Source organism: Martes martes (genome assembly GCF_963455335.1).
Source record: "Martes martes genome assembly, chromosome: 1".
In the NCBI taxonomy this organism is placed as follows: Eukaryota; Metazoa; Chordata; class Mammalia; order Carnivora; family Mustelidae; genus Martes; species Martes martes.
This window is the reverse complement of record NC_137888.1, coordinates 102,377,599-102,481,473: the sequence shown is the minus strand read 5'-3', so window position 1 is coordinate 102,481,473 and position 103,875 is coordinate 102,377,599. Positions and strand designations below refer to the sequence as shown.

At 35.7% G+C, this 103,875-nt stretch overlaps 1 protein-coding gene across 8 annotated transcripts; it reads right to left on the bottom strand.

Moving 5' to 3' along the window:
- Window positions 1-800: 800 nt before the first annotated feature.
- On the bottom strand, window positions 801-61,110 carry FXR1 (FMR1 autosomal homolog 1). 8 transcript variants are annotated; one of them, XM_080804172.1, is made up of 18 exons: window positions 61,042-61,110; window positions 41,525-41,577; window positions 39,575-39,668; window positions 28,794-28,865; window positions 28,230-28,378; window positions 27,918-28,011; window positions 27,358-27,474; window positions 26,039-26,209; window positions 24,148-24,226; window positions 20,382-20,491; window positions 15,752-15,838; window positions 14,323-14,380; window positions 14,173-14,235; window positions 9,012-9,215; window positions 7,036-7,236; window positions 6,247-6,327; window positions 2,647-2,738; window positions 801-1,861 (listed from the first exon to the last, which is right to left on the bottom strand). In XM_080804172.1, exons 1-18 carry the CDS (start codon window positions 61,090-61,092, stop codon window positions 1,691-1,693), a joined length of 1,947 nt encoding a protein of 648 aa, XP_080660298.1. In that variant the 5' UTR covers window positions 61,093-61,110; the 3' UTR covers window positions 801-1,690. The 8 variants fall into 8 exon arrangements, with proteins under 8 accessions (XP_080660298.1, XP_080660296.1, XP_080660302.1 ...); XM_080804170.1 differs by having other exon boundaries at window positions 14,173-14,380; XM_080804176.1 differs by lacking the exon at window positions 2,647-2,738.
- Between the last annotated feature and the right edge of the window lie 42,765 nt (window positions 61,111-103,875).

The window sequence follows — 103,875 nt, the reverse complement described above, 5'->3', positions numbered from 1 at the left end:
ATATGGACACTACCCTGGCAAATATTTTTAGCAGTACCTTGAAATGTCTTTCAAGTCATTATAAATTAACTAAAATCACTCAACAGTTTTATGTATATAACAAAGATTATGCACATAAAAAACACTTTTCAAACACCAAATGACAGAAAGGACTGTCATTCTTGTATTTCTATGGGGGGGGGGGGGGGAGGGAGACTCTCCACCGTAAATCCAAATGTGGATTTACTTTACCGTCCAGTAAATCCACATTTGGTATGACCTCACATATATCTGCATAATTATTTTATCATTGTTACTCTGAACACACTTTATGTGAAGTCTTTATCTCCCTAAAATTAAGCCATGTGGCTAAAATACATACAAAAAATACGATCATTAACATGACACCCTTCAAAATTACTTGAGAATCAGAAACCAAGTTAATGGTCTACTATTTAAAAATTGCTCACCATAATTATTTTATAAAAATAATTTTTAATAAATTATCAAAGGCCAAAACAAAATTCTGGATTTACCCCACTGCCTTCCAAAAGTTGCCTTTGGTAAGATTATAAAGACTTTACTAGTATCAAATGTATGATCAATTCCCTAAGCCAATCTATTCTGACAGACTAAATTTTAAGTGCTAAGATTTCAAAGGATGCATTACAAAATGATTAACCAACCAATTGATATTTTAATACTATTTATGAGCAAGTGTAAATGCTTTTTAAAAAGCAATCAACTATTCTAGACCTATTACTAGCTCCAACTACTTTGCTACATTTGGTATAAAAAGTAGAAAGTTAAAAATCAGCAAATGGAAGATCAAAGTTTATTTACTACCTGCATACAAAAACATATTGCACATCAAACAACCAAAATCAAAAAAAAGAAAAAAAAAGAGAGAGAGTAAAGAAAAAGAAAAAAGGAAAAGATACTCTACTGAAGACTAACATGTACTTTTATACAGAATAAACCTCCTGGAAATTGATCTTTTCAGTAGTTCAGGTTATGTCTGAAATGGACATGACTAATTCAGCTTAGTGTTTTAACTAAAGCTATGTTTGATTTTTAAATACTGTACACTTTAATAAATAAACCAAACAAAGCCTCAATGTAGAACAGTCACTGCCAATATCACCCAGTGTCCCTGCAGATGAGAATTTAACAAATGTATTCCAGTGGTCTGCAGAATTTCCTCCACATACAGCATTTAAAAAACACATTAAAACAGACCAGTTTCCAGACTAAACTAATGGAGAAATTACAATTCAGTGCAAAATATTTTAGACCGCATTTCATTCTAGTTTTCCTCAGGTGAAGAAGTGGTTGCATATTATTAAAAATGTAACAAAAGCAGCTAATGCTTTCATAAAGAATATTGAGTTAGGGATCCCATCCCTCCCACCTCCCCCCATCTCTGCCATATTTGGAAAACAAAATAACATTTCCTATAGCCAGCAACTTTTTTTAATGTTACATATACTATTCTCAAGGCACATCTGATGATATATTTTATAACACAGTAGGTGTCAAAGTATGTTTAACATATGATATCTTCAGGATCCCTCCCCTTTCTGAATTCCAAATGGAGGAACTGAAAGTGCGATGTAAAGACTGGCGATCCATATTCTATCTTTGGCAAGCTTGTACAAGCACTATTGTAAAATGTAATGTAAAAGAACTGTAAACTAGGAACTTCTTCAGTTTATGAAACACCATTCAGGACTGCTGCTTCTTGAGTGTTTTCTTCTTTTAAGGTATTAATCTTTTCTTCTCCTGGAGTACGCTGTAGCTTAGAAATTTCATCGCCAGAAGCACTAGTTGGGCCATTTATTGCCTTTTCTGAAGGACCATGCTCTTCAATCACATCTTTTGCCTGCCAAAGGGAGACAACTTTTTCAACTTCTTTATAAATGAAATCTACAGCTGAGGAGGAAAACTGCTATATAAACATTAATTAGCTAATAAATCATTTTAGTTTCATAACCACATTGGATCAAAGAATTAAAATGTTAAATTTTCAAAGCATATACCAACGTACTCCACCTCTATTGGTCTTTCAACTTCTATTTCTAGTACCTAGCAGTGCTAAATTACAGAATAATCTACTTGTTTACTGAAAATTTGAACCTAATTTTAACCACTGGAAAGCTCACCAAGTAAAAGACATAAAGTTAACACACCCTAAGCAAATAAACACCTATTTTTTACTCACCTTTTTTTTGAAACTCATTTACATTTCAAATCCCTTAAAGCATTTAAAGAATTGAAACTTAAAAGGTCTACATCCATCACTGAGAAGAGGTATATATAGCCTACTGCTCCCCAAATTAAGCCAACAGTCTCCATGCCCAATATCTTTGGGTAGACTGAATTTTACAAATGCTATTTGGAATTTTAAATGAAAAGTATTCCAGGCTCAAGCATGCATATCTTCAGTTACCTGGGGCCAAGAACAAAATCAAGAGTAGTCTTTAAAGTATTATTTGTCAAAAAAAAAATAATAATAATAAAATATTATTTGTCTAGTTGGGGAAACAAGTGATCGATCACACAGTAAGTTAAGAAGTAAAAATAAAGCTAAACCATACCAAAACAAAACAAAACAAAAAAACCCAAAAAGCAAAAACAACAAAAACCTACAGGTTAAATTCTCCTTACCATTTCTTTCTTGTTTTTAGCCAAAGTTTCCCTTGGGAGGTTTCTTTGTCTGCTCTGAGACTCAGCTCTAGAAATATAATCTGCAACTGTGACTGTTGAAGATGAGAAAAAAATTACAGGTGTTGAAAAATATTTCTAAAGTTTATTTATGGATAAAGAGTAATTTTACTTTTAAGATAAACTGATGGTGGGTAACCCAATTTCAAAATTTTAAGCTGGGTACCACCTCCAACCAAAAACAAAACTTGAAAAATGTGTCTGTGATTTAGTGCTGACAATAGAAAATTCCAAGCTGGAGATCCAAGGAAGCCTAGATTTAAGTCTACTTTCACAGAAATCCAGCCATTGCTTCTGACTGACTCTACAGTTGTGGGATAAAGTTTGATACAGAAATCCACAACCAGGAATAGGAAATGTAGCATTCTAACCCCAGTGTTTGCAATTCTCAGTGGGGAAAAAAATGGGACATATCTGGTGCAAATCATGGTGTGCTATATATATACTTCGACTTGAAAATTTCATCAGATCTGATTTACTCAAATATATTTTTTGTTGTTGTTTTTTGTTTTTGTTTTAAAGCCAAGTAAGATATCCAAGTGTGGTATTTCATGGTTCCTTTTTCACATTCCACAGTAGAAACCATTTTGAATGACTTAAATAAAAAACTACAAGCCAACTGAAGATGGCAGACCACCACCCTAAAAACATGGACAATGATCCTGGTGGGAAAGGGGCCACCATTAATTCAGTAACCACCTCTTCCCTGCTTTGACAATCTTTCAAGGGACTGATTGAAGTGTTATGTGTGTTTGCAAGGACATGGATGGCAATAGTGAGACTAAGCAAGCTAACACTCTTCTGTCAACCCAAGTGCAACATCTCTGTTCTACAGGTACTCTGGCCTCACTTTATACCTCAATCCTTTCTGTTTAGGACTTACAACTTAGAATTCATAATTTGGAGAAATATCAAAATAATCACTCTCGTTCAAAGAAATATCTTCTACCAGAAACTGGGGAGGAAAATCTCTCATATGAAATATATTTAATTTATGGGATGAGAGCAAGTTAATGTAAAGAATGAAAACTCAAGTAAATTTTAAAGTATTTATTAAAAGTCACTAGGGGAGAAATGGTCCATCAGGTTCAAATTATATGAAAATAAATCATTTTGATAAAGAAGCTGGATGGTATTTACAATTCATTTTTTGTGACCACAAATTAACATAATACTTTTTAAAGATCCAAAATTTTCTGAGACTACTAAAGGAATCTTAAATTTCAAAGAAACCACTTAATTCAAAATACAAATCATTTATAAGAAACAGCACCAAATAAAGATGTATCCTGTCTAAAACTGCCTCTTTTCTTCCAAATTGTAATTCAGAGCTTTAAAATAAAAATCTCCACTTAAATCCACTGTTAATTTATAAATACATTTAGTAATAGTTTCCAAAACTGGGAAGAGGAATACTATCAAATCCATTTCATTATTATGTCACATACATGGTAGCAAAACCATCCTAGAAATATTTCTAGTTTGGGGAGCACCTTTATGAATTAATTCTGTTTCTATACTTTAGCCCCCAATGACACCTGAAGAACTCAGCTACTTGGAAACTATGCTGCACAAATTTATTGCTAAATGTGAGTATGTGACAATTCTTAGAACCCTTCATCCACTATGTACACGCACAGCATAATATACTTTGATATGGTTATCAACTAAATTAAGAGGCACTTAGCTGGCAAGGTAAAAAATTACAGCACCCCTCCGCCATAAAGGGAGGTACAACCAAAAACAAACTAAGGTGACTCAAAGCCTGTTTACGGCCAGTCCTTATAACTAGCCACTTGAAAGGACATTAAAGATTAATGTAATACAATTCCTAGGAAAAAAATACAGCAATTTGTGCAGCAAAATTTGGACTGTTGAATTTCCTAAGGGGCCCAAGTTAATCAACTGGACAAAAGTGTATATAGTCACTTTCTAAGTATAATAAGGAATATTCACTGCTTAATTTAAAGACAACAAAAAACTGAGCAAATGAGAACAAATGAAATGATTGTGTATGTAAGGGAATGTTCATATTTTTAGATGAGGCTTCTTTTCTAGAAGTACTGACAGGAGCAAGGAGAAACTGATGCGCCTGTTCCATCAATGCTATCTTAGGGGGCTTTTAAAAGGTTTTAGGGGAAGGACAGGGAAGGCAGGCAAGGAAGACAAGGATTTCTAAACAGGAGAAGCAGCAATTCCAAGAACAGAGTAAAACAGGAATAAATGTAAGTATGGAACAAATCATCAAATTATTGGATACTCCAAATTACTCAAGTTTCACTTAATATCACACAGAAATCTCTCTGCCTCTTCTTTAACACCACTATGTTTTTTATGTCCATTGACTTGGTAATAAGCCACCATCCACCTAGTTAACAAAATTATGTTGTTCTTTACCCTATGTTAAGCCCAAAACGAGAGTCTGAATTTTCTCATTTATAAAGTACAGCAGTATTGACTGCCATGCCAACTTTAAACAATGTAAATATGACCTCTTGATCCAAAGATATTTCTAACACTATAGAGAGAGGGAAGAGAAGGGAAAACAGTAAGAAACATTTTCTGGAAACTTTCTATTTTTGACAGTATTTAATTCCTTTTAAATTTACAACTATCTTTAAAACATGAAGTTTTCTTCAAGAATGGGAACACCTTTAAACCAGTTTTCCCAAATGTCTCTACAACCACTAAACTTAAAATATTAAAGATACTTGAATTTACATTCTTTATTTGGGGAAAACACATTCAAGAATTTGCTTTGGAAAGAATGCAGAAATTGATTAGTTTAAAAGGGGTTTATTTTTGGTGCACACAATTTCTTCATTGTGAATATACACGTGATTCTCTGTATACAGGAAATGGAATAATGTTCAAAGTAATATAGACACAGCAAACAAAGTTTCTTTGAAGTTATGAAAAATTATGACTACTTAAACATTCTAAAACTAATGAATAAGTACTATTAATTTGAATAGTTAGTAGGTGTAAGGGAAAAGGCATCACACTACAATAAACAAACAAAACATAACATGCATTCCTCTTATTAGAAAAAAGACACTTCAAGTATTTTTCTCATTTATATATTTTTTTTTAAACTGTGGGTATTACAATGCCCATAAAAATGAGGTGCTGAATTCAGATATAGTAAGCGGCACCATGCAAAAGTTGCCCCATTTTGCCAATCAACCTCAATCACAATCTACAACAAAGTCCCTGGGATGGCAGGCCCAAACTCAAGTATGCAGAATCTGCCAAGTGGACAAAATAATGGTCTTCTCAACAGTATTTCCATGTAAAAAAAAAAATTAAGACACAACATTAGTTCAATTAGACAGGTTACTAAAACATTTACGGAGTGAAGGAAGAATGCATTTTCTTATGAGAAGTAGTCTTATTAGTTGAGTAAAACAATTTATGCAATGCACATCCTGAATGTATATGCACACATGTGTACATGTTAAGTATAATATATTTAGAAAGCAGACACATGACATTTTTTTCATGCTTGTGACCCGGTGTTGTCAACAGGTCCACTCAAGTTACCTGGCTGTCTATCTTCTGCCTGACCCCTGAAACGACGCCTGCGGCTACGATTGCGTCGCTGGGGTTTTTTTTCACTATCATCTGTAATTGCAAAGTTTACCATGAACTATTCTGACAAAAACAAAAGCAAAACAAAGCAAAAAAAACTTCTTTCCTTCAAAGATTTAAGAATGGGGAAAGAGAACTTTCTAATTAAACAGGGAAGATAAAACAACATGCATTACTGACAGGAAAATAATTTTGCAGTTTTAAGCATTTCAAATAGATTAAAAAATGGAACTATCATCTGGAAATTAAGAGGGTTTTAAACTCTTAATTGAACAAAGTCAACAATTACCATCATTCAGGAATAAAGTCTTCCTTTCCAATACAATTCAGGTTTTTTTGGTTTTTTTTTTTTTTAAGCAAAGTTAACATTTTAGCCCTTTGGAAGTTAATGTCTACTCAATATACATACCTTCACTAGTGTCATTTATAATAAATTTTAAAGAGGCAAGGTGAAAGCCCAATTTTGGTTTAGGAATAATAAGAGTATTAAGTGCCTTGCAGTTTGAATATCCATACTGATTTAATGGCATCAAAGGGCACTTTAATAAACCCTTCTGATTTCAAATTTAGCTATACAAATCTGAGAACTAGACACTTCAGACAGACACAAAGCTATCTATCTTTCTTGAAGTAAATACTAAGAAAAATTCAATATGCGAATTACATTACATTTTTTTTTGAAAAAAGCATCATACATTGATATTATACAATAATATATCTTTTCCCTAAGTGCTTACATACCTAGCCCATTTTCATTAACTGAAGCTGTATCAGATTCAGTCATCCCATCCATCAGAACAGCATCTTCATCAGTCCTTCGTCTACGAGACCGCCTACGACGGTTAGTACTGTGATGAGATTCGCTGGCATCAGTGTCTGCAGTCTGATCAGATTCTGTATTATCAAGTAAGCTGTATGGATTGCTGTCTGGATCTTTGAGCACTATATGCATGTCAGAGGCAAGAAATATTTGTTTAAGAGAGCTGCAGTCATTAGTAATGTTTTGATCTATATTGAACAATATCTATTAATGATAAAGAAACTTCAATTCTCCCCCTATATTCTGTATTCAAATAAATGTTTTCTGTATCACTATTTTCCCTGGAAAATAACAAATATGAAGAACTTTAAATGGCAATGAAAATTAAAGCAGAAGATGAACAAATGCCCTCAGCTTCCTATCATTTCTTGGACTTGTTTTGAAAATGTATTAGGAAATAGTGTATTATTATATGCTACTTTTGACATTCGCATTCTTAGCTAATCCTGCCCAGAGGCTAGAGAAATGAAAATGAAGAGAAATATTCAACTTTGTCTCCTTTAGGAGTTCAACGTGTTGCTGCTTCTTTGTGCTAATGTTAATGCTGTTTCTATGTGCTAATGTTAATGAACCGAAACAATCAAAACAAGTCTACACAAAAAAGCAAACTTAAAAAAAAAAAAAGGTTCAAATTCTAACTGTTAATAAGAAAATAGAGAAATGAATGTTGACTAGTACTCCCATCTCCAGAAACAAAAGAGTGAAGGTGGGGTAAGGTGAGGTGAGGGTGGAAAAGGGAAAGTTTTAAGATATAATTCATAAGAAAAAAAATACCCATCTTACCTATGTGCATTTATTGCCTCCACCAATCAAATTACAGAAGAAATTCACCTAATCACGATTTTTCCTTTCTAAGTTTCCTTTGGTAACAGCTAGCAAGCTAGCATCTTTGCAAAAGACACTAAGTTTATCCATTAATCGTAAGCACTAGGTAAAGTACATTTATTGTGAAATTCAGCATACTACAATTTTATAAACCCCGGAAATAGCAATGTAATGTAGTAAAATATAGAAAGTATTTCCCTAAATGCCTATCAACTAAACTTAGGGCTTAAAGAATATCACTGGAACTAGAGTACCTTTTTAAAAGCCCCTAAAATTTTGTGATTTGTTCCAAGTTTTTTGTAGTTTGTAAGCAAGTCTGATGTACATTTAATTATATATATGTATGTTCTACAACATTTAAAATACTATGTAAACTTTCATAGGGCATATGTGATATCAAGAGTGGTTTCCTTAAAGTGGTATACAAAAAAAAATATGTAAAGGTTGTATCTGATATAATCTAGTCCACATATTGCTGACAATTCTCCCCGCTAAATCATTACTAAAAAAAACATTCTCTCAACTCCTATAAAGACATGAGTAAAAAGTTGCTTATGCACCTCAGTTTTCAGTCTTCTAAACAGCCTTCTTTACAGCTCAATTCCTCAAACAGTTAAAAAAAATGTTTAATTTCACAATTTTTCCTCTGTTCCCAAAATAGTACATAGTAAAGCAAAAATTCCTCTAAGTTCATTTTCAATATTAAGTATGTAAAGTTACTTAGATCTTTCTGTGCATTAGAATTTTCTGGGTCGGTTTGGCAAACAAATATATAACCCAAATACTCTATGGAAGAAAAACACTCTAATTACACAAGCCCCCCAAAATTAGAGAAAGAAATCTTGGACTATCAAAAGAGAGAATCAGTCAACCAAAATTTCTCTGACCTGAATATTCTAGCTAAACCCTCACTAAGAAACACCCTAGCTTCTCCTTATCTTGCCATATGCTCCACGACTTTCCTCAAAGAGAAGACACTTCCCAAAATGGGTGGCCTTGGGAAATGAATTAGCTTGTATAAAGTTACACTGTTTACAAAGTAAGGATGCTGACATAGTATATAAAAAACTACCAGAACTGATGGAGGATTTGCCACCACGTGGTCCACCACGACCTCGACCCCCTGAAACACTTCTCCCTCTTCCTCCTGGGCGTCTCCTGCTGTCACGCTGATGTCGGCTCTCCCGATCATCTTCTCCTGCCAATGACCAATCACTCAGCTCATCTTTACGCTCAGATTCTGTTTCAGAGGGGTTAGACAGCTCAGAGTTTGTACCTTGGGAAAGAGAACATAGGCCAATTAGATTCCAATTTTTTTTTTAAAGGGAAAAAGAGGAGTATAATTTTCAAAAATTATTTCCTACAAACCATTATTTTAATAACCCTAATTGGCTGATTCAAAGAAAGCTAAATAAAAATTGAGTTCGAAATATACTAAGAAACAATTACATGTTAATACTGGATTAGTAATACAGAATCTACTAGTGGGAAATTAAAAATTGGTTTGGATCTGCAGAAACAGAGCCAATACAGTATTACAGAAAACACACAAAACTTTACATATGTAATATGCAAATGCAGTTAGTATGGGAAAACAGTAAAACAAATTTGGCCAATTTCTGTTTTAAAAACAAATTAATATAATAAACTGCTACCCAATATTTAAAAGCAAATTTAATCATATTTAGAAAAAGCAACAGTTTAATTGTACTGTGCTCCCCCATTATTTCAGTGATTCTAGGAAGCACATTTTTCACACTCTTAACATCTCTCAAATCACAATGTTTCTTATAACTGATGGTCTCTTATAAACTTAAGAGTGTATTTTTAGTGGCTGTACTTAAAATGATTATGTTTTACGAGCAACTGTGCCTTAAATTAGAATACACTATGTGAAATTACAAATTTTAAGAATGCTGAGAACACAACTTAAACCTGACAAAAGAAAAATTCATCATGACTCTAAAGGTTGACAGACTATTTCTAAGGTTTCAATGACCTATTTTAATACTGACCTTTTAAAAATTTAAACAACACAAATATTCTATAAAAGCCTGCAACATCATTACTATTATATCACAATTAAAGTGCCAGATTTAGATAACTCAATCACTGCAATGCTCACTCCCACATCTAATATTTAATTCTGGGATGCCACTTCCACCCCTTCTTATCATATATGTCCAAATCTATCTCCTTCAAAGTCCAGTTCAATTCCTAGTTTCAGATCAGACCAATTTAACTGAAAAGAGACCTCTTCGCTCCTTTTATTTCCTTAAAAGCAATGTGTGTCTATCATGCAATGTTGTCATGTGTTGTTTTCCATTTTTTTCCCCCTTTGGATTTACAACCCACTTGTTCTATATTTAAAACAGTGGACCTCTAAGTGCCCCCAGTCACCTAACAATGTGCCTAACAATTCTCTCTTGATAAATGAATTTGTTGCATGATTTTGAAGTTCTTCTGTTTATCTCCCGAATTAAAGTAATTCAATGATAAACTACAAGTTCCCTACATTTAAACTCCAGTCACTTGATGATGAAAGTAAAACTAAGAACTCTTCCAATGTACAAAAGTAGTATTAAGGTACCCAAAATAAAATTTAAGTTTAACAAAAGAAGGAGCCTAACAACTTCCTTTTCCTTTACAGGTAATTCTTTTTCAAAAAATATGGATGTAACCACTCAATTATACAAAAATGATTAATACACTGGAACTATATTTTAGTAAAAAAAGGGAGCAAGTTTCTAGTATTCCCAAGTGTCTGGGAGTGAGGATCTCACAAAAGAAAATGAATCTCCCAAACATTTATTTCTCCAAATGACAAAAAATTTACTAAATGATGTAATGATTTGTTAGAATAATGGCAATTTATCATTTTAAGAGTCATGAAAACACCTTTTGGAATGTGTAAGAATGTCTTAATTTACTGACAAGTAAATGAAAACAATACCAAAATGTGAAGATAAGTATTTCATTTAAGATTTTTACAAATGTCCCTATTTTATTTTCTCCGGAAATAGAGCATAATATTTAACTCATTATCACAAGCAAGGAAATTTTTCCTAAACTTTAACCTTAATCTATTATTCTAAATACTTGGGGGGTGGTCTAAAACATAAATAGATTTCAGCAGATAAGACAGATACTAGTCAAAAACAAAAAGGGCTAATGAACTGGCTAATGTTCTTGCTTTAGCCATATTTTAAAAAGCTTAAACGTTTCTGGGATGGCAAAACGACTTGGCAGATGTGATAAGGTTAAGGATACTGAAGTGGGGGAATTATCATGGATTATTCAGGTGAGGCCAAACTAACCATATGAATCTCAGCTGCAGAGAACCAAAGAGATAGCAGAACTCTGCAGTCACTGGCTTTTTACAAGACAAGAGGGAGGGCGTCACATGCAAAAGGAATGAAGGTTGTCTCTAGAAGCTGTTACAGGATCAGATTCTATTCTAGAACCTCAAAGAAAGACACACAGCCCTGCTGACAATTTTAGACAACTGAGGGTGCCTGGGTGGCTCTCAGCTGGTTAAGTGACTGCCTTTGCTCAGATGATGATCCCATAGTCCCAGGATCAAATCCCACATCCTGCTCCCTGCTCAGCAAGGAGTCTGGTTCCCCCTCTGACCCTCTCCCATCTTGTGCTCTCTTTCACTCTCTCTCTCTCAAATAAATAAAATCTTTAAAAAACAAAAATTTAGCCCACTGAGACTCATGTTTGACTTCTGACCTAGAAAACTGTAAGATAAAAAAAATTTATGTTAAGCTTTTAAGTTTGAGATTTGTTAAAGCATCAAAACACTGCTGAAATCACTACAACCATCTCTTAGTTTTGTAAAATATTAAGTTCATGAACCCAAAATTTTTTTTGAAACAGAGCTCTAAAATGAAAAAACAGCTCTAAAATGATTCTGTAACTAATCCAATTTTTAATGACTCCAACAAATAAAACCTGTTTTTAACAGAATTGTAAATCAGATTTTCCCCTCTCTAGAACTTCCAAAATCACTCCTGAAGACACTCCACATCCTTTTTCAATGTTCACATACATTAAACTTAATAGCTAAGTACTATATTTTATCAACTTCAACATGTCATCCATTCATTTTAAGACTTATTTTGTGTCTTAAAATGTTGCCATTAGCTTTAAAACACCACCCACTCTAAGGAAAATACCAACTTCAGAGACACTATGAACAAATGTTTCTTTTTTTTTTTTAAGATTTTATTTATTTATTTGACAGACACAAGTAGGCAGAGAGGAGGAAGCAGGCTCCCTGCTGAGCAGAGAGCCCCACCCAGGGCTCAATCCCAGGACCCTGGGATCATGACCTGAGCTGAAGGCAGAGGCTTTAACCCATTGAGCCACCCAAGCACCCCTGAACAAATGTTTCTTATACAACTTACATATTATCACCTAAATATCCTGATATTAAGTAGGCAAGAGATGATCTATAACCAAATTCAAATGGTTTTTCTCTCAAACTCACTTAAATTCAATAGCTATTTCAAGAAATGTAACACTATGACCAGTCTGCAAAGTTTCAGAGGTAAGACTGCCATCTACTGAACAACTTGCATAACTTTCTTCAATCCAGATGTTATTCCTCTACCACTCATTACAACTTACTATCTAACTCATAAAAATTTTATCTACTGTCAACAAAGGCATTTTGCAAAAAGACTGGCCTCATCAGTAAGCTGACTTCCCACAGAGGCTTATAAAAGTCTTCAATGAATTCATCATCCTATCATCGAAAAAACCAAATATGATATCTGTACTAGTAATTTGTACTTCCAGAATCATTCACTATAATTTCTTTTTAATTGCTGACTAATTGTCAGGGCACCTGGGTGGTTCAGTCATTAAGCATCTGTCTTGGGCTCAGGTCATGATGATCCCAGGGTTCTGGGATCGAGCCCTGCGTCAGACACCCTGCTCAGTGGGAAGCCTGGTTCTCCCTTTCCCACTCCCCCTGCTTGTGTTCCCTCTCTCACTTGTGTCTGACAAGTAAATAAATAAAATCCTTAAAAGAAATTACTGGTTAATTGTCTTTTGTAGTAAACGTATTTTCAGGAAATACAGTAGTACTTCACAATTTTCTGCCCTTCAAATGCTAATAAGCACTTACTTTACTAGAATGTTGCTTTCAAGTTTCAATAGTTAACTTTAAATAATAAAAACTATCAAGAAATGAGAACATGGAAATATATGAAAGGGAAGGTATAATTAACCCTTCAGCTACACAACAATGAAAGGCAAATTTAATATAGTTCTGGAATCACTAGATGATCCTTCAAACATGAAATCTGGGTGTGCAATCTGCACACTGTAAGCTTTGTTTATCCATTTTTCCCTAAATGCCTTCTATTTTGGAAAACACTTATGAATTATTTTTTCTAAAGCAGTTAGCATGAGCACAGAGGAATGGAGAAAAAGAGAAGGAAAGAGAAAGGGAGAGAACGAGGGAAGACAAAAATCAGGTCACTGCTAAGATCCAACTCCAAATGCAGAAAAATGGAACAACTCCAAAGCTGAAGAAGAATAAGTGAAAATTCAGGATTAGAGAATTGTTGACCACCACCATCCAATGGCCCCTTCCTACATGGGCTTAGGGCCCCATCCTCACACTGAAATACATTTTAGAAAAATATTCATTTATAAAATGTTAATTCGGTTCTGGCTTTTTAAAAAAGCCCTCATTTTAATGAAATGTTGTTTCATAAAATAATTCCAGATGTGAGATATTTATATTCAAAACTGCCAAGTGAGCCAATAAAGTGTATTTTATAAAGCTAGTACAGATGTACTATAAACAACGTTGGCACACTGATTAGCATTATTTTTCATTATTACTTTCCTAGAGAGTAGGCAAAAGATGATTCCTAGCAGTATCATCACAATTACTAGGTTCTGATATGTATACATTTTTGTATACAAATATGTATATAGAAATGACACCTAGATTTACTCTAAATACTTAGAATAAAAATGATCATGAACTGCCACCTTAACAAAATGTCAATGTTTGATCTCATTACCAAGTGGCTTGGAACATCATATACCTTTTACTATCATTAACATAAACTATGCCTTCACTACCACAGACATATCTCAAAACTATCTCCTGCCCCCAAAGCCAAGACAGAACAAACTAAGTAACACTGAGCAAAAAGTTTTGAAGTGTCTAAACTAAAACAACTAACAAAAAAAAAACTTTTTTTTACCATAACCGGAGGTGTAATTAGGGCCCCGACGACCTCTGCCTCTTCCACTATAAGACCTAGAACCTTGTACAGAAGAGACGGTACTTTCATCAGTGGCATATCCTTTTTCTTTTTCAGGCCCTCTGGTGGAAGAAGGTCTGAAACCCATACCAATCTGTCGTAGCTGTTCATCAATCTGTAGGCGTTCCATTCTTAGCTGTTCTACTTCCTGTAATAAGCAAAACAAAAAAGGGTAAATATTCTTTGTCATACCATTTTTACCTTCTTAAAACCTACAGTTAAAACTACACCCCCTACCAATGAAAGAAGCTGTGATCTTGGTTAATTATTTGGTAAAATACAACTGTGTACCTAATAAATACAATTCATAAGGTGATCTGCTGACTCAATTCACTGAACATTTACTGAATCCCTTAGTAAGCACCAAGTATGCTAAGTGCTACAAAGCATACAATATAGAGAAAAACGACTCTCCACCTTCAAGAGTTATGTTTAATAGACAAGCCTGAAAGAAACTATCTTTTGGTGCTTACAAAGAATGAATGTTTTTTATGCTAGAGCAATATTCACAGTTCAAGTTTTAGTTCTGGCACAATGAATGAACGGATGAATGTTTTGTTAATTAGCAAATAATTACATGATATTACCAGACTCAGCCCTCAAGAAATTAAAACTCTGATAAGTGAAATACAGGTGCCTTGTATGAGAGGGACTATTAACCTACTTTTCCATCAAAACGGTGACACCTGAGTTGTGGCCTAGATGAATTAGGAGACTTGGTCATTCAGAAACCGAGGTCACACAGAATATGAAGGTAAGGTGATGAGACCAAAGCTCCTGGCTAAGAAGTAGTAGAGTACTGGAAGATAAAGCATGGGCTTTAAAATGCCAAACTGAATGGAGATTATAAACATGAGTTTTAAAAGAATGACATCATCCTGTTTGCTTTTAAAATATTAATATAGCAGCAATGACAGATTGACTAAAAGGAAAACCTACTAGAGACAGAGGTGCTGAGGGTATCAGAAGAGAAGCCTAGTAATAAAAGTAGAAAATGACAATTCCAATTTTTAATATTTATGGGCCATTTCATTAAAATCTTTGCTCTTTAGAAACTCAAAGAGATTATCTTAAAAACAATGGTTACAAATTATCAAATGATGGCTATGGGGTATCATCTCTGATCAAATACCACAGTTATGAAGAAAGCCCATCTTACTCCCTGCCCTATTTGCATTTAAAACATCAAGGTAAAAACAAAATGGTTTCAGTATAACACACGCATATACGTAAGGTGATGACAGTCAAACTACAGGAACACAAGTGAGACCATTTCTTAAACAGTAAGGAAAGAATGTAAAAGTTCAAAGAACAAGAGAAACAATGTGCATAAGACCAGTAATTTTATTATGGCAACGGACCAGTTACTCCTAAATTCTCATGTAAGAGAACAGGGTAAAACTGAAGCTGAATTAACAAAAATATTTAATGATTTGAAATTTAATACAAATATAAAATTGATATATTTAAAGTTTAACATATAAAGCAACAGTGATATGAATGTGAACAGTATACAAACCTTCAAATAAGCAATATGATACTCTAAAAGAACTTGCACATTTCCGATGCTTTCTTTAGTGCCAACAAATACAAATGGAACCATACCCTGTAAAAAAACACAACATCCTCAGTATTTCATACTTTAACGAAGTTCTAGCCTAAATTTCACATACGAATATATAATTTGGAAAACTTTTCTAAAATAAGGGATTTATAATTAAATACTAAAATTCAAGATTTAAAAATAACCTACTAAGGGAAAAAAATCAATAGAATTTAAAATAGGTTTTCAATAACACATTGCACATTGCATTTGCCCTACAACTTAAGTATGCTGAAAATTTAAATTACTTTTAAAATACCAGTTTATATCAGATTTTCTAATTTCTAATTCAGTCCTTCTCCATATATAAACCACCTTTTAAAGAAATTTTCCTTCAAACTGGTATAAATTTACAGACCAGACAGATCACGTGGTAGTGATGGTTTGAAAAAGATAAAGCACATTAGGTAGGTTATCCTTACTATGTGCTCACATAACAAAACTGTCAATTATTATGTGCTGGAAGTAGTGCTTCCTGACCATTAACAGAAGTGCCACAACAAACATTTACACAATGTAAAATAAAGGAATTACTGATATGGGCCAATATTTAGTCACCAATATTAAAGCAAATCAAAGGATTAACTTCGCTCAATTTACAAAGAAATACACTTCTAGCTTCCTAATGGCTAAGGAAAAATGAGTAAAGCCTAAATAAACTCCCCTAGTTAGTTTCAGTGTCTCTTATTTTCTTAATTCTACAGATGAGCTCCTAACAGCTATTTTAACAGATTGGCTTAAGAGGACATGAAAAAAAAGGACTATAAGTTAAGCTTAGGAAGTAAGAAGTCTTGACCCTGTCCTCAGTAAGTCATGGGCAGATAAGAATGAATGCAAACTGAATAAAAAACGAAGGAGGGGTTTTAAAAAAATAAAAAAGATCTAAAATGTTTTAAGCAGATGCCATATTTCTAGGAGTATATTATTATTCTACACCTGTATCTAATTTAACAGTCATCAAAAAGTAACTTTAAGAAATACTCCAATTAAAAAAAAAATACTCCCAGTTTTACAGTTGAGAAAGCAATCTGCCCAAAGTCAGATGGTTAGCAAATGAGTCAGCCAATTTCATATCCAGTTACCTAATTCCAAGTAACAACTACTTGTTATTTGCCCGAATCTACACTAATGAAAAAGGATAAATAAAACAAAGCCCCCATTTTAAAGGCAATCACAATCTCAGAAAAGATACTAAACATTACTGAATTATGCATAGCATTAGTGGTATCAATGAAAAACACAGGAATATTAAACAGAATTTGGATTATGCCACCCCAGATCTGGAAACTTAAGGGGAACTCCTAAGAACATTATTAAAGTAAATGTTAAAAACAAATAGAATTTTACCAAGTAGGCACAAAAGGGAAAATCATTCCAGACAGATTATCTGCAAGGAATAAGAGAAATACAATGCACCTTGACCCTGAAATTGAGATGCTATCACCAACAGTTACCTCCAGACAAAAGCACAGGTAAGAACATAACCTTAAAGACACATAGTTTACAAAATATTTTAATGGTTACTATTGAGCCATAATAAAAAATTTTAAAGAGTAAATGATTAATACTGAATATACAAATTTGTTTCTAAAAGTTATTTCAGTGAAATTTCTAGATTTTTAAAAAGAATGCTAATAAATGATTACTTATACTTAATAGATTGCACTGACATTACCAACTAGCACTTCAGAAAAATAAAGCAGGATCCCTGGTTTCTAATATCTTACACCCCCTCAAAAAAATTCCCATTGGGAGTTAATAATTTACACACTTTTAAAAAACCTGGAGAATGAAATATAAATGGATCTCTAAATGATCTACATGTAGGAAATATCTTGCCAAGCAGGACAAAATGCAGAAAATCTTAAGTCATACAGCAAAAATCTAAAACAAACAAAAATTTTTTTAATTATATTGGGTAAATAATCAAAGAAGTAGTATTTGTTACAAATAAAAAAAGACTAGCTTCCTTAAAATGCAAAACTTCTAACAACTTAGTAATAAAGACAAAAAATATGCAAAAGACAAGCTGCTTAACAAAAAAATTCAAATGTCTTAAGCATATAGAGAGATAACATATATACCTTCTGGAATGGCACTAATTAAAACTCTCTATTGGCAAGTATGTGGAAAATAGACCCATTTCTGACACTGGTAGAAAGAATGTGTGGGAAAACTAAGGTCTAAAAATTTAAATGCCTTTTACCCTTTGATCTTTTAAAAAACCCACTTCCAGGAATTTACTCTCCAGTGAAGGGATATTTGCTGCAGCACTGTTTTTAGTAGCAAAATAAAGACATGAAAAGGGAACCAACAACAGTCTAAATTCTATCAGACACAATGGAGACAGGAGAGATACACATACAGGACACAGATACACATTTACTTTTCACACTATACCCTAACTTTTACATAAGTATATTCCTTTTAATGAAAAACTCAAATCCAATCTTAAAAATGGATTGAAAATATTGAGAAAGTATCTAACTCTGTACATACACGTCATTGGGCCAGAGAAAAAAGAGAATATTGGGAATTCAGACTTTATTTCTTGATCTCAGAGTTCATAATGTGGCTTGGTAAGATAACAAAAAATTTAAGGTTGAGAGAAAATCAATACGTAATAATATAGACAGTAACTGCTATGATACCTAAGTGGGAAAGGTCATCTCTGGCTAAAGGTGGTCACCAAAAACTTCAGCGTAAACAAGCTATCAACAGTCTTGTCAGGGGATTTTGACAGCTTAAATTATGAAACGGTGGCCCCAAATAAGTGAATACCAACCTTCAAATTTGTTTTAACATGCAATGTTCTGAAAATTTTTAAATTTTGTATATTATTGTAAGTTTCCAGCTTCTCTTAATATCGAAAGATATAGCAACCAGATTAAAGCTAAGCAGCATCTGCTTCTTTTATAGAAAGAGACCATGTATTTTCTTATCCCTGTATCTTGTATAGTCCAACCTGCTTCATCATTTAATAATCTGCTTGATTTCTGTAAGCATTTAAGTTTCTTAACCCTGGCACAGAAACGGGGGTAACAATAACCAAAACTACAAACAGTAAAGTACACAAAAGTTCCTATTTATGAAAAAAGACTTCAAAGAATTAGCTTTGCAACAAGTGTTAAATACTGGAAAGCAACTAGGGATAAATTAATCTAAGAGAAGAGCAGTTACTCTATCAAACTAAGAAATTTATAGTTGACTCATATAAGGCCCTGACCAATAAACATCTGGTATCCAAGCCAATTTTATGGAGTGGTTGTATGCCAAATGGATCACCATTCTTTTATACACTAAAATTAGGGGGTTTATTAAAGGGGAAAGGTCTGAATTTTAATGACACCTCAATTTTAATACTCCTCTCAAAGGCAAGGGGGGGGAGGGTTGCTTTAAGAGTAAAGGTTACTTGAGATTTATGGCAATTTTGGAAGCAGTGTAGGATAAAACCAATCTCAGCTCAAGTACTCACTTCTGTAATACTAAGTCATGTGTTTCTCCTCATTTTTTTTTTAAAGATTTTATTTATTTATTTGACAGACAGAGATCACAAGTAGGCAGAGAGGCAGGCAGAGAGAGAGGAGGAAGCAGGCTCCCCGCTGAGCAGAGAGCCCGATGCGGGGCTCGATCCCAGGACCCTGAAATCGTGACCTGAGCCGAAGGCAGAGGCTTTAACCCACTGAGCCACCCAGGCGCCCCTCATTTGTTTTTTTTTGTCTCTACATTCTAATTAAAAGGAATAAAGGAAGTGGCTCCTTAATAGGCATCTTTATAACATCCAATACTTGATATGAGGTTATCTGGGCTAATCTGACCAGTTTTCATTCTTCTAGGGAAGACGCGTTCTTTCCAACAGGCTAACGAGCTCTCCAAGCAATAATCCATTGTGCAAAACTGAAACTGCATCCTGAGAGATCATTTGGGAGAAAATCCTTGCCTTATATTCACTCACAGGCATACAAAGTTTAAGCCACTGGAGCCACTAAAGTTAAGATATCCTTAAAAGTTATGCTTGAGGAGTAAAGAACAGCACTGTAGACAAAACATGAACATGTGAGAAGAGACGGGAAAAGAAATTTCAGAAAGTTGCTGTCACAATTAATAGCAACATAAAAGGTTACAGATTTCAATTAAGAAATGATCGGTGTTTTCAGATTCTAAAAAAGGTTTAAGTACATGGTTATTTACTAAGAATTCCTTTATAACAAACTGTTTTGTTAAGTACAAAACTGTTAAAATTCTCAAACTGAAACCATTCTATCAAAAATTGGCTTTTTACTGAAGTACTGAGAAACCAACCAAGCTCTCACGGCTCACAACTGAAAGACTTGTTTTCTTGAGCATGGAAAGAATATATAAGGAACAAAATTTTTTAAAAAAGAAAAAAAAACCCACTGCATCAGAGACTAGATATAACTCACCAAAATGATCTCCAAAATATAAAATAACATTATTAATCAGCCAAGAATAGAACACAGTTTACCAAAAAAAAAAAAAAAAGAACAGCAAGCAAAAGACAAGTTAAATTACACATAATACTTACATCTTCTCTAGGTAGTTTATTTTCATTGTCTCCTTCAATTCTCACCCGAACCACACCAGATTTGTCCACTATTTCCTGAATAACTTTGCCATTTTTTCCAATTACTTTTCCTTTAATAAGAGAAAAAAACATAACAGTAAGTTAAAACCAGTACTGCTAATCCTTCCGGTATCAGCCCCAATAATTTTGCTATCAAATTAAAAAAAAAAAAACAAATCTCCATCTTTTTACTCTCAATATATTCACCCTGAAAACTAAAGAGGAATTTTATCCTTGATCTGAAACTTCCTTCTCTTCAGAATGCCTAAGGCTATTATTAACTAGGACTGACAATGCTGCTCACACTTAGGTCATTTTCCAAGTCTAAAACATTTTTTTAATGTGCTCTATGTCATTTCTGTATTTTTAAAATATCAATGCAACCCATTCCAAAACTTGGACATATAAATAAAGGCAAACGAAACACTTATTTTGGCATTAATCACACCAATTTGTGTTTTTAAGTTAAATTGTCTTGCTTTCATATTCAAGTTGCTATTCATCCACAACACATCTGTAACTTAAAGACACTTTTAAAATGAATACTCCTCAACAAAATAAAATGTTTGCATTTAACATTCTTCACAGTTTTTAAGTACTTCACAGCTATACAAATACATATAGTATGTTTATGGTATGCAGTCTTCCTAAATATGAAATATGATACACTGACATAAAATCCAAATTATTTACCTTCTCCACACTTAACATTTAAGTGTGTCAAACAGCAGTTATTAAGTATCCGATAACTAAAAGAGAAACTTTTAGAAAATTCTCTTCCCCTTAGGAAGTTAACTCTTACAAAGGCAGCAAACTTGTAAAATAGCAAAGCAGTATTAGACAGTGTTACCTGGTAACAGAAGTAAATATTCAGGTAACCTTCCCCGTATGAAATAGATGTATCCCTTATAAAAGTTATTAAGTCCAAGTCCCTCATTCTTCTTTAACTAAATCAGCAGTCTATTTCCAGAATAAATTAATTTTGGTTGAAAGAGGTTAAAATGGAAGTTATTCCTATCACATGCTTGAGAAAATAGTTTCCATTAAAGAATAAGGGAACAACAATAGCAAGAGCAAATGGGTCAATACAGGAAAGACACCATTATAGGATTTTCTATTCCTATTCTTAAAACTCCTTCCCCATTAATAACCCTAAGTTTAAAAGCAGCAGCAATTGAAGAGGTACAAAGAAAAAATAGAGTAGGACAGGGACTTCACATGATGTAGGTCTTCTCTGAGCAGCCCTAGCAGCAGTATATAAAAGCAACCTTCATTGTTAACACAGTGAAGCTCAAGCAGCAACTCCATCCTTGACCCTGCTAAAAATAAGCAAATGTCTTTTCGAAAAAACAAAAATCAGACTGATGTATCATAATCCCTCCCCCAGAATCTTTGCCCCTTCCTTCTATGAACTATACCAGTGGTGAGTGCACATCCATCACCCTTCTGGGGTCTGTGGCAGGGACCTACCTGCAAGTTTTATTTAGTCCCACCAGAGACCGTCAATATTTTAACTGATCATTTCCATTAAATTCCAAAGCATATTGACAAACTGAAGCACACCTGTAGTATAAATTGAGCACTGAGCATAAATGCTGAAGGGACAGAGTAAAGAAGTGATTAAGGAAGGCTTCCAGGAGGTGAAAAGTTTCAATTCATTTTTAAATTAATGTTCACATAATATTTTTCACCTGACTTAGGAGGGGTGGAAATGGTCAGGGTCTAGAACCCGTAGAACCTGAACGTGTAAGAGAATTCTCTCGAACTTACCCACCAAGTAGTCCTCATTCCCTTTTACTCCTCAGTCCACTTTTTCTTTTTCACTTGGACTAAAAATGTACTATTTTTCAAAAGACTGCTTCACCCATAAAACATTTTGGAGGGAAATGTAGTATTATTATATACAACAACCAAGAAATCGTTATGCTACCTTTGAGTTTTTCACCAACATATACTAGTTGCTGCTAATATCTATTTTCTGAAGAGTCCCAAATAACCCAACTCACCAAAGCAAACCAAGACAGAGTAGAGGAAAAAAGAGATATGACAAGTACTCACATCACTGCACAGGTAAATGAATAAAGAGAAAAACCAGAGAACTACAAAAATAACCAATTTCCTTATATCTGAAATATCAGGAATTTTTACTCAAAATTAGCACTACCAAAAACTCTTTTAAGACCAAGGCTATCTTCTACAGAACTGCTGCACTGGAAAGAACCCTGATTTCCTTTCACACCCTCATCTCCAAAACAGTTTTACAGGTGAAGAAACCTAAGTTAAATTATGCTCTGTAAAGCAGAAACCACAATGTTAGTACCAATGGGTGTCAATAATTGTGACTTAGAGAAAATAGGGGATTTGTTTTCAAAAGCAGCTTGTCCAAGGTGATTTCATTTGACAATGATAAACATTTGATAATATTTTGTATCTATAATCATTTGTTAGAATTATACAAAAATACTTCAAGCTTACACTCAATTTTAACATCTCATCTCCCCAGCAGTTCAATCTACAGTGAACAAGAACCAATAATATGGAGCGTACTTATCTGGCAGTATGTCACACCTATACAAGTGCTTGGGAAAAGTAAGAGGTGAACAGTTGAATACCAAGAAACTGTCCAAGTTCTTGTCCCAGAGTATTATTGCCCCAGAGTATACTAAGTTAACTAGGCAAAACAAACATCTTTTTAAAGTGGAAGTTCTGGAGGGTTTTCTGTAACTTTTTTTTTTAAACAGGGTTTGACCAAGAGAACACATATAGCAAAAAATCATTTCCAAAAGGCAAAACAGGCCTAATTATATATAAATGGAGTCCAAAAGGCCCTGTTTTACTGGGGTCAAGAAACTCATGAGACACAGCAGTGGACAAAAACTCAAGCCCCTCCTAGTAAATGTCTCTGCTTTATGTTAATGCTTACTTTTTTATTAAAGGTTTAGGATAATCACTGAGTATTTACTTAATATATGACCAAAATTTTTCCGTTTGTCTCAAACAGCATTTAAAAGGACAGATAACACCGATGTAGAGAATATTAATAACAAAGCTATTAAACAACTCATACCAAGCTGTAACTCTCCCTTAACTACAGCTTCACACTCAAAATACTGTCATTTAACTTATAGCCCATGGGTAAATAATATCCATTAATGGTGTCAGAAACTTAAAAATGAAACCTCCCCTCCTATCATCATCACCATTCTTCTCTCCTACCCATGACTTCTTACCTTATTCTATGCCTTTGCAACAACCAATTATTATTTATTCAGGGCCTACTGTGTAGAAGTTTATTACCCTATTGTTACTCCACTCTTACTTTTTTCTTCTGCACTAAACAAAAGAAAAAAAATATCACAAACACCTTCTCAAAAAATACTATGACAATTCTGATGGACATATGAGTGATAAAAACACATTAAGTGAATAAGAAGAGCAAGCCCAAGGGGTGAAATGGCTTTTAAAAAATGTAATGACGAACTGTTACAAAAATCATGGGTCTTATTAGCGAGTCACCCTGTACAGAAGGAAATATCTTTACTTTATCATATGATAATAATGAGATACAAGTCACATACTACTTTACTAAAAATAGAAACCAAGTAAGGCTATCAAATGTTCCATGTAACTATAAATAAAATACAGTATCAGACAAGATTAAATTTCAATTAAATTGCTGTATTAGTAATAACATTTAACCTATTTAACATTTAGTAGAAATACCTACCAACAAGATTCCTAGGAACCTGAATAAAATCCTCAACAAATTCCAAGAAACCTCTAGCCTTTTTTACAGCATCAGCACTCTGCAGAAGAAAATAAACATAAAATACAATCCTGAAGAAAACCCCAATCCAAATAACAACAACAAAAAAAAACACACACACAAGAAATGAGAAATTCTGAGTTATTATGTTCTAGTACAAGATTCTGTTCAGCCCACTAAAGTGACATTTCAGGTCAAATAATTCATGAAGTACTTTAAAAAGAAAAAAAAAATTATTAAGAGGCTAGGGAAAAAAAATACTATTAGAATATCTCTAAGAGAAGGGGGAAAAAACCCTAAGTTGAGAGAACAGAATTTACCTTACTTATGTTAGCCAAATTTTAACCCAATCCTAAATATATTTGGTCCATACTCCCATGTTAAGTTTCTCTAGGTGAATGTTAAATACAAATTAATCATATTGTCTACACCGTCAGACTTTTTTTCTCATTCTCAACATAAATTATTTTAAAAGCTGTTTTTGTGGAGATACTTTTAAAAAGTACCTACTGATAAGATTAAAATTCCTTACTTCTAACTGGTATAATTTTAAAAGACTGGAAGACCGGAGAAGGGAGCCTCTCTACAGGGAATCTAGAGTTCTCAGGAAGTTACCTTCCACTTTTACTGTGTGTTCTTTAAAAACCCATAGATGAAGTATATCATGTACCCATCATGTCATATAACACAAAAAATTTTTAAGCATCTTTAATCCTCAAACTGTAATGTAAGCACAACTATTTTCATTTTAAAATCAGGAAAATTGTGCAGAGAAGTTAAGTAACTTTCTCCAAGTTCACTCACTTGGTAGAGACGATTCCAATCGGGTAGTGTAGCTCCAAAGGTTTCAGAAATAAAATTTTAAAATCAGGCCTCTACTAATTCACTTTATGACCCGACTTTTCATGAGAAGAACTATGCATGAAAAGTCAAGATGTGAGGGGCGCCTCAGAGACTTAATTGGTTAAGTGTCTACCTTAGGCTCAGGTCATGATCCAAAGTTGCAAGGATGGACTGGGCTCTCTGCTCAGTAAGGAGTTGGCTTGTCTCTGTCTGCCCCTCCCCCTTCACTTGTGCTCTTTAACTCAGAAGCACACACTCTCATAAATATCCTTTTTTTTTCTTAAGATTTTTAAAAATTTATTTAATAGAGAAAGGAGGAGAGCAGAGGGGAAAGTGAGGTAGAAGACTCACCGCAGAGCAGAGAGCCCAATGTAGGCCTTGATCCCAGGACCCCGAGACCATGACCCAAGCCAAAGGCAGATGCCCAACAACTGAGCCACCCAAACACCCCCTCTAATAAATATTTTACAAAAAAAAAAAAAAAAAAAAAAGAAGTTAAGACTTGAAATCATCACCCTAAAAACCTCATCCACTTATTCTAATGTGAGGCATGGTCTTAAGGAAAATCTGAATTATTTCTCAGATTTGTTATTTTCCAATTCACACAAATGTCATAATTAACCAGTGACAAAATATTATCCAAACTCAAGTTCTTCAAAAGCTCCTCTATTATATGCTATTCACAGCTGCCAGTGTCTGACACAGTAAGCACTCAAAAAAGCAAATTAGTTGTAGTGCACATAAAACTGAGTTAAAATCAGAAGCAGTTCCTTAAACTACGAGAACAGTATATATTAAATACTTTATAAATCTTTTATTGACCCATATAATACAACAGTTCTTCAATCTACCTGCACACACATAATGGTTACTGGGGCTGATTTTTAAAACTATTTCACTGGGAAACTGAAATTCCAAATAATATATAATCAAGCAAGTTATAATAAAGTTAATAACAAAAAAATTCTTTAAATAAAGTTACTGAGATGGGGGACAGACATTAGCTTACCTCTCCATAGATTCTAAATGTTCCAGTATCTTCATCTAGCTCAATAGCTGTAACTCCAGGAACCTTCCTAGCTTGCTGTATGTTACTACCATGTGTTCCTATTGCCAGGCCCATCAAATCTTCTCTCACAACAAATTCCTCATGAAAAGCTGCTGCAAGTTGTTTTGTGCACTAGGAAAAGAGGTACATTAAAATTTATATTACAAAAGATCAAAAACAGACATGGTTTTTCATATACCCATGTTTGTAGTAGTCATAATCATCAAGTGGAAACAAACCAAATGTGCACTAAACAGATAAACAAAATATGTATACAAAATTATTTAGCCTTCAAAAGGAAATTTTGACACATGCAACAATGTGGATTGAGGACACTGTGCTTAGTGAAGTAAGCTGTTAACAAAAAAAAAATGAATACTCTATGATTCCACCTACATGACATTTTTAGAGTAGTCAAATTTATAGAAACAAAAAGTAGAATGGTGGTTGCCTGAGGGGTTGGGGGGGTGGATATGGGAAGTTGCTGTCTAGTGGATATAGCTTCAGTTTTGCAAAAGGAAAAGTTCTGGAAATTGGTTGATTAACAACATGAACAGACTTAACACAACTGAATTCTACACTTTAAAATGGTTAGGTGGTAAATCTTAAGTTGTAATTTACCATAATGTTTAAAAAAACTAAGAAAAAATTAAAGGATACTCCTTTGGGATCACATAATAGAAGGGGAAAAAACAGCTCGGTAAGTCTATTTAATCATGATCACAGAAAACAGTTAATTCTAAAACAATTTTCTGGAATTACTGATATAAGTTCTCCAATAGTGTGGCAATGAAGAATAGGAGAAAACAGAGGAATACCTTAGGATGGGATAAAAAAGCAACAACAGGCTCTTTTTTAAAACCTACATGCTATGTGTCCTCCTCTCCTCTTACCTAATAGTTACTATAGTGCACTAGTTAACTAATGGAAGTGTGTTATAAATAACAGCTGACAGGGTAGTAAAAAAAAAGGTTAAGGACAGAGTAAAGAAAAACTAGTAATATAGTTCTACTGGATATCCTTAATGAGTTTCTAAGTTCTTTGGCACCTGTTATCTATGCCCTAACAAAAAACTCAATAGGTATTTAGCAAACAAAAGCTATTTGGGGAAAGTAACAGAAAAAAAAAATTGCTCTAAGGGCACAATGACGCCTGGAATCAGCCACAAAACAGGTCCCAAGGTGCCTTTTAATAGTCAAGTAGTTTAAGCCAAGGAACTTGATTAATATACTTATGAAACTAAATGGGACACACAAAAAAACTCTGATAAACCCACTTACTTCTAAATGCTTAGTGGCCTCTTCATTTCTGGACATAAGCATCAACTTCGTACGAATACTTCGCAAATGCATGTCACTTAAAATATTTACTCTCTTCACAGTTGCTTCGCTGGCAGACTATAAACAAACAAGTTAATCACTCAAAATAATTTTATTTTTCAAGACAATACAAACAAGAACCTTCCACATAAAACCTTCCTTGATCCTCATCTACTACACTTCTCTCCCCACCATTTCCCCCTCCCAAAGGTAATCCTACTCCCCAATCCCCTTTCTGAATTCCATTATTTAGTTCTGCTATTCAAATTATGATTGGGGTTAGGAGGGCAGGGGAGGATCCAGGATCCCACACATTCATAATACCATGTTGTTCAAAATGCCTTATTAAGATTTTTTCTTCCACAAAAGACAGAAATTAACATTTTATAGCTGTGAAAAACGTTTCTTCCATATGTATTAACAAACTTACTGCACACCAAGTTAGTTTTTATCTTTTCAAATATTTAATTATAAAACCTGTGAAATATCCCCTGGCTACCTTAAACATGTAGTTATCTTACCAGTATCATTAGCTGTGTGGTTTCTGGATGGTAAAAAATTCTGCATGCTCCTACTGCTTTCTTAAAATCTTTATGTGCATTTTCATTAGCACACCTAGGGAAAAATTGATTCGTATTTAAGACCTAAATAACAGATTAAACCAGAAAGCAATTATAATGCAAACTAAGTATTTCATTTTGACACTACCCATTAAAACTTTACTAAAATGATTTTCTATCAGAAGTTTTGGGGTGTCTGGGAAAAAGATTTTTGTAGCACTAAAAAATCTTCTTAATTCACAAAGCAATTCAACAGTAAACAAAATTACTCACGCCTCTCTCAAATCCTCAGGAACATCCACTGTGCATTTAAAGAAGGTATTTTTTTTGACAGTTTTATTTTGATTGACAGGCCGAAGTCGTTCAAATGTGACTATTTCATTGTAAGTGGCATCACAAGCAGCATATTCAATGACATAAAACTAAAAGACATCAAAATACTTTAAAAATCCCATCTGAACAAAAATAATGAGCTTTTAAATGAAGTTCTAATTGCCTTGCTCAGCTTACCAGCAGACCCTCCCCCTTGTGGCACAAATACTAAGCACAGCTTAGTTACATCAATCTGATTTGCCTAAACTAGATTATAGGCTCTTACAAGCATTAACCTTGGTGGTCCTAACATGCTTGAAGCGTATCCCTGAAGAGAAGCTTTGAGGTTTGCAAACTCAGAAAACAAATAAAAATAAAAGGTCTAATGAATTTTTTAAATATATGATCAACTATTCCCAAATTAGGAGTTCAGAAACAAAACTAAGAACTGAAGTAACATTTACAAAAACCAGTTGAGGTATTTCTTTGGAAACTAGTCACAAACCAAGTGTAAACATCACTTACTTCTCCTTTCATCATTCGAACTTTAGCCAACCACCATCCACATGGTTCTTGGTCATTTGCTCTTGAATATACCTGAGAAGAGAAAAAAAGGCCCTTATCCATTCATCCTGGAAGATTTCAACATTACAATGACTTATGATAAATGCCAAATCCCATTAAATTCTAGAATCAAAAATGTCACTGCACTAAAATTAATGAGTTAACCATAACTTAATAGAAGAGTCATGTCTGTTTAAACTTTACTACTGAAAAATAAAATGAACCCTTTTGAGGCAATTTGGCTCTTTGGAAATCTAATTCCAAATTCAGGAGATTCTCCAAACATAAATATTATTTTAAAGAATGCTCTTCACAAGGCAGTTTAACATAGTGTAAAACCGAGTTCTTTCACAGTTTCTGTCAATCCTGTTCACTTTTAAGCACTGCACTGTGATGATTCAAGTATCAGACACAAGGATAAGCTAGAAATTACTAAAGACATTTTAAATCTCACAACAGTATTTCTAAGATGCTGAAATCAAGAACAGTTTTCTTAAAGAAACCCAATTCATTTTTTTTTTTAAGATTTTATTTATTTGTCAGAGAGAGAGAGGGAGGGAGCACTGGCAGATGGAGGCAGAGGGAGAAACAGGCTCCCTGCCAAGCAAGGAGCCCGATGTGGGACTCCACCCCAGGACGCTGGGATCATAACCTGAGCCGAAGGCAGCTGCTTAACCAACTAAGCCACCCAAGCGTCCCAAGAAACCCAATTTTAAAACCTTCAAGGATATGATATTTAGAATTTAGATTCCTTCCTGAAGAGCCTAAATCAAATGCACTAAAATTGTTCAGCTGACCAATAAAAATTTAAATTATACACATTTAGTACATGTAGCACGGTACATAAGAATCTTACAAACCTCTTCTGTAAAAAAAAAAAATTATCTTATATCCTCTGTATTTGTAATTATCAGGTATTTTGTAACATAACACATTAGAGAAGTTTTCCTTAGGGATTAGAGTTATTTCTTATGATACAGCATCTTGATATGTTTTCAGTATGTGGAAAACTGGGGGAAAGGGGTGTGGGAAGAGACAAACAAGAAGAACCACATTAAAATCTTTATTATATTAAGAATGCGTCCACAGAGTAGAGAAATCTATCAATATATGTTAACACCTCTAGTTTTGGGGGAAAGCCCAAAGGCTCAGTGAGGTGATCTGAGAGTAATCTTGGAAGTGGGGGAATACTGGAAATGTAATTGAATAAGCCAAAATCTCACATCAACTTCACTGTGCACCATGATCAGAAAAAAAGACCTACATACCAATCAGGCTCCAGTGGACTCAATTTTAGCTTTGCAATTCTTTACGAGCAAATCTGTTTTGTAACTTTTATCTTTTTGGTCTCCAAAAAACAATAAATTTTATTTTCTTTAGAATAAAACAAAATTCATTCTATCTTGCAATTATTTTATGTATCCATGGAACCTCTTATAAATCTAGAGGGAAATCTAATGATCTTGGTTTTTTTCCTATATCTTGAAACACTTCACTATTTCATCATCATTCATCAATTATTCCCAACTGTGCTTCTAAAAAGGCTAAAAAAGGAAAAAAAGGAGAGAGAGAGAGAGAGAGAGAGAGAGAATGATGGTATCACCTGGAAAAAGAACACAACAGTGAAATATAGCGTTACTACTGCATCATCCTGGTTTCTTTACTGCATAGTCTTTCAAGAAAGTATAAAAAGACTGGAGCCACAATTCTTGCAGTCTGCTTCTGGTTTTCACTGAACAGTTAAGAATTCACAGTTTTTAATTTTCCACCCCTAACTGCAAAGACAAAATTTACAGAGGAAGGGCTTTCACAATTATTAGAGGAATCTGGATTGATGCAGTGACAGACAACAGCACTCTAGATTCTAATGATGAATGTGAAATTACAAGCAGAATCTCCCACCATGAAGCCTTTAGATGATGAATATTCCCAAACAATATACTTCTAAGAAGAAAAAGGAAATTTAATATCCTCACCCAGTTAATCATTCAAACTGTGACTTCATCATACAAAATCATGCAACGAGACTCGGGACCATTATAGTTTTCTAAAAGGACATGTGACCATAGTCTTTCATATTTTATGACTGTACACCAAAATGTACCCCCATACAGCTCACAAGTGGGCAAATGCCAAAGGCAGCTGTGTATACAAAGATGACTAGAAAGAAACAAATGATGAAGACATGCAAAAATGCAATAGGTTAGTCAGTGCAACTGGTTAAATATGAAAATGATATAATTATAGCACAAAGGTAACTATGCTATGTTCAATAAAATTAGAAGCCACTAAGAGTTCCAAAATATTCTTAAAGTACATTCTTAAAGTACATTCTGATAACCCAAGTATAAGATGAACCAGAATGAAATGATAAACTAGAACTTACTAGATGTGTTTTAAATTTGATTATCAGTATTTGTGAGAATTTAATCTGCGTTTATGCATGACAGCTGATGAGCAGTAAGCAGTATTTAGAGACCTGTACTCATTTATATATAGATAATCAAAACCAGGAAAATATGGCATAAAAATTTGTATTTGCTGTTTTTTTTTTCAAAAAAGATTTATTTATTCGGGGTCGGGGGAGGCATTAGAGGGAGAAGGAGAAACTCAAGCAGACTCTGCTCTGAGCATGGAGCCCAACACAGGGCTCTACCTCACCACTGTGAGACCACAACCTAAGCAAAAAACCAAGAGTCAGATGCTTAACCGACTATGCCACCGAGGCACCCCTGTATTTGCTATGTTTAAATGCTCATTAAGATACTTAATGTTGACCATCAGCATCCTTTTATTCTTAACTTCAGTGAAATTATACATAAACAGACTTAAATTTTTTTTAGAAATGGCCCACCGGAAGCAAATGTTAAGTGCTGATGACCATTCTCCCTCAGTATGCTGCAGATTAAAAGAAACCCCTAAGAACAAGAGGGAAAAATGCCCATTCCAAGTACTATCTCAGAAAGGCAAGTTCAGCTAAACAGACTGGAGTATCTGTTGGTACCTAGTGAATGGGTGTCTTAAAAGTTTCGGGGGGGGGGGCGCAGAGGAAGAATGGGTCTTTAAACTACCTAAATCCCTTTGCTCTAATTCTACTTTCACCAAAATAAAATTTTCTAGGAATGTGACTTCCTATGTGAGCTTACCACCAAATAAAGAGAATAAATCATTCTGGACTGCCTTGAAGCTTTATCTCTCATTGAACATTAAAATTCTGGATTTCATTTCATACTTACATCTACCTCTGTAAGCTTCATTAAAAACTTTACCACTGAAAGACAAAGTCATTCTCATAAAGCCAACTAAATCCAAGTTCATGAGTTTGAATCAAACACTATGAATTAGGCTCCACTTGAATGCAGTGGGTCAAATCACATTCTTTCCAAAATGAACAGTTTATCTTACACGATAAAAAATCACTTTAATGATGCATTAAAACTGTGCCATAGTATACTGTGTCCCTGATGTTGATCACTGTATTTATGACTCCATCACTGGAGCAGGAGCACCTCAAAGAAATTACTTTTATTCAGACTCTAAATTACCAAACTATTCCCAAGGAGCAAATCACACTCTAAAGCAATAGCCCTCATTGTTTTAACATTCTAAGTTTCTACAAATCCAAGGAAGAGCTTTAAAAAAAGACCAAAGAGGACCTGTGAGAGACCTAAAAGCACAACAGTACTCAGGCTGAAGAAGTCCAATTTCATGGAGTGGAGAATGGAACATGAAAAATCAAATTCCAGAGTTCTATTTCAGGGTTCTTTCTGACAAATAACTCCAAGTCAAACCCTACTACAAAAGGGCCTCTAAATTCTAACACACAACCAAAGTATTATTACTTAGATGAATTATAGTCATGTTATTAACCTTTCAACCAAGTTAATGTTTAACTATGCTTTTCAAAGTCACAACCAAATATGAACACCAGAATTTTTTTTTACCAGTTTTCACCAAATTAACTGAAAAGAGTATTTCTAAATAATATTAACCATTAAACTGAATAATCATAACAGCCAGTTTTATAATTATTTGTTCCTCTATATTCACTATTTCATCTCATTACAATTATAACCTATCATGAAGAAATGGAAAATGTACATTAGGAAAGCAAGTTTAACATCTAGAACACACTGAGGTGATTTATCTACCTATACATAGTACTTTCTCATTCAACTATGTTGCTGATACTTTTAACAAATGGGTTTAAAGTCTTGGAAAATAGCCATTTCCCATGTAACAATCAAGAATGTTTACCTCTTCTTTAAACATACGCAAATTTCCCAAGCCCTAAGACTAACTGTAAACTTGGCATTATAAGAAAGACTAATTATAGATAGATAAAATTTTCAGACTGGTCGCAAGAATCAAATTGAGACCTTTTTTAAAGGTAGAACAGAGGGGCGCCTGGGTGGCCCAGTAGGTTAAGCATCCTTCAGCTCAGGTCATGATCCCAAGTCCTGGGATCAATCCCCGACCCGTATCGGTGCTCTCTGCTCAGTGGGGAGCCTGCTTCTCCTTCTCCCTGCCATTCCACCTTCTTGTGCTGTCAAATAAATAAAATCTTTCAAAAAATAAATAATAAAGGCAGAATGGAAACTACATCTATCTTCATCTTTTGAATAAAAAAATATTGAATTTTAAAAATTTTAAGGTAAGATGGGCACCTGGGTGGCTTAGCTGGTTAAGCATCCAACACTTTTTTTTTTTTTAAGATTTTTTTTATTTGACAGAGCGCACTCAAGTGTGAACGCCAGCATAAGCAAGGGAAACAGCAGGGAGAGGGAGAAACAGGTTCCCCACTAAGGAGGGAGCCCAATGAGGGGCTTGATCCAAGGACCTTGGGATCATGACCTGAACAGAAGGCAGACACTTAACTGACTGAGCCACCCAGGCACCCCTAAGCATCCAACTCTTGATTTCAGCTCAAGTCATGATCTCAAGATCCTGAGAATGAGCCCGCCATTGGGACCCTCAGCATGGAATCTGAGAGTCTCTCTCTCCATCTGCCTATGTCCCTCCCCCATCTCACACAGGCTTACAGGTCCTACCCCCACCCTCCCTCTCTCAGTAAATAAAAAAGTTTTTCTTAAATTTTCAGATATGGGAGTCTCTTATCTCAAATTATTCTTATTACTCTTATTTCTCTCAAGGCATCTATCCCAACATTATAATTGAAATATAACGACATATGAACATAATGTCTGACAATTCACCATTTAAAAAAAAAAAAGGTTTATGCCACAAGAACAGAAACCTGACAATTCTTATCTCAACCAGAAAGCACCATTTAAAAAAAAAAAAAAAAAGTTTTTAAACCAAGTATGTTAAACCCAAGAGAAAAACCTTGAAAACCTTGTAGAATTATATACTGGCTTCAGTGTCAGCCTTCCTATGGAATGTGTTTGTGTGAGCTCATGTACTAACTTCCTGAACAAAGCACATATCTATAATAAACAAAACACTTCACATGTGAAATCACTGGTGAAAAAAACATTCTCTATTGCACTTCCAATATCCCAGAATACTATATTATATATGCACCTTAAGAAAATTTAAAGAAATCATTTTCCCATGATTTCCAATTTCACAAGGTGAGCATTTTCTTAGCAATTTAAAGATTTTATTTATTTGACACAGAGAGAAAGAGAAAGAGAACACAAGCAGAGGGAGTGGGATAGGGAGAAGCAGGCTTCCCACTGAGCAGAGCCTGATGCGGGGTTCGATTCCAGGATCATGACCTGAGCTGAGGGCAGACGCTTAACAACTGAGCCACTCAGGCGCCCCTTTCTTAGCAATCTTAAGTTAGCAAAGTCAGCAAAGCAAGCACTTACTGAAAAAATTTTATTCTATCAAATGTTAAAGATCTTAAAACATATGCCACTTTTTTAAAAAGTCAAAGAAAAAGCCACTAAGAGGTTTAAAAATAAGGCTTTGGATTTTAAACCTTTCAAAATCTTCTTCCTCTTATAAATCATATAGTGTTTCCTTAAGGACATTAGACCATGACACTAATTTATGTTCTATAATTCCATGTAAGCCCCATATATTGACTAGAAAGATGAACCTCAAGTAGCCCAACATTTTTACAGTAGTAAAATTTTAGGATAAACCATATGAAATTGTCAAAATTCAACCATTCCTGACTTACAAGAAAGAAACTGTCATACTGAACTTTAAATAAATGACTGAAGAGACTCGATAAAAAGCTCCCTCCTGTATCTTTTTTGTTCTAAATCCATTAGTGATGACCAAATCAAAGTCACCTTTCCCTTCTTAAAAGAGGAAGGGTTCTTAGAGGTATAAAAGAACAAGAGTTGTTGAGTCTGGCACAAAACTGACAACACCCTATGAATATAGTGTAATGTATCAGAGAATAACATTCAAGTCAAAAACTGGAACTGGTTCTCAGTTTCCCAGCCTTCAGCCTGTGTGACCTTGGAAAGCTTAGTAAGTATTCATAGAGTTTAGAAGAGGCCCTCAAGAAACTGTTATGTCAAACTCAGATAATATTTTTAAAAAGCCAGTTGGGGGTGCTAGGTGGCTCAGTCAGTTAAGCATCTGCCTTCAGCTCAGGTCATGATCCAGGAGTCCTCCGACTGAGCACTGGGTAGGGCTCCCTGCTTGGGGGTTGGGGGAAGAAGATCTGTACCTTCCCCTCTGCCTCTACCCACCTCAACCCACTTCACCCCCACCTCTGGCTCCTGCACATGTAAGTACGCACTCTCTCTCTCAAATAAATAAAATCTTAAAATTTTAAAAAGCCAGTTATAGCTTATACATGTTAGTGCTATAGAAGCGTCAACTGTTATTAATGCTATATGGTATGTGACTGACAGAAACAGTGGCTGATGACTTAAGTTAATATACTAAAATATACTGTGCAATGAATTTGCCTAGAGAAAAGTATCAAGTTAGATTAAAAACCTAAATACTCCTGGGGAGCCTGGGTGGCTCGGATGGTTAAGTGTTTGGCTCTTGATTTCAGCTCAGGTCATGATCTCAGTGTGGTGGCACGGAGCCCCACACATCAGGCTACACGCTCAGCAGGGAGTTGGCTTAGGATTCTCTGTCCCACTCTTCCTCTGCCCCTCCCTAACATGCACACCACTCACCCTCTCTAAAATAAAGCTTAAAAAAACAAAACAAAACAACAAAAAAATACTCCTTAAAACAAAAAAGACCACACTTGTAGAAATACTGAAAAAAAGTATCCTGAAGGCCACACCAAAAACTTAGCAGACTAGAATAAAATAAGCTTCATGGGTAAAGCCATTAAATAAACTTTATACCTGTTCAGGAGAAAGCACCACAGATAAAAAATTATCCATAAAATACAAAGATTTCCTACATCAAAATCCACATAAACAAAAACACACAAAATGCATAGAACAAAGGGCTTACAGCCAATAAACTAATTTAAAAGATGTTCCATATCACTAGTGATAAAGGAAATAAACACTCAACACATCGGCTTTCCTGTTACCAGGTTTATAAAACTTTACAACTTAACAACCCAGCCAGTCAATCTATGAGGAAACAAACACCTTCATATATTAGCAAAAGTATAAAGTAGTAAATCAAAATGCACTTTTGGAGGACAAAATTGTATGTTCTGGTACCATCAAAATTTTAAATATATACGCCTCCAATTTAGCAAGTGAACCACTTATTTTCCATACAATCAGAAAAGCGGTTTACTTTAGGACATTACTCTGGGTTTATTTTTTGGCAACAGCAAAAAATCTGCCAGTAATTTTAATTTCTAATTATGATACATCTGTACTAAAAATTATTATGGGGTGGTTAGAAAGAATCCAGTAAATCTGTTATGTGCAGCATGAAAATGTCTATTATATCCCAAATGACTGAATACAGAAATCACAAATATATAACATATTCCCAATTTAACTTTAAATTCTTTAAAAATGCAAAGAAAAACACAATTCTCGTAAATGAGATTTAAGCTAGAGTGTACAGACAAGCATATCTACACAAAGAGGAAAGTTCGTTTTTTATATAATACTGTATCATTTCATTTTTTACAATAAACTTTATTACAATTTAAAGGGGGAGGAGATTAAAAAGAGAACTACCCTAAATACCCAGTAATCACACCACTGGGTATTTACGCAAAGAATACAGAAACACTAATTCAAAGGGATATATGCACCTCTATGTTTACTGCAGGATTATTTACAATAGCCTAACTATGGAAGCAGCCCTAGTGTGCATCAACTGATGAATGGACAAAGATGTGGGGTGAGTGTGTATACACACAGATACACACACAACAGAATATTACTGAGCCATTAAAAAGAATAAAATCTTGCCATTTGCAACGACATGGATGGAGCTAGAGAGAATAATGTTCAGCAAAATAAGCAAGTTAAAGAAAGGCAAATGCCGTATGATTTCACTCATATGTGGAATTCAAGAAATAAAGCAAAGGGGAAAAAAAAAAAGACAAACCAAAGCACAAACTTGTAAGTATAGAGAACAGAAGGTTACCAGAGGGGAAATGGGTAGGGGAATGGGTGAAAGAGGTGAAGGAGATTTTGAGCACACTTACCTTGATAAGCCCTGAGTAACACATATAAACCTACACAATCATTATATTGTATACCTAAAACTAATCAAACACTGTATGTTAACGACACTAGAATTTAAATTTTAAAAAATTTTAAAAAAGAGTAAGGAGTTTCAAAAATTTAAAATCTGTGGGTGGCAAGATCGATTTTAAAATTCTTTATGTGAATTTTCAAATTTTTCAAAAGTAGAAAAAAATGACATCTTAATTTCAGATAATGATTCTCACAATTTAAGGAGCAAACTTCACCAAAATGGAACCATAAAACACAATGCGAAAGAAAACACTCTGCAATCATCAATTTCCAAATCATTCCATCTCTTACACCAATATTTTGTATACAGCTGGGGAGGCAGGCAAAAAAGATGGTCCAGGAACTTCTTAGTCTGAGACAGGGGAAAGCACAATGTAACAACACTACAAGCACACCACCAAGTTTTTCCTTTAATCTGAGCCTTGACACTATCATTATCTGAAAAATTTAAAAACTATGAAAAGCACTAGTCTCACAACTAACCACCACACATTTCTAATTCCAGAACATTTCCAAAACGAAGTCCTTCCTTGCTTGACCTGACTCATCACAAGAATTCCAGAGGAAAAAACTTCTGAAACAGATACAAATTTTTACCCCTCCCTACAAAAAGATGTTGATTAGAAAAGGATTCATTGTTGAGAAAAACATTTTCACTGGAGTCTAAAGTCCAAGTGAACAAGTACAGTAGTAATCAGCAGCATCACAGCTACAATTCACAGTACCCACCAGCAGCCTATTTCACACTCCTTAATTTACTGCAAACGCTTCGCCACTTTGTTTCCCTGTGTCTTCCCATACCATCTATGATACTTCCCTAAAAGACACAAATACACATCACACCTAGACTACAGTTACAGAGCTCCTTAGAAAGAAGTCCTTAAGTTTCCACTTTTGGTGGATATGAACTATAAAAGAAAAAACACCATTAAGTCATAACAAACTTTGATTTAGCAAAAGCAAAAGGGTTCCTAGTGAATTTAGAGCAAGTAATTAAAATCTAGGCCAAATTTCAGAATGGAAAGGAATTTAGGCTACCAGGAATTAAAAGTGCCACCATTCTTTGGTTTCCTAGCACATTAACATCTACGATTAATAGGAACTCGAAATTTACCATTAGAATTTACAAAAAGTAAAAAACATACCTAAATGAGTTCATATGCCAAGACTAAGAACACTGTCTGGCAGAGTACATACTGCTAAGTGCTTATAAAAACATTTAGACAGATTATTTCATCTGTTTAAGTGTTCCTATACCTCCAGATCCCCCAACCCGACCCTACATAAACTAGAAAAACATATTTAGCATATTAGCGCACCCTGAAGGAATTACATCAATTTCTTGAAAATCACAAGTTTCCTATTTCCAACAGACTCACAACACCTCTATTTGACAATTACTTCCATGTTTCATTTCACCTAACATCAGGCATATTTAACAACATTAACATATTGGAAATAGATATCCAAACTCTACTAGTGTGAAAAAAGCAACGTACAAAGAAGTAGCACTATATGATTCCACTTTTATTTTTAAAAATAGGGGACAGCCTGTGAATGACAAATACAGTGAATAGTGGTTTTTTCTTCTCATGTAATTCCTATTTAGTCCTTTTTGTTTTTCTGTACTTTTAAAATCTTCTGAACATTTCTAAAGTATACAAGGCTGTATGAGTATTACAATATTTCACATTTTTATGTATCAACTATATTAATGATCACAATAAAGGATAACTATTAATATATTATAAAGATACTAAGAAAAAAAGTACAAGAAAAGTTTTAAAGTAATCAGCAAAAAGGAAAACAGCAACCAACACCACACAGCTCTCTGTGCCATATTCTATACAAACCAATTCAAATACACTATCATTCTTAACTCCCAAATTATTATTTTCATGGTAAAGAAACTTGACCAAGGACACAAAGCTAAAAATGTTAAAGCTAAGACATGAATCCCAACTGACTCCAAAACTCAAGCCCTGCTATATATATTACACAGCCAATTAACAACAGAAAGACCAGTGAAACTATCAGCTAAACAGATCTTCCTGAAAGTATAATTATTTAAAACAAAGTCACACAAAAAAATTAAACTTAAAATCTTAAAATACATACCTCTACTTCATCTCCTTCACTAATTTCTTTTTTTATGTCAGGTGGTGGTGGTAATCTAACTTCATTAAATGGAACCTGGCGCTCTGGCTGCCAGCTGAAAGATGAGGAAAGGAATTAACAATTTTGAAACAGATTATTCGAAAAGCCCCTAATATGTAAGCCATAGTCTATGCTTAGTGGTGTATATTTGAATTAATCATTTAGCTTTCCCAAGGGGTGCCTGGGTGGCTCAGTGGGTTAAAGCCTCTGCCTTCAGCTCAGGTCATGATCCCAGCGTGCTGGGATTGAGCCCCGCATCGGGCTCTCTGCTCAGCGGGGAGCCTGCTTCCTCCCTTCTCTCTCTGCCTGCCTCTCTGCCTACTTGTGATCTGTCAAATAAATAAATAAAAAATCTTAAAAAAAAAAAATCATTTAGCTTTCCCTAATGAAAAGCAAGCTTCATTCATATTTTTCCAAGTAATTAGTCTGTTAAAATTTTTGCATGACTCTTGATAAAGTTCATAAATTAACATCATTAATATTAGTTATGTATAATCATCCAAATTACTCATCCTAAAGTAACAGTACGTACAGTTTTCTAAAAATGAAATAGGCTAAGTTCAGAGTAATAATTTAGACTTGAAATAATGTCACATCTCCACTGTCAATAAACAGTAGTGCAACCAACCTATTTCAAACAATCTTACAAGTATATGACTTATCAAAGGAACAGAATTTCAGAGCTTACAGAATATTAACTTCATAATTCATGTGTACATGTTCACAGAAATGCAGAAAATTACTGTTATTTTACATAACTGAATTTCAAGATTTAATTTTCTTACACAGAATTTACATTTTCTGCAATGAATATACACGTTAATATCAAAACTTGGGAAAAGCTGACTTCTATCTTGATAGCAAATATGACCAAATTAAAACGAACTTAGCTATTTCTTAACTAACATTTTTTGTGTCATACTGTATTAACTGGGTTGATAAAATTAAAAATTCCTCCCTACTCTAATAGGTCATTCATATGCCTGGGAGGTACACTAGCACATAAAATATCAAATAAATTCCTATGACTTCCAACTGAAGATGCTGTGCAAAACATCACGAAACAAGACTTTTGAGTGCTTTCTTTTCACCATTACTATCTAAATGGCAGCTGCTCAAAGACAGGAATTACCCCAACACATGTTTCTACACGCAACAGCTGCTGGGCAGATCTCTCTTCAGGCCATTCCAGAAGCAGCTTAAAAGTGAAAGTTGAAGACATCTTCTGACCTTCAATTATACAGTGCTCCTTTACAATTCTTCTGAAACAAGCCCAACATACTTTCACATTTACTTGGGAAAGAGAGGATTAAGAGCAGGGGAATGGGCAGAATCCCTGATGAGTATGGACCCTCCCCCTCAATGCGGGCTCAAACCCAGGACTCCAGGGTCATGACCTCAGCCAAAGGCAGCAGCTTAACCGAAGAGCTTAACCGAATGAGCCACCGTGGTGCCCATCTTTCACATTTTTTAAACAAGGCCTAGGCCCTACAACAACTATAAAACTGATACTCCTAATTAATATCAAGATCAAATTAAAGGCGGCCCAATACAAACCAGCAGCCATTTGGGAGGCCTTCGACAACATGGTTTCAACATTCCGGAATTTTAAGAATTATGCATAGTATAATCCCATTTGTGCCATCTGATTTTTGCAAAAAATACTAATTCATGTTCACATTAAGTTTTTACAAAAAAAAGTCATGAAAAAAGTAACAAGTATACTGTGGGAAGAAAAAGAGGTGAAAAGTTATCAAAACTAAAACTACCTGAACTTATAAGATGATCAAACAACCAAAGACCCCACCCAAAAGCAAAATCATTTTCTACTGGCAATCAGAACACCCAGAAGCAAACACAAATTTAGCACAACCAATCTTTAAGATCTCTATCAATTAAAAAATGACTTACTTGTTCTCAAAAACAACTGTGAGGGAGTCTTCATGAACATCTTTGATAAATCCCTGCAAAAAACAAAAACATTATCAAAAGCATGTCAATATCCAGTTAAACATTACATTAGGGGCACCTCGCTGGCCTGGTCAGTAGAACATGCAACTTTTGATCCCAAGGTTGTGAGTTCAAGCCCCACTTCAGAGAGAGCACTTAAAAAAACTTACATTAACTGCAAAAACCTCTATTACACATACAAACATGGAACACTGAAAAGAACACAAAGCTTGGAATTAGGAAGATGTGGGTTTGATTTCCATCTCCATCATAATGAGCTATACAGCCTCAGAAGTTACTTAGCCTCTTTGAATCTGTTTCTACATAGTGTCACCTACCCTGGAATTGGGAAAAAATCAATGTACATCCCTGAAACATCACAGGTATTAGTCTATACTCAAAGTGAGCAAGGCTGTCTTTAGTACTGTAACTAGGAGTTCATGCTCTTATAATCAGGCTGCCAAGGTTCATATCTCAAGTTCTAGCATTTACACATTCTTGGGCATAATTTAACTTAATGGTTCATTACAGCATCATTCCTTATGGAATTACAAAAATTGTGAGATTTAATGTTCACCATACTACTTGTGAAATTACAAATATAAATACTCTACTCCGCCATTAGTAAAAAGCATTATTACATTTTGAATACTAAACTTCCATTAATTTAATTTTATTTTTCCTACCAAGTTCCCTTCTACCTTCACTTAAAAACAAAAAACAAAACAAAAAAACTACAATAAGTACACTGCCTCAAAGCCATTTGGAATGAATGTAAAGATTTGTAATAAAAATCAGTGATCATTTTCTGTTCTTAAAATTAATTTTGAAACCAGTATTTTTAATCTATCTTCATTTGACTGATACAGCTGAAACAATCTGACATTTAAGAAAGAGCAAAGGACTTGGGTGTAGAATAACTTCAAATACTTGCTCTGCCACTGTGTAACCTTGGTAGTGCAGTCCACAGAGCACTTGTATGATTACAGCTGACATTAAGTGACCCTTTATATTACTGTCAAGAAGACAACCTTTGTCAAATCCTACACACTTTGAGCCACAAGGTATTCACAGTAAATAATTTTCCAAGACATCTTTAACACACTAGACTCCATAATATCACTAAGAACTAGCTAAATAAACAACACACTTGCAGTACCTGGTTAAAACAAGGCAGGGATGAACAGTTCCAGTTTACCTAATCTTCTTGTCCAAAAGTCAATTTAGTAATACTAAAGGAACTCTGAGGCATAAACCAACAATAAAGACAATAAAGAGAAAAGAAAAAATTGCAACAAAACTTCAGAAATTCAGAAAACAGAAATATCAGTAATTTAAAAAACAAACCAACAATTATTAATATTGAAATGCTTACTCTATGTCAGACATTATTCTAATCAAACAGCAAACCAAAAACTGAAACAAACGCGCAGTGAAAAGAGCTGAAAAGTAAGCAGATCACTACTACTACCCCACAAAATTTAAAGATAGAAACTCTTGAAAAGGAGAGGGTAACAGATGTGGCCAAATATAAAATCATTTTCCTTCATAATATAGATTCACCAATCACAAAACGTAGGTAACTAATAAATCTAAAGTCACTGCATTCTTCTCACATTTGCTACTCAATCGCATGATTTTGTATTTGGCCCTGATCTCACTCCAGCTTCAAACGTCTATCACCTGCTTTAGTTGTATGCTATGGGACACTTCAATGCAAATATCCTCATGTGAGGCTAAACGCCGGATACAATCTTTTCAATAGTGCTATAGCAGTTCCTGCCATGCGATTTCAGAGACAATTTTTTATTCCTCTTTCTTCCCCAAAGCTAAAAATTAAGAGCTGCCATTCCAGTTCTGATTATCTGAACATGTTATAATAATGAGAGCCTGACGAATTTCTCTATTCCTAGTAGGTTCAACCACAATCACTTTCTGCAATGATTTTGATCAGCACTTTAACAGTTATGTTACCAGCAAATCTATCTCTATTAATACCCTTAACATTTGTAAGGAATATTTCAGAAACAGAATTTCCAAGTTCATGAATATGAAGTAAAACATACTTTACCATCAGAGGTTAGTACTCTTCAGCTTTCATTAAAATTTTCTACTCCTTCACAAACAACTTTCAGAGTCTAGAATGTTTCACCAAGAAATCTTTGCCATTTCTGTATAATTTACAAAATGAGTTCCTTCAAGTAAGAGCTCTAAGCCACTGGGAAATTCTACCCTTCATTATAACAGAAACCTATTTTTCTACCTAAATGTCAACATTTGTTCAACTCTTTCAACCCATCCCCACTTTACTTCCACCACCACCATCAGCTTTGTTTGGGAGCATATTTTCCAAAAACTTTAAGAAAAAATATAACTCTAGACACATACTCAAATTACTAATATCCTTCAAGCATAAGATTAAATAGATTAGGAATGAACTGTTAGCAAAAATGCTCTAATCCCCAAACACTAGATTCAAGGGATAATATGCTTCTAATGGTCAGATCTCTATGAAATTGTGTCCATCTGACGCAGGACTCAGATATCACTTCTCATGGTTATTTCTGTATGCTCGGAAGTCACCAAGATGATGATGCTAGGTCCCTACACACGCAAGCCCCAAAACAGCAGGGTAAGGCATTGCGAAAATCTTTTGAGTCAGGGGACAGTAAATAACAATGGTCATATTTGCCTGCACAAGACAATAGCAGGGCCTTATGATTTTATGTCTCCACAACTTCTGTACCTCCTTGTGTTCTAATCCAACCTTTGGGGATTCTGTCTCTTCATATTCACCATTCATCTTGCCCAGGACCTGTATTTCTCAGAACAAAATCTTTTACATTTCTTTTTCCTCTTCCCACATATATGCAAACATGCGAATTCCAAAACATCATTATAAAATGATCCTTTGTATGTTTATATGTGAAATTCTTAACTACAAAGTATCATCAATAAGCAACAAGGCAGTATAACACATCAAAAATGTGATCAAAGTATCTTCAGAATGTTGTCCATAACAAAGCAACAAGTAGAACGTTACATAGTAAAAACCTAGGAATGTCACAAACTGTGTGAAATGAAGGTAAGGGAGGAGATAAAGAGAACAGCAAAAATCCCTAAGCTAAATACTATTTGAAGAACTGATTTTTTTCAAAACACAGCCTTAAAAACAATTTATTTTAACTTAATAACTCAAGATAGCAAGTTGTGTTTTTTTTTGTTGGTGGTGGTGGTTTTTTGATGACAGAGAAAACGAGCTGAGAACAGGTTTTCAGCTTGATGAGGGCAGTCTTGGAGGGAAAAAATCCTATTGGTTAAGCAGAAAGAAACATGGTATGGATTATTTCAGGAATTGAAAGACCAAGATTATAAATATAGCAATAAATAAGGACAAAAATCAGGGACCCTGTCTACAGGAAAGTTACCAGATTCTAAAGATAAAATTTCTATGGGGCACATGGCTGGTTCAATCAGTAGAGCAAGGGATTCTTGGACCTCAGGACTCTGAGTTCAAGTCCCACACTGGCCATAAAGCTTACTTTAAAAAAAATTCATTTACAGACCTTTTAGTGAAAGGAAAGCTAAAACCACATATATCTACATAACCCCCAAATTCACCACCTAGGAGGCTATAAATGCTGAATTTAAACACTCATCTCTCTGGAGCTCTTCTCAGTAACTCTTTTTCAATCAGATGATTGAAAGTGCTTTTCCTGATGTGTACTTTTAAATTCCAAAAGGCTAATTTTAGTAGCAATACTAATTTGAATAAATAAAAACATCTTTCCTAAAAACCCTTTTTAAGACAAAGTTCTTGGGGGGGGGGCCTCAAGATACACTTCACGACTGGAAAGGCAAGATATATTACCCAAAAGAGGCTCAAAATAAAACAAAATTTTAGTGTTTAAAACCAATTTATCAAAACCCTTGCTTGAACTGTGATTTACAAATCCAAGAAGATGCATGAATCCTTTAAGAGAACTTTCCCACTAAATCACTAAGAACACAGCTTAGTCCAGAAAAATTCCTTTGACGGCAAGGTAACTGTCCTTTCAAATAAATTCAGCCATTTCTTTAAATTTCTCAAAAATCCACTAGTAACCTCCTATAATTGCAACTCATTACATCACAAAATGTACATTCCTCATCAAAAGGAAAACAAACTCAAACACCTTAATACTCAGCACACCACCCAGACACCAGACAACTTGAATCCTCAATTTAAACTAAGGTTTTAGACTGGAAACCCAGATCCAAAACCTAAGATTTAGGCCCTGAAAATTCTTCTTCTTTTTTTTTTTTTTTTAAAGATTGCTTTGGAGAGGGACAGAGGGAAGGGGACAGGAAGAAGGAGACTCCCTGGCAGAGCAGGGAGCCTGAGGCAGGACTCCATCCTAGGACCGTGGGATCATGACTTGAGTCAAAAACAGATGCTTAACCTATTGAGCCACCTCAAAATTCTTGTCAGAAGAGTTTACTGATTGCCAACAGACTGAGCCAAAAACTGCCAGCAAGAAACCATACAATCTTCCTAAAAGGAGGGTAGGTTTTTTGAGACAGCAGTCTCAAGTAGTAAAAGCAAAAGGATCCATCAAAAATCTCTAGTTCACACTTATTCTCCTAAGCAAAAGGTAAAAAGTTCTCACACAGCATTCCTCTTTCAAAATATTCTTATATAAGATTCACTCTACCTTTAATATTTCTATCAAAGCTTTTCTCTCTAAAGTCTTTCTAAAACTTTTATGAAATTTTAAAATTTCATTTGATGACTTAATTACTGAAACAAACTTGTGACAAAAATACTGTATTTCTTGGGGCGCCTGGGTGGCTCAGTGGGTTAAGCCTCTGCCTTCGGCTCAGGTCATGATCCCAGGGTCCTGGGATCGAGCCCCACATCGGGCTCTCTGCTCTGTGGAGAGCCTGCTTCCTCCTCCCTCTCTCTGCCTGCCTCTCTGTCTACTTGTGATCTCTGTCTGTCAAATAAATAAATAAAATCTTAAAAAAAAAAAAAAGATTTAAAAAAAAAATACTGTATTTCTAAAAATATGTGGAAATATATTTATATATATATAAATTCTCCACAAAGACACTGGGCTCAGTTTGTTAAATTCTGTTTCCTCTAAATGGGCTACCTCTCCGTTTTCCCCAGCTGCATCAGTTACCGTTGTGAATAAAAATTATGAAAACCCAAGGGGCACCTGGGTGGCACAGTTGGTTAAGTAACTGCCTTCGGCTCAGGTCATGATCCTGAAGTCCTGGGATCAAGTCCCACATTGGGCTCCCAGCTCCGTGGGGAGTCTGCTTCTCCCTTTGACCACCTTCTTTCTCTCATGCTCTCTCTTACTCTCAAATAAATAAATAAATAATCTTAAAGAAAAGAAAAAAGAAAACAATCCAAGAGAAAGGAAAAGTTAATAGCATAATTTATGCAAAATTCACGTCAGGTCCTTCCATGCACCCGTCCTCCCTCCCCCCAAGAACTGCCACTGCAGATCTCATTATCACTTATTATCCTTTCATCAACTATCCATTTATTTACTGACTTCATCCTTTGGTCCCAGTCTACCTTCCCAGCACAATTTGTTAGATACTAAATCTAGTAATTTAGCATCCCTGAAATCAAGATACTTCTTACAAACTGATGGCAAATCTTAGAGAACACCAGATAACCACATAGCAATGAGGGTATAAATGTCACTGTTCAAGCCTGTTCAAAGTTGGTTTGCTTGCAATTTTCTGTAGCACTTGACTGCAACCTCATGACATTTCATTCAGCAAACCAATGAAGGCCAATTTTAGGAAGGATTAAGGTTTCTTACCAGAAGGTTGTTCTGTTGACACCTTCTGATAAAACCAAGAAAGCACCAGTACCAAAACTTGCAGAGTAGATGATAATTCTTGCAAGAAAATCCTGGAGATAATAGAGAGCTCTTTTAAAGTATGCTTACAACATCAATGCTCTCCATGGCACTGAGGAATATACTGTAAGAAGAAACACAATCGCATGAATGTGAAGATGTTTTCACCAATTTATTTTGTTTATATCTTCCATTTTATTCATTCAAGCATTTAAAAAACATCTTTCAGGGAGTCCTGGATGGATGGCTCAGTTGGTGGAGCATGCGACTCTTACCTCAGGGTTGTACTTCTGATCCCAGCTGACTGTAGAGATTACTTAAAAGACCTTAAAAATAATGGTATCTTTTGATAAGTATGAAATATCACTCAGATTAACTGACAACACTTCTTAGTGTCTCTCAGAACTAATACCACTTTAGATGAAATTATACAGATCTTCCACTAACTTCCCAAATCTGTATAGAAAACTAACCTATTCCTTAGACTCTTAACCCCAATTTAAACTGTAGAGACACATCTGTCATTGGCTCACTTTCATACCTCAAATCAAACATGTCAAAAATCAGAATCATCTCTTGTCCTGCTTTGCACTCTACATGTTATAATCCACTTGACAAGAGTAAAAATAAAATAAAATTGAATACAGCACAGTATTTTTTAACCAGGCTTCTAAGAGAATACAGCCCAATCACTAAGGCATTCACGATGGGTAACGAACTAACTTCTCTTCCATGCATCTAGAATGGTACTAGCTGTATGAACTATACTCACAAGAACTGAGGAAATAATGCTTCTGTATAATAATTTGAATGAGACACCCTATTATGCTGAAAAACTTAGAGCTTCCTAGCACAGATGATCGCCATTGCCTAAGTAATTTTGTACATGTCTCAACTTGCAAAAAGAATCGAAGCTTCTTAAACTAAGATATACCAAGACATTCAAGTGCCAAAAGTACTTAAAGCTACTCCTCTCCCCAAAAATACCATGAGAAATCTTCTTCCTAGTGCTCTTATATCAAGCAATGTAAATAATTTACAATTAAACATTTTTTGTTATGTTCCTGGACTGTGTATTCAGGTAACAGATACAGAAAGAACTCATTAGGGAAAGGAAAAAAAAAAAAATCTCACTACAGTACAATAGTTTTACTGTTAAGATTGGGTCTCAGATCCACTACTTACTATGTGATTGGTAAAACAAGAGGGCTAAAGGCAGTAAGGTAAGGATAATAAAACTCTTAACTGGCTGTATTCTTGCCACAAAGCAAGTCACAATGTCCTCCTTCAAGGAGTCTCTACATTCTTTCCAGAGCACTCGAGACTTTCTGGAGCAATTCTCAGGAGGTTCTATCAACCCTGAACAAGACTGAGCTTTCCTGGATGCTAGGCATCCTCCTCCTAATTCCCTCACATGCAAGAACAAAACAAAAAAAACCTAAAAACAGATTATTTTTTTTAATACACAGTAGTAGCACATTTGCCTAAATATTAAAAAATAATTCGTGTAGTGAAGATAAAATAGCTAAATGCACAAGAAAATTTAAGAAATTCTATGTATAAAGATGACACATGCTGCATTTAACCAGGACTGGAAACCCTGGAGCCCTGATAAGAAAAAAACAGTTCACTATGTAAAAAATAAAACTTCTCTATGACCAGAGATACCAAAAAGTTGACAGGTATTAAATGAGAAGGGGCACTCAAATGAGTCCTAAGAGGTCTCAAAAAGTGACAAAAGACATTCAATAGGAAAACAGGCAAACAACAATTTATGGAAAAGCAAATCAAAATGCCCAACAAACATTAAAATTCACAAGAGGGAATCTAAAATCTGCAAATGAAAGTTCCACTGAGAAAACCATTTATATCCAACCGAATGGCCAAAATTAAAGATTACAGAACCCATTTTCTGGCAAGGATGTACAGAACAGCTTTTATATTTACTGAGAGAGAAAACAGGAAGGGTTAAGCCTTTTGGAAAGTAATGTTAACATTCATTAAAGCTAAAAAAGACAAGTTCCCTTCCACCAAGCTTCCCATTCTTTGAAACCTCTCCAATGGAAACAGATATTTGGAGTGGCAAAAAACTGTAAACAAAGTGAGTGTCTATGAACTGGGGAATGGCTGGATAGCATAACTCTTGCCATGAATTATGTAACCATTTAAAACTAAATTACGGGGTACCTGGGTAGTAGCTCAGTAGGTTAAGCATCTGCCTTCAGCTCAGGTCATGATCCCAAGGTCCTGGGATTGAGCCCTATATCTGGCTCCCTGCTCAGCGGGGAGTCTGCTTCTGCTTCTCCCTCTCCCACTGCACCTGCCCACCACCAACACCCTGCTCCTGCGTATGCACACTCTCAAATAAGTAAATTAAAATCTTAAAAAGTTTAATTTTAAAAATATAAATAAATTACACTTTAAGGGGAAACAGCCAAAACACAATCCTATTTTATAGAGCAGTAATGAAAAAAACCTTCATGTGTATATGAATATGTACCTATGTACCATATTGCTGAATGCAGAGAAAAATCTAGTAGGGTGTATACCTGGCTATAAACCCTACCTGAAATGGAGTGGGAATGAGAGAAGATTATGTGGCAAAGGGGAGCAAGGAAAAAAAGGGAAAAATTTTACAACAAAGCAACTTCATGAATACTTAATGCCTACATGTTAAATTATACATGTGCCTACGTATGCATATTCTTAAAAGAACTGAAATATATCTGAAACCATTCTGTCAACCACACATATACAGCACCACTCTGTTATCTTTTTTTAATTTTTCCATCTCTAGGAATCTCAAATCTACATTCTAATTAACAAACTGGTTTGTTTGATGCCTACAACACCTACAAAATTTGAATTGTAATTTCATTCCAGTAACAAGCACAAATAATACTACAATCAAATTTCTTAACTTCAAGCAGTACTTTTTTTGAACACCTACATAAATCAACCTACAAGTGGAAGTCATTTCAAATCAATGGACAAATGTTCTCCAAATAAAGTCCAGAAATTTACTGATTTCGTTAGAAAAGTTATCACATTATGGAGTAAGTTCTAACACGGGAAAAATTTCCAAGTCAACCTTTAGCATTCACTAATATTGAACATTTAACTATTCTGAGCTTTAAAAAATGACAATGAAGATATGAAGATTTCATAAGAATGCATAAGTACCTACTAACACTTGTACATCAATGTTCTTGGCTTGTTAATTTCACATATCCAGCAGTTCTTGAAATGGAATTACTTAATGGTTCCACATAGCCACCTGAAACTATTACAACTTTCCAGTTGCAAAGCGCTGAAGTTACCCATAGTTCTAGGTATCTGTAAAGTTCTGTAACAACACCAAAACTCAACAGGGTCCATATATTAATTAATAGCTAAAAAGAATTTTTCAACTGCGTAAATTAGAATCAGAAATGAAGTTAATTTTGCATGTATGCCATTATATTACCTAAAATTAAAAACAAATCAGTGTGTCCCAAAGCCAAGAATGAGAGATTCATCTGTTCATTCAACAAACACGTACAGAAGCCCTACTATACACTAAAGACACATAACAAGCCACTGGAAAATTTAAGACTTGAAAAACATCCTATAATCTGAAAAATTTCATATAAAAGCAAAAAGTTACAAAACAGAAAGAAAAGTTTTACTATTGATTAATTAGCCCTGTAAGAAATGCAGAGAAAAGAAAGCCTGAGAGTCTTGATCTTGAAGAAATCAACAGGGAATGCATGCCATGTTCATCTGCCAAAAATAACTATAAACTTCATCAGTTAATACTGGAAGGGACCTCTACTCATTCTCCCAAAAAAGCTTGGCAAAAAATGCTGAGGCTAAAGTAAAGGAAACAAGTTAAAACAACAGATATTTAACTAAGATTTAATGCTGCCTCAGTTTTGCCACTGCTATCAGCATCTTTTAATATAAAACAAATAAACTATAAAGTTGTATGTATAAATAATATATACATTTGAATCAACAAAGCAATCCTTTGCATTCATTTTGTTCTGCTTTATGAAGACTTGATATTAGAAAATTTAACAGATCAAAGTCTCTCACTACTAATAAACATCTGCCAGATAATATTCTAAAGCCTTTTTTTTTTAAAGATTTTATTTATTTATTTGATAGAGATCACAAGTAGGCAGAGAGGCAGGCAGAGAGGGAGAGAGGGGGAAGCAAGCTCCCCGCGGAGCAGAGAGCCCGATGTAGGGCTCGATCCCAGGACCCTGAGATCATGACCCGAGCCGAAGGCAGAGGCTTTAACCCACTGAGCCACCCAGGCGCCCCTCTAAAGCCTTTAAATACGCAATACTATGTTGGCAAGATTACCCAGAGGGGTCTCATCATAAGAGTATTTGAAAAAGGGGAGCCTGGGTGCCTCAGTGGGTTAAACTCTCTGCCTTCGGCTCGGGTCATGATCTCAGGGTCCTGGGACTGAGCCCCGCATGGCATCGGGCTCTCTACTCAGCGGGGAGCCTGCTTCCCTTCCTCTCTGCCCGCCTCTCTGCCTACTTGTGATCTGTCAAATAAATAAATAAAATCTTTTAAAAAAAAAAAGGAATATTTGGAAGTTTCATGTACACTGACCCTGGAACAACACAGGAGATAGGGGTACCCACCCCAACACAACAAAAAATCCACATTTAACATGTGAGCCCCCCAAAACTTAATACTAATAGCATACTGTTGACCAGAAGCATTACCAATAACATAAACAACCTATAAACACATATATACAGTATTCTTCTAATAAAGCCAGAAAAAAGTGGTAAAATCATGACAAAAATACATTTATACATATAAGATTCATGTAGTTCAAACCTATGTTGTTAAACGGTCAAATGCATATGCATACACAAAAGCATTTCAAGTATTTCCCAAAATACTTTCTACAGCAAGCAATATGAGGCTAACAACTGAGAACAGTGTTTTTTAAAAACTGTCTACGGGGGGCGCCTGGGTGGCTCAGTGGGTTAAAGCCTCTGCCTTCGGCTCGGGTCATGGTCCCAGAGTCCTGGGATCGAGCCCCGCATCGGGCTCTGCTCAGCGGGGAGGAGCCTGCTTCCCTTCCTCTCTCTGCCTGCCTCTCTTCCTACTTGTGATCTCTCTCTCTCTCTCTAATAAATAAATAAAATCTAGAAGAAAAAAAAACTGTCTAGGGACACCTGGGGGGCTCAATCCTTAAGCGTCTGCCTTTGGCTCAGGTCACGATCCCAGAATCCTGGGACTGAGCCCAAAGTCGGGCTCCTTGCTTAGCCTGCTTCTCCCTCTCCCACTCCCCCTGCTGGTGTCCCCTCTCTCACTCTCTGTCAAAAAAATAAATAAAATCATTTAAAAGAAGGCAAAATCATTACATCGCTAATAAATAAATGTCTAGCATAAATTATAATTTGAAGGGGCGCCTGGGTGGCTCAGTGGGTTAAGCCTCTGCCTTCAGCTCAGGTCATGATCCCAGGGTCTTGGGATCGAGCCCCGCATCAGGCTCCCTGCTCAGCCTGCTTCCTTCTCTCTCTCTCTCTGCCTGCCTCTCTGCCTACTTGTGATTTCTCTGTCAAATAAATACATAAAATCTTTAAAAAAAAAAAACTATAATCTGAAGCATATACCTAGTTTTAAGATTTCTACCAGCCATATTCAAATAAGTAAAAAAAAAAAAAACAGATAAATTAACTTCAGTAATAATTGTTTAATCCAACATATTCAAAATATTTTAACACATAATCCCATTTTAAAATTATGTTTTACATTCTTTTTTTTCATACTAACTCTTTGAAATCCAGTATAGATTTTACAATTAAAGCACACCTCAATTCACACTAGCACATTTCACCCGTGACTAGTGGCTACCACACTGAAAAGAACAGATTTTTATCAAGTGAAGACACAGATCAAATCACTTCTCCAGGAATCCTCCCAATCAGTTCTCTTTATTCCAACTGTATTAACAGCCTATAAGGAATAGCATGTAATTAATAACTTCATAAGCCATACATTTGAACTTAAAAAAGAAAATCACTTTGAAGGAGAAAAAAGGGCACTGGCAGGCCGAAAGGCTCAAAGAAGAATGAGGAAGATAATGATAAGGAAGATGAACAGCTATCCTGTAATGTGAGGAATGTGTATGTATATTTAGAAAATTGTTCTGCTAAGAATGTGTATTGAAGTGCACCTCAGTATTAGCTTCAGTATACAACTGTTCAGATTTTTGTATGGCTGACAGGACTCTTTTGAGAAAAAAAATATATATGTATTTTTTTAAACCCAGGTTGTTGGGGCACCTGGGTGGTACAGTCATTATGCATCTGACTCTTGGTTTCAGCTTAGGTCATGATCTCAGGATCCTGGGATCTAGCACCCCCCCACCCCCCCACCCCCGTCCAGCTCAGCAAGGAATCCACTTGAGATCTCTATTCTCCCTCTGCCCCTCCCACTCATGCATAGCTTGCTCCCTCTTAAAATAAATAAGTAAATCTTCAAAAAATAAAGACTAAAAATGAAGGTTGCAAATTTAGAAGGGCTCCTATAGTTAAGATTTTAAAGCTTCTGATATTGAATGTTTCTAAATATTTAGCAGTTTTCTTAATTTCTTGACTTGTGTACTGCAGCACAGCAAACTTGTAGGAATTACCATCAATAGTAAATTTTCAGTTTTTTAGAATGTTGCATTTGGGGTTTTTTTAAATGTATGTATTTTAAAAAGTCATATTTTACTGAAGTCTGAAAAACCAATCTGAACCTTGAACCAGCCTATTAATTTTATGGATCTAGATTCACTTGGCCTCAGTTTCCTCAGTTGCTGTTAACATTACCTCCCCTTGACTGTGATTCAGAAAACTAAATGAGATAAATTCATATAAAGTACCTGCACAGTCTAATAGGTAGCCTGAGTGCTCAATAAGTAACAGCTTTCTTAGAACTAGATAGGACCTTAAGCAACAGAACCTAGCAGATACTACCACTAGATAAATTGTTAAAAGCAATCAAACTGCCTAATACTGCAGATGAAAGAAAAAAAGGGTCTTATGACCACCTAGTTCAAGAATTAGGATCACTCATGGAACACGTATCACCCTTTCCACTATTTAAAAAAAAAAAAAAATGGTGGCTCAATCGGTTAAGTGTATGACTTTGGCTCAAGTCATGATCCCAGGGTTCTGGGATGGGGATCCTGCTTCTCCCTCTCCCCATCTCTGCTTGTGTTCTCTCACATGATCTCTCTTTTAAAAATGAATAAAATCTTAAAACAAAACAAAAGGCACGCTAGTTTGGGGTACCGGGCTGGCTCAGTCAGAAGAACACACAACTCTTGATCTCAGGGTCAAGAGTTTGAGTCCCATGTTGGGTGCAGAGATAACTAAAAATAAATGAATAAAACTTACGAAAATAAATAAATAAATAAATAAAAACCTAGTGTGTTACATCCTTAACATTGTGGTAGAGAACTTGCTTCTTCAATTATCAAGTGTTTGCTTTGTCTGTTTTTTTTTTAATATTTTATTTATTTGAGAGAGCACAAGCAGCAAGGAGGAAGAGAGAGGGAAGAGGAGAAGCAGGCTCCCTGCTGAGAAGGGAGCCCAAAAAGGGGCTGGATCCCAAGACTCTGATATCATGACCTGAGCCGAAAGCACTTAACAGACTTAGCCACCCATGCACCCTGCCCCGTCTTTGTAACAAAAGTACTTATGTATATGCCCACTACTCTGAGATTTCCTCTGAAGAACCTCTAATGCTATATTAAATCAGGCACTGGAAATGAGAAGCCCTCGAGTTAAATCTCATTTCAGTTCCAGTGTATTTATGGATAAGTTACTTGTTACTGTCAGTTTCCTAGTATATAAAATGGGAATAAAAACACCTATCTCATGGAGCTTTTCAAAGAACAAAATCAGAAAATACTAGTATAAGCTTCATAGACTAACAAGTAACAGACACAGTAAACTATTATAAAACAAACTATTATCTTACAAAATGCACATCACAGATATGTGATGTTACAAGAAACATACAAGTGCATGAAATATGGAAGAAAGTATCTTTTAAGTACATAAAGCCAAGGCCTTGACAATATATATCTCTAGGTAGATAAATTTTTATATCGTTTTTGTTTTCAGATTTTTCATACTTACATATTGCTTTTATGATACAAAAATAAGATTACAAAAAAGTTTAATTTCTAAAAATTAAGTGACTTTTTCAGTTAAATCTTAGTTCTTTTATGTTTTTATAAAAGCACATTTTAAAACATGTATGATTAGGGCAATCTTTGGAATTCCCATGTGTGGACTCCCCATACATACAGTATTAAGTTAAATCTTTTGCCAAAAAAAAAAATTTCAATTAAAACATGTACAACTGGGGGCGCCTGGGTGGCTCAGTGGGTTAAGCCTCTGCCTTTGGCTCAGGTCATAATCCCAGGGTCCTGGGATGGAGCCCCATGTTGGGCCCTCTGCTCAGCAGGGAGCCTGCTTCCCTCTCCCCCCTCTACCTGCTTCTCTGCCTACTTGTGGTCTCTCTTTCTCCCTGTCAAATAAATAAATAAAAGCTTTAAAAAAAAATCAAACAAAAAAAAATGTACAACTGGGAATTGTGAGGACCTATTTAGCCAGAGCGACTCCATCTTGGTTAAAAGCCATTTTGTTGTTTGTGACCCTGCCCCCCTCCCCCCAGAGAAACTTACTTAGAAGCAAGTCTGGGAAACCAGTAAAATATGGTCAGCTAGTTCCTAATAACAGAGCCCAGAATACAAGGCCAGGTCGGCCAGTTCTTGATAACAGAGCCCAGAATACAAGGACGAGTTGGGCCAGGTGGAGACATCCAATCAGTAAGAAACACACATACTTTTTCCCTAACCACCAAAGAATGTAAACCCCGCCGTGTGGGCACCAACCTGGAACACCAATTCTGACCAGAGTAATAGGTTATGTCAAACAGCTACTATAGGGTAAATTGTAACTCAATTGGCCACCTGCGTGTGACCTAACATGACTACAATCTCATTGGCCACCTATATGTGGCCAGACTTTTGCTCTATAAAAGATAGTCTGTAAGATGGGGAGGAGTCGCTCTCTTCGGAGGCGGCCCTAACCGGTCAGTCAGTCAATTCTTGAGCCTGTAAGCTGGGGGTGGTCGCTCTCTTCAGAGACGGCCCTGGCCAGTCTGACTTCTAATACTTGGCATAGAATAGAGCTTTGCATAACTTTAACTTTCAGTCTCGTTCCCCTGACCAATCAGTCTGATTTCTAATACTTGGCATAAAATAAAGCTTTAAATAACTTCCACTTTGTCTCAGTCTCGTTTCGTTTAGTAACGGACCTAACAGGAATTATCTTTAAAATACGTGGAAATGTGTTTTTAACTTAACAGTGTCCCTAATATTAAAGCAGCCACCATCTATCTTTTCCTCAATTATTAATCTGCACAAAGAAATCAATATTCAGTACTAACTTTGAAAACTCAGTACTCTCAAGAAATTCCTCTACTAAAATTCTACAGGTCATCATTAATTCATGCTAATAAACCTACTGCATAATTGAATTACTCTCAAATTTCATTTTAATATCAAAGTAACAGGAAATTTTGGAAATACTGTAGCGCTCTGAAATTTGTAGTCAGTCAAAGCAGAAATTGCAGAGCTCTGAAAGTAATCCTGTCTTCTACAGAAGGCCTGAAATTTCACTCAGCCATCTCAGAGATTACACATTTCCTTAGAACACCATGGAAACTTTCCTCTATATCAGCCAGAAATTGAGGGACTTACTTTCAACCTCTACTTAAATTATATTCTGCCCATGGCTATGCAAGCTGGAATGCTATTACAAAGTCAGTATCATACACATCAGTTGCTAAGCATTTTAATGACTCCAAATGGGCAGAGGGTTTTGGGGAGATAACTGAAATGTTCGAAAGTAAGGTTGTGGTAATGGTCACACAACTCTATAAATACACTAACAACCATAAAATGTAAATTCTAGGGAACCTGGGTGGCTCAGTGGGTTAAAGCCTCTGCTTTCGGCTCAGGTCATGATCCCAGGGTCCTGGGATCGAGTCCCACATCGGGCTCTCTGCTCAGCAGGGAGCCTGCTTCCTCCTCTCTCTCTGCCTGCCTCTCTGCCTACTTGTGATCTCCGTCAAATAAATAAATAAAATCTTTAAAAAAAAAATGTAAATTCTATCTTAAATAAAAGCACCTTCAATGGCCAATAGTGTAAACCCTAAGATGCCTCACTCTAGGTAGAAAAGGCTATAAACAAATTTTTATATGAAATTATATCCCCTATCAAGTACTTAACATCTCTTCCCAATTCCCAAAGATTTACAAAGCTGAAGAGTGAAGAGAAGCACATCAAGCTTTTATCTCCTTAAACTACAGATTCACTGTTTAAAAAAAAAAAAAAGAAAACATAGTATTTTTTTTTTTAAACAATCCTAATTTTAGGTCACATCTTCTTTTAGCTTTTCACTGGTTCCAATTAATCTGCAAGAAGTTTCAGTTCCACCAGAAAATCTTTAATAAATGTCTAGAGTACTGCCTCAAGGCATAATGATACAGGCTACTAAACCCATGATTTTGAAATTCTACTGCGATTAGCATTTACAGCTGTGTCTGTATGTGGGGGAAGGGAAGAAAAGGAGGAAAATCAGAATCACCTGCACACTGAAGAACACCACCGAAAGAATAAACCAAAATGTTAACAGCTGTTATTCAAAGGCAACTTTTCTTTCCAAAATGCCCTCACTGACCACTGTTATTGTTTAAATTAGAGGATTTTACTTAAAATTAAATTGCTACTATGCTAAATGAAAGAAGCCAGACTCAAAACACTCAGCATACCGTATGAATCTACATATAGGACATTCTGGCAAAGACAAAACTATGGGGACAGGAAAACGCTCTAGGATCTGGGGGTGAAAAGAGAAGGTGACTACAAAGGAACATGAGAGAAATTTGGGGAACAGTGGAACTCTTTGATCTCCATCGTGTTGGGGGTTGTTACACATGTACCAAGGCTCATGTAATTACGTACCAGAAAAAGTAAATTTTACCACATGCAAATTAATCTAAAAAATCCATGTAGTTAAAAATAATAATTGTGCAGTAAATCAATTTTTTTCCAAGTGAGCAAGCAGTTCCATGGGATTAAAAAATTGGGGATATGAACGAACTCAAACCCTTCATTTTACAGAAAATACATGCTCAGGCGTGCACAGATAAATACATGGGAATTCAGTTTACCGTTACCTAACTTCAAATCCAGGGCTCCTCCCACCTCACCATTCTCGCTCTTCCAGAGTTCTGAAGACCCCAGTTCCCACAATGTGCAAGTGGATTATGGTAGGACACAAAATTCCAAACGTTCAAGTGCAATTATTTTAGTACAATGTGGCTAGGATCCCTTCCAACCTTTGCCAAAGTACACCTTTCTTTGTCAAGTAAAAATGAGTAATGACTCAAAGCCTAAGTAGGCTCAAACAAATCTGCAGAGTAAGGATAAGGATCAACAATACTTCAGAGTTCCAAAACGGGGACATTCACTGTGAATTTGATTTTTAAAAAACCATGGGGGGGGGGGGACCCACTCCAGAGGCCCCTGGGTGGCTCAGTCCGTTAAGCGTCTGCCTTCAGCTCAGGTCCAGATCCCTGGGTCCTAGGATGGAGCCCCCTGCCCCCCTCTCCTGCTCTCTCACTCTCAAAATAAAATCTTAAAAAAAAAAAAAAACCGACCAAACAAAAAAATGCTGTAAACAATCTTAAGACTTTCAAGCTGATAACCTTAAATAATCTTACAAAATAAAAATAAGAAATGAGTATTTTCTATAGCGATCAACACCAATACTTGACTAAAAAAGGAATGTTCTACCATCCACATGCTATGAAATAACTAAAGGCAAAAAAAATTTATTTTTCAATTTCCTAGAGGAGGGGGGAAAAAAGCATACATCCATTACACAACTTTATCACCATACAGTGGGAATATGAAACTTTTACACGGGGGGCAGTGTGCAAAAATGATGAACCTTACCTACCCTCGACAGCAAATGTACGGCAAGCCCATTCTTTGTGCATCCTGCCACAACTATATCTGGGCTCAGAGAAGGCAACTACTAGGTTTCAGTAAGAAGTCAATGAAGTATCTACTCAAATTTCACTTAGATCTTTTGACACCAAATATTAAATCTATATGGAGTCAAGCAAAAAGCCTCCTTTCCACCGGGCAGTCACTGTTTTTACTTTGCTGACCACCTAAGGCAACTTGTAAAAAGCTTAGGGAGATCCTTTTAGACGCCAAATGTGACTCCCCACCATGCTATCACCACGTGACAGTTAAACCAAATCCATACAGCTTATCAGTAACCTACAAAACGAAAACAACACTAACAAGAGGAAATTACGACCACCAAATAAAATAAATCCCTTGGGACAAAAGGTAGGCTGAAATGAAACCCAGAGAGAATATATTCTGCGTACACACAATACTCCTGTATCAAGAGAGGCCCTTCATAAAAATAGCCAGGACTCTCAAACATTTGAGATCCTGGCTTACTTAGTAAGATTGACTGACAGACACAGCTGGGGAGATTTTGTATTGATCTTGTAACATACTTTTGGAGAAAGAATCAGGACAAGGAACCGTTACAATGGCAAAACTAAACTGAAAGGATTTCATTTTCAGTAATGTGACCCCCCCGCCTTACACTGGAAGCCCCGACTGAATTCCTCTACTCTCGAATTCCTCTTCTGTTTTCCAATCCCCATCCCATAATAATGCATCTCCCGGTGCAAACAAACAAAAAACCTCGTGGGGAAGAAACAAAAAGCAACAATTCTTTCCACAAACACTGAATAACTAATATAAAGAAATTAGTCACCTCCCCACCAGTCTCCCTGATCGATTTCATTTTTTCAATCTTACTTTAAAGCCTTTAACTCTAGCCTTTTCTTCCGTAATAAAGGGGCTAAGGCGCCGCCCAATTTCCCAGGCCGTAAAAATATTTCAACCCGCCACCTTAGGTTTTCTAGTTTTCTCTTCGATCCTAACCCTCAATTCGGAACCCGCTTCCTAGTCAGACACTAAAGTTTATTAGACCCAGACCTTAATACAAAGGTGAATTCTTAAGATTCCGCGACGCACCCCCCCCCAGGGGTGGGGAGGGGTCGGAGCAGCGGGCCGAGGCGCTCCCGCTCGGCCCAGTCCGAGGGGCGGGGGAGCGGCTGTGACCACACAATCCCACCACCTCCTTTCACGACTCCCCAACCTCCCGGCGCTCAGGCCTGCTCCCAGGGAGCTCCTCGCCGCCCCGCAGCGACTCGGCTTCTCCTCACCGGCCCACCAAGGGCCGCACTAGCATCCAAAAATAAGGTTCATAAGTAGGAAAACACAAGAGGTGTCCGACGTGTTGTTTCAAAACATAACGGAGCCCTGGCCCCCGAGACCGTTAAACCGCGGGTGGAGGGGGGAGAAGCGAGGAACCCAGCAACCCCGGTTTCGGCCTGGCCGCCCTTTTCGACTCCAAACCTCAGTCTTTGGGACCACCAGCCCTCCGCCAAACCTGCCTTCGCCCCCAGAACACCCGACAAAGCGGCAACAGGGTCAATACCTTGTAGAAAGCCCCGTTGGAGCCGCGAACCTCCACCGTCAGCTCCGCCATGTTGGAACCGCAAAGGCCGCTGGGAAGAGATTCTAGAAACTTTCCAACCAGAGGGGAGGAGGGGGGAGGGGCGTAAAGGAGGCGGGGGAGGGGCGGGGAAAACAGGGCGGGGACTGGGATCCCCCGCCCCACACGCCTGGAGTCTCACAGTGCAACACCGACGCTCCCAGTGGGGTCCCTCCACTCCTTACATCACTGGTCCTGGGCTCCGCCCGCCGCTGCCAACGCCCGTTTCGCCTTCCGACACAATCGCCAGACCTTTGCTTACCCGCCCCTACGTCCCCGCCCTCCAGTACCCACAGCTTTCCCGCTCCAGCCGGTGGCTACCTCCAGCCGCCCCGGCGTGAACTGCCCGGAGGCCGCCTGCCCCACGCATCGGCTCTCCGCGGCGCTCGGGCATTCTGCCCCTAAACTTCTTGCAAGTGCTGGCAGCCCCGGACTAGCTTCGTTACCTAGGGAAGAGCAAGTTTGGGGGCTCCAGTTGCCCACTGGCACAACCTTTGGGCGGGAGAGGGAGCTTAAAATGTACACACTGTGTCCCCCAAATTCTTTCACCTCGCTGTTTTTTATTTAAATCGGTGGCCCTGTCTTCACTCAAATTCACAGTCCCACGCCTCACACAGTTCGCTGGAGCCCTCTCCCCACCTGTTAACATTTCAACTGATTAAAGAAGTCAGGCTTAAGTATTGAAGCTAGTTTTTTCAGACGGTTTACAACTTTCATAAGTTAGACCCATTGTTGGAAGTAGTCAGGGAAACTTGGTACTGAGCGGAACACCACGTTTTCCCCTTCGGCAACGCCTTCAAACTTCCACGAAAAGGATCAAAGCAGAATCATCTTGTATGGCTTTCTACCAAGCATTATGTCGGAGATAGTTTGAATATCTATTTTAACAATACCAAAATCTTTTCCCAAAGCAAGGCCTTTGGAAAAAATGCTAAGACTCTTTGATGTGTGTGTTTTATCACCATTTTGACAGGAAAATTCTTTTAAAAAATCTTTGCTAGCGCGGTATACTCAGAGAATTGTCCATGGGTCCAGCCCTTCTGAGGACACGGGGTCCTAAAAATAATGTACATAACGTCTCATCAACACATCTACATCTCCAAGGGTTCAGAAGGAAAACAGTCCGCAACAGTGTTCAGTATTGTTTTGCTATATATAAAATGATCTTTTTAAAATGTTGATTATGGTGAGGAAAATGTAAAAAAAAAAAACAAAAAAAAAACAATTCCTTCAATGAGTTAAGGCCACCATTTGTTCAGAACTTTACCTGTCCAACACTTTATATACCATCTTATTATGATCCTTCAGAATTACAATGCCCTAGTTTGCTTTTTATTCCAGCAGCTTTATTGAGATATAATTCACATACCAGCATTTCACCCATTTAAAGTGTCCGACAGGTTTTAGAACATTCACAAAGTTGTGCGATTACCACCACAATCAATTTCAGAACATTTTCATCAGTCCGAAAAGAATTCCTGTACCTGTGGGCAGTCCCCCCCATTTCACTCACGCCCAGGCTCTATGCAATCACTAACCTACTTTCTGTCTATAGATTTGCTTAGTCCAGACATTTCATATACATGAATAAGTCATACAGTATGTGGTCTTTTATGACAGTTCTTTCAGTTAACATAGTCTTTTCAAGATTCATCCATGTTATAGCATGTATTATTACTCATTCCTTTTTATTGTCAAATATACCATTGCATGGATATGTAACATCATTCTATTAATTCATTCATCTTTTGATAGACATTGAGTTGTCTACATTTTTTTGGCTATTAGGAATAATACTGCAATGAAGATTCCTGTACAAGTTCTTGTAGACAGATGTACGTTTTCATTCTCTTAGGTATATACTTAGAATTGAAATTGCTGGTTCATATTGATGCAGCAGGCTGGGACCAGCCAAGAGGGTCCTTGGCTTTACATAGGATGGAAATCAAACATGAGCCAGCAGGAGGTAAAAGCAGAGTTTATTGAAGATAAAGAGAAGCAATTAACAGAGTGAGTGTCTAGGAGACTCAGAAAGGAAAGGAAGGAGTCTCATTTTTGTTTGGAGCCTGGGGGGAGAGGGGTTTACTGAGGGCGGAGTCTGGTGTATCCTCCTCTCAGGCATCCAGGATCCTGTTAGAACAAAGACAAGGGCCCAGGTGTCATTCCTTGGAGCCAGGAGGTCTTGCGTTCAGATGTCTAGTTCCAGTGGTCTGGAATGCTCATTAGGATAGCTTCCCTGGTCCCTCTTTAGATGCCATTTATTCTAGAGAACCATTAATTCCTTGTCCCTTACAAAGAGGATAGATGCTATTTATAAGACATGTGTAAAATGGGGTGGAGGTGCAAGTCCTAGCAAGAAAGGAAGCAGGAAAAAGGAGCAAAAAGCAGATTTTTATGGAGTCTTTCAGTTTCCCTGTCTCAATATGGTAATAACTCCATTTTCTCTTTCGAGGAATTGCTAGACTCTTTTCCAAGGCGACTGCACCATTTGCATTTCCATCAGCAATGGATGAAGGATCTGGTTTGCTTCATGGGTTTTCCTTTCTCTCTTTCTTCCTTTCTTTGTCTTTCTCTCTTTCTCTCTCTCTCTTTCTTCTTCTTCTTCTTCTTCTTCTTCTTCTTCTTCTTCTTCTTCTTCTTCTTTGTTTCTTTCTTCCCTTCTTTCTTTCTTGTTGTTTTGGCCTTCAGTGTATAGTTTTCTTCTGCTTCCCGGTATGAGTGACACTGGGTAGTGCTGCAAAAATTCCATTTGGACACAAACTAAAGCATTCCATATTATCTGAAATTTGAAGAGTTAAAGTTGGTCCTCTTCAGGACTTGGACGCTAAAAACATTTGAGTTTACCCCCACCCCAACCTGTTCCTGCTAACACTTTATTACTACTGCTAGGTAGACCTCACGATTTCCATTAAGCAATTGAGATTCATAGCAACCAGTCGTTTATCTAAAATCACACAAGTTTTAAGTAGCAGACTAGGATTTAAGTCTTCCTCTTCACCTTTCTTTTCTAAAACTTATTTATTTGGGAGAGAGAAATAGCATGCACCAGCATGAGGAGGGGCAGAGGGAGCAGAAGAGAGAGGATCTCCAGCAGACTCCCTGCTGAGCACAGATCACCCCCCACCCCACCGATGCGGCTCTATCTCACAATCTGGAGATCATGACCTGAGCCAAAATTAGGAGTTGGACACTTAACTGACTGAGCCACCCAGGAACACTCTCCCCCTTTCCATTTCTAAAACCCCCATCAATGACCCTGTTATATTCACAGTGAAATATTACACAAAGTTTAAAATTTTGATGTAGATCTATTTTCATCATCTTGAAAAGACTTTTGTTATTAAAAGGAAAGAATGTCAATTATATCTCAAAAAAACTGGGAAAAAGTAAAAGTAAAAACAATTTTCTAAAGGAAAAGAAAGGCACAAAACAGCATGCATAATCACATTTAAAACAGTGTGTGTTTTAATAGTATATATTTCCAGAAAGCAGACTTACGGTTGACATAAATTTTATAATTGTTATTTTTTTTTGCACTGTTTGGAATTTTTAGAATGAGCAAATCACTTGATTCTCACATAAAAAAGTATTACCATGTTTTAAACACTATGCCATAGATTATTTTGCAGTCATTAGAGATGAAGATTTAGAGTAATATTTATTGATATGAGAAAACATTTATAATATACCTATAAAAAGAAGATAGTTAAATACTGTATGTGGAATCAATTTTGTACAGAAAATATATACATATATTGCATGAGAATCCATTGTAAAGACTTCTACCAAAATATTAACAATGGTTATCTTAAGGCAATTGCATGATGAGATCAGTTTTCTCCCTGTTTTCTGTTTTATAAGTTTTCTGTCTTGATAACTAGTAATATTTCTAATTTTAAAAAACTATAAATTAAATAAGAAAGTGTTTTTTGGATGCCTAGGTGGCTTAGTTGGTTAAGTGTCCAACTCTTGATTTGATTTCAGCTGGGGTCATGATCTCAGGGTCATGAGATCAAGCCCCTACATTGGGCTTGGTGCTCAGGGGGGAGTCGGCATGAGATTCTCTTTCTGCCTCTCTGCCCCTCCCTCCTTCTAAAATAATTAAATAAATATTTGGTGGGGGAAGAAAGTGTTCTTTAAAGACAGAATTAAACATGCGCATAATGAAACTTTGTATCACAGATACCAAAACACTAAGAATTCAAGATTTTTATCAACTTTGTGGCACTAAGAATTGTATTAATAAATGTGATATGAAAATAAAAATAAAAATAAAATAAAATGTGATATGGAAACACGCTATCATCGTTTTAAATCTTCTCAAAGTACTCCCATGGAAAATAATTTTAACTTGACTAAATTGAGACTATGAGTTTTCCTTTCTGAAGAAACAAAGATTTAGAAAGTGTGGAATATGGGTGCCTGTTTGGCTCAGTCAGAAGAGCTTGTAACTCTTGATCTTGAGGTTGTGAGTGTGAGCTCCATGTTGGATGTAGAATTACTAAAAAGAATAAACAAACTCAAAAAAAGTGTGAACTAACTTTTAATATTTCAACCAACAGCTTCCAAAACAAATTGCACCCTATTTACAAATAGCTAATGAAAAACTCAGGAGTCATAGTTTAAAATATTTCAGCTTTTGTTCCACAGTTATCTTTGATTTTTTTAACTAGATATGATCAAACATAGAGTATAAGAATTAATATTAAAGAAAACTACATTAAACTATTAACTATTAACTAACTATTGAGTTCAGTCGTCTTCATATTGTAATAAAACCTTCAATCTATTCTTAGGACATCAGAAAATCAAGGTGAAATAAGAAAGAAACCATATTGGTTTTATTTTGCAAGTCAGAAATTGAATTTCCTTCCTCCCCAAGGCCCTAACCTAATGCAAAGTTGAACTTAAAGCAAAAAGGATTAGATCACATGTCCACCTAAAGAATAATTAATAGAGTTAAGAGCATGGGCTCTGAACGTGGATTGCCCTTTTGAAGTCTACCTCTGTCATTTTCTAGTTTGAATTATGTGTATATGAGAAAGAAAATTTTATTAATGTGAAGACAATGATTTTAGGCTACTAAAATTTTTACTCTACTACTTGCTTCAAAATAATTGAAACAAAACCAACTGTAAAAATAACCATGAAAAGACTACAGGTAAGTATGGGTCCCTTTAATTGATTCCACTGAAGCAAAATACCTACAAACCAATGGGGAAAGACTTGTAAATTTGAATACATGAACATTTAAAACTTGTCAAAGGAAAAAAATTATCATAAAGTCAAAAGGTAGCCTGGGAAAGGGAAGATGACCATATTCCTTACCAAAGATCTCTTGCAAATCATAAGGAAGCACAAATAGTCCCAAAGAAAATGAATAAAGGACATGAACAGTTGACATAATACTAAATATAAATGGTCAATAAACATATTAAAAACACAACTAAAACTCTCAACAAAAGAAATACATCTAGATACCACTTTCTCCCTCTCTGAAAAATATTTATAAATAATATACATATATAAATAATAAATATATAGAAGTATATAAAGTTTGATGAAACAAGTGTTAGAAAAAATTTGGAAAAGGGTCATATTGGTACACAAATGTGTAAATTGGTTCAATCTCTGTGAAGACATTTTTAAATGATATCAATGTTTAAATTAATCATACTGTTTAAGCCAGCAATTTAAACTGTAGGACTTTATTTTACAAATATACTCAATAAGGTTGCAAGGTTCTTCATAAGGATTTTTCATTGGGGGAAGGAACTCACAGTCACAATTAAGAACAAAAAATAAAAGAGGAAAGAAAATAAAAATCAGAGCTTAACTTAACTCTTCATATAGCAGTACTTAGAGCAAACTTATCCATAAAACTGAATAATACACACCATTGAAAGGAATGGGGTAAGGCCTTTAGACTCAAGACTACAACAACTATTGCAGAACTTCCATCATGTTAAGAGGTTTAGACTTATTATATTTCTGAAAGGCAGCTATAATGTAATACAAAAGTAACAACACTACAGTCAAACTGTTCACTCTGCCACTTGGTAGCTGCAACCTTGAGGGAGGATTAAATGAAATAATATGTATAAAGAACTTAGAAGAATGCCTGGCATATACTAGATGTTCCATAAATGATGGTAATGAAAGAAGTAGGGAGATCACTTAACCACATTTGGGTGTTAAGGAAGAAAATTTTTATCAGTAGAGAGGAAGATAGATTTTAAAATCACAGTAGTGAAGACAGAAACCAGTTAAAAGGCTATTGCAAGCTAGGTAAGAGATAAATAGAAACCAAATAAAAGCAATAAGAATGAAGAAAAAGAGATAAAACTGAGATATTTAAAATGTTGAAGCAATGGGATCTAATAGCTAAAGATATAATGAGAAATGAAAGACTCGAGGATAAATGTTAGCTTTTATTTGGGCAATTGGGCACATAATGATGCTATTAGTTTAGAACATTAAGGGAAGAGTTGTGGAAGCAGATAAGAAGTTCTATTGGAAACATTGCATTTGAGATGTCTTCAAAACGTTCTGTGAAGTTTTAATAGAGGCGCAGGGTAGAGATTAAGTTTTGGGAGTCTATGGTGAATATTTAGCATTTAAGAACAGGAAAGTAGGAGCACCTGGGTGGCTCAATCGATTAAGCTTTGGATTCATAGTTTCGGCTCTGGTCATGATCTCAGGGTCATGAGATCTAACCCCACGTTGGGTTCTGTGCTCAGCATGGAGTCTGCTTGAGATTCTTTCTTCCTCTCCCTGCCCTTCCCACTTGTTCTCTCACTCTCTCTCAAATAAATGAATAAATCTTTAAAAAAAAAATTAAAAAGCAAGGGGCGCCTGGGTGGCTCAGTGGGTTAAAGCCTCTGCCTTCAGCTCAGGTCATGATCCCAGGGTCCTGGGATCGAGCCCCGCATCGGGCTTTCTGCTCCGTGGAGAGCCTGTTTCCTCCTCTCTCTCTGCCTGCCTCTCTGCCTACTTGTGATCTCTGTCTGTCTGTCAAATAAATAAATAAAATCTTAAAAAAAAAAAAAATTAAAAAGCAGATGAGATTTTCTAGGGAACGTTTATGAGGAGAAGTAAAATAAGAGTAAATGCAATTTATAGATGGGACAATCTGGAAAAAGAGGATATATAGTATAGTGTAGTATCTTGTGTTTGGTAAACACAAGATAATACTATCTTATATTATATTATATTATATATATCTTATATTATCTTATTAATATAGACTATAGTATTTAAAATAATAATATTAATAAAAGAAAGCAAAGTGTCTGACTAATGTAAACTAGATATAAACTCCTCTAGAGCCACAATGTTATTTCTGCTTTTGTACATTATCTTGCCTAGAACTCCAAATATTGTAGATTCTAAATATGAGCGGATGTATGAGATAGTAATAATAAAAATAAACACCTAATCTATGTAACAATTGGGAAATGCTTAACAATTTGTGAATAAAAAATAAAGCAGAATATAAAGATCGATCTGCATAATGATTATAACTATGTAAAACTTTTTTGTGCAAATAGGTAAGAATAAGTGCTTAGATAAGTGAAAAAAGTTTAATTTGTTAGTATGATTGGAATGCTGCTTTTTTTCTGCATTTATTTGGAGTTCCATTCATAATGTAATTTAATGAGAAAGAAAACTATTCAAGCATATTTGACCAGATGGTGAAAGAACTGCTTTCTTTGGCAGACCCCAATTTGTTGTGGTTACCTTAGGGTACTCAGTTCACCTCTCTGAAGGAGTGCCATTATGCAGAAACCTGAGAAAGATGATTCCTGATTTAGCCACATAGAATGGGGACAGTAGTAAAGTGCACAATATTCTAGTCAGGAAAAAGATTTCATGAAGGCTCCCAAAGGGTGGAACGGCTGGAGCATAGAGGATAGGGAATATAGAACAAGAAATGAACCTGGCTAGAGATCCTTGCAAAAAATTAAGAGGTTTAAATTTTTAAGTATTTTTTTGAGCTGGAGGGAGATCGCGCAAGCAAGCACAAGCTGGGAGAGTGGCAGAGGGAGAGGGAGAGGCAGACTCCCCACTGAGCAGGGAGCCTAATGCAGGGTAATCCCAGGACCCCTGGATCATGACCTCAGCCCAAGGCAGATGCGTAACCTACTGAGCCACCAGGCGCCCAGGGGTTTACATTTTATCCTGAAAATAATAGGAACCCACTAACGGTAAAATAAAGCAAAGATGTGGCTTTATGAGGCCAGAAAGCTCATGCAAGAAAGTATATGGTTTCATCAAAATGTGGAGCCTAGAGCAGAGACTATCACAAAATAGCTGTTCATATGACTTGTCTGGCCAAGTGTGACCTTCTCAAACTCTCTAAATATGAAAGACTGAAAATAGGTGATCTCAATTTTTTTTTTAAGATTTTATGTATTTATTTGACACAGAGAAAGAGACAGTGAAGAGGAACACAAGCAAGGAGAGTGGGAGAGGGAGAATCAGGCTTCCTGCTGAGCAGGCAGCCCTACTCAGGGCTGGAACCCAGGACCCTGGGATTATGACCTGAGCCGAGGCAGACAACTTAAGGACTGAGCCACCCAGGTGCCCCGGTGATCTCAAATTCTTATTATCTGGGGGCTGATCAACTTTCTAGAAACTTGCTGGCCTCTACATTTCTCTGAGTATTTTCCAGAACTTGCACGAAAGATTATGGGCCTCCTTATACTAGAGGTCTTTGCTTTCAGTTCTTTGTTAACATTTACTATTAAGTTATATTTACTTCTTTTTTAAAGATTTTATTTATTTATTTGACAGACAGATCACAAGTAGGCAGAGAGGCAGGCAGAGAGAGAAGGGAGGAAGCAGGCTCCCTGCTGAGCAGAGAGCCCGATGCGGGGCTCGATCCCAGGACGCTGGGATCATGACCTGAGCCGAAGGCAGAGGCTTTAACCCACTGAGCCACCCAGGTGCCCCTATATTTACTTCTTTTTAAAAACATTTTATTTTGGAATGATTTTTATGTTTGTCTCACAGTAGGTTCCACACCCAATGCGGGGCTCAAACTTACAACTCTGAAATCAAGAGTTGCATGCTCTACCGACAGCCAGGTGCCCCTGGAATAATTTTAAATTTACAGATAAATTACAAAGTTAGTACAGAGTTCCCATATATCCTTCACCTAGTATCCCCTAATGTTAATATATTACATTATCATCATAGATTTGCTAAAACCAAAAAACTGACATTGGGATAGTGGTATTAACTAAACTCCAGACTTATATTTCAACCATTTTCCCACTAATACTCTTTCACTGTTCTAGGATCCAATTCTGAATACCAGACTGCATGTAGTTGTCATGTCTCCTTGTCTCTTCTGGTCTGTGCCCGTTTCTTAGTCTTTCTTTGTTTTTCATGACCTTGACCATTTTTGAGACATAGTGGTCAGACATTTCTTATAATGTCCCTAAGTTTGGTTTTATCTGATTGTTTTCTCATAATTAGACTGGAGTTATGAATTTGGAATAATATCATTGAGGTGAAGTGTCTTCATCACATCATACCACAGAGGTAAAATGTCATCAACATGACTTATTACTAATGATATTAACCTAGATCACTTGGGTAAGCTAATGTCTTCTGGATTTTTCCATTGCAATTGTTCCTTATCTATACTATATTCTTTGGAAGCCAATGAATCCAAACCGGGATGCCTGGGTGGCTGTGGCTCAGTTAGTTAAAAGCGTCCAACTTTTGATTTTGGCCCACCTGTCCATCGCCCCACTGCCACTGCCACCGCCGTGTGTGCATGTGTATTCTCTCTCTCACTCTCTCTCTCTTAAAAAAGAAAAAGAAAATCCAAACCACACTCAAGGCAAGGGGTAATGGAGGATAGAGAGAGAGAAGTGGGATTAAGCTTCATTCTAGAAAGAAAGAGTATCTACATATATTTTTTGAAATCCTTCCGTAAGGGAAATTTGTCCCTTCACCCTCATTTATTTATTTATTCAATCATTTAATTATGTAAATATAGAAACAAGGTTATTTATTTTATACTTTGGATATAACCCAATACTACGTTATTTATTTTGTTCAAATTGTTCCAGCTTTGGCCATTGAAAGCTCTTTAGGTTGGCTCCTATGTCTTTTGATAAACTCCCATTGTTTCATTTTTTTATGTGTATTTACTTGTTTTCTATTACTATAAGATGACCCAGGTTCATTTTGTATTTTCCCTACCTCAGCCAAAGAGTTTTCTAAATATTCCTTTTTTTTTTTTTAAATATTTTATTTATTCACTTGACACAGAGAGATCACAAGTAGGCAGAGAGAGAGAGAGAGAGAGAGGGAGGGAGGGAAGGAGGAAGGGAAGCAGACTCCCTGCCAAGCAGAGAGCCCGATGCGGGGCTCGATCCCAGGACCCTGGGATCATGACCTGAGCCGAAGGCAGAGGCTTTAACCCACTGAGCCACCCAGGCGCCCCTCTAAATATTCCTTTTGATTCACAATTTGTTGAAGATTTGGCCAGCAGGAATCTCTTCAAACTAGCTAACAAGTTCTTTTAGCATGGCTCATCACTATTTAATATATATTTAATATATTTAATATCTACTTTCTTGCACAACAACATGTTCCAAGTTCATTTTATAATTTTCCACCCTCTGTTATGGAAATAGCCATTTCTCTAGAGAGCCCAATTCTTTTTACTGTAGAATTAGATCTAGAAACCACAGTCTGGATGATAAATATATACCTTTAAAAATATGAAATTTTATCAGACACTTGTATAAACTAAATAAAACCTCCAAATTTTATTCTTGGGCATACAAGATGAGCTAGGATGCAATGGACTCTAAAAAGCACCTTTTTAGACTTCAGTAGTTTTGAAAACTAGGAGTTATCTTATTGGAATTGACTTTAGATTTTATTATAATGTACTATTGCTGCAAAAACTTTGAAAAACACAATTATTTATAACATCTTTAACCTATTTTTCTGTGACTATGTTTTTACTTAAAAGAAGAGAACCACCACTACCTTCAAATAGCATGCTTCATTCCCATCAAGGCTTAGGTCAATGTTTCTCAAACATTTAAATAAACACCTATTAGTACAAAACACTCTGGTTTATTAATTATTACTTTATTTTTTAAAATGTTGATAATGATCCACTGAATTGATTCTGTAATCCAATAATGAATCAGTCTTAAAAAGCACAAAGACCCATAGTGATTTCACATAAATTAGTCTCATGCTTAAATTAAAATACTGATTCTAGGGGTGCCAAGTCGGCATGGTTGGTTGAGTGACCGTCTCTTGGTTTTTGGCTCAGGTCATGATCTTGGGGTCTTTTTTTTTTTTTAAAGATTTTATTTATTTATTTGAGAGAGTGAGAGAGCATGAGCGGGGCGGGTGGGGAAGGGGTGGATGCAGAGGGAGAGGGAGAAACAGATTCCCCGGCTGAGCAGGGAGCCGGACACAGGACTTGATCCCAGGAACCCTGGATCGTGACCTCAACCCAAGGCAGATGCTTAACCAACTGAGCCACCCAGGTGTTCCTTGAAATAATGTTTAGATAACTAGTGAAGAGTTTGGGATTTAATTGTTGATTAGTAGTTAAAACATCAAGCAAAGTAAAAAAAATATTAAAACTCTAGGAAAAATATAAAGTCATTCCAGAAAAGTAACTCTTATTTATCTTAAGGGTCAGTTCTGAATATATGAATATATATTATATACATATATATATTATATGACTATAATATATAATATATTGATCCAACCTAAATTCCAATCACACTAAATAAGAGGAATAACAACAGAACAATAGAAAGTGTGCATGTAAAGTAGAGGCAGTAAAAAGAAAAGGGCTGAGGCCTACTCTTCCACAGTGGAAAGTTAGTAGATAATGCCCACATATTATTTAGAAATACAGAAGATACAAAATAATAAGCTAAAAAAATTAAAAGCGGTTGTCTCTGGGAAAGGGGAAATGATTATAGATGGGCATGGGGCACTGAAGTTTCTAAATTCCTTGAGTATCGACTGATTCTTTAAATTAGGTATAATTTTTGACAAGAAGAAAAACTCAAGAGGAACTATATAATTTTTCAAAAGAAAGAAAGAGTATCCTGTGTGCTCTGCAGAGAATCCAGGACTGAACAGTTTGAGGTCTGGTAACACCAGTGGTGACTGAAAAAAGTGGAAGCATGTTCAGAAGGTCAATAGATAAGATTTGGTTCTCAAATTCAGATTCCTGTTCCTGGCTCACTTTATGACATTATTTGTCCATTTTTTTAAAGATTCTATTTTTAAGTAATCTCTACACCCAACAGGAGCCTCAAACCCACAACCCTGAGGTCAAGGGCCACACACTCTACTAACTGAGCCAGCTGGGCACCCCATTTAGCCACTCTTAAGCTGACTTCCTCCACCATCCTTTGAGGAAACTCTTACCATCTAACCCTTGTGCCCATTCCAGTTAATTAGCTTACTAATGATACAAGTGTTATAATGTAACAGTTCAGTGGATGAACTTTTAGAAAGACTGAATTTGAATCCTGACCTGAATTTCTATTTGTTATATGATCTTTGGCAAGTTAGTTGATACCGCCGTTAAAAAATGTTTAACATTTTTTAAACATTAAAAATGCTAAACAATTAAAAACTGTTTTAAAGATGATTTACAAACTAAAAAAATGACTGGCATTTCCAATTTTAGTATTCAATTCCTTGTCTTTTGGACTTCTTTGGCTAACTTTGACTATGCCATTTCTATGAGACATAACTGCCGATAGCACATAATTCATAACACTTTCAAAATACATTTGGGGGATGTTTGGCCAGCTCAGTCAGTAGAGCATGTGACTCTTGATCTCAGGGTCATAGATTCAAGCCCTATACTGGGCCTAGAGTTTACTTAAAGATAAATATATATACATACACACACACACACACACACACACACACATATATGTATATACGTATAAATATATCTATTAAAATATATCTATATATATTTGGGATAAGTAAAACTACTTTGAAACAGCTGAAATTTAATAGTGTTTTCTCCAATTTCCAATACAAAGGAAATTTCAAAACCAAAAAGATGGAAATAAATAACTTCCAAAATTTTTACTGTTCAGTATTCTCAAGAGTCAGTAAGACAGGAGAGGGAAACAATTTTATAAGACATGTTTTTAAACAGGTCATATCATTCATAATGGTATGAAATGTGCATCAAAGAAAATTATTCTAAAACTCTATAAAGCACGGCAGTACCACAGTTCTCGTCAATTATGATAAGAGGAATTGGCTGGAGGCCTTATAATCTGCACGTGAATTTGATTAAAATTGTTTTGCTTTAAATCTATACTTGGTAATGTTGAGAGGCGTATACTTCTACATAAAGAACATTAAATCAGGTAGATTCAGTTAGGCAAAATGAGAAAGAAGACTTCTGCTCTGATTGAGGGTAGACAAAAAATTTTTGATTGTCTTAGATTTGATGCATCTTTTGACCTGGTTTAACTATTTTGTTTGTTTGTTTTTCTTTTGTGAGTTTTCCATTCTGCTTCCTATGAATAAGCTAATGATTTAAGAAAAAGGAGTTGCAGTAATTGTTCTAATGACACACTGCTTTTAAGAAACCATAAAAACAAAATGTAGAAGTTGTATTGGATTCAATCCACTAAATAAAGCTAGGTTCTTGTCCCTAAGTAAGTTTTTTTATCTCTGCCAAGTATTATTAGATGTATTAGTTAATGTAAACAATATAAGCAAATCCACATTTGTATGGAGATTAAAATAGCATTTTCGAAAATTCTACTGTGATCTTAAGAATAACAAATTCTTATAAAAACTGTTTTTCTTTCACTATCAACTAAACACTTCTGGGATATATATAATATGTTAAGCATTTGCTAAGTGCCAAGTACATAAAGAGCAAGAATGCATATATATGGTTAATTTCTTTGACTCTCGTATTCTTTTGATGGGTATATGTTAAGTAATATTTTTTATATTATGTGAATTATCCCTCCTCTCCCCAGGGAGTAAGCAGTGAGAGAAAAGAAGAAAAAAAGGAGATAATGCTTGGATCTCCAATTTCCTTTGAATTTTCCAATTTACAAATTACATTGTGCATAAGCTTAAATATCAAAATAGAAACTATCATACTCTTATTCATAGGTCACATTGTATTTTTAAACTAAGATAGGGTTGATATTCATCATAAGAAAGATCAAAATTTATACAATTCACCTAAGAAATGGCTTGAAAACTTAAAAAAAAATGTTAAAGAAGCAATGCAGTCTTAATATTTTATTACAATTTTGTTTTCTGAAAGTTGCTTACAGATTTATTTCTTTTTAAAAAAGATATATATATATATATATTTTAAAGATTTTATTTATTTATTTGACAGAGAGAGAGATCACAAGCAGGCAGAGAGGCAGGCAGAGAGAGAAGAGGAAGCAGGCTCCCTGCTGAGCAGAGAGCTCTATGTGGGGCTTGATGCCAGGACCCTGAGATCATGACCTGAGCTGAAGGCAGAGGCTTAACCTACTGAACCACCCAGGCACCCCATAGATTTATTTCTTTTTGTGATTTTGCTTTGTAAATTCTTTTTCCACCATGGCTAAAAAATAAAGACATTTTTTCTTCTCTACTATTATCTTCTTAGGGAAAAGGATGTCCTTGGTAAGATGACATTTTTAGAGAATAATATGTAATTAACTCATAGCAACTCAACAAGTGTGATAACTGAATTCCATCTTAATGACTCCTCATTCAAAGACACCAGTTTTCTAGGCAATTATGTTGTGAAGGCATTTTAATATTATTTTGTTATTATGATTGCATTTTCCATGCAAAAATGTTCGTTAATGGGTTAGAAGAAGAGTAAAGTGATCAAAATCTTAGGGGATTGCATTACTAACAAAACTATTTTTTTAAATAATAATCTTTAATAATGAAAATAAAGTTTTATGAAAAGGAGAAAGAGCTCCAAGTTTGATTTTTCATTCACCTTGCAAGTTTTATTAGACTTTTATTCTGTTGTATGTTATGCTGGATAGAGAGTCCTTTTTCCCTAAAAGCTTTTGGTTTATCAGGCAAGAAAGTGAATGAACAGCGAATTACAATAAAATGAGGCGGGTTCCAGATGGGGAAAGGACTGGGTTCTGTTAGACTCCAGGGCAGTGTATCATAACATAATCATGAGAAGATGCAATGCATTATTTCCCAGAGGAAGTGAGGTTTAAGCTGAGATCTTACAGTATGAAATTATACAATACATCTATAATTGGAATATATGGAAATTACAGTTGATCTTTCAGCAAAGAGGGGAGTTGGAGGTGCAAAATTCCTTGTACATTAGAAAATCTTCATAATGTTTGACTTTCCAAAACTTAACTACAAACAGCCTGCTGTTGACCAGAAGCCTACTGATAACATAGTCAGCTAACACATATTTTGTATATGTATTATATCCTATATTCTTACAACAAAGAAAGCTAGAGAAAATAAAATTTTATTTAGAAATCATTAGAAAGAGGGGCGCCTGGGTGGCTCAGTCATTAGACGTCTGCCTTTGGCTCAGGTCATGATCCCAGAGTCCTGGGATTGAGCCCCACATCGGGCTCCCTGTTCAGTGGGAAGCCTGCTTCTCCCTCTTCCATTCCCCCTGCTTCTGTTCCCTCTCTCATTGTGTTTCTCTCTGTCAAATAAATAAATGAAAATTTTTTTTAAAAGAAATCATTAGAAAGAGAAAATACACTTATTGTGCCATGCTATATTTATTGAAAAAAATCTGCATGTAAATGGACCTGTGCAATTCAAACCCATGTCATTCAAGGCTAGGCTGCATAAATAAAAATATTTAAAGACACATCCATAAGCCTTCACAAACTTGACATTTGACAGGTGATTAATTTTTGCAAATATATTATCCTTAGGTGAGCAAATTTATCCCCACTTTATTTTTTTTTAAAGATATTATTTATTCATTTGACAGGCAGAGATCAGAAGTAGGCAGAGAGGCAGGCAGAGAGAGAGGGGGAAGCAGGCTCCCCGCTGAGCAGAGAGCCCGATGAGGGGCTCGATCCCAGGACCCTGGGACCATGACCTGAGCCGAAGGCAGAGGCTTAACCCACTGAGCCACCCAGGCGCCCCAAATTTATCCCCACTTTAAAGAACGGGAAACATGTTAAGGTATAATTGGCATTCTAATCCCTTGAAGAATCAGTGTATATGGAACTTAGGTATGTTTCAAAAAAGGTATGAATATATAAAGTTGTCATTAAAAAGTTTAAGTCTTTCTTGCTTGGCAATTTAAAATCAAGAGAACAAAAAATGTAAAATGTTCAGTTATTCAGGAAGCCTCAAAGCATACTGAATAAGACAATGAAAAAGTTTAGACTTATTTCACCATCATTAATCATCAATACATAATTATTCTGAGATAAAATGCAAAGGATTTCGGTATTACCAAGGAATCCTGTATTTCAAAATATTTTCTTGATTTCAACATTATTTTAAGAACATATTTATAGAGCCACTTGTGTGAATATCCCTGAAGGAAAAACCAATTTAAAAAGAAAATCACATTCTTCACCAAATTATCTAAAATCTCTGCCAGAACCTATCATACAGGATTATTCGAGAAAATGAAATGTAGTAATGTGTTTTATAAACTTCTAAAGGCTGTTTAAATTTATGCTCCTCCAACTTCCTCTTGTTTCCTGAAGGTTGGCACCAATGCCAGTAAGTAATAAATTAAACAAGATTGAAGCCCTATTGAATTGTTTCTAATAGTATAACAATCGGACACTGTTTGGTAGGGAACGGTGTTGCTCTACGTGACCATTTGTTGCCACGTAATTAGCTTTGGTGTTATTTTTTTTTCCATTTCAGACTTCATTGCAAGTTTGCCACAGAGGAAACTGTGAGTTTTGTGAAATTATGAAAAACCACTACAGGAAACCGTAATTACTTGATGCTGATATTCTCAGCCATTTTGGTCCAGATTTACACATTTTAGAGTGAATGGGTTGGGGGGAGGCACACAAGCAGTGTTTCCTAGGTCTGTTCCAATTTTGTGATATGGGAGCTATGAACTTCTTTGAAATGCTTTACAATGCTGTATGTAATCAGACCTAACTGGAATTATTTGAATTCGATAGTAGTTTTCTACAATTTGACTTTCGTAGCAGTTCTCATAAAGTCCGTCCCTCTGGCAATCAATTTTGTCTATTTCGTGGGATTCCTTAAATTCGGCAGTTAATTTCTATCCTAAGTTTTCACATGTTTATTTTCTTTCTAGAACATGAGCATATAGTGGGCGCTAAGAAAAAAAATTATTGATTTAGTTAATAAATGTGAACGTCACAGTTCTACAGCTCTCCATGTTCTGGGATTTGACAAAGTAAGTCACATAAAAATTTTAGAACTAATATAGTGGATAAGGTAGAAAGTCTTGAGTTTTGAATTTAGAGGGATTAAAATCCTAATAATACCTTAACATCTCTAAACATGTTTCCACTTCTTTAAAATGGGAATATGATAGCTACTTTACTAGAATGTTGTGAGAGGAAACACTGAATACTTAATACTTATAATTCAGTTCTCTTTCATCAGAACACATAATCTCTTCCAAATCATGAACTCTTTTGGAGCAGGGACTGTATATTAATCATATCTCTCCCTTAAACACCCAGCAAAATGCCTGGTTTGGCATATAGTATTGAGAGAATTTCTTCATTTAATTTAATGATATTGACCAAATAAGATAAACTGTAGACATATGATAATTGGATATTTCATTTATAGATGTATTTTCAGCTAGCCGTCCCTTCATTTTTCTTTAGCTATATAAATGTCAAAATGGCTAATGTTTATTAGATACTTAGTAGTGTATTGTATGTGTTAAGATTTTCAGTAATGTTGGTCAATTGAATGGTGGAGCTGTTATACAAAAGGTAAATGAAATGAGTCCTTTCCTGCGAATAGCTTACAACTAATTGAAAACATAAAAATGTTCTTATTGAAGGACTAAGAGCATTTTTAAAGCAACAAACAACTAAATGAGATATGTTAGAGTAGCTTTCGAAGTTTTTATATATTGAGCTAGAGTAAGAAATACATTTTACATGGTGACCAAGCATATATACACATAAATAACCAAAACAAAATTTCGTGGAACAATACATAACATTATTTTATGGCTGCATTCTATTATTTTTTATCCCATCCTATCTCATTGTATTTTGTTTAATAAACACACTTCTAGAGTCTGCCAACTAAACTTAGCTTATGACCTATAATAGGTCATGGCCTACAATTTAGAGAACACTGAGCTTGTTAGATTACTAATACTTTTTCATTTATCTGTGATAACATGTTTTCTGTGCTTTCACTTTTTAGAGCTACAGGAGTTAAGGACGAATACATAAAATGACTACTCAAAAGCAATCACTTTATATGAGGTAGAAATTTTTTGACGGGAATAAAGTCAATAAAGCTATAGGTTTCTAGAGAGAATAGTCCGGGGCCCTAAATGTGAATTAGACAAAGTTAAGAAGAGAAATGTGGGAACAGAAATGGTGAAAAAAAAACATTGTCCCCAAGAGCAAGGAAAATAAAATGGCATTAAATGAAACCAGACTAGAACTGGAGACAGAGGGAAAGTGGCTTGTTGAAGACATTTGAGATACGGGATCAGCTAGGAGGAGCTGGGGGGAAACGATTTGACCCACGGTCACTTGGATGACTCAAAAATACTTGGTAAAGTATCGGATAATAAGGGAAGTGTGATACTCAACCTAAACATAAAGCAGATTTGATGTGAGACCCCATACTGCAAAACTCATTTCCGGGATCATGTTTTTGTGGCAAATTGGCCATTTAGATAGGATTTCTGCTCTGATGTTTCTTTATGCTGTCTCAAAGTCACTGAGCTGCTTTTAGAATTGTAATGTATACTAATCTATATTTACTGTTATGCATAGTCTCCTTTTAGTCAGCCAATTTGTGTCAAACCAGAAACATTCATTTTTGAGATAATAAAGCTACCATTTGTTCAGTGCTTACAATGTGTCAGGCATTGTTGTAATCGCTTTGCACATGTTAGTTCCTCAGGAATGACCTTTTGAAATTGAGGTGCCATTACTCCAGATTTTATGAAGAGGTAGCACAGGCAGAAATAATTTGCCCAATACCACAAAGCTGGCAGGTAGCAGAATCTGGCTTCAGAGCCCTTATACGTTTGAGAGAGAGTGTGGGCGAGCACGGGGCAGGGGCAGAGGGAGAGGGAGAAAGAATCTCAAACAGACCCTGCACTGAGCAAGTTGCCCACTGCCAGGACTGATGGCATGAGCCTGAAATCACAACCTGAGCTAAAACCAAGAGTCGGACACCTGATTGTGCCACCCAGGCAATCCCAGAGCCCTTAATTTTATTTTTTTTAAGATTTTATTTATTTATTTTGAGAGAGAGAGAGACAGAAAGAAAGGGGGGAGGGGTAGACGTAGGGGGAGAAAGAGATTTATTTTAGAGAAAGAAAGAGAGAGAGAGAGAAAGCTGGGGGAAGGGCAGAGAGAGAGAATCTCAAACAGGCTACACCCTCAGCACAGAGCCTGATGCGGGGCTCCATCTAGCAACCCCGAGATCATGACCTGAACCAAAACCAAGAGCCGGCTGCTTAACTGACTGAGCCAACTGAGCGCCCCTCAGAGCCTTTATTCTTAAGCATTGCGCAATAAGTCTACCTGCGACTAGTATCTAGGGACCATAGCCGTTTTCAACATTGTCCAGGGCCTAGCCATCTGACCTAGGAGGTCACAGGCCTGCTCCTTTGTATGACTCAGCAGTAGCTCACATGAAATACATACATTGCAAAAACTTAGAAACAATGATATGCATGAAAGAAATTATAAATTAATCAGGCATAGATAAAATATTTAATGTCATTGCAATTTGTATGAAGAAGATACATGAATTTTGGTGGGATTAATCAGGAAAAGCTATTTCTGATACTAGCAAAAATGAAAGCTTCTGATAGACAAGGAATTACCCCTAGCTGGAGAAGCTGTACTGCCTCTTCTTACCACAATTTAGACCTTGTGCTGGATTATCTTTGGTTTGCCTCTCTAGGCCCTCTCTTCATTCTCTTTCAGCCTGCTCTGTGAGCTGGGAGGCCAATCTGCAGAGACTGCCTCCGCAGGCTTTTTTGCTTTCTAGCTTTGAGTGGTTGCCACCAAGAGAGAGCCCCTGCGGGAAATGGTAGGAAGGCAGTAGCCATGGGGAACTGGTTCCACCATCTCACATGTTTGCATCCGCTGGCTGAAGGTTAGAGTACCTGTCAGCCCTCTCCACAGAACTTCTGGTCTCCTGGTTCTGGAAGCCACAAACCCCCTCTCTCTGCAGGCCTACCAGTAGCAAGGCAGCCCAATTCCTACTGCACTATCTCATATGGTAGTTTCCCTACATCCTAAGGGCACTTTAAAAATAGTCTTTTTAAAAAATTGTCCTCGAATGGTCCAGTTTGAGTATGTCTTCAATTTCCTACCAGTCCCTCACTGATAAAATCCTTCAGGACTCTGCTGCTTTTGACCTTTATGCTAAAGAACTTGAAAATAACTAAAGTAAAATGTCTAGGACACTCATAATGCATTTTTCCCAATACAATGAAGCTATACTTGTTCTCTTGTGTTTTTCCATTCATATTGGGAAAGGAAAGGAAGAGGGAGTGGGGGAAGAAAAAGAAGTAGGTAAAAATAAGGAAGTTAACATAAACCAGGAAACAAGAGGAAATTAAGACCAATCAGATGGGCATCAGGATATAGTCATGAAGGGCTGAGTTTCTAAAGTCACCAATCCTGGGTTTAACCACTCAGCGACTTAATACTTGTGTGACATTGAGAAAGTTACTTTCCTTCAAATTTAAACTGGTGAAAATAACATTTTTGACCTCATAATATTATTGTAAGGATTGAAGAAAAAACATTTGTGCTCAATTCCTGGCAAATTAGGTCTTTAACAATTGTTATTGATTCATTGATTGATTGATTTCCCCTATCCTTTACTGAAGACTACTAAAACAATATGGGAATATTTTGTGGGTATTTTCATTGACATTAAATTAAATCAGAATTTGAAAGAAAACCCAAACCTACTCTTTCTGATTCCTAATACCATGGCAAAATTAATTAATCATTCCAACCTGCTCCAATTAACTTGTATTTCTTAAGTTCAGAGTTTTAGGCATTAATTCAAGACTTTCAGGATCAGTTTAGTTCATATTCCATGAAACAGAACTTCTGGCTTGAGAAGGTAAAACCAAAAGTAGAACTTAACAATAAAATATCATAGAGAATTCCAGAAAACATGCCTATCAGTTCTTGGATGACTATTTGATTTTACCAAGAAACTTTTAAAAGAATCATGTGTACAAGAATCAAGAGTATTTTGATTTACTTCATAATATATAATTCACCTCACTCCCAGGAAAATGTGATCTTAAAAATGTGGAATGCTTAACTGATAAGTATTAACATTTGAAAAATAATATTAAGTACACCAAGAATATTCTTTCTTTCTTCTAATATTAAGAAATTATTGTCCACTGGTATTATTTTGCCTCTTTTCTTATTTGCTAGTTAAATAAAGTAGAAAAAAATACATACATATAATACATAAAGAACATATGTGATATATGGTTATATATGATATATTTTAACATATTATAAATATAAATATTAATAGATTCAAATGTATACTATATACAATAAAATATATTTTTCACAATCTAAGATGAACAAAATGAATGTTTAATGAATATATGATACAAAACTCACCATCATATGTGGAATAGTTTCTATAGCATAATTTATTGTATTTAATAAGAATATCACTATGATTGTTATGGACGAGTACTTGGAAATTAGTGTTTTCTTCATTAGGACTTATAAAGTACAGGATATAAATAGCATTTTGAGAACTTTCTTGTAGCATTTAAGTCAAATTCAGATAACATGTATCATGCAGCAGAGAAAATCTTCAAATATACCCTTAAGAACATTTAAAAATCAAACCTAATTGCATCCACCCCATGGATGGTATGGTGTTCACATACATATCTGAACACATATGGATACATATCATGTATACGTCTGAAAGTCTTTTGAGAACTATGTATGTGATCACAAATAAAAATTAGAGCCTTTTAAGTGTGAAACAGTATAAGCCACTATTTGATAATGGAAAATATTAAATAAGAAATGGGAACTGGCTCTTGTAAGAAGGGAGTCAATTTTTTATTAAAGGGAGATTTTGAAGCCATCTGTTGGCCCCTTGGTTTATTCAGCTGCAATGCAGTAAACGCTCTTGCTCTGGAATATGTACAATTACCTTGTTCAGCAAATTAGCTAAAAACAAGTTGGACTAAGATTCAAAGCTTCAAACAAAGTCCAAACAAGTTGGACTAAGATTCGAAGCTTCACATTGTACTATTTTATACTCTCATTTCCTTCATAGGTTTCCTTTTCCCATGTTACCTGACACCCAAGTTACAAAAACATACAAGTTTCTTAAGTGTGCTCCAGAAACCGTCTTCTATTACAAATATAAACTCTAACTCCAGTTCTTGGTCTACTTTTAAGTTATGTGATTCATCCTTTAGATAACATTTTGAAATCATGGAACAGAGCTAGTGTTGGAGATAAAGACAGTTTACATATTATGATATTATCACTAACTCCCATTTTTAATTTGTTTGTTTTGTCCCTTTTCCACCTTTGCATGGGCTTTTTCCCCCTAGTCATTGAAAACAAACAAACAAATCTACCTTGATGTAACTTGTGTTGCTTGAGAATGCAGTTCTCTCGGCTAATTTTTTCTTTGCAGTTTACGTTAAACTTGCATTAAAGGTGTTTCAGCTGTATTTTGAACTCCAATATAATAGAAGCTGAATAGAAGCGGAATAGTAACAGGAAGTTTTGTTCACTGATGTAGTCCAGATACAGAGCTGGTGCCGTAGAAGCTCAATAAGTATTTGTTGACTATCATATTTTTTGATTAGGACAAATGTAAACAATACAGAAATGTTTTAAATTTAAAAATAAAAGATTCGTCTTCCACAATTCTGATTCCCCAGCATAATTGCTATTAAAAGTGGTATGTATTCTTCCAGCCTTTGTTCTATGTAAATCTATTTTTAAAAAAGGGTTTGTTTATTTTAGAGAGAGAAAGAGAGCAGGGGGAGAGGGAGAGAGAGAATCCCAAGCAGACTTGCCCACTGAGCATGGAGTCTGATGTGGGGCTGGATCCCAGGACCTTGAGATCACAACTGGAGCCAAAGCCAAAAGCTGGAAGCCCCACTGGCTGAGCATCCCAGGCACCCCTGTGCATACCTACTTTTTTTTTTTTTTTTTTTAGTTCTTAGTGAGAGAACATATATATTTTTAAATTTTATTTACTTCTTTGACAGAGAGCGAGAGCACAAGCAGGGGGAGCGCCAGGCAAAAGGAGGAGAAGCAGGCTTCTCCTAAAGCAGAGAGCCTTATGTGGAACTCAATCTGAGAACCACCCAGGTGCCCCGAGAGTACATATTTTTATATGCTAATTGGTTATCTGTTATTTTTTTTTATTCTTTTTATATATTTTGCCCTTTTTTTCCCTCTTAGGAAAACTGTTAAATATAATAAGTTTCTGTTCTGTGGCATCAGGTACAACTCATTGCTATGTTCAATCACTGCATTAGTATTTTAAGATCATTTGGGATGTTAAGTCACATTCTGAAATTTCCAAAAAGACTATTCTGATCTGTCACTAACATGTTACGAGGGATTGAAAAATATGTTCAACATCCCCACGCCTCATATTCCTTATTCAACATCTCCATGCCTTTTATTCTTTATCTATTAAAAAAAAAAAAAACAACACCACAAGGGTTTAATGGTGAATATTTGGCAAACTTTGGTCACAGAAAATGAATAATGAGTGGAACTTTCACCTCTCATGATCTAACCCATACACCACTGAGCAGGAATCAAATAAATTGCGCATGCTGATGGGGCATCTGGGTGGCTCAGTTGGTTAAGCGTCTGCCTTGGGCTCAGGTCATGATCAAGCCCCATGTCAGGGCTCGGCTTCTGAGAACCTGCTTCTTCCCCACCCTCTGCTTGCTGTTCCCCCTGCTTTTGATCTCTCTGCCAAATGAATAACTAATATCTTTAAAAATAAATAAATAAATAAATAGCACATTCTGCAAAATTAAGAGCTGATAGTAGTCACTTTTTGCCCCTATGTTATTAAAATACAAGCTTCAAAAACCTGAATCATTTCGGAACACTATGTCATCATACAATCAAAACTTGAGAAAGCATTTATGATTTATAAATCACAAGTGATATGAAATACTTGTGACAGCTACCTAATATTATTTAAGGTGAATCAAAATTAGAATGAAAATCTCTTGTGGATTTACCAGTGCTTTTAAAAAATTCTCCCTAATATAGTAGGTGCCTTTGGAGATGCAAAGGAAAACCCGGTTCTATTTCATTACATTTTAAAACAATCTTTGGTCAAAGTACAAAGAGATGGCTCTGGATGTCAGTTTGAAAATGCTGAGAGAGTATAATTAAGATTTTTAAAAAGACTTAACTGAGAGCCAAACCGGTTTTATAGCCTTCCAAGAAATCTATTAACAAAGTCTCTGGGAGTTTTCTTTATTTAAGTTAAATCAACCTGGCAGGGAGTCTTGTTTAACAAAAATTCCTTACACATGCAAGGAATGTTATCTGTCACCGCACTTGACTGGTATCTAACCTGGCATTTGTGCTCATTGGAAATAGCTCAGTGTCCATTTCTTTATGGGCTCTTACACTGCCAAATCACAGAAGCCTTTTACAACTGGCTGCCTAGGAAGATCTAGGGCATAACAGTAAACAAGTTGAGTAACTACTGAAAACAGTATTGGAAATAAAATTAAAATGTACCCCTTGTTACTGTTTGGGACCCCACAGAATTTTTTGTTATGCGTTTTGCCTTAAGGGCTTTATGAAGTTGGGAAAACTAGTCACTGAATTTTAATATATGAAATCCACACCTAAAAGGAACAGATCATGACCCCACTGAAGTCTAAAAATATCCTCTGATGCCTTCAGACCTTGATTCTGTTACAATATTCTTCTTAGGTTGCTAAACTAAGAGTTACTGCTAATGCAGTCTGTAGTTTATGAGGGAGATTTGGTGTAGTTGTTCAGTTTGTTGACCCATGAACCATAGGAATATTGGATAGCTTATGTAAAACCCATCAAATTTCTGCTTCCTTTCTGCCGAATGAGAAAATCTATTTACAGATTATAAGACAACATGAAAAGCATGGCAGTTTTTTTTTTTTCAGGAAATAAAAACATAATTCAAGTCTTCCCTTATAATGAAAAAAAGCTTGACACGTGTAATTCTGTAATTGCTTAAAAGAGGACCACTTTTTAAAAACTGATCTTCTGGTCTTCTCAAAGTTGTGAAAATTAGAAACACCTCTTAGTAGTTTTCCATACATCGTAACTGTTTCACAAATATGTCTCAGTGGTTAATGGAAGTACCAAGACTTGAAAAGTGTATTCTAATATTTAATAAATGGTTACAGATACACAAGGGTGAGGAGAAGGAAGAAAGGAGGGAAGTAGGAAAAAGGGAAGAAGGAAGTAAGGGGGGAAGGGAGGGAGGGAGGGGAGAAGGAAGGAAAGAAATTTGGTCTAGTAAACCATGCCTAAAGTCAGCCTGCATTCCCAGTTAGATTAGTCAGCTCATGAACTTGTCTGTTACAGTTGCATTTTGAGACATGAGACTTTGCTTAAGCATACTATTTAAGGTAACATCCACACAGGCAGTGATCCATTTGTTCAATTAATATGTTATTATAAACTGTTAGATAAATTTCTATATGTAATGAAGCAAGAGCTTTAAGCAAGCACATGTGAGTGATTCAAGGGGTATTTTGTTGTTCTAGGTATATATTTTATATATATATATATAAATATATGTATATTTTGATTTTTCAAAATCCTGCAGAAAAATATGAAGAAAGAAATGTTTATGGTTTGTTGTAGCATTGTTTGTAATAACTAAAAATTGGAAGGAACCTAAATATCCATTAATAGATATGGTTGAATAAATTATATGCACTCCACTATTGAATATCATGCAGTCGTTAAAATGAGCTCTGTACAACTACAAAATTTTCAAAACAAATTATAAACTAAATATGTAAGCCACAGTACAATACATTTACGATGACTCCATTTATGTAAAATATTCAAAGTTATATGTGTGTATGTATGCAAATACTTAAAAAAGGAAAGGAACTTTGAGATTGTTTGAATCTTTCATAATGGAACATATTCATGGGTTACTTAAAAAATTAAACAGACATCTGAAAATAGCAGTTATATTTGGGTTCAAATTGGTTCATTGTGTGTTTAGCATGCAGCTGGGTACAAAATTAGTGCTCTTTGTTCTAGCTCTTTTAGTTTCTTGTCAGTTTTTAAGGCAAATATATTACAGTTACTGCATACAACATATGGGCATTCCATCTGATTTCCAAAATACAGTGAAAATAAAATCTGTCAATCGTAGAAAAAACTCGCTTAGGGAGGTTTAAAGAGAAAAGTCTGGGAACACTGCCCTTAGTTTGTTTTGGGATGAGCTTCTCAGGATTTTAAAATATAATTCTTTTTTATAATGTTTATTTATAGTCATGATCAATTCATTAGACTTCTCAACAATTAGCAACTCCCATCCAATAAAATAAGCAGGATACCAGGAAGAAAAAAATAAAATTTGATGTATTACTATTATCAGTAAAAGTGCCTTGGTTGCAGATAACCTAAGACCATGACTCAGTTGACTTAGACAAGAAAATTCTACAATTTCACACAGCAAGAAGTTTTTCCAAGAAGATTGCCAGGAAAGGTAATCGGTCACCAATGGAGAATCTGACAAGTGGGCTATTGTTTTCACCAAGAGCTAAGGTGCATCAGTAGCTATAAGTACAGAAAGAATGACTCATGTCATGAGAGTTGCAGTTGGAAGGGTTTAGCAAAATAGTCTCCAAAAAATCCATAAAACCATATTTAAGGATGACTCAGCTTGAAACACCTGCCAAACCAGAGAGTGCAAAGACATTTTAAAATAGTACCAATCATGGAAGAATTTTTCTGCCTCCCTTTTCTCCCCTCCCTCCCAGTACTCCAACTTAGAGGGGTCAGCAAAGGGAGCTGAGAATGTGGGAGGAGGTAAACAAGAAGAAAGAAATCTAACATGTCCCCTTTTGCAAAGGCCTGCCTACAATCATATTCTTGCTAAATGAGAAGATGAATAGAAAAAATCCTATTATTAATGGAGATTGAGGTTCTAGTTAACATAATGATTTTTTATTCCAATGACTGTATGCTGAAAATATGATTTAAAGTGGTGGTTCCACTTTGTATGACCCAAGCACAAAGAGGAAAGTTAAGGGAGAATCTGGGTTATCTCCCAAGTACCCAGGAAGAAATTCCTTTGTTGAACATATTTTCTGAGAGAGACTTGTAGATAATTTTCTCTTTAGGTTCACTGGCTATCTTACTGTATAGATAGATAGATAGATAGATATAGATATAATCTCCCTCCCTAGGATCATGACCTGAGCTGAAGGCAGACACTTAACCGACTCAGCCACCCAGGTGCCCCAAATAAAATCTTTTAAAAAAATAATGTTTTAGGGGCACCTGGGTGGTTCAATGGGTTGAGACTCTGCCTTCAGCTTGGGTCATGATCTCGGGGTCCTGGGATAGAGCCCCGCATCGGGCTGTCTGCTCAGTGGGGAGCCTGCTTTCCCCTCTCTCTCTTCCTGCCTCTCTGCCTACTTGTGATCTCTCTCTCTGTCAAATAAATAAATAAAATCTTCTTAAAAAATAATGTTTAATAATTTTCAGTGTACAAGTCTTGGAGTTTTTTGGTATTTTCTTCTTTTTTACGCTATTATACATAGGATTGCTTTATTCATTTTGCTTCAGATTGTTCATTGCCAGTGTGTATAATTGATTTTGTATATTGATCTTGTATGTTCCAAACTTGCTAAGCTTGCTTATTAGTTCTTATAGGGGTTTTTTTGTTGTTATTGTTTTTTTTTTTTTAGTTCTTATAGTTTTTTCAGTGGAGTCCTTAGGATTTTCTATATACGAGGGATGCCTGGATGGCTCAGTCTATTAAGTGGCTGCCTTTGGCTCAGGTCATGATCCCAGGGTCCAGGATCAAGCCTTGCATCATGCTCCTTGCTTAATGGGGAGCCTGCTTCTCCCACTCCCTCTGCCTGCTGCTCCTTCTGCTTATGTTCTCTCTCTCCGTCAAATAAATGGATATAATCTTAAAAAGAAGAGAAAAGAATTTTCTACATACAGGATTTTATCCTCAAGCAGACACAGTTTTGCTTCTTTCTTTCTCATTTGGTTGTCTTTTATTCATTTTTCTTACCTAATTGCTCTGTCTAGAACTTCTAGTACAATATTGAGTAGAAGTGATGAGAGCAGACATACTGTTTATTTCTGATCTTAGGAAAAATCATCTAATTTTTCACCATTAAGTTGATGTTAGCCATAGGGTTTTTTTTTGCAGATGCCCTTTATCTTGTTGAGGAAGTTTCCTTCTGTTTCTAGTTTGTTTAGTATTTTTATCATAATAGTGTATTTAATTCTGTCTAATTATGTTTTTTCATCTATTGAGGTGATCATGTAGGTTTTATCCATTCTTCATCGTGTGTGTATTTTTTAGGTGGGGAGGGGCATAGAGAGAGGGATAGAATCTTAAGAAGGCTCCACACCCATCATGGAGTCCAATGAGGGGCTTGATCTCATAACCCTGAGATCCTGACCTGAGCCAAAATCAAGAGGTGGATACTTAACTCACTGAGCATGCTGGTGCTCCCATATGTGCATTTTTAAAAATAAATAAATTAATTAATTAATAACTAAATTAACTAATCTATCTATCTATCTGTCTATTTGTTTAAATTAAGCTCTATGCTCACTGTGGGGATCAAACTCAGGATCCTGAGATTAAGAGTTGCATGTTCTACCCTCTGAACTAGCCAGAAATCTGCATATGTGCATTTTAAACTTTAGTAGATAATGCTAAATTGCTCTTCTTAAGCTATAGCAGTTTATATACTTGAAAGAAATTTCCCACTTCCCTCATTGTCAGCAATGATCTTTACTAAGGTCTTTTACTTGTGGTCAATCTAATAGGTGAAAAATGCTATCTTATAGTTTTACTTTGCATGTTTCTGTTAACTAGTGAGGTTGAAGAGGTTTTAATTTTTTTTTGCTTATGGACATTTGTAATTTCTTCTTGCGAATTATCACAAAATCAATAATAGCCTTTGTTCATTTTTCTATAGCCTCATTGATCTTGTTAATTTGTTGAAGCTCCTTATATATTACAGATATTTATTTCATGTCATTTATGAACAATATAGATATTTCATCCAAGTTCAAGAAAGATAATTTTGAAGAATACAAAAAAATCATTCACTTTTCCTTAATCACTGCATTAAAATTACTTTTTAGTTAACATCTTACGTTAAATATATATAAAAATCAGTGACTCCTTTTTTTTTTTTTAAAGATTTTATTTATTTGTCAGAGAGAGAGAGAGAGTGAGCACTGACAGACGGAGGCAGAGGGAGAAGCAGGCTCCCTGCCAAGCAAGGAGCCCGATGCGGGACTCGATCCCAGGACACTGGGATCATGACCTGAGCCGAAGGCAGCTGCTCAACCAACTGAGCCACCCAGGCGTCCCTCAGTGACTCCTTTTTTTAGGTCTTAAAAAAGTCAAATGCTTTCCATGGCATCTTTGACACATTTAAGATTATATTCTACTGATGTCTTTTTGCAAAGAGCTGATCATAAAGGAGCTAAAAATTTCTGGGTGTTAAAAACTATGATTATGACTATGCCCTATAATTTTTCATGTTTCTGTGCTCTTTCAATTATATCCTAATCTACTCTTGCTTACTGAACAGAATTGGCATTGCCAAAGGAAATGCTTTGGTTGTTCATGTCTTTCAAGGAATTTTAATATTTTATCTAAGTTGTTGAATTTTATGCCAAAAAGTTTTTCATAATATTTCCTCATTACATTTTTAATATCCATAGAATCTAAAGTCAATTCTCTTCTCTCATTCCTCTTGATCATGTTTCCTGATCTGTCTGACCATAAGTTTGTCAGTTTTATTGATCTTTTCATATAACCAGTTTTTGTCTTTATTAATTTCCAATGTTATTCTACTTATTTTATTAATTTCTGCTATGGTTTTATTATTTCCTTTATTCTGCTTATATTTCGCTTCATTTGATCTTATGCTCCTAGTTTCTTTTTTTTCTTTTTCTTTTTTTTAATCATTTGAGATAGAGCCAAGAAAGAGAGAACACAAGCAGGGCAGAGGGTCAAAGGGAGAGGGAGAAAAGGGAGTCCAATGTGGGGCTTGATCCCAGGACCGCAGTATCATGACCTGAGCTGAAGGCAGACACTTTACTGACTGAGCCACCAGGAGCCCCATTTTCCTAGTTTCTTATGACTGGAGGTAAGGTAGTTGGTTTGAGACCTTCTTTTCTAAGACAGGTATTTAATTGCTATTAATTACCCTCTAAATACTGTTTAAGGTGTATTTTATACATTTTTTTAAAAGATTTTATTTATTTATTTGACAGACAGAGATCACAAGTAGGCCAAGAGGCAGGCAGAGAGAGAGGGAAGCAGGCTCCCCACTGAGCAGACAGCCCGATATGGGGCCCCATCCCAGGACCCTGGGATCATGACCCGAGCCGAAGGCAGAGGCTTTAACCCACTGAGCCACCCAGGCGCCCCTATTTTATACATTTTGATATATTATTTCAGTCACAAACACTTTCTAGTTTCCTTATTAATTTAATTGACCCATTGGTTATTTAGAAATGTGTTTTTAGTTTCCAAATTTTAGAGGATTTCTCAGATTGTGTTTCTATTATTAATATCCAAAACAATTATATATCATTTAGAGAACATACTTTTTGCATGATTTTAATTTATTTAAATTTTTAAGTTTTGTTTTATGATCAGGGCATACAGTCTAGTTTTGTTAATGTTCCAGATGCATTGAAGAGAACATGTATTCTGCTGTTGTTGGCTGGCTTGTTCTGTAAAAGTCAATTAGGTCAAGTTGGTTGATAATGTTTTTCAAGTCTTCTATATCCCTACTGATAGTCTGGCTTCTTGTCAATTATTCACAGAGGGGAATTGAAATCTCTGACTCTCATGGTGAGTTTGTTTTTTTCACCTTCCAATTCATAAATTTTTGCTTCATGTATTTTAAAGCTCTGTTTTTAGGTGTATAAAGGCTTAAGATTATTATTATTTTTTTTAAAGTAAGCTCCATGGAAATACAAATCAAAACCACAATGAGATACCACCCGCCCCAGTCAGAATGGCTAAAATTAACAAGTCAGGGAATGACAAGTGTTGGCAAGGACGTGGAGAAAGGGGAACCTTACTACACTGTTGGTGGGAATGCAAGCTGGTGCCGCCACTCTGGAAAACAGTATGGAGGTTCCTCAAAATGTTGAAGATAGAACTACCCTATGACCCAGAAATTGCACTATGGGGTATTTACCCCAAAGATAAAATGTAATGACCCAAAGGGGCACCCGCACCCCAATGTTTATAGCAGCAATGTCCACAATAACCAAAATATGGAAAAAGCCCAGATGTCCATTAACAGATGAATGGATAAATAATATGTGAGATTATATGCTCACACACACACACACACACACACACACACACACAACGGAATATTACATAGCCATCAAAATTTGAAATCTTGCCATTTGCATTGACATGGATGGAATGAGGGTATTATACTAAGTGAAATAAGTCAAATAGAGAAAGACAATTCTCACATGATTTCATTGATATGTGGAATTTAAGAAACAAGGCAAGAGGATCATAGGGGAAGAGAGGAAAACAATGAAATAAGACAAAACCAGAGAGGGAGACAAACCATAAGAGACTCCTAATCATAGGAAAGAGGAAGGGGTATAGGGTAACTGGGTGACGGACATTGGGGAGAGTACATTTTCTAATGAGCACTAAGTATTACGTAAGACTGATGAATCACACAACCGGTACCCCTGAAGCAAATAATACATTATATTTAATTAATTTAATTTGAATAAAAAATAAATAAAATAAAGTAGGCTTCATGCCCAGCATAGAACCCAACATGAGGCTTGAACTCAAGACCCTGAGATCAAGACCTCAGCTGGGACTAAGAGTCAGATACCCAACTGACTGGGTCACTGAGACACCCCAGGATTATTATGTCTTTTTGATGAATTGACCCCTTTATTATTATAAATAATAAATACTTTATTATTATAAAATGGCCCTCTTTATTTCTGGAAACAGTTTTTAATTTGAAATGTATTTTGTCTGATATTAATATGGCTGCTATAGCTTTATTTTTATTATTATTAGCCTGGTATATTTTTTCCATTTAATTCTTTAATATTTAACCTATTTATAACTGTATTTGAAGTGAGTTTTGGATATTGTTGAGTCTTGCTATTTTGTCCAATCTGAAAAATCTCTGCCTTTTAGTTGGGGTGTTTAAATCACCTACATTTAATGTTAGTATTGGAATGTTGGTGTTTAGGAGTCCCTGGATAGCTCAGTTAGTTAAGTCTGCTTCTCTCTCTCCCTCTGTCCCTCTCCCCTGCTCATGCTCTCTCTTTTTCTCTCTCTCAAATAAATAAATAAAATTTTAAAATTTTGTTTTAAATCTATCCTCTTGCTATTCATTTTCTATTTGTGCCAACTGTTCTTTGTTTATTTTTCATGTTTTTCTGCCTTATTTTGGACTAATTAAACATTTTTATTGTTCCATTTTATCTCTATTGTTGGCTTATTAGCTATAACTCTTTGATAGTTATTTTACCAATTGCTTTAGAGTTTACAACATACATCTTTAAGTCATTAGTGACTTATGATATCTTCAAGTGATATCAGTGATATAAATAAATAAATAAAACAACCTTATAACAGTATATTGTCATTTTTTCTTCCCAGTCTTTGTATTATTGTTGTCATACATTTTACTTCTACATATTTTATAAACCCCAAGGCATTATTATTTTACTTTAAACAGTCAATAATCTTTTTAAAAGATTTAAATAATAAGAGAAAATATTTTTATGATTACCTATGCAGTTACCATTTCTGGTGCTCTTCGTTCCTTTGCATAGATCCAGATTTCCATCTGTTATCATTTCCTTCTATTAAAGGATTTCCTTTAACTTTTTTATAGTGCAGTTATGCATGCTAAAGATGAATTCTTTGAGCTTTTGTATATCTGAATGAGTTTCCTTTTTGCCTTAATTTTTGGCAGATATTTTTGCTGAATCTGGAATTCTAGGTTAGTAGTTTATTCCTTTCAGTATTTTAAAGATGTTACTCCACAATCTTTCAGCCTCCATTGTTGCTAGTGAGAAATCTGTAGTCTTTGTTCCTTTGGTACATAATGTGTCTTTTTTCCTCTGGCTGCTTTTAAGATTTTCTCTTTCTCGGGGTCACCCTGAGAATATGAGCATCTCTGCTATGACATTTGGGTTGTATCTGTTGCCTGGACCCTGTCATATAAGCAGGTAGAATGATCACAGTTTAACAGTCACTAAGAAAATCTTCTTAGTTTATAGATACTCTTTCTTTTTTTTTTTTTTCAGTCTTCCCCCTACTTTTGCATTTTTCATTTGATAGTTTTTATTTTCACATTCCTTTTTTCACTAATTTTTTCTTCTGCAGTGTTTTGCTCTAGTTAATTTTAGACAGTATATTTTTCATCTCAGATATTGTAGTTTTCATCTCTGGATGTTCAATTTGTGTCTTTTTATTAATTTTTTAAAAGATTTTATTTTTAAGTAATCTCTACAATGAATGTGGGGCTCAAACTCACAACCCCAAGGTCAAGAGTCATGTGCTCTACCAACTGAGCCAGCCAGGAACCCCAGATTTGTGTCTTTTTAAAAATATCTTTTATGTCTCTACATTTTCAATCATTCATCTAACTTACTGAACATATGGTATATAGTTATAATGTGTGGAATACACGTTTTAAATGTCCTTATCTACTAATTCTATCATCTTTGTCATTTCTGGTTCAGTTCCTATTGATATTTTTTCTTTCCTTGCTTATCTGCATACCCAGTAATTTTTTACTGTATTCCGACATTGTAACTTTACCTTATGGGGTAAAATGGACATTTTTTCCATCCCTAAGAAGACTCTTGAACTTTGTTCTGGGTTATAGTTAAGTTGCGTAGGCACCGTTTGATCCTTTTGGATCAAATTTTGATAGGCAATACCAGCAAACCATTTAATCTTGGGATAATTTTGCCCCATTTCTGAGGTAAAATTCTTCTGTATAGTTGATCTTATATTGCATAAATCATGAAACTTTCCAATCTGAGTGTTGGGAACTGGAACTATTTCTGGTCCTGTATGGGGTCTAAGAATTATACTTCTAATCCTTTGAATGCTTTTCCCCCTGGGCTATAGTGGTTTCCTTACATGTAGCCACTGATCAGTCCTCACCTGAGGGGGGAAACTATGCAGACATCTGGAGTTCTCTCTCAGTACAGATTTCTTGTCTCTGGGATTCTGCTTTGTGAACACTAGCTATTTTGGACTCTCAAATGCCTAGTTCCAACTCCTCAAATGAGGAAGTGTACTTTTCCCTCTGTCACAGCCTGGACACTCTCTCAAGGCAGTTAACTGGGCAATTGCTGAATTTCTTTGTTTCCTATCTCAGAGGTCATTCTCCTCTCTTGTCTAACGCTGTGTCTTTAAAAAACCGTAATTTGATGTGTTTTGTTGGGTTTTTGGTTGTTTCAGGAGGGAGTTTATATCTGGTGCTAGTTATTGCACCTTGCCGCAGCCGACATCCCTCATACTGTTTACTTAACTGTCCATTTGCCCAACCAAGTTAAAGCCTCAGCTATTCCTTCTGTTGTAATTCAGACTACTCAAAGTAATCTCAGCTCCAGGAACTCCTGGTATTTTCCTTCCTACCACATTATACCTACTCATTCCTTCATTGTGTTGTATATTAGGTGATTCATTAAAGGACCAGTGCTAGCGACTAATGTTTCTTTCATTCTAAGCAGTTTAATTTTTCAAAAAGTTTTTATTTTAATTTATTTTTATTTTAAAAATCTTTTATTGATTTATTTGAGAGAGAGAGCACACACATGCAAGCATGAGTAGGGGGAGGGGCAGAGGGAGAAGCAGACTTCTTGCTGAGCAGGGAGCCAGCAGCAGGGCTTCATCCCAGGACCTTGACTCTGAGAAGAAGGCAGATGCTTAACCTACTGAGCCACCCAGGGACCCCAAAATGTTTTTTAAAAAAACAATTTTTTTTCTGTTTGTAATAATAAAATTATGTTTGTAATAATAAAAATGCTCATCTAAGGAGAAAATGTGAAAATCACCTGTAATTGCTCTATTCAGAGAGAAATACTGTAAATATTTTGTTACTGTATCCCAAGATTTTTCCTATGTAATTTTTAATGGAATCATATAAATATGCAATTCTGCATCTTGCTTTTTTCACTCAACATTTTAGTAAGTTTTGCTGTTATTGAAACTTCTTTGAGAAGCAATTTAAGTGGCTGCAGAGTATTCCATTTCAGTATAATCAGATGTTTGGATAGTTTCCAATGTTTATTATTATGTATAACACTAGACAAATATATTTCTGCATCTCTTATTATTTCTTTTTTTAAAAGATTTTATTTATTTATCTGAGAGAGAGAGAGCAGGCCCAAGGAGGGGAAGAGGTAGAGGGAGAGGGTGAAGCAGATTCCCCACCAAGCAAGGAGCTCAACTTGGGGCTCAATCCCAGGCTTAGCCTAAGGCTTAACTGACTGAGCCACTCAGGCACCCCATCTCTGATTATTTCTAAGTAAAGTCTCAAAATGGAATTACTAGGCCAAAAGTTACAAGCCTGTTTAGGCTCTTAATGAATATTACCATTTTTCCCTCCAGAGATATGATACCAATTTATACTCTCACCAGTAGTGTGTCCATCTCATCACCTTATTTTTATTAAATATCAAAATAGTAGGGGCTTTCTAGAGGGTGGGAAAAAACCTTATTCACAAGGAAATATATTTAAATGATGGAAATTTCAGGTACTATGGTTGACAGTAGCTCATAAGATCTCTAGGCACATTTGTACAGTCTGCGTACTGAGCAGAAGCACCTAGCTGAGGTGACCAGGGAAAGCTAGGGTCCAGTTCATGCTTTGCTTTCCAAGTTGAATCCCCACTGGGCTTTTTCTAATTTTAAAGAAGTATAAAGTCAGATGGTGGTTGTGATAGGTCATGTTAGCTTCCACTAATCCACATAATTACTATGTGCCTGACACTGCTAAGTGTTTTAAATGTATTATCACATTTAATCATAACAACCCTATATGGAAAATATTATTATTTTCATTTTAAAAATGAAAAAGTTAATGGGGCGCCTGGGTGGCTCAGTGGGTTAAAGCCTCTGCTTTTGGCTCAGGTCATGATCAAAGGGTCCTGAGATCGAGCCCCACATCGGGCTCTCTGCTCAGCGGGGAGCCTGCTTCCCCTCCTGTCTCTCTGCCTGCCTCTCTGCCTACTTGTGATCTATGTCTGTCAAATAAATAAATAAAATCTTAAAAAAAAAAAGAAAAGAAAAAGTTAATGATTAGGAACTTATAGAACCTGACCTAAGTTGCAGAACTGGTATGTGTTGTAATCTGAATTCAAATTAGATTTGTCTGATTCTGAACCCACTATATCATACTGTCAGTGAGTGATTTTTAAGTTGAGAGGACCCTCAAACATTCCTCAAATATCTCTGGTAGATCTTTTAGGCAGGTAAAATGATCAGTTTATCTGTCACTAAAGAAAAATAAAACAATAGCATGATAGTTTGGAAACCTTTGTACTCTGATGGGGAATGAAAATTTTCTGCTTTGATTACCCCAATGTACATACAGATTGATTGTGTAATAGTAGGCGAGGCACATTTATGAAAGTAGATAATCTACAAAAAGCATAGTCTCATTATAGCTTTCTACCTACTGTTGCATTTTGTGGTGAGACCACCTAGAGAATAGTGATTGCTCACACCCCTCACAAAATGTTGTGGTCAATCAATTTTAGTAGAGAGCTGTGGGAGAAAGTATTATGAGCAACATAATGACACTGTAGTAAAATGATTCATTTAGTGTCCTGTTAACTTTTTTCAATGATAGCCACAGTGGATTATTAATCATTAATTAAATTAGCGATGACCAAAGTTACTCATTATAAAGAATTTACCTATCTGTAACCTCTATTAAATCTTGGTTCTGGCACTTGCTCAATGCAAGACACCACTCAGGGGGGAGCAAGATCCAGAGTAGAATATGATGATCTTTCATTTGTTATTTGTCTTTCATTAGTTCCATTCTACCTAGTGGAGTGTGATTCAAGAGGTCATGTTGCTTCTACTTAAACACTATATTCATTGATATTTGACCCTTGGGAAAGAGGTTATCCATAGAAGCTTTCCCACATCTAACAAGCTTTGGTTATAAATATCCTCTCTGTTCTCCAGGCAATAATAATGCCCGAATCTGGGGGCTCCAATTGATTCTGCAGTAATCATTTTGTGAAAGGTGGAAATCACTGAAATTTCACCTGTTGGTAGAAAGGTAAATATAAAAAAGGTACTGGTTATATTTATGAAAAAATAGTATAGTTATTCTGTATGCTTTAATTTAAGATGTTTGTAAATGTGTTGATTTCTGGATTCAGACTGCTCATGAATGTTATGTTTTAAATAAATATGTAAATCAAAAATCCAGTCAACATTACGTGTTGATTCCTGGGGGGAAAAGAGAACTTAGATGTGATATAAATTCAGCATTTTTAAAAATGTATTACATGTATTGTATGGCCTGATGTAAGATTGATTTACATAAGAATTTGGAGCTTCCAGTTTCCAGTAAATGCAAGTTGGCTTGATGCACAATACTTTTAAAGGATGTTTGTCTTCTGGCCATCATCTAGGTAGGGCTTACATCTTCATTGATTTGTATTCTAGACGATTTATTTATAAAATTGGGCAAAATTTGGGAATACAAGAAAGGGATTAGTCTTATCATTCAGCTATATCTTGATAATATTTCTGACATGTTAGGGTTATTTTTCATTGACATTAGAAATATCTAGGGTTTTCCTTTAATATTTAGTTTCAAGAGTAAGAAAGAGGCTGTGATGAAGTTCAGGAATGGCTTCTGCCTAAAGGACAAATGTCATGATTGCTCTTCTGCATAACCTGCAATCAGGAACAATATGAAATATAAGGATATAAGAATTTGAATCGTAAGTACAGAAGGGTGGCATCCTGATATGCCTGAAACATATTCCATACTCCCTTGGCTTTAAATCTGTCTAATTTTTCTTTTAGATTAGAAGTTATTCATTTTGGGAGCAATAAAGAAATTCCAACTTGAACTGCCTCACATCTTTTAATCGGAATTTTCCCAAAGCACAAAAGTAAAAAATGTAAAAGTTGCTGTATTTCATTAGTTTTATTCTTTTGAATGTTGCCACACTGAAAGCGCTGTGTGAAATTATTAGAAGACAAGTTTTCAAATGGTTGTAAAAGAAGATGCATATATGGGGACTCACTCAAAGGGCATTATTTAAAAAAGAAATTTTCCAGCCACCCAGATCTCAGGGTGGCGAGGCCCATTCAAGGATAGAGAATCCACCATCTGTATGATTATTTTTACATCTGAACTTTTTTTATACACCAGAGAGACTCAAAACTTTCAGGGTCATTTGCCCAGCATGGAGTGGAATGTCCTGTGCAATAGATTCCAATTAATATGAGCACGTTCAATGGCTCCGTACCACCAATGATGTCTAACTGCTTTCCACTTGGCTTTATATGGCACTTCTTTGTTGCAGCTGCAGCCAGGTCTATCGCCCCTTTGATAAAAATTTCAGTTACCCCAGGGAGAAGCTTTTAACTTTATTAAGCATTGAAGTCTGCACTTGTGTTCTTCTTTGGAAGAGCAGATCAAAAGCACACTTTCTAAGGAAGTAATCTGAAAAATTAGGATAGCACTTGCGGACTTTGGCAGTAATGTTTTTCTGTAATTGAAACCGAAGAACCTGTGTTAACTGACTAGACTATTATGAACTTCTTAGCATTTAACAAACCTTTCTCTTTTTTTGAAAGTAAATAGGGTTCCTTGATTCTATTTAACCAGTTCTTTAGCATGCTGTGTCTTTTTTGTTGTGGTTAAGAAAACCTCAGTCTAGATTTAAAGATAGGGAACAGACAATCAAGGAAAAAAGCAATTAAATGATCAAGTTGTGGTACAGAGAAAAGCCTGTGGCTTTCAGTTCCATCTCCAGCATTAACTCACCATAAAAACAAGACACTTAATTTTTCTGGGCCACAGTTTTTTTCATCTTTGAAAACCGAGGATAGGTTAGATGATACGTAAGATTTCTGCTGAATCTGAAATCTTTGAATCTAAATGTTGGACAGAATGGGACCAGACACTGGCAACACCTCTTATTTGCTTTACATCTCCTGTCTACTTCCATTCCAGATCGAGTTTGGCAATGGAATAATACGGTGCTGGTATACCTTTGCGTTGAAATGAGATCTATCTGGAACATTGGTTAAAACCAGAGTGGTAGTACCTCAAAAGGGAGATTTGAATGACTCTGATTTCTTCCACAATCCCAAGCTGCTAGAATTTTGGAAAAAGCACTAGACAGACTTCTCTTGAGAATATTGCTTCTTACACACACACACACACAGAGGCTCTAGGGCACCTCCGCGCTCTGGAATATCTCTGCAGCTGATGGAAAGAGTTGCTTGTCTTCTATCTCAGTCTGAATCTGATGGCTACCTCTGTTATTTGCCGTTTTAAAGGCTTAAAGACCGTTGAGTTCTAATTTGTGGGATTTGGGTCCTTGGGGTCCTCTGAATCAAAATGTATACACATATTGCCTATAGACTGAATATAAGCCCTTGTCACATTTTGTCAATGGATGTTTCCTATATAAGCAGTAAATGTAGAAGTACTCAAAATGTTTTAGCATTAAAAAGTTAGAACAATTTTGTAGACCAATTCTTTATAAATTTTAAGTTCCAATGCTTAGGAATCAAGTTGGGGCCATGTCTTTCTTCAGGATCTTAATGAGAATGACTACTACTAGGACAGGGTTAATATTATTAGAAACCTATTCTGGGGGGGGGGGCACCTGCGTGTCCCAGTCGGTTAAAGTCTCTGCCTTCGGCTCAGGTCATGATCTCAGGGTCCTGGTATCAAGTCCGCCATTGGGCTCTCTGCTCAGCAGGGAACCTGCTTCCCCCTCTCTCTCTGCCTGCCTCTCTGCCTGCTTGTGATCTCTCTCTGTCAAATAAATAAATAAAATCTTAAACAAAAAAAAAAGAAAGAAACCTATTCTTGGAAGGAGGATTTTGGAGCCAAGTTTCTAGGCTCAGAACTTCAACAATTTATGTTGGATATTGGGCAGTTCAGTTGTTCTACCTGTCCCTGTTTTTCTATCTTTTATATTATACCCAAACCCTACAAGTGGTAGTTTTTAAGGTTAATTGCAATGTGGAATCTGAAAATATATAAATAAACTCTGTGTACTCAGTTGTGTTAAAATCTATTGATCTATCGTGAACACTGAATGGATCTTTTGCTAAAGCATGATTTTGTAATGTTTTTCATTGGTCATTGGGAAAATATTGGTTCACCGACCTATTCAAATCTTCTGAATGTTGGCTTTTTCATTATATGATATCCAAAAATTTATGTTAGTATCACTACTATTCTCATTAGAAAAGCCTTTTAAGTATTGAGAAATTATAAATTTCACTGTGGTAAACTCGAGTTTTCAAAGACTTAATTTTTCTCTAGAAGAAAATACCATCTGCTGTTTTCCTTGGAGTAGTCAGTCTATTTGTTCATTTAAAAAAATGTGAAAGTCTACCAAATACCCAATCTGGTAATCCATTATTTGTCTGTCACCCTTTTTTTTCCAAGTAAAAATGATGTTCTATGAAAACACCATGTGGTTCTGCTTGTAGCTCAGTGCCATAAATTTTTTTTTCTTAGAGACAACCATCATATTTCCATATGCAACAGAAATGTTTTCTGTGTACTTCCCATTCCTCATGCATTAATAAAATATATAGATTTAAGAAAGTTAATCTTTTTTAATTGCCTTATAAAGGACATTCTTATGTGAACCTGACATTTTATTTATTTTGTGAGCACATCATGGTGAAGAATATAACTACCAGTGTGGTTTGGTGTCACAGCCTTGATTCTTCTTAAGGGACCATCAGTTTTACCAGCATTATTTTTGTACCACTAGTAAGCATTAAAATAGTAAAGAAGAAAAGTGCTGTCTTAGTTTTATTGTAAAAGTAACTTTGGCCTAGCAGACTCCCTGTAAGTGTCTTGGAGACCTCAAGAGGGTGCAGATTGCATTTTGAAAACTGCTAGACTAGAGTTCATTACTATTATGGTCTTGACTTTTTCCCTTCTCCTGTTCTCAGAAGAATGGACCAGATTTTCACTACTCCATTTCTCATTAAGTTACTTCATTAGAAGTTAGGAATCATTGACTTACAATAAGTTCACTTTCATAAACAGGGGCCCACTCCTTAATGACTAGATTGTCCTGTTTTGCTGACTGAGACAGAGTTATTAAAAGCAAGAACTTAGGGGATCCCTGAGTGGTTCAGTCCACTTAGTGTCCGACTATTGGTTTCAGATCAGGTCATGATCTCATGGGTCATGAGGTCGGGCTCCTTGCTCATTGGGGAGTCTGCTGAAAGATTCTCTCCCTCTGCCCCTCCCCCTTTGCATGTGCAGGAGCTCTCCCCACCCCCCCCAAATAAATAAATCATTAAAAAATATTAAAGTAGGAACTTGAATTATTACAGTCAATAGCTGGTAAGCAGCACACAACTACTTTCTTCTCACTCTATTTGCCTCATTTTCCAAGGTGGGCTAATAATAAACGGAACTTTAAGAAATTCTTGGCATGGGACAGGCCAGGATTTGCATTTAGCTGGAGATCAAAGCCCATGTACTTGGCTACTACCTTATACTGACTCCTGTCAGCTACTCAGCTCTGAAAGTCAGTGACTCCGGAAAACAAATATAGTCCACGAATGGCCAGTGAAGCTGCTGGTAGTAGACAGGCCCTATAGTCAGCCTTAAAAGTGTTTAAAACTAGCACATACTGAAAGGATTGGGGTAAGCTGGAAGGATTTTAGCAAATGCAACAAATGTAGAGTTTTTAACTACACAGAATGTAGGCAACATAGACTGGTGGTTTAAAGTTCAGGCTTTGAATGAAAATTGTTCAAAGCTCAGAACTACCATTAACCAGCTTTGTGATTTGGGGCAAGTTACTTAACCTCTCTGTGCTTCAGTGTACTCATTCGTAATGAGTACATGAAATGATTAGATATGATGGTAATATGATGGTAATATATGATGGTAATATGATCATTAGATATGATGATAATACTACCTGTGGAGGCTTCGGTTAGTAATGGTCTGGTAAACAGTAGAGCACATGGTAAGCAATAATGAATCTTGGCCATTAAAATTGTTTGTAGTGCTAGGCACATGATAACCCTGTAGTATAGATG

Coding starts and splice junctions, on each gene's coding strand:
- FXR1 (XM_080804170.1), bottom strand. CDS start 61,092: ATGGCGGAGCTGACGGTGGAGGTTCGCGGCTCCAACGGGGCTTTCTAC. Junction 28,866..39,574: donor GTGAAGGAGATGAAGTAGAG/GTATGTATTTTA, acceptor TTCTCTTCTCAG/GTATATTCAAGAGCAAATGA. Junction 7,237..9,011: donor CAAATCCTCCATCAGTTCTG/GTAGTTTTTTAT, acceptor ACATGCATATAG/TGCTCAAAGATCCAGACAGC.